Source organism: Dermochelys coriacea, chromosome 1, assembly GCF_009764565.3.
Source record: "Dermochelys coriacea isolate rDerCor1 chromosome 1, rDerCor1.pri.v4, whole genome shotgun sequence".
NCBI classification, from domain to species: domain Eukaryota; kingdom Metazoa; phylum Chordata; order Testudines; family Dermochelyidae; genus Dermochelys; species Dermochelys coriacea.
In genome coordinates, this window is record NC_050068.2 from 142,412,427 (window position 1) to 142,556,605 (window position 144,179).

At 41.4% G+C, this 144,179-nt stretch overlaps 1 protein-coding gene across 1 annotated transcript; it reads left to right on the plus strand.

Annotated features, from left to right (window-relative positions):
* Positions 1 to 10,008: 10,008 nt before the first annotated feature.
* PTCHD1 (patched domain containing 1) lies at positions 10,009 to 59,534 on the plus strand. The gene is made up of 3 exons (XM_038417392.2): positions 10,009 to 11,155; positions 24,921 to 25,581; positions 52,704 to 59,534. The coding sequence occupies exons 1-3, from the start codon at positions 10,736 to 10,738 to the stop codon at positions 54,353 to 54,355; spliced, it is 2,733 nt and encodes a 910-aa protein (XP_038273320.1). The 5' UTR covers positions 10,009 to 10,735; the 3' UTR covers positions 54,356 to 59,534.
* The last annotated feature ends 84,645 nt before the right edge of the window (positions 59,535 to 144,179 follow it).

Sequence of the window (144,179 nt, forward strand, 5' to 3'; positions counted from 1 at the left end):
GGGCAAAATCAATCATTAAATATGCTGGCTTTTAAACCTTGTATAGTATTTTAAAAGGTACACTCACCAGAGGTCCCTTCTCTGCCTGGTGGGTCTGGGAGGCAGCCTTGGGTGGGTTCAGGGGTTACTGGCTCCAGGTCCAGGGTGAGAAAAAGTTCCTGGCTGTCGGGAAAACCGGTTTCTCTGCTTGTTTGCTGTGAGCCATCTACAACCTCCTCCTCATCATCTTCCTCGTCCCCAAAACCTGCTTCCGTGTTGCCTCCATCTCCATTGAAGAACACGGCTGGGGTAGTGGTGGCTGAACCCCCTAAAATGGCATGCCGCTCATCATAGAAGCGGCATGTTTGGGGCTCTGACCCGGAGCAGCTGTTCGCCTCTCTGGTTTTCTGGTAGGCTTGCCTCAGCTCCTTAAGTTTCACGCGGCACTGCTTCAGGTCCCTGTTATGGCCTCTGTCCTTCATGCCCTGGGTGATTTTCACAAATGTTTTGGCATTTCGAAAACTGGAACGTAGTTCTGATAGCATGGATTCCTCTCCCCATACAGCAATCAGATCCTGTACCTCCCATTTGGTCCATGCTGGAGCTCTTTTGCGATTCTGGGACTCCATCATGGTCACTTCTGCTGATGAGCTCTGCATTGTCACCTCTGCTGATGAGCTCTGCATTGTCACCTGCAGCTTGCCACACTGGCCAAACAGGAAATTGAAATTCAAAAGTTCGCGGGCCTTTTCCTGTCTACCTGGTCAGTGCATCTGAGTTGAGAGTGCTGTCCAGAGCAGTCACAATGGAGCACTCTGGGATAGCTCCTGGAGGCCAATACCATCTAATTGCGTCCACAGTACCCGAAATTCGACACAGCAAAACCGATTTCAGCGCTAATCCCCTTGTCGGGGGTGGAGTAAGGAAATTGATTTTAAGAGCTCTTTAAGTCGAAAAAAAGGGCTTCGTCATGTGGACAGGTGCAGGGTTACATTGATTTAATGCTGCTAAATTTGACCTCAACGCCTAGTGTAGACCAGGACTAAGATCCTCTTTAGCCTTATTAAAGAATGAGGCAAAGTATTTGTTTAGATATTGGGCCATACCTAGATTATCCTTAACCTCCATTCCATCCTCAGTGTTTAGCGGCCCCACTTCTTCTTTCTTAGTTTTCTTCTTATTTATATGGCTATAGAACCTTTTACTATTGGTTTTAATTCCCTTTGTAAGCTCGAACTCTACTTGACTTTTAGCCTGTCTCACTTTATCCCTACGTGTTCTGACCTCAATTAGGTAGCTTTCCTTGCTGATCCCTCCCATCTTCCACTCCCTGTATGCTTTCTGCTTCTTCTTAATCACCTCTCTGAGATGCTTGCTCATCCAGCTTGGTCTACAACTCCTGCCTATGAATTTTTTCCCCTTTCTTGGGATACAGGCTTCCGATACCTTCTGCAGCTTTGATTTAAAGTAATCCCAGGCCTCCTCTACCTTTAGATCCATAAGTTCTTCAGTTCAATCCACTTCCCTAACTAATTTCCTTAATTTTTGAAAGTCAGCCCTTTTGAAATCAAAAACCCTAGTTGCAGATTTACTTTTGTTAATCCTTCTGTTCAGTTTGAACTGAATTAGCTCATGATCACTTGAGCCAAGATTGTCCCCTACAACCATTTCTTCTATGAGGTCCTCGCTACTCACCAAAACCAAATCCAAAATGGCATCCCCTCTAGTCGGTTCAGCAACTACTTGATGAAGGAATCCATCAGCTATCGCATCTAGGAAAATCTGAGCCCTATTATTATTACTAGCACTGGTCCTCCAGTCTATATCTGGGAAGTTAAAGTCTCCCATGATCACGCAGTTGCCATTAGTATTTACTTTATTAAAAACATTAAAAAGGGTTCTATCCATATCCAAATTAGATCCCGGCGGTCTATAGCACACCCCAAGCACTATCATAGGAGAGGCTCTACTAGTTATCTTCCCCAATGTAATTTTTGCCCAGACAGACTGTCTTATCCATTGCATCGCTTCTTATTTCTTTACATTCTACCTCCTCATTGATACACAATGCTACTCCACCACCTTTACCTTTATTTCTGTCTTTTCTAAACAGGACATACCCTTCAACACCTGTAGTCCAGTCATGACTACTATTCCACCATGTTTCTGTTATCCCTATAATATCTGGTATCACTTCCTGCACCAGTAGCTCTAGTTCCTCCATTTTGTTACCTAGGCTCCTCACATTGGTGTACAAACATCTAATTAATGCCGTTTGGCCTCGCTCACATTTTGTACCCTATTAGGCACAGTCATTCTGCAGCCGGTATAACCTATTAGACTGGTATCCACGCTGCCCTTGTTCCTTATATACATTCTCCTACCCACAGCTGTATCCTTTCTTACTTAGTCTTCTTCCCTCTCAATGCTAAAAATCTGGCGTGGAGATTACCTGGACATCTCCCAACCATCTCCCCCTAATTCCTAGTTTAAAGCTCTCTTTATCAGTTGTGCCAGCCTCCATCCTAGAAGTCTATTTCCTTACCTACTCACATGAAGTCCATCCCAAGAGATCTGTCCTCTATCCATGAATGCCTCCCAGTGGCCATACATCCCAAAGCCCTCCTTATATCACCACTGCCTAAGCCATCTGTTGACAGTCATAATCTTGTCACACCTGTGTTGCCCTTCCCTAGGAACAGGCAGGATCCCACTAAAGATCACCTGAGCCTCGATTTCCTTAAGCGTCTTCTCCAGCCTAGCATAGTCTCCCTTAATACTTTCCAGTGAGAATCTAGCCATATCATTTGTTCCCACATGAAGGATAATTAGGGGATTCTTTCCCGCTTCCTTTAGGATCCTTTTCAACCTCAGGTCCACATCCTGTATCTCAGCACCTGGAAGACAGCACACCCTTCTATTCTCTGGATTAGCTCTAGTTACAGGCCTGTCTATTCTTCTCAATAAAGAGTCCCCGATCACATAGACCTGCCTTTTTCTGGTGACGGTGCTACTCTCCAGTCTCTCCCCTGTTCTCTCTGGCTGCAAGTTCTTTCCATTCCTATTTTCCCTTATAATCTTCTTCAACCCATCCTGTATCCTCCTGGGGCTCATATTTGGTGTAGTCTCCCTTGACTCTTCCCCTTTTCCTATAGGACTAGCTTCTATTCTCTTTTTCCTTGCCCTTCCACCTTCAGCGACTACCTGCTGAGCCCCTTCTTCATTTTCCAACTCTGCAAACCTGTTCCTAAGCTCTATTTCTCCTTCACTAGCCCGTCTTTTCCTCTGCCTGGTTCTCTTAGTTACATGCTTCCACTGACCACTTTCCTCATCCAGTCTCCCCTCAAAATTCCCCAGCCCTGCTTCCATCCGTAAGTCTGAGCTTTTCCCTTCAGATACCTCATGTCTTTGCTCCATTATCTGCTCAAACCCCTTCCTAAACTCAACCAGACTTTCCACCTGCATCTCCAGACCTCGGATCTTTTCCTCCCTCAGCTCTATCAGATGGCATTTCATGCAGAAAAAACTCTTACCGGTCCCCCCCCCCAGGATCATGTACATACCGCAGCTTCCACATCCAGTAATCCTCAATGTGTCTTCCACTACAGGAGTCACTCCCACTGCTGCCTCTGTATCCGTCATCGCCTTCCCACCTAAATCCTGGTAATCTGGGAAACACAAACCACACCAAAAGACCAGCCGCCACAGCAAAAACAAACCCCAAACAAGCACCACAATACAAACTCCCCTTACTCCCACTCAAACTTCCCTGTTTACAGCTCTGTTTGCTAGCTCCTGTGCCGCTGCAGCTGTCTGTGTGGCAGGCCATGAATGCTCACGAAATTGGGTTGGGGTGTGGGAGGGGATGAGCACGCTGGTTGTGGATGCAGGCTCCAGGGTGGGTCCAGAAATGAGGCGTTCAGGGTGCGGGAGGGGGCTCCAGGCTGGGGCACAAGGGGGTGCAGGCTCTGGGGTGGGGATAAGGGGTTTGGGGTGTAGGAAGGTGCTTCAGGCTGGGACTGAGGGGATCAGGGCTGGTGCAGGGACACAGGGAGCTGACTCAGAAGTACAGGCTCCAGGCAGCACTTACCTCAAGCTGCTCCTGGAAGTAGCAGCACGCCCCCCTCGGCTCCTATGCGGAGGTGCAGCCAGGCACTACTGCTGCACACTGCCCCGTCCGCAGGCGCCACCCCACAGATCCCATTGATCACAGTTCCTGGCCAAATGGAGCGTTGCTCCCTGCGTTGCTCCCGCAGCCTCTGGAGCAGAGCCCCCTGCGTACCCCTGTGTGTAGGAGCTGGGCAGGGGACATGCCGCTGCTTCTGGGAGCCATAAACAGTTGCCCTTGACCCTGCTCCCAAGTTGGAGCACCAGAGCAGGGCAAGCCTCAAACCCCGCTCCGCAGCAGGAGCTTGAGGGCCAGATTAATATTGCTGGCAGGCTGGATGCGGCCCGCAGTTTGCCCACCACTGCCATAAACGCCAGCCCACCGGTAGGTCAAGGCAGCAAGCAGATAGGCAGCTCTGGCAGTATTCAGGACAGAGCAACAATGAGTCCATCAGCCCAGGCCCTCAGGCTGGGCAGGGCCACAAAATCAGGAGACTCTGGCCCATAGTCAGGACAGAGCAGTAGTCTAGATGCTGGGCCCTCAAGCAGAGCAGGGCAGCAAAATCAGGGAGTTCTGGCGTGCAGTCAGGACAGCACAGTAACAAATCTATTAGCCTGGCCCTCAAACAGGGCAAGGCAGCAAAGCCAGGCCTGTGCTCATAAAAGAGAAACAATGAGTCTAAGCCCAGGCACTCAAACAGCACAGGTCAGCAAATCATTGGGGGTCTTGGCTTTCAGGGACCACCAACAAACAACAGCCTCTTGGTCTGGGGTGGGAAGGCTGCTCCCCCCAGGGGTGGCATGGCAGGGGGATGCAGGCCCACCCAACTCCACTGCATCCCAGCCCAGGGCCCTACAGTGGCAGAGTGGTCTGCCACTGGGTCAGCACGGAAATCTGACCACAACACGCTGGCCATCTGTCAGTCAGCAACACAGTCAAATGATATTCAGCTCCCCTGGGCTACATCCTACACTCCCATTCCAGGGGGGTACCTGGGTCCTAGGGTCATCATCCATCTCGCTGGGCTAAACAAATAACAGCAGCCCCAGCAACTCCTCAATGTCTCCGGCAAACAGTAGCTCTGGCAGTCCCTCCATAGTAGTTGTAGTAGCTGCTGTCAGGGCTGAACTCCAGCAGCAAATGAAAAATGTCCTTCTCCCCCTTTTCAGTTGAGCTGGAGGGCTGGCCTTTTATACTTCCGGTTCCTGTCCCGCCCCTCTGCTTCTGGCGGGGCAGATGTGGGTGTCCCAGCTCTTCCCACCAGGGGGGCTCACAGCTGTCCCTCCATCCATCTCCGAGGGAGGTCACATCCCCTTGCTACAGAGAAGCAGAGCAAGGGCAGTCCGTTTTGATGGGGTCTCATTTCTTGTGTGGTCTAAAGCATGCCAGCAGGATTCAGTTGCCAACATTAAGACTGTATCTAAAGTAAAATTGTGATTTTGTCAGACTCTCTTCTGACCCACTTACAACAATGATGATTGAGTTGTGTCTGCTCAGCAGCATTTTTCAAGCTACATTATGTCTGACACCAATGTATGTGCATGTCCATGTGTCCACCATGTGTCCCCTGGTGGCAGAATACGGTGTAATTTCCCTGCACTGGGAAGAGGTGGAATTTGATGGGGAAGGGGCATGCCACCAGCATCGTGCAAATCTCTTCTCCAGGATGGCTCTCGGTACAACATTGTGCAGAAGACGTGAGGTGGTACGACTGAGGCAAGAGTGGGAGGAGTGAGAAAGGCTCCAGATCTGAATCCTTCTAACCTTTCTGCCCGAGTAAAGTGATTGTTTTAGGATTGGGGTGGCTGCTGTAGTTTGGGACTGGATTAGTGACCCTGGAACTAATTAGATTGGGAACTGGGTTGAGGATTTGGACCTTAAAGTCACATTACTGGAAGACCACAGATTTACTTACCCAAAGTTAAACCCAGATTTGTGAATCAGCGGTTTTTATATTAATGAGCAGTACAATTATATAGCCACATCATACAGAAGCACATAATCACAACATTACATTGTTACTCTACTAATTAAAAAACCTGACAGAGGCTAATACCAAAACATTGTTATGTGTGTGTGCAGGGCCAGCCTTTGGGGTGGGCCGCCAAAGAGGGAAGGTGCTCAGGGTTTGGAGTCCCACCTGACCGGCTGAGGGCCAGCTGGGCTGATGGAGGCAGCAGGTGGGTGAGCAGCAGTACTGGGAGCGGGGTGGCGGGTAGAGACCAAAGCTCCAGGGGACAGTTGGACGACCAGCCATTCAAGCCAGGTGAACAGATGACTCCTCCTGCTCCACATGTGCAGCCGCTGATGTTCCTGCCCAGAGCTGCCCTGGCCACTGGGACTGAGAGCGTCCTCCTGTCTGCTAGCGGGGGCTGATGTCGGGGTGTCCCCTCATCTGTGCACCCGATTTCCACTGAGCTGGGGTGATGGGACATGGGGGATCAGTGTGTGTGCTGCTGCCCCGCTGGGTTTGGAGCTGCTGGCCGCTGCTTGTGTCTGCACACAAGCCTTCAGGCTCCTGACCCTGAGTGTTTTCTTAAAGAGCCAGCGCACTCATACACTCAGGCTCACACACATTCCCCTTAACACAACACACACACTCTGTCACACACACACATACATTCTCTCTCTCCCCCTCTCCCCCACAACACACACAATACCAGGGCTCCCTGCATTCAGGTCACTTCCCCACCTGGGCTGTGCTGAGGCATCAACAACTGTTGCTCTCCTGCCCTCTCCTTAGGCAGCCCCGGGAGTGCATGGGGCAGAGGAGCAGCAGTCTAGGGGGGAGCAAGCAGCAATGCTAGCTGCTTTGTGCAGCCAGATGCGTCAGTTTCCCCACGTGCGTGCAGGAGGGGGATGCCGGGGTTAGGGGCTCAGGAGGGAGGTGCAGGGGTAGAAGTGAAGGGGGCACAGTGAAGGTTAGGGGCACAGGAGTGTGTGTGTGTGTGTGACATTCACAGTTAAAATAGCAAAGATCACTGTTCCACGCTGATGAAAATTACCATGCAAAGCATAAGGCATGTAATGCAAATCAATTCTACACTGTAAGCCATCTATAGCTACAGAGAGGTGGCATAGTCTAGCTGATAAGGCACTGGACTAGGAGTCAGTAGGTGTGGGTTTTATCCCTATCTTTGCCACTGACCTGCTATGTGACCTTGAGCAAATCATTTCTCCTCTGTTTCCCTTCACACCCTTGGTTTGTCTTAAAGAAAAGGAGTACTTGTGGCACCTTAGAGACTAACAAATTTATTAGAGCATAAGCTTTCGTGAGCTACAGCTCACTTCATCGTAATGCCTCCGATGAAGTGAGCTGTAGCTCACGAAAGCTTATGCTCTAATAAATTTGTTAGTCTCTAAGGTGCCACAAGTACTCCTTTTCTTTTGCGAATACAGACTAACACGGCTGCTACTCTGAACCGTTGGTTTGTCTTGTCTCTTTTAGATTAAGTTCTTTGGTACATGGACTGTCTCTTATTATGTGTTTATACAGTGTCTAGCACAATGGGGCCTCTAGGCACTACCATCAAACAAATAATAATATTATATCACTAGATTCAACAACATATATGAAATTGTATTATGGCAAAGTACTGGATATCACATTTGTTGCAACTGAAAAACACCTACAGACAAAAAAAAGTATGAATTCTGGTGAAGCATTACAATTAATGAAAGCATGGCATGCAATAAGTTAGTAATGCCATACTGCTCAATCAAGCTCTCATTTCCATGGTTTTCAAATTGGAAATCATCAGGGACAAGGTCTAATCCACATGAAATACAGAAACCAACTCTGCACTCAAGTTTGTATGGGGATGATATGAAACTTTTCATATGTCAGCTGTCCATCAACAGACCATTAATCATCATTGTAAATCACACACTACTGAAAACTGATATTGCCATGAATACCAGCTTATTGTACAATAACCAACATGAAGCTGCCACTATTTGAGTCAACAATATGTGCAAACTAAATAGTCACCAAACGTTTCCTTTTTCACTCATTTTAATGTTTCAGGGATAGGTAGTAATTGGTTTATTACAATAAAGTCTCTATGATTTGGGCAATGATGGCTGGGTGAAGCTAAGAAAGATGGTTTAACTGTAACAGAAAGACACATTGTGGATATCTGGGTATCCAAATATGAAAGCTTTAAACCAGCTGCTAATGTATTTCTGATTTATTTTAAAATGGTTTTACATGGGTATAGTTACACCATTTATTCAGATTAGACTGTTGATGGAGCTAGGTCTACAAATGTAATAGGTTATAATATTATACATTACTAGAAAAAAGTTGTTTTGACTTTTTTGCAGAAAGAAAGAAAGAAAGAAAGAAAGAAAGAAAGAAAGAAAGAAAGAAAGAAAGAAAGAAAGAAGCATTGGAAAGGTGCCCCGTCAGTAAAATCATTAACATTTATAACAGGTAGCAGATTTTTGACAGAAGCTATAGAAAATCTGTTAGTGAAAGAAGGAAAAGAATAAGCCTTAAACACCCAACTCAAGTTAAAATCCAGCCATAAAATATGGAAAGGAAACCTGAATCAAAACCAAAATTTGAGTCACTCAAGAGAGACACTATTATGAACCTTAACTGACTCATCCGCTCACTACCCAGACCTCACGCTATGTCATCTCCGAGGGAGAACCCCACTGTGACATCACTGCACACACCTACCAGTTAATCAGAGGGGTGGGGGAAATGTCCGAGGCACAGGGGGATGCCTGTGTCAGTGCAGCTTCAGCCTCTCATGGCGCTCCCTGTATGCCCCACCCCTCCCACGAGGGGAAATCCAGACGGGAATTCGATACCCTGCTCCGATGTACACCTTCCTTCGGCTCTGCATCGCCTACACCCAACCTCCTCCTCCGCCCCGCCCCGATCAGCTGCTCAGCTCGCCCTCTCACACCCCGCCCGCAGACCCTTTCCCGCGCTCGGCGGCTCGCCCAGGGTGCGGCTGGGGAAGGGGAGTTTCGCGGCAGCTCAGGGCGGAGGCCAGGGGACGGGCGCCAGCTTCAGCGGGGCTTCGCTTTGGCAATGGGCATGTGCAGACACTGTGCACATGCCCACTGGGGCCGCATGAGGCCGGGCGGGTTCCGCTGTTCCACCGGCAAAGCCCTCGCACAAGCCGCAGCCTGAGAGAGCGGCGGAGCCAGACAGGGGGAGACCCACGCTCGCACTCACACGCGGCCAGACAGGGCGGGTGGAGGAACCGCCTAGACGTTTCTGGCTCCTGCTTTCTCCAGCCAGCGACTCCCCCGCTGCATGTGTTGGCCAAGCTGAAGGATCGCGTGATCCCAATGAAATACACAAAACTGTATCTCTGTGCTGCTCCTGTGCCGGGAGCAATGGGACCCGCGGCCGCCGGCGTGGGGCCCGGCCCCCAAAACGTGCTGCTGAGAGGATTTTTGGAGAGGTGAGGCTGGAAACTTTCCGGAGGAGCTTGAATGTACCAGTGACATGCCCGGCTCCCTCCTTCCCTGAGCGCCCTGATGATTTTCTGATTGGCAGCTTGGTCCCTTGGAGGCTCGCGGCGGCGCTGTCATGGGGCTGACATAAAGCGGTATCATCCGGTCCTCTTATTTCAAAGTGTGTGTGGTGGGGGTGCGGGGGGGGGGGGAGAGTCCTCTGCCTCGATCGACTACACAGCTCTTAGTCGCTTTGCTTTGCAACCGATCCGCTGTGACTTCTGCCAGCCAAGTTCCCCGCCCGACAGCTGCGGGAGCCGCTCAGCAATGCAGCCCGCCCGCTCCCGCGGCGGCCAGCTCCGGCAGCCGGGAGGCTAGGGAGCCGCGGCTGAAGATGGGGCGAGGCGGCACCGCGGCGAGCCGCCGGACGCCCTGAGGACTGACGAATCGTTTTCTGGGCGGCGGCGGCGGCGGGGGGGGGGGGTGGGTGGGCCGCCTGCTGAACAACTTGTGGTGGGAAAGCGAGGAAGGCAACTGGCCCTGCGCTCCACGCCTGGCCACCTCCAGCCCCTCGGTGCCACGGGGCGCTGGTGTGATTCGCTCGTGCGGCGATTCCCCTCCGACCGGCGCGCTGCTCTAAAGCCAGAGGGCGCGGAGTGCGTGGCGGGGGGGGGCGGGGGACTGGCCGCCTGAAACCCATTCAGCCCGGCCCGGCGCTCACGGGGGATCTCCAACCGAGCAGCCGCGGCCCCCCCCCCCCCCCCCCCCCGCAAAGGCTTCTGCGTGTGTGAGTGGGAGTGCGGGGGGAGCACGCCTCCCCTCGCCGCTCCATGAGGGGGAGTGGGCGCTCCGCTCTCCTCGCTGCCTGCGCGGGCTTGGAGACCGGGCGGCCACCAGCGGCCAGCCCCCGCCTCCCCGACAAACTCGGCTGGGCTCTGGCGGTGGGCGCGGGGCTTCTGGCGCTCGCCCGCGCTTCCCTTCGCCGCCCCAGCCCCGCTGCCCTTGGCTGTCCGCTCCCGGGAGCCGGCTGGCGCGTGGAAGTCAGACAATGAGGCGCTGGGAAACTCCTCTAGGGCACAGCCGCGTTCCGGGAGGAAACGAGCCTTAGCAGCCCCCCCCAGCGCACACACCCACCGAGCGCCTCGGCTCGGCCGGATTTTTTTTTTTTTTTTTTTTGCCCGGGTGTATGTCAGGCCGGAGGGGCAGCTCCCGTCTGCCTGGGCTCCCCCGATGATTTTGCCTCGGCTCCGGGAGAGCTTCAGATCGCACCTCGCCCTCCTGAGCTCCCTCTGCACTAGGATGTTGCGGCAGGTTTTGCACAGGGGGCTGAGGACGTCTTTTTCCAGACTCGGCCACTTCATTGCCAGTCACCCGGTGTTCTTCGCCTCCGCACCTGTGCTGATCTCGATTTTGCTGGGCGCCAGCTTCAGCAGGTACCAGATGGAGGAGAGCGTGGAGTATCTCCTGGCCCCCAAACACAGCCTGGCCAAGATCGAGAGGAACCTGGTGAACAGCCTTTTCCCGGTGAACCGCTCCAAACACCGGCTCTACTCTGACCTGCAGACCCCTGGGAGGTACGGCAGGGTCATCATCACATCCTTCAGGAAGGCGAACATGCTGGACCAACATCATACTGATCTGATCTTAAAGGTAAACCTCTGCTGTGTTCCGAATTATTCACTTCCTCCACACCTCATCTCTCTCTCCATCCCATCCCTCTTCTTTGAGCCAACCTTCCCCACCTTCCCAATTTGTGTTATAATAACTCAGACACTGTCCAGATACACACTGATGCCTGTTGGGGTATGCTCTACCTTGTGTAGACACTGTGTCTTGTGAACACGGCTACTAAGTCACATCCCAGCAACAGTTGGGATGACTACTTATTTTAAAGATCAGAAATCTCCCTTATTTGTGGATGAAATAACCTAGACAGCGCTGTGTATTTTGGTGAATAAGGAGGTGAGGGCACTTTGTTAAACAATTCTTCCAGCATTCTTTATTATTCTTACAGTCATGCCTGTGAGTTAAGTTCACTCTGAATTCAGTAACTGTTTTTTTGAAGTTTGAGTACAAATCTGTAAACTGCTTGGGGGGAGGGGAGGGGGGGTTGCTCTGTATGGATTGCCAGGTATGGAGTGCCTGTGACTTTCGGGTACAGAATAGCTTGAAACCTCCATTTCTCTTAGAATCAAATTACATACCAAATTGATTATTTTTAACTGGTAGTATTTCCTCCTACACTCATCCTCACAAGCCTTTTTTTTTTAAATAGAAAAAACAGCCTGGTTGTAAATTTGAGGCATTGTACAGTTTGTGATGTACAGGATCGAGTTACATCAGGTTGCATCTTGTCATATAATTTATGTTGCATGGAATATGTAATTTGATGTAATGTGACATTTCATCATACAATTTAGCCTAATGTGTCAGAAATATGAATTTCTTTAATTTCATTATCTGATCTAGACTGCAATAGTTTTGAGTAGGTTTTGGGGGGCAGGGAGGGAAAATGGGATGGATGCAAAAATTGGGCTGCAAGAGGGTAGAGTTCCAGAAAGAAAGAAAGAAAGAAAGAAGAATCTCTGGAACATTTGGAAATATTCAAGGTGTGGCTCTTAGAATCTACACACTTTAGCATTAAACTGTAGGAGTACATGTTAACATTGTTCCCCTGTGGAAAGCATAAAGACTGTCAACACTTTTCTCTTTGCTGAATGTCAAACCATCAAAACACGCAAAAGATAGTGTTAATGTGAACAGTAGGGAGTGTCTCTCCTAAAATGAGAAAATAAGTAAAAAAAATATATATTCTGACAGAGTTCTGGGAGATTTCACTCTTTTCACTAAACTAAATGTGTTTCAGTGGATTAATTTTTCTTATTTCAACTATAGTACTATTGCACTGATCCACCCAAGTATTTAATATTTTTCCTTTTTGTTGTTGACATATCAACAAACAGCATCAGCAAATAGATATAATGAATGTAGTCTCAGTAAGTCTAGTAACATTTCAGTGGTAAATAAGAAAACTCCAGAGAAGACAATTTTCATTCCTTCATATTCCAGTTTTTCTGAACTGCATTTGCATCCAGGATGTGCATATTCATTCAATTCAGTCACAGATTAAAAATTATAATGGATTTTTCCCCTGTAGTGCTATCTCTAGAAATCTGTAGTTTAATCAATAGAATAGTGACACACAAAAAATTGTTACTTTGAATCTTTCCACAAGCAAACTTCTGCATTCGATTTATCATATCAGGGAGAAAGCTATAATTTAGAAAGTTCTGTCAGTTTTAAATGCTGCCTCTTTTTTTTAATAGCTGAAATCTTCCCACAAAATGATTATTTTTCACTTACTGAGATCATGATTAACCACGCTATTGTCATTTGACTCCATTTACTTATTGTTAATCTGACATCATCAACCATATAAAATACATTTTTACAGAAAATACAAAATACATTTCTTCTAATTATTGGTCTGTTTGTGGGCAGACCCAGGCACAGATAGCAGCCTAAAGAACCCTGTAGATGGCTCAGGAGATTGGTTATGAGCAGTGGGTCTAAACAGATCAAAATAGGAGGCAGAGCTCACAGCTCTTGCTCTTATGTGGTCATGCGGCATTGCATCGTCTTGTGGTGACAGGGCGCAGCAAGTGAAAGAGAATGAGAACTAGATGTAGGTTTTTATGCTGTACCTATCACCACTAAATCTGAGCACCAAAAGGAACAAGAGCACAAATGTAATCTGAGGGGAGTTAATGTTTCCATGCAGTCCAAAATCCAGCCAAACAAAGTACTGTGACTATATATATAGTGTGTGATGACGAGGTGCTTACCCCACCTGTTTTATAACTGCTGCCACACAGACATGATCAGGATAGAAAATCTGTTTAATAATATCCTGCATTTTAAAAGGTTAAGACATTTCAAAGAGAGAATTTGAACAAATCATTGTGCATTGTTTGTCTTTTCTTCTGTAGTGGAGGGGAAGTTGGCCTAGAGACAACAAGCTTTAGAGCAGTGGTTCTCAACCAGGGGTACGCGTACCTCTAGGGGTACACAGAGGTCTTCCAGGGGGTACATCAACTTATTTAGATATTTTCCTGGTTTTATAACAGATTACATTAAAAAAAATAGTAAATTCAGCACAAACTAGAATTTCATACAGACAAAATGAGAAAGTAAGCAATTTTTCAGTAATAGTGTGCTGTGACACTTTTGTATTTTTATGTCTAATTTTGTAAGCAAGTGGTTTTTAAGTGAGGTGAAACTTGGGGTATGCAAGACACATCAGACTCCTGAAAGTGTTACAGTACTCTGGAAAGTTTGAGAACTGCTGCTTTAGAAGAGGCAGATAGGAGACTTCAGGATGGGACACCCTGTCTTCTCACATCAATTGCTGTTGTTCCAGCTACTAGCTGGAGCACTGGGAGTCCCAGAAACTCCCCAGCCAGGGACCAGCTGCTTCTGTGCATCTCCTCCAGATTCCCCTACCTGCTTTCTCCTTCACCTCACCAGCCAAGGAGAAAGGGGAGAGCCTTGGGGTGCTAGTGTTCCCCACTCACAGAAGGAGAAGAAGGGGAGCTTCCCCCTGCTTTTAGCAGAAGAATGTGTGCTCCCCACACAGTCACCCTGGTAATGATATGAAACATTTAGTCTGGTTGGAATCAGAATAAGGTTGATAGCACTAATACTGACCATCTAACAGCTTTTTGGTGACCTATCTAAAATGGTTTGGTGATCTGTGTCTAGTTCCCAATGGACAGATGTCCACATCAGGGAAGCAGGGAGGGAGAAACTATCTTCACAACAGGCACTGAAGGACACCTTGTTGGCAGTCTGGGAAGTGAGGTATGAAATGGAGACTAGAATGGAGTCTGAATCACCCTGTCACTGGACCAGTTCAGACAATGCTGCCAAACCTAGAGACCCAGCCCTCTCCCCCCCAGGGGGCATATTGAGTGTTAGTGTGGTGTAGGTGCTCACGTCTCAGAGCCAAGTACTGATGAGTATAGAAGCTACTGCACATGTCCTAGCAGTTTTGTGATGATAACTAGTACATTCTAGAGAATCAGGCCATCTTGCCCTGTATAACAGCCTGGCTTGGACACAATGCTGATTACCCTTTTCCTATTTAAGAGGAAGCCTCCATCCACTGTTCTCCTAACTCCCACCACAAACCAGTTCTAAACACACAGCTTGTTGCCTCCCCGAAATAGCACAGAAATTACAAAGTAGCAACAAAATAGCTTTATGGGCCTGCGACATTCATGAAATGTCTCGTCCCTCTCACGTCACATTGAGGTAGTTAAATACAGGGCATTGGCATCCTGCATTGTCAATCCAGACCCTTTTTCTGTCCAAAATTCACTATTTTGTGGAGAGGAGAGAGAAATATAATAAAAATATAACCAAATATATTGTTTTCACATCTGCACCTCAACACAGACCTGCAAGAAGAAAAAAAATATTTGGACATTTGGTCCAGGTAATCATCCAAAAGTTCAGAGATCTTATGCAAAACTTCTCCTATTCTCTTTCATCTAGAAATGAAGCTGACAATACTGCAAGGGCTTCTTCTATTTTAGTATGGTATTTCCACTTTCAGAGGAAACCAGGAAAATTAAAGGCACATAAAATCTGCAAAAAACACTAGTCAGGCACTTTAAAAAAAAAGTTTGATTTAGATTCAGCTGGAGTTTGATGTCAATATCTGGGTCTTTTGTTTGAACCTCTTTGCTCAACCCTAGTCACAGTGAGCCCACTGTATTGCACATTGATTTTAAATTAATCTTTTTTTCTACTCTACCTCTATTATTATATTGATAAGAAACGCTATAAGAATATTTTTGTTAAATTTAAAGTGGCTTAAAGTTAAGGTAAAAGAGTAATATGCCTGATAGCAAAAAAGGATTTTATATTCACAGTTGTGTATATACAGATATAGAGATGTTGAGTTTTTGAGAACTACACTAACCTCACATTTTCAGCAGCAATGTTTATTTACCCCTTCTTTCACATAGCCTGCCATAGTGAGAGATAGATATTTAAGTAAATATCTAGATATATGTGGAGGTAAAAATTAGGATAAAATATTTATTTCTGAAATTCATAGCTCCTACTTATTAATAAACAGGTTAATTGTGGGGTTTTGTACCATTGTACTCCCCCTTGTTATTTGATTGTTGTTTCTTTAATAGGTTGTTATTTAATTATTTCATATGTCAGTAAATATCACATCTGCATATAGTAGATAATATTTTCTACGATTTCCTCATTCATATTCTGGATGGATAGTTTCTACAGATGGTGAAACTCATGGGGAAAATAATTCAGTTACGCTCCAGTGTTTGCAGTATCTATAATCATTATCTTATAGATATACTGCAAGTATAGAAAATCATTTTCAAAAGTCAATGGGGGCTGTTGGTTGCTCAGCACTTCTGAAAATAAGGACACCTTGGATTTTGGAGCGTAATTTAGGTACCCATTTTTGACATCTTGGCCACCTCTTAGCTATAGTTAGTTAGTTTTACTAATACAAACACACACATACAAATGTACAAGAAATATAGCTATGTGACACTGCATAGGAATGTATATAGCAAATTTTAACTATTTTGCTCAAAAGTTGAAAAACAGTTCTAACCGTGGCCAAACTGTGTAGTGAGCTGAAAATCATGCCTTTAGGAAAAGGCTGCAGAAAGAAGGAAAGAATCCTCATGTAAGAGGAAAGTGTATGAAAGCAGTGGAAGTGCAAGACATTTGTCATAACAGTACAATGTCATGAGGTTAAAATGTGCCTTATGCAAAAACCAAGTGGAATTAAGATATGCAGGTAAGATCTGGGCACAGCCAGGTGAGAAAGAAAAATACATAGGAACATGGTGCAAGAACAGTAAGGAAATACAAGAAATGCAGAACCATCAATGTCAGCATTAACTTACAGTGACTTCTGTGCATGAGATGATTCAGGCTGTCAGGAGCAGATCTGTCTGTACCAGGAACCATAAAGTTCCCTGCTGCCTTTAATTCACAAAGACCTCTAATTTACTCCCACACATATGTGTCCCAGTATCCCCTTCTGCCACCATTTAACAATAGCTCCTCCGGCTACTCTTTGCCTTAAAGAGGTCCCCTCTGCACTTCTCCTTTGGCCCTTCTGATGATTTTCAACAGCAGCCACTATCCCTTCCCTTGGATGGCAAAGATCATGGCACAGCCTCAACAGCATGATGCCTTGGGAACTGAGTGGCTTCAAAGGCACAGAACTTTGAGTAATGCTCCTCTTCCAGGGGAGGAGATGACCCGGGCCAAAGTTTGAACTAAAATGATCATTGATGACTTTACAGCTTGTGACAGACTCCTTTCCCAAACAGAAAGAGAGTTTTATTTGGGACACTTGCCCTATATAAAGACACGTACCAAGTTGCCAGCCTACCTTAATAATGATGCAAGAATTAGAACAAAAATTGGAGAGGGGGGACCTAAATCTTCCCATCTGAGTGTTAAAACTGCAGCATTTTATCTTAGCTGCAGCACAAATGTTCTTCTTTCAGATGCTCCAAACAGGGATCTACCTTGGCTGTGCCCCATGTGCCTGTTGGAACAGGATCTGAAACAGGGTAGCCAAAATGAATCGTGTTCAGCTCAATGTAGCATACATTCAGACTAAATTGTCATGACATTGGTTGAAATGAAGATCATATTGGGTACAAAAGCTTTTTCCCCTAGATTAGAAAAGAAAATTATGCATAGCAGTCTCCTTGGATATGGAGCGACTAGGAAAATGGATGGAAATATGTATACTGGAAAAGCACACATTCCTGCTAATACTCAATTGTTAATGCAAATAATAGTAACTTAAGTAACTTTCTGTATTTTGAAAATCACTGAAGGATTTTAATTACATTGAAAATTGTTTAGTAGTTTGGACAAATATTCTGTTCCCCTCATGTTTTGTGCAGATTACAAATACTGCTGGTGAAAACATGACTTATTTAATTAATTGTAATGTCTCGTTCAGAGACTTTACAGTCTGGGTGAACATATAAAGTCCAATATCCCATACTGTTTGTTTATTGAATATTCTCAAGTTACAGGTGAATTGCCGTTAGTCTTTAATGTTTTCTTATGAACTGTTATGGTCTGTTGGTTTCATCCATCTGCTTTGTATGCAGGTTACAAACGCATACTGGAACTTCTTGTGCAAGACACTGCTTTCCATCGCATTGGTGTACATTGTTACTCTAGACACACAAAAGTGAGGCTGAGAGTAGAATCTGGCCCATTATGAAATGTTTATGGCACAGTTACACATCCTTCATCCTTCATGTGTTCATGTTTTTATAATGAAGAACCCTTATTTAAAAAATTGCTAATGATTCCAGGCTCATTTCTGTCCACATTTGTACAATATGCAAGGTATTTCCCCCTGTAAATTAAGAGAGCTGTATAAATCTGTTCTCTCACTTAATTCAGATGAAAAAAGAAAAGGAGTACTTGTGGCACCTTGCATCCGATGAAGTGAGCTGTAGCTCACGAAAGCTTATGCTCAAATAAATTTGTTAGTCTCTAAGCTGCCACAAGTACTCCTTTTCTTTTTGCGAATACAGACTAACACGGCTGCTACTCTGAAACCTTAATTCAGATGGATGCATTCCTCTTTACTGGGACAATTTTCTGAAAATATTCAATCAAAAAGCACTATGCAAAAATAGGTGGAGATCATAGAAAAACAGAAGAACTTTACAGTAGTTCAATAGAGATTTTTTCCTCTTTTTCCTTTCCATTGGCACAAGTTACCCGTAAAAATTACCAACAAAATAAACCAGACAAAGGCAACTTTAACTTAAAATGAAACCATAGGTTTAAGTAGTATTGCCAGCCGCAAGCATTCAAAAAATCATGAGATTGTAAACAATAATACATTTGGAGTTCTTTGTTTGCCTTCTGGGTTTTAAGCTTTGCTCCATAGCCAGGAAGGTATATGTTTTTTGGTTTTGTTTTTTTTAAAGAAAGTTGAGATGATCAAATAACCTACATGACTTCAGGAGCTGGGGCTTTAAGAGAAACACCAAATATTGTGAGAATTACAATACAATTGCAAGAGTTGGCAACATGTAAGGTCATCTCCAATACTGACCATCAGATGCCCATTGATCGTGACATTTAGAGACTAAACAAATTACAGTAAAAAATATATTTATGATATGACATCACGAAGCTCAGACTCTCATAACAACATATGTCCCTATTTTTGTCAAATTACTCATTTTAGGAGGAAAATATATCATCTAATTAATTTTATTTAGCTATCTATTTCTCTACGATAGTCTAGTGACACAGCATAATCCAGTGTGATGCCATGTATTGTCACCCATAAAATATTACACCTCATAATTTGAAAACAAAAACCAATAACAAGTACATTTTTGAAACCCAGTCAGCAAGCTGCAAGCATTGTGTGAATCAGATAAAGCACAGTTCATGCACTACCACTATCCAAATTATGTCTGGCTAGTTTTACACATGCTTAGTTTTAATAATCTGACTCCATTAAAGTCAGAGTCTCTTTAATGGGAATTGAATTAGGCCATAAGATTCCAGTTGATTTTTGGTAACTCATTTGCCTGGAAGTATATTTATACCATTAACCACAGAGCCTTAAAACCTGTAACAGACACTGGACTACCTGTGGTTCTTTAGCTGCTTTCTCTGTGCTGTTCAGCCATGGCTTTGATCACAGTACCATGTTGTATAGCATGGTTTTATAGGATTTCTTGGAATGCATAATTTTGCAAATGAATCAGCAGTTTCAACCCTTTCATCTGGAATATAATTTGTTTACTTTAAAGGGACATTACTAACTTGAATTTTTATAATATATCTTTTGATAGAACCCCATTTACATAGTATGTGCTGACTTCTAAATCAGAAAGTTCCTTTTTTTAAAAGGGGAGGAGGATTTTTCCCCTTTCTGAGTTTAAAAGGGTCTTCTGAATGGGCATAAGAGCAAAAACAAACTGTCCCCTTTGTCCTAGGTATGCTCTTGATTCCTGCCCCTTTGCTTTCAGTTCCAGCGTTGCTGTCACTGATGCTACTGGTTAATGCCCTCTTGCAGTTCCTGGAGAAGGACTTCACCATCATCAGAACAGTGAAACTGACTGTAGAGAAAGGTCCTTATTCTCGGTTTCTCCGTTCCTGCACTTGAGGCAGATATGGAGGGACTGGGAGCCAAACGTTACTTTAAACTACCTTTGCATTTCCCATATTTGGAGCTATGCAGGGATCTAGATGATCACAGTGGTCCCTTCTGGCCTTGGAATCTACGAATTCGTGCCCTGCCCAACCCAACCCCTGCCCTAATGTAAGTTATAGCAGCCTTACATTCTATTTCCCTTTGATCTCCTATAGGTCTTGGGAAGCAGAAAAGGGGGGGGGGACTGGGAATGTGAATTTTAGTTGACAATGTCCCTCTAAGCAAGAAGACTTGAAGGGTGTCAATTATTATTTAATTCATGACAGGTGCACTTTCAGGTACAAGAGCAAAACCAGCATGCTATCATGACTGAAGTGATACTATAGAATTCTCATGTGCAGTGCTTTGCCGCACCAGCGATATGCTGGGTTCTAAAGTTATACCGTTGGTGAATTGAGAAACCTGTATGCCATGATGAACCAGCACCACTTGCCCTTTGAGGATCTCAGATAAAAAAATATTTGTGCAGATTATATTCATATTACTTCAATTCTCCCTTTCTAGGTATAAGACTATTAGGGATGGGAAAACTGATTAGGAATAAATAAGACTGTCTGACCCGTCCTTACTCCAAGCTTCAAATGTCACATCTTTTTAAATCCTTATTACTCACCATTAAACTACTTTGCAATGTCTAAATGTATCCTCATGCTGTCCCAATTAAACAGTAGTCACTACTATTCACTAAATTAAACACTTTCCCGAAGGGATGTCATAATATACCGTGTTCAAATGAAGTTGTGTATAGTGTAATCATTTAACTTAATAGCACCTTTCAGCACAAAGCACTTTACATATTCTATATCCTACAAAACAAAGAGGTTGGCTTTCTGCTCTAAATGAAAAATTCAATTCAAATCTAACAATCAAGTTCCTAAAATGCCTTCATATAAGGAGAGCCATGGAACTACAACTGTCTCTGGGAAAGAGGGAAGCAGCCAACTGACACACAGGCTGATGGATCAGTGTGGAGAGGTAAATATTCTATGATGCTGTTGCACTAAACCAAACTCTTCCCGAGTGTTCCTTAGTATTCACACACAAGCAAGAGTGGTTTAGTTTCTAAGATCTGGTCTGAAAACAGCACATAGTAAACTGCAGGGTACTGAATGTATTTGCTTCCAGGATGAAGGTGTGAGTCAACCTTTATGGCTGAAACAATGTTCAGTGCATGTAGAGGGTGGGGAGGATATGAAGGGAAAGGTGGTTTTGCAGCGCTGCTCTAAATTGCACCATCTTGTAACAACCTTCAAGGGCCGTTATAATATCCAGGGATTGCCAGCGCACAGTGCATTCTGGTCACTCCCTTTCCTTCCCTGATGCATCCCTGGAATGTTCCCTATGCTGGCAGAGTGGGGAAGCCCAATAGCCATCTCCAGGTTACTTGAGCCTTCTCCTAGGTCAGAAGATATCCCATTTGTCTGGCTACGCCAGTATTATAGCCCATTTGCTCTGCCAGTACGCAGAGAAAAGACCATACTACATGATATGATCTGGTCCCTGAATCAAAAATGATGGCCTCCAGGAGAATGAGTATTTCAAATACCATGTTTAGCTACTAGCTTTTTAGTAAAGATAAACAGAATTGTTGGCAGTACAAATTATTTTCTAACCTAAATAAGAAAAGATTCGGACATACAAGAAAGGAAATACAGCAGAGTTGAGGCAAAATAGGTAAGTAGAGTAAATATATATATTTTAAATTATATATAATATATTATTTTTAATATAGATTTTAAAATAATATATATTATTTTTAAAAGTTATATCATTGTTTGGGGGAGTTAAATTGCAGCATCCTACTCTGTGCATCCTTCCTCAAAGAGATCAGTTGCTAATCTAATTTGGGCAGCAAATAATTCCATTTTAAAAAATATTTTATTCTTGTCAGCTACACTTCTATAATGGCATTTGTTTTTACAAACATAGTTGATGAAATATATTTATTGGCTGCTAGCACAAAAACTCTAAACAGATACCTACATTTGATTTCAGGATACTTCCCTAACACCGTAACAACATGAAGTTGAAGGATATATCCCTGAAATAACTGTTGCATTAGTTTTCTAACAGAACAGAAGCCTTTCAACTTGGGACAGTCTCAGAAGACAGGAAGATGACCCAGTACCTCCAGCATTTTCCTTTGAAGTCTTCTGTTTTGTTTTGCAGGACTGTTGTGCAAAAATCTTTAATCACAAATTCCTATAATCTCTCCATGAGGGAGAACTTAGCCTGCTCACTCTGGTTAACATTATATCCTTCCAATCCTCTGAAGAGGTTTGTTGATTCATTTCCTTTTCCCAACCTAGCTTCACCTTGTCAGTATTGCTCTACAGAAAATAAAAGCTACTCAAATGCAAGTGAAACAAGCCACATAATTACAAGACAAACAAGTTCAACGGGCAGGAATTTTGTATCTTCTTACACATATTGTTTATATCATCATAAGAATTGGAGACAATTTCAACTAGATTTATCCCAATAGTGGACTATGTAAGAGAATTACAAGATAATCGGATCACTGGTAAAATAAATAATACATGGTATGCACATTTTTCTACAAATATGGTGAAATTCTGGCTACACTGAACCCACTGTGTTTAGACAGCTAATGCATCTCCACCAACAGAGCCTGCAAGCTCCATTGTTATTGTGGGTACCTTCTCTCATTTTCTTTTTCAATCACAGTTTTCTTCTACAGAAAACGTGTGTGCTAAATATTGCTTGAATTCAGTCCCTTCACTGTCTGTATAAACTGAGAATCCCCCGGGATTCTGTGGATGGCAGTAAATGTAATATAAAGAGGAAGTGATTTTTTTCTTCCCCAGGACAGTGTTCTCTGTCCTGCCAGGCAGCAGGTCAGATTATAATTACTCATCATTTTAAAAAAATTGAATTAGAAATGTCTCTAATCTCCCAACTCATCAGTAAATGTGTGTTAATATCCCTGCTTTACAGATAAGGAAACAAGAGACTTTCCTGACACCAAAGAATCAGGAGAACCAAGATCTTTTGATTTACTGGCAAACCCCTGCACCTTACAATCAAGTCATTGAGCTTTTCCATATGTCAGTTTTCCTGTCTTTAAAGTTGACTTAATGAGAACACTTTGCACCTACAGAGGGCTTTTCCATCTATAGATCTCAAAAACAGCAAATGTGGTCAAGCAAACATGAGTAGACAGCTTTTATAGGCTATACACACAAGCACTTAGACTGGATCCTTTTTTTCTAAGAGGAACTGTGTTCAAGTGAATGAGACATGAGTCTATAATCTGATTCTGTTCTCAGCTCTGCCACACACCAAGTGATCCTGGTCAAGTTAAGTCAGCTTTGTGCCTCAATTAACCCATCTGAAAAATGTCAAAGATATTGTTGGCCTCCTGCAAGGAGTGTTGTGAGCCTTCACAAAACAGGGATTGGGAAGTACATTGAATTATTAAAACCAGTCAGAAAAAGGGATGGAAATTGAATTTGGAATATTCTGGCTCCCAACCCCATGTTTACTCCCCTACACTTTGAGAAGCCAAGGGGTCCCTTTGGCCAGATTCCATGTTTCCCTGAAGCATTTTCACAGCAGTCTTGATCATTTCAGAGTACTTCAGGGACCTATGTAGTGTAGCACTTTGAGCTAGATCCCCAGGTGAGCCAGAGCCATGCACCAGGAGAGGAAGGGAAGGACACCTTCCTACCTTTCTGATTTTGAAAGCTGCCAAAGGCCAAGCCAGCTCCTGGTGCAAGTTAGAGCAACCTCAGCACTTTTCTAACTTGCACCAGCCAATGATGGCCCTCAAGGGGTTGCTCCATCAGTCAGGATGGTCGGAGTACATGACATTCTAGCCCAAGCCACTCCCATACCCTGTGTAAAGAGTGGCTATCGTACAGCTGGCTTTTCATGGAAACTTGCCTCCTTACGGCAGGTTTAAGTACCCTTTGCACCACCTTATGGCAGGTTTAAGTACCCTTTGCACCACCACATCAGCACAAAGAGGACTTAACTGGTCCTGAGGATCTGCCTCTATAAATTTATCAGGGTACCATATGCAAAATAAATAATATAGTTTGCAAAGACTCCTAACACTGCTAAGTTAAAACATTTTTTCACCAGAATACTGAATGGGCCTTCACTATACTTAAGGCTATTCCCCTGCCAAATTTCAATCTTCTAACTCCACCTGATTTAGATGGAAGCTGTTTCAAAAGAAGTCACAAGATTTTATTTTATTTTTCCCATGGGGACAGTGCAATTTTCCCACTCTTTTTCTCTTTCAAAAATAACAGCCTTTTTTGCTCACATTTTCCAGAACAATTCACTTTTGGTCAGAGATTAACCATGGAAAATTTCAGCCTAAACAGTATGCTTCAGAAGAATACAAGCACCTCTGAAAAGGAGCTGGGATACAACTGTAATGTAGCAGGCCCCAACCAGCAACTCCTAAAATAAAAGTTTTTGCCAGCTAATATGTTCTTCCAGGAGGCTCTAACATCTAACTTTAGCCTCCCTCATCATCTCAACTCTTTGCTGTAGTTTGGGTGGATAGGACTACAATTTAATTAATGCCAGATAGCTTGGACCTACTATCCTGACAATCCTGGCACATAAGACATGCAGCTGTGATCTTTCCTTTGTCCTGAGAGAGGGATTAACTCTCCCACTACTAGTCAACAGGGTCTACTACACCTCACCCTAGTGGCACATTGAAATTAACTGTCATATTGCTTTTCTGTACTGCATTCCTGATAGTTGTCTGATGCAGTGGTCATTTAGCAATCCTGATTATTATTATGTTGCCATAATGTGGCTGGTCTGTAGCTGTCCCTTTTGCTTCACTTGGAAATGAAGCATTCTAGTTTATTGGAATATTTTGTTTTGTTTTGGGAGGGTGAAAAGCAGATGCACCTAGCATTTATAGAAGTCAAAACATAATTGACTTATGAGTAAAGGAAATTGGGGAAAAATATCAGTACTTTAATGCATGTTTTGCATTTTTATAATGTGCTTACTATTAATATTGTAGCAATTAGAATTTTTTTTTGCCTAGCGTAAATAGGAAATGGACTGAGATGACAAAGCTGCTGTCATTCTGCCTGCTATGGTGCACAATTAACTGATGAATAATATGTGTGATTTTTCTCCTCCTTACAGTTGCACTCAGCTGTGACCAGGATCCAAGTACAAAGACCTGGTTTCAATTACACATTTGCTCATATATGTATCCTGAATAATGACAAGACTTGCATAGTGGATGACATAGTGCATGTGCTGGAGGAGCTAAAGTCTGCTCGATCTTCTAATCGAACTAATTTTGTTATCACATATCCAATCACTCACTTAAAGGATGGCAGGGAAGTGTATAACGGGCACCAGCTTGGCGGGGTTACCGTACATAGCAAAGATCGGGTGAAGTCTGCAGAAGCCATCCAGCTCACCTACTACTTGCAGGCGATCAACTCTCTGAATGACATGGTAGCAGAAAAGTGGGAATCCATCTTTCGTGACACTGTCGAACTTTTCCAGAAATCCAACAGGAAAGTCAAAATGTATCCCTTTACTTCGTCTTCACTGAGGGAGGATTTCCAAAAGACGAGCAGGGTGTCAGAACGTTACCTGACCACAAGCCTGGTCCTTGTGGTCACTTTGGCCATACTCTGCTGTTCCATGCAGGATTGTGTCCGCAGCAAACCTTGGCTTGGCCTTTTAGGATTGTTAACGGTGAGCTTAGCCACACTGACTGCAGCTGGAATCATCAATCTGACTGGTGGGAAATACAATTCCACCTTCCTGGGAATTCCCTTCATCATGTTAGGTAATTATCTCATTCTATTTTTTGGTGGGGGTTTCTGGTTCTTTGACATATTTCATGGGCAACAGAAAAGAAGCCAAGTATCACTGCATGAATCCCAGTACCCATTCACTGTGACACTGCAGTGTACTCCTCCTCATCATGAATTCATCTGGTATTTGTAATAATAATGCTTATGGACATTAAAAAGAAAACTCCACAGGGACTCGGTTGTTCTGTAGCACCATTTGGCATGACATTTTGCTCATGTGGCAGATAGAGACAAGTTTGTGCTAGTGAAGTATGTTATGCAAGAGAGGGGAACCAACAGCAACTTCTCTGTAGAAATTTGATTATGTTTTTTGGTACTCAGCTTTATAAGGAAACCTTTGCACAGGTCCCTTTTGTGAAATTAAAATATCAGCTGCCTTGGTAAATTAAATGGGCACTTTTCATTTACAGAACAATAACTGTATCCCCTTGAGTACACACTGTTGTTTTATCATGGGCTTATGTTTTAATCAGTCTGTTTAGGGAATAGATGCAGTAGTGGGCAGTTTTTTGTGGCATTTCACTTGAAAAGTAAATTTGCCAAGGCAGTTTAAGTAGCAATATGCACTGTCTCTTGCTGACCAGGCCAGCTCACACCATTCAGCATTCAAGCCCTGCAAATGATTAAAGTATTGACAGACTATGAAGACTGTCCTGTGCAGACTTGGTGGCTGGTGGCATTAAAACAGAGATTTCTGTCTGTCTCTATTTTTATACTCCACTCACCCACCATAATTTTTTGGGTATCAAGACTAGGAGAGTCAGATTGGACCTGATCTGAAGTCAGTGGAAAGACTGCTTTTTTTTTTTTATGGACTTCAAGGGTCTTTTGATTAGGCACATTTTGGGGAAACTTGGCACTAAATCAGAGCAGACAGAGGACTTCACTAGTGGACATAAAAAGATAGCGGGAAAGCTCATTCTGTTTGCTTTTGCATTTAGTTCATGAATGGTAGAAACACTTTGTACACTGCAGGTGTCTGTTATGTCCTTGTTCGCAACATTATTAATTTGTGAAGAATACCTCATGCATTGATTTGATAGTTTTCCCAGCTGAAAATTAGTGTGCAGTACTACACATTTTCAGCACAAGTGAATCTCCAATTACTAAGTCACATCATGTAGTGATGTTACATGTTTCAGTAGGATTGTTTTATATTCAAAACTAGGCCCACTATGATGTGCATATAAAATACTTGTGCTCCTGACATGTTTAATTAAAAGGATGTTACATTTTATAAAGCAGCCATTTAGGTGCAGAATATACGTAGTGAAAAGTAAGTAAACAGAAAGCAGACCCTCAAATGTCACATCAGAGGCAGCACATAATTCTGATTTTCAAATCACATCCAAAAAATTAAAATAAAATGTAACATGATCCAAAGGAAATATCTTGCAGGAATTTTCAATCACAGGGATGCTGCCGTCTGCCCTGTTTTCTTATATTTGACTTTATGTAATGTAAAAACGCCTTGATCAAACTAAGGAGATTATGCAAAATATTATGGTTTTCTGTGTGTGTTATAAAGAGAATATTCACTGCAAAAATTAAATCTAAAAGTCCATCCATAGAAACGAAAGTATTTTGCATGGAGTGACTTTGAAATATGAAATGTTAGCTAGATTAAGGGATCAAATCTCACTCTGCTTGAAGACAACCTTTCACATTTTTAATTCATTGGCAATGAATATGCTGCAATATGCACTTCGGGGGGGGGGAGAGGGGCAAAAAGTTAACTATGATAAATTTGCATGCAGTGTTGTTGTAGCCAAGTTGGTCACAGGATATTTGAGAGATAAGGTGGGTGAGCTAATATAGTTTTACTCCAGATCTCCTCTGATTGCCAAACACTATAGACCAACATTATTTTTTAATTCAAGTGTATTACTCTTTTTTTAGGAGTGAGTTTCTAGCAAGTAATTAAACTCTAAATAACTGTCAGAACCTAATAGCCCATTTCACTTGAATCCTTCATATGCTTTGCATGGATTAATATAAACTCCTAAAAATCAGACATGGACATGAAGGACAGATATACATTTTTTAATGAGAACTGGTTTAATCAAGTGGACAATTGGAAACACAGTTTTTTTTCTTCTGACAGCAAAGTGAAGCAGGACATAGAATGATTCTGAACAGATTTCAACAAATATTTCACATGTATACATTTAAAATATAAAGTCTCCCTTTAGGTAACTGAAGGCTAGAGGTTCAATCTAACATTGATTGTAGTCAATGGAGATACTCTCAGATAACTTCAGCGAGGACTAGAGGAGACCCTAGATTTACAACCTTCAGAGAATATAAGATTTCTGATCTGTAGTTTAGTGTGGTAGCTACTACTTACCCATGTTTTCTTAGCTGAACACGGGCTCCCAGGGTAACACAGTGGTCAAAAGAGTGAGTGCGATCCTGGGATGCATAAACAGGGGAATCTCAAATAGGAGCAGAAAGGTTATTTTACCTCTGTATTTGGCACTGGTGGAATACTGTGTCTAGTTCTGATGCCCACAATTCAAGAAAGATGTTGAGAAATTAGAGAGGGTTTTGGAGAGCCATGAGAATGATTCAAGGATTAGAAAACATGCCTTATAGTGATAGAGCTCAATCAATTTAGTTTAACAAAGAGAAAGAAGGCTAAGGGGTGACTTGATTACAGTCTCTAAGTAGCTACATGGAGAACAAATATTTAATAATGGGCTTTTCAATCTAGCAGAGAAAGGTGTAACATGATCCAATGACTGGAAATTGAAGCTAGAGAAATTCAGACTGGAAATAAGGTGCAATTTTTTAAAAGTGAGGGAATTAACCACTAGAACAATTTACCAAGGGTCTTGGTATATTCTCCATCACTGACAGTTTTTAAATCAAGATTGGATATTTTTCTAAAAGATCTACCCTAAGAATTATTTTGGGGAAGTTCTGTGGCCTGTGATATACAGGAGGTCAGACTAGATGATCACAGTGGTCCCTTCTGGCCTTGGAATCTATGAATCCATGATCTCATGACTACAAGCAAAAAGTTGACCAAAAAAAATACTTATTCCTGATACAAATCCTGATCTTACACAGATGCCACTATGCCACTACTGTGATCAACTACAGCTGGTCAAATAATATTTCTCAAATAATTCATTCATAACATTTCACAATATTTGTCCAGTTATTCACTGAATGTTTTAGATGATTTGCCCAGTTATATACAGCCAGACTGATAATTCAAGTTTCAGAGGGGTAGCCGTGTTAGTCTGGATCAGAAAAAACAATGAGGAATCCTTGTGGCACCTTAGAGACTAACAAATTTATTTGGGCATAAGCTTTCATGAGCTATAACCCACTTCATCAGATGCATGGAGTGGAAAATACAGTAGGCAGGTATAAAAATACAGCACATGAAAAGATGGGAGTTGCCTTCTAAGGTGCCACAAGGATTTCTCGTTGTTTTTACTGATAATTCAGGCAATATATTTGCAAAACAAAGTATTCAATTAATTGTTTACTATTTTTAATAGCTTATTGACAAATCCTTCTCTTAATTATTTACCTTGTGTCTGCCTCAACCCCTCCAACAGTGCATCTGTAGTGCAGAAAAGATAGCTTCAGTTTCTGTATTTATTGAATTCTTTGCCTCACTAAGTCTTGATTGTGGTGATGGCTTTTATATTGTGGACAGACTTCTTTACCACAATTAGGATTCATCAATGCTTATTAAAACAAAGCAGAAATCAAATAAAGTCCTTGAAACAAACAGGCTTCTGAGATAAGCTATTCAGTGAGCTTCAGCACTAGTCAGAAGTACAGCAGGAGCCTCTCCACCTGGTCCCAAAAGGGCAAGGTTCTACTCTCACCATATACGAATGAGGTTTTAGGGACAGGGAGGACAGGAAGAGCTGCAGAGATTGGAATCTTATATGGCTCTGACGAGTGCTGTCTCAGCCATTGAGCTAAATATGGAAATTTTTGCAACAATCTTTGTTTTCACTGTGAACATTTTGCACAGCTCTTGGTTAAATAACTGCTTCTTTGAGCAGCTAGTCCTGGAACCCACAAGAGGAGAGGCAATTCTTGATTTAGTCCTAAGTGGAGCACAGGATCAGGTCCAAGAGGTGAATATAGCTGGACCGCTTGGTAATAGTGACCATAATATAATTAAATTTAACATGCCTGTGGTGGGGAAAACACCACAGCAGCCCAACACTGTAGCATTTAATTTCAGAAAGGGGAACTACACAAAAATGAGAAGGTTAGTTAAACAGAAATTAAAAGGTACAGGGTCAAAAGTGAAATCCCTGCAAGCTGCATGGAAACTTTTTAAAGACACCATAATAGAGGCTCAACTTAAATGTACACCCTAAATTAAAAAACAATAAGAGAATCAAAAAAGAGCAACTGTGGCTAAACAACAAAGTAAAGAAGTAGTGAGAGGCACAAAGGCATCCTTTAAAATGTGGAAGTTAAAACCTAGTGAGGAAAATAGAAAGGAGCATAAATTCTGGCAAATGCAGTGTAAAAATACAATTAGGAAGGACAAAAAAGAATTTGAAGTACAGCTAGCCAAAGACTCAAAAAGTCATAGGAAAAATTTTTTAATTACACCAGAAGCAGGAAGCCTGCTAAACAACCAGTGGAGCCACTGGACGATCGAGATGCTAAAGGAGCACTCAAGGATGATAAGGCCATTGCAGAGAAACTAAATGAATTCTTTGCATCAGTCTTCACAGCTGAGTATGTGAGGGAGATTCCCAAACCTGAGCCATTTTTTTTAGTTGACAAATCTGAGGAACTATGCCAGATTGAGGTGTCATTAGAGGAGGTTTTGGAACAAATTGATAAACTAAACAGTAATAAGTCACCAGGACAGATGGTATTCACCCAAGAGTTCTGAAGGAACTCAAATGTGAAATTGCAAAACTACTAACTGTAGTCTGTAACCCACCTTCTGTACCAAATGACTGGAGGATAGCTAATGTGATGCCAATTTTTAAAAAGGGCTCCAGAGGTGATCCTGGCAATTACAGGTCAGTAAGCCTGACTTCAGTACCAGGCAAACTGTTTGGCTGAAACTATAGTAAAGAACAAAATTGTCAGACATGTAGATGAACATAATTTGTTGGGGAAGAGTTAACATAGTTTTTGTAAAGGGAAATCATGCCTCACCAATCTACTAGAATTCTTTGAGGGGGTCCACAAGCATGTGGACAAGGGGGATCCAGTGGATATAGTATACTTAGATTTTCAGAAAGCCTTTGACACAGTCCCTCACCAAAGGCTCTTAAGCAAAGTAAGCTGTCATGGGATAAGAGGGATGGTCCTCTCGTAGATTGGTAACTGGTTAAAAGATAGGAAACAAAGGGTACGAATAAATGGTCAGTTTTCAGAATGGAGAGAGGTAAATAGTGGTGTCCCCCAGGGGTCTGTACTGTGCCCAGTCCTATTTAACATATTCATGAATGATCTGGAAAAAGGGATAAACAGTGAGGTGGCAAAATTTGCAGATGATACAAAACTACTCAAGATAGTTAAGTCCCAGGCAGACTGCGAAGAGCTACAAGAGGATCTCAAAACTGGGTGACTGGACAACAAAATGGCAAATGAAATTCAATGTTGATAAATAGAAAGTAATGCACATTGGAAAATATAATCCCAACTATACATATAAAATGATGGGGTCTAAATTAGCTGTTACTACTCAAGAAAGAGATCTTGGAGTCACTGTGGATAATTCTCTGAAAACAACCACTCAATGTGCAGCAGCAGTCAAAAAAGCTAACAGAATGTTGGGAATCATTAAGAAAGGGATAGATAATAAGACAGAAAATGTCATATTGCCTCCATATAAACCCATGGTATGCCCACATCTTGAATACTGCGTGCAGATGTGGTCGCCCCATCTCAAAAAAAGATACATTAGAATTAGAAAATATTCAAAAAAGGGCAACAAAATTGATTAGGGGTATGGAATGGCCGCTCTGTGAGGAGAGATTAATAAAATTGGGACTTTTCATCTTGGAAAAGAGACGACTAAGTGGGTATAGATAAGAGGTCTATAAAATCATTAATGGTATGGAGAAAGTAAATCAGGAAGTGTTACTTACTCTTCTCATAACACAAGAACTAGGGGCCACCAAATGAAATTAATAGGCAGCAGGTTTAAAACAAACAAAATGAAATATTTTTTCACATAACGTATAGTCAACCTATGGAACTCCTTGCTAGAGGATGTTGTGAAGGCCAAGACTATAACAGGATTCAAAAAGAACTAGATAAATTCATGGAGGATAGGTCTATCAGTGGCTATTAGCCAGGATGGGAAGAGATGGTGTCCCTAGCAGAGCGACCAGACAGAATCCATAAAACAAAATGTCAGACCAGAGACCCTTTTCTTGAATATCAGCCTGGTAAGGTTTGGACTAGAAGAGAGGGAGTTGGAAAGTCTGTGGGCTCATTGACATCTGGAAGAAGCAGATAGAGATGGGACAAGGGGCTATATGAAGTCAAGAGAAGGAAAATGGGGAATTCAGTTGATGGCCAGATTGACGTGAGCATTGTGAGCAGGAGAAGGGAAATGTGGGGTTAAAAAAGCAGGGTAGGAATTGGCTGCGTTTGAGGGGGAGAGGGACAAGGGCAGAATGTGAAAGCGAAAAATGGAAATGAAAGGAACTCTAAAGGTCTAAAGATGTTCAAACCTGTGTGTAACTAAACAAAACCATGAAAATGTGAAGAGCAGTGGAGGTTCAGGTGGCCCTTCCCAGCATAGTTTGAAATACCAAGTGCAATTTCCTGCACTTTGGAAGATTTTAGACCAAGATTTGAACAAACAAGTAGTCTACCTGCCATTTCTCTGGAACTCTGAAGTAAACTACTAGTGGTGAACTGCATTCTGTTAAAATGTAACCATGCTCAAAAATATCCTGGGCTCTAAAAGCACTCATCATATTCTTCATCAGACACAAAAAATATTCATATATTCTTTTAAAATCCTATGTCAACATTAATTTCACATACAGAAACATTAGTGTCCCATACCAGCGCTGAACGTCCTGAACAGCACTCCCAAATTTCCTTCATTCCACATTTAAAGGTACAATACACACAAATGTTTGACTTTGTAGAGTATTTTGCCACCAATCTTTGTCATAAATTAATAAAAATGAGAAGCTTACTGTGTCTCCCTTGTTTTTATTCTTTTCACTCAGCTTTCTTTCCTTCTCTATCAGCTTGTCTCTCTTCCATGTCTTTTTCTCCTAAGGAGAACTTTATCTCCCCTCTAAATGTGTGTCTCCCCAAGTTTCTGTCCCTCCGCCTCTTCCCCTTCCATCTCATTCATTCCTGTTCTCACTTTCCCACAGTCTTCACTCCCACATCCCTTTACTCTTCTGGGGCTTGTTTTCCCTTGCTTCCACTCTGCTCTCTGTATCCTGTTTACTGTCCATGTTCTGTCTTCCAGCTCCCACTTCAACCCTATAGTCTGATTTCTCTCCCTAAGCTTCCCTCATCATTTTTGCTGTTTTTCTCTGCCTTTGCTTAGGCTCCCATCTCTTTCTTGACTTCATCTTCCATTCTTTCCCATTCTCCACCAGCTCAGACATCTGCCCCCCCCCCCGGATCTCAACATATTCTTTGCCCCCACAGATCTCCAAACAAATTCATCCTCTACCCCCAAACCCACTGGCAATTGATCACCCATCTTCCCCAAACAACTGCTGCTCTCCCTCCCTCCATTCTGCCTCAGTCAATTAAGGAAAGCAAAGGAAGCATTAACATTTGAAAAAAAATGTATTTAAAAATACAAATAGTTCTCAAACATTTTATGCCATGTTCTCCCAGCTCTCTTCAAGTGCAAAGAAAACACATAGCTTACAAACTGGGGCGAGATCCAAAGCAAATATTAGTGTAGCAAGAACTGTGTTTTTCCCCTATAAAAGTATGCTGTGCTCAGATACATATCCTTGTCCCAAGTGAAACATATCAGAGATGGTTCAGCATGGGTAGAGGCATCAATTTAGGAATACAACCTCTGTTTGCCAGAAGCTGGGAATGAGTCACAGGGATGGATCACTTGATGATTACCTGTTCTGTTCATTCCCTCTGGGGCACCTGGCATTGGCCATTGTCAGAAGACAGGATACTGGGCTAGATGGACCTTTGGTCTGACCCAGTGTGGCCAGTGTGGCCATTCTTATGTTCTTAAAGGTGTTCCTTGCAACAAAAAAAAATTCTTTTTAAAAAAATCAATGAACCAAATTCTGATCTGTTACAGCTGTGCAACCCCAGCAGCTTCCATGACTTGCCTGGATGTAAGTGGGAGCAGAATATGGCTGAATAATTTAAACATTATGACCCCAAATCATCAGCACACTTAAGCATGGGCATAAATGCTTTGATAAACAGGAAATATAATTATTTAAATGCTTGAAGTTAGATACTTGAATAATACTTTGCTAAATCAGGGCCTATACACTTTTAGCCTCCTGAAGTATGTAATGACAAATCAAATTCTTCATAATTATATTAAATAAATTATATAGGTGGGCATGAACTGCAAAGCAAAGATCCAGATTTTGATTCACCATAGCCTCCCCAACCAAAGTTTTGGGGTGTTTGTTATCTTGGCCCAGGCCAAAGTGTTGTATCAAAATACTGTGGATCACCATATCTAGTAAGTGTCATTTAATGATTTCTGATCCTTAAAAGTATATCCACTTCCTCAAAAGCACTGTGTGTTACATATCAAACCATTTAAAAATAAGCTGTGCTCATGAGACAGTCGACATGTTATATCATATAGCTATGACGACACATTGATCTTAGACAATGAAAATTTCAGTGTTAATCTATTTTTCTATTTCTAAAAAGGCAGTCTATTATTCCTTTAGAAAAACTACAGTTTGTTCAAGAAGATTCAGGTCTTTTAAATGGCCACATTCACTGAAAGAAGCATCCATATAAAATAATTGTAGGATGTCAGACATTGCCAAATATGGGAAAAGATGCAGTAAATGTTCCACTGGCTTATATTTAGCTTCTGATTTAAAAGTGCACTAATGCATTAAAATAGGCATGGAAAAAACAGTTCATCAGAAATTAAAATGGCCTGAAATTTCAGCCATCCGTAAACTGATCAAACATTTTGCTACGTTTGATAAAATACAGATATGTGCAGTGCCAACACTCACAGTCCTCTACAAGCCTCTTTTCTTTGTCAAAACATTCTTTGCAGTCTCAGCAAGTTGAGGAATCTCTGCTGAGCCAGCAGCAATCTTCAAAATATGCAACTTCTCAAACTTCCTTAGGCTCAGAGGAGAAGGTAGTTCACATGGCAGTTAAAGGACTAGAACATGTGAAATTTTAGCATGGATATAGACATCAGTTTAGGAATACTACCTTTGAAGCAAAATTAAACATTGTCAGAAGCTACCTGGTTTTGAACTCCTGATGTTTTTCCTGTGTTTCATGAAAAAATGTTCCATGACCATGAAAAAATTTAATCAAATTTGGGCATGAAACTTTGTTTTAAAAATAACTTTCTAGCATCTGAACATTTTGAGGAAGTTTTGTGATGCATTTTGAATTTTGAGTTGGGCTGGTCCCTGGGCAGAAAGGGAAGTTACATGGCATATATTCATGTTTGCTGATTGGCTGAGCCTGTCGTAGGTGCTCAAGAGGGTGAGCAGAAACCAGTTTGACTCTTTTTCTCAGGGGTGTGGGTGTGGGTGTGTGAGTGTGAGAGAGAGAGAGAGAATCCCATAACAGTCTTGTGGAGGACAGCAGATGTGTCCCTGAAATACCAGAGAGGGGAGCAGGCCCATCTCTCTCTCAACCTGATGTAGCCCAAGGATGCAGTATATGACAAAAGCCCAAAAGGAGAGGCATAGAAAATTATTTATTTAGGAAACATACATAAATGCTGTGGGGTTCCTTCCTTTAGTGTAAATAATTTCAGTCATAACATCAGTTTCATGATTCTGTTGTAAATAATTTTCAAAAATAAAATGAGACACCAAATTTGTATGGAATATAACTCATTTTGGACCTAAAGTGAATGACATTTCTCAAAATGAGAGACAACTGTGAGGTATGTGTAGGTCTGTCATCTTCGGGCAATCGGACCTCTTCCATGAAGAGGACACACAGGGTGCTGGGAGGGACAAAGGAAGAGAATCTGTGACTAGGCCTGTTGGGGCAAGGGTGATTGTGTAGGGACCGAGGTCCATGGCAGGTTCGGGGAGTTGCCTATAAATTTGGACATTTCAACTAAGTATCCAAGCTAATCTCTAAACCTGAGATTTCCCCATCACTAAATTTACTCTGTCTCCTGTTTTTATGAAGTTTTTCAGTGTTACGGGCAGTTTACTGTATGGTTTTCTATGTTAATCTGTTCTATTCTATTCATTATCCTAGATGCAGGGCAAAAAGTATTTAAAGGGATAAAATTAGCGCATTATTGAATTATATTGGTTTCAGTGTTATGAGGCAGATGGGGAAATTTTAAGTGTTTAAACTACTCCATATTCCAGTAGACCATGGATCCAAAAAAGAAAAAACATAACCCAGAATCAAAGATGCTTTGGCTTCTGAATTCAGATCCAAAACCCAATCCCTAAGATTTTGCCCAAACTAAAATACACCCAGCCTCATTCCATTCTTTGGTATTCCTGTGTACCATACCCAAACAGTGGTATTTAGCTGTTCTATTACGCTCAAAAATTATTTTTACATGGGCAGGTTGACATGGCCTCAGTTTTCTTTCTGATTGCTATTGCTTCAATTTTATATATTTCATGTAAGGTCTGTCAAGAAAACTCATTTTATTCTCTATGGAGAAGGTCAGCTCACAGTATCTTCTGCTTTTTCCTATCAGTTATTTTATTTAACTTTCATTTGCTAATCTCCAGTACTTTGAATATCAGTGGATAGAATAAAAGGAAGAATCGGTAGTACTTTGCATATGGTGACATGACAGCAATGGGAATCTGTTTGGGAGGTCTGTCTTACTTTGTTCCTGCTGCCCTAAGCCGGCTGCTGGCATTCATGCTGAAAGCTCTTCTCTCTTGATTAAACATGGTTTGGCGCACCTGAATGCTAGGGAAACTTTTTCTGTATACTTTTGCTGTGTGTCTGCAGTACCAGGGTCCCCTTATGTTTCCTAGCAGCATGATTGAAGTCTCTCACATTCTATGCAACTCACCCCATTCCTCATGCAAGGTAAAGTATCCCTAGATATTCTGTGGTCCAAACTCCTGCACCATCCTCCATCCTCTGCAGCCACTGTATACTCCAATCTTCCTCTCTGTATCCATAACAGGTGTGTGGTTAACCAAACAGAATGTTTCTCTTTCTGTTCCTTTCATGCTCTCTCCTCAGCTAAGAACTCAGCCACAATACTGTGTGTTGGAGGGGGTTCGCACATTTTTCACACATTTCAATGTGAAAGACCACCCAGCAGCAGATTTTCGAGGGCACAATTAGGCAATTAGGCCCCCAACTCCCATTGAAAATCAACATGAGTTAGACCCATGGCTGTCTTTTATGTCCTTGAAGATCTCCCCTCTAACAATCCAAAAGTTTGTTTTGAAGCATAGACCAGTATTTATTAGTGATCAGCAAATCTCCAAAAAACTTTAAGCACAGATTCAGTTCAGAGAAGCATATAAAAAGTTTGGATCGTCATACATAAATAAATAAACAGCCAGCTAAAAGCACATAGCTAAAGAGCAGCACACATCTTTTTCAATGTGCTAAAAGAAACATATGATCTGACATTTCAGCCTCAGCCAGTTCTCTCTCAGAGTGGAGTAATCTACAAGTTGAAATAGAATTGACATTCTGACGTTTAAACACCAAAACAAGCCTTTGACATGGAAGCGTATTGAATTATTTTCTTAAGACAAATATTTGAACTGTAGGAAAAAGTGGTTTTCTCAAATGGTTTTCTGCTACCAGATTAAATATTCAATTTAAATAAAAACAGATTTTGAACCGTATTTTGCCTTGCTTATCTCTGCTTCTCAAAATAAACTTGTCTCTCAGATGTTTTTCTATTTATAAAATGTGCTGACATTTTGCTGTCATAATAACAAACACAAACATTGCATTGGATTAGTATACAAAAATGAAAGCTCCAAAAGAAACAATTCCAACCCACATTAAAAATATCATCCTCCAAACTGCCAGTCTACCCAACCAGGTCTCTTGACTCCATTAAAGTCAATGGGACTACACAAAGGGCATAAAGTTAGCCATGTGCAAATATCTTTGCTGGATCGGGTCATAATACCTATAAAAGCACCACATGTAGAGCTTTTGTCCATTTATTTTAATTGGATTTGGTATGCTGCATCATACACTGATTGGGAAGCATAATATATGGATAGAGTTTTTTTTAAAGTGGACATGATTAAAATATGTTGTGTTCAAAGTTTAATGATTAAAACATAAAATAGAATCTATCAGATTATAGGTTTCTATACCTATATATATACCTATACCTTTCTGCTCATGATCATGTTAAAACTAGGAAGAGAGATTATGACTAGATCATTGAAAAAAAAAGAACTAGTTAAATTCATGGAGGACTGTTCCATCGATGGCTATTAGCTCAGGCGACCCTACACCTCTGACTGCCAGAAACCAGGAGGGGAAGATAAGGTGGATCTCGCCAAAGTTGCCCAGTTCTCTACACTCCCCCTGAAGCTCTGGTACTGGCTGCTGGAGACTGGACACTGGGCTAGATGGACCAGTGGTCTGACCCAGGATGGCTATTCTTATTTCATTCCAGTACTTTACACGTACTTCTCCTTTTCCATATTCTTATATCTCTTATATAGATCAGGGTAGAGAGACAATAGAGATGAAGTATACGTATCTTATGTGCATGTGTTTGTTCATACTAAGGACTTACATCTAGACAGTAATTTTGGTTTGAATGGTACTACAGATAACATAGTTTGTTCTTTTTATAGCCATTCCTAAAGTGTATGTCCATTGTTATTTGTCTGTCATGATAAAATACTGTTTATATTATAGTAAATTATTTAAATATTTTGGTTTTTATCTTTAGAAAAATAACACCACTCACCCTGGTTTATTATTCTGTGATTGGAAATATTGGGGAAGAGTTGCATTTGCTAGGGCCCTCTTTGTGCAAGTTTGGGAGAGTAGAAATCAAAAAGGGTATGGCCTGACCAATATTAAGTGTTCCATCCCAGAACAGAAAGTTGGCCCTATGCCGCCTTTCCAAAAAGGTGCATTCTTCAGAAACGTAGGATGGGTGAAATATACTGTGTCTCATGTGAAACACCCAAATGACCGAGGATGAAATTCACCCCGGGCAGAGGGCCCACACAAGTCCTATTCACCACCTAAATGCCATATTTAGGTATTTTGAGGGCTTGTGTGGGTCCTAAGTGATACATAAGGCTTGTGCTGGTGAATTTCACCATGAATGTGCAAGATAAAGTAATGGATCAAGCAGTTTGACTAACTGCACATGCATGTCTGTTCCAAAGATCCAAATACTATAAGGTGAGTGCACAACTGGTTGAAAAACCATTCTCAAAGAGTAGTTATCTTTCACTGTCATACCGGGAGGGTATATCTAGTGGGGCCGCACATGGGTCAGTCCTGGGTCCGGTACTATTCAATATTTTCATTTCTGACTTGGATAATAGAGTGGAGAGTAGGTTTATAAAAAATTGTGGATGATGCCAAGCTGGCAGGGGTTGCAAGCACTTTGGAGGACAGGATTAGAATTAAAAATGACCTTAAACTGGAGAATTGGTCTGTAATCAACAAGATAAAAACAAGTGCAAAGTACTGCACTTAGGAAGGAAAAAAAATCAAATACACAACTACAAAATGGGAAATAACTGGATCGCAGTAGTACTGCTAAAAGGTGGGGGAGGCTATAATGGATCAAAACTGAATATGAGTCAATAGTGTGATGCAGTTGCGAAAAAGGCTAATATTCTGGGTGTATTAACAGGAGTTATCCAACTCTACTCAGTACCAGTGAAGCCTCAGCTGGAGTACTGTGTCTGGTTCTGTGTGCACACTTTAGGAAAACATGGACAAACTGGAGAGAGTCCTGAGGAGAGCAACAAAAATTATTAAAAGGTTCAGAAAACCTAAGCTAGAGCAAAGGCTAAAAAAACTGGACAGTTTAGTCCTGAGAAAAGACAACTGAGGGGGGACCTGATAACAGTCTTCCAATATGTTAAAGGCTGATATAAAAAGAAGAGTGGTCAGTTGTTCTCCTTGTCCACTGAAGGTAGGACAAGAAGTAATGGGCTTAATCTGCAGTAAGGAGATTTAGGTCAGATATTAGGACAAACTTTCTAATTATATGGGTAATTAACCTCTGGAATAAGCTTCCAAAGTAGGTTGTGGAATCCCCATCATTGGAGGTTTTTAAGAACAGATTAAATAAACGCCTGTCAGAGATGGTCTAGATTTATTTTATCCTGCCTCAGTGCTGGACTTGATGCCTTCTTGTGGTCCCTGCCAGCCCTATATGTCTATGATTTTATTATATTCTTCCTTGAGGTCCACAGACCCAGAAGAATGTTGTCCTCTAAGAAGAGCAAGCTATTGCACATTTGCTGTAGTTTTCCGTATCAACATGCATTGATCATGTTTGTACATGACAACTTTTACCTTTCACCAGTGTTCCTCTCTCAGTGCAACTAATTAACTGTGTGTAAATGCTGCAACATAGTGAACACAACCACTACACAAGTGGATATTGTTAAACATTTCAATCTCTATTCCTTCTCTCCCAAATGGATCCCATATAGGACTCAGACAGACAATGTATCCGGAAACAAGGAGCCAGATTCTTAGTTCATGTAAATGAAAATCTGGCCAATGCACTCTAATTTTTGATCCATAGAATAAACCAATGAATGAACCCTAAACTGGGATGGATATGGGCATACCTGGGTTTGTGACTATAATAATGATAAAAGAGTAGAGTTATGAGCTTCTTTCAGGAAGGCAGCCATGTTTCAGACTTGGACAGCAGAGGTAATATATGGTTTGCTGCCATCTGCAGTGTGGACATAAATGTTGTAGTGTGCTACCCAGGCCAGTAAATGATTACAAACTCAGTAAAAAATGATAGTGTAAATTAACTGTGGTTCTAGTTCAGTCAGCTTCTTTGAATTTTTTTTCTGGTCAGGAAGATTTTATCTAAACTGTGTGCTCACTCTTTTGCTCTATGTGCATGTTCATGAAAATTTTGAGACTGCTATTCACTGGTGTGTTTTAAGTTCCAACCATATTTGTAGGGAGAGGTCACACCCGGCAAGTCACATGAGATTTTTACTTTGTTATTGATTGGCTGTTCTTAACCCTGGTGATCAGGAAGGCCAGCAGTGGCCATTTCACTTAGCTTCACAGAGGGTGGAGCTGGGTTTTAGGTGAGCTGTCTGATCCTGCTGGAAAAATTATGGAGAGAATCATCCCAGGCTCTTTGCCTAACTCTGGAAGGCAGTCACGTAGCTGAGCAGAGCACAGTTTTATTTTTAATTCCATCAGCTAGTGGAATCTAGTGTGTCTTCATTACATCATATACTATTACTGTTCTAGTTTTGTAAAAGAAAATTCCCTGGGCCTGATTCTGATATCCCTTACCTAGGTCAGCTCTTTTGACTTCAGTGGAATTTCTTTGGATTTACACAGACGTAAGTGAGACCAGAATCAGGCCACCTGAATCCATGTGCAGCAGTTTCCCACACATGCATAAACCTTGCATCAACATCCATATCTAGTCCCTGTGACTGATTATCCCAGGAAGACAGTAGCCTAGATTAGCTCTTTATTATTCTTAGTCTTTAATGCAGAGATCAATCATTATTAGTGTTTTGTGTACAAGTGTGCTGAAATGGGGCAAATAAAATTAATTATTCATAAAATCATGGGTGGAGTTTGGGGGCAGAGTTGGGCATTGCACCCCCAAAATTGTAAGCTGCAGGCAGCCTGAGTGTGCAATGAGTTCTGCAGAGGAGACAGGAGACTTCTCCCAGCTTGGGCCCCTCTGAGGCAGGGAGTCAGAATTTTGTTTATAAACAGTATCAGAGGGATAGCCGTGTTAGTCTGTATCCACAAAAACAATGAAGAGTCCAGTGGCTCCTTGAAGGCTAACAGATTTATTTGGGCATAAGCTTTCATGGGTAAAAACCCCACTTCTTCAGGTGCATGGAGTGAAAATTACAGATACAGGCAGAAATATATTAGCACATGAAGAGAAGGGAGTTACCTTACAAGTGGAGAACCAGTGCTGACAGGGCCAATTCAGTCAGGGTGGATGTGGTCCACTCCCAATAATTGATGAGGAGGTGTCAATACCAAGAGAGGGAAAATTGCTTTTGTAGTGAGCCAGCCACTCCCAGTCCCTATTCAAGCCCAAATTAATGGTGTTAAGTTTGCAAATGAATTCTAGCTCAGCAGTTTCTCTTTGCAGTCTGCTTTTAACATTTTTTTGTTGAAGGTGTCTGCTTTTAAATCTGTTATTGAATGTTCAAGGAAATTGAAGTGTTCACCTACTAGCTTTTGTATGTTGCCATTCCTGATGTCCGATTTGTTTCCATTTATTCTTTTACGTAGATACTGTCCAGTTTGGCCAATGTACATGGCAGAGGGGCATTGTTGGCACATGATGGCATATAGCACATTGGTAGATGTGCAGGTGAATGAGCCTCTGATGGTGTGGCTGATGTGGTTGGGTCCTATGGTAGTGTCGCTAGAGTAGATATGGGGACAGAGTAGGCAACGGGGTTTGTTATAGGGATTGATTCCTGGGTTAGTGTTTCTGTGGTGTAGTGTATAGTTGCTGGTGAGTATTTGCTTCAGGTTGGGGGGCTGTCTGTAAGCGAGGACTGGCCTGCCTCTCAAGGTCTGGGAGAGTGAAGGATTGTTTTCCAGGATAGGTTGTAGATCGTTGATAATCATGCTGGAGAAGTTTTAGCTGGGGACTATATGTAATGGCCAGTGGTGTTCTGTTATTTTCCTTGTTGGGCCTGTCCTGTGACTTCTGGGTAACCCTCTCGCTCTGTCAATCTGTTTCCTCACTTTCCCAGGTGGGTACTGTAGTTTTAAGAACACCTGAAAAAGATCTTGTAGGTGTTTGTCTCTGTCTGAGGGATTGGAGCAAATGCAGTTGTTTCTTAGGGCTTGGCTGTAGACAATGGATTGTGTGATGTATCCTGGATGGAAGCTGGAGGCATGTAAGTAAGTATAGTGGTCAGTAGGTTTCCAGTATATAGGGTCAGTATGTTTCCGGTATAGCCAGTAGGAGAACACTTCAATCTCCCTGGACATTCAATAACAGATTTAAAAGTAAACATCTTTCAACAACAACAAAACTCAAAAAACAGACTGCAGAGAGAAACTACAGAGTTACAATTCATTTGCAAACTTAACACCATTAATTTGGGCTTAAATAGGGACTGGGAATGGCTGACTCACTACAAAAGCAGTTTTCCCTCTCTTGGTATTGACACCTCCTCATCAATTATTCGGAGTGGACCACATCCATCCTGACTTAATTGGCCTTGTCAGCACTGGTTCTCCACTTGTAAGGTAACTCCCTTCTCTTCGTGTGCCGATATATTTTTACCTGTATCTGTAATTTTCACTCCATGCATCTGAAGAAGTGGGTTTTTTACCCACAAAAGCTTAGTCTTTAAGGTGCCACCAGACTCCTCGTTGTTTATAAACAGAGTGACTAACAGGTAATTAAGATAAGAAAGGGCTGTTAGGCTGTTTCCTAAAGTTAAATGATCTGTTCCAAGCTTGATGAACTGCAGAAAGAAAGTAGCCTACATGATAGAAAGTAATTGTAGATTTTTCTACAATTATTTCAGTTGTTGGATTCAAGTAACAAAGTTACTAATTTTTTTTGAGACGATAACTGATTATTTAGACAACGGAAATGCAGTAGATATAATCAACTTGAATGTCAATAAGGCATTTGATACAATTCCACGTGAGAATTTATTAGTTAAATTGGAGAAGATGGGGATTAATATGAGAACTGAAAGGTGGATAAGGAACTGGTTGAAGGGGAGACTCCAATGGGTCATACTGAAAGGTGAACTGTCAGGCTAAAGGGAGGTTACTAGTGGAGTTCTTCATCAGTCTTGTTTAACATTTTTATTACTAACTTTGGCACAAAATTGGAAGTGTGCTAATAAAATTTGCGAATGACACCAAGTTGGGAGGTATTGCCAATATGGAGGAGGACCAGAATATCATAGAAGAAGATCTGGATGACCTTGTAAACTGGAGTAGTAGAAATGGGATGATTCTTAATAGTGCAAAGTGCAAGGTCATGCATTTAGGGACTAACAACAAGAATTTTTGCTATAAGCTGGGATCTTATCAGTTTAAAGTGACAGAGGAGGAGAAAGACCTGGGTGTAGTTGTTGATTACAGGATGACTATGAGCTGTCAATGAGATGCAGACGTGAAAAAGGCTAACATGGTCTGGGGTGCATCAGGCAAGGTATTTCCAGTAGAGACAGGGAAGTTTTAGTACCATTGTATAAGGCACTGGTGAGACCTCATCTGGAGCACTGTGTACAATTCTCATCTCCCATGTTTAAGAAACATTCATTCAAATTGGAACAGGTGCAGAGAAGGGCTACTAAGATGATCTGAGGAATCGAAAACCTACCTTATGAGAAGAGACTCAAAGAGCTTGGCTTGTTTAGCCTACCCAATAGAATGCTGAGGAGAGATATGATTGCTCTCTACAAATACATCAAAGTGATAAATACCAGGGAGGGAGAGGCATTATTTAAATTAAGCACCAATGTGGACCTCAAAACAAATGGATATAAGCTGGCCATCAACAAGTTTTAACCTTGAAATTAGGTGAAGGTTTCTAACCATCAGAGGAGTGAAATTCTGGAGCAGCCTCCCAAGGGGAGCAGTGGGGGCAAAAAACCTAACTGGCTTCAAGACTGAGCTTGATAAGTTTATGGAGGGGATGGTATGACAGGACTGCCTACAATGGTGGTGGCCCATCAGCAACTGTAGCAAAAATCCTGTAGCAAAAAGCCCAATGTCTGTAGATGGGACACTAGATGGGGCGGTCTCTGAGTTACTACAGATAATTCTTTTCCAGGTATCTTCCTGGTGGATCTTGCCCACATGCTCAGGATCTAACTGATCACCATATTTGGGGTTGAGAAGGAATTTTCCCCTGGGTCAGATTGGCAGAGACCCTGATGGTTTTTCGCTTCCTCTGCAGGATGGGTCATGAGTCACTTGCAGGTTTAAATTAGTGTAAATGGTGAATTCTCTATAACTTGAAGTCTTTAAATAATGAGTTGAGGACTTCAGTAACTCAGCCAGAGGTAAGGGGTCTATTACAGGATTGGGTGGGTGAGGTTCTGTGGCCTGCAATGTGCAGGAGGTCAGACTAGATAACCATGATGGTCTCTTCTGACTTTAGTAAGAGTATCTGAAAAAGAATATACATTACAATTTTAAACCTAACCAGTGTCCCATAAGTGACTTGCCACAAGATATCTGAACATGTTAGTATTAGAACTGAGTAGGTCTAATATTTATTTAATTTTGTTTCTTGATATAGGAATTAAATACTGCTCCTGTCAGATAATTTCTAAGTTATTATCTGCAAAAAAAAAAAAAAATAGAGTTTTCAGTTGCTTAAGTAGCCCCTGGAATCACAGTTAAATTCCCTGCCCTTCCCCCCCAAATCTGAAATGGTGTCCCTGTGGGCTGACACAGAATTTCTTCCCCTGCCCCGCCCCGCCCATGCATGTCCCTATTGGTTTGACTGGAGCCACCCTCCAAAATATAGAAGTCAAACTATACCTAAGCATAAAATACCTAAGCTACCATGTGTAACAGACAGCCATGGAAGAGTGGAACTTCCTCCTCCATCTTTAGCAGGTGTCCCACTTTCCAAGGATAGTAAACAAACACTTGAAACCAATACAGTGCAGTTCCACACCGCAACGTACTGCTATACTCCATCTATGTGCCTGAAAAACGAAAGTTATGTCTATACTAGCAATTTTGTCGGTAAAACTTTTGTCGGTCAGGGGTGTGAAAAAACGCACACACCCCGACTGACAAATGTTTTACCGACAAAAGCACTGGTGTGGACAGCGCTATGTCAGCGGCAGACACTCTCCCACCAACATAGCTACCACGGCTCGTTAGGGGTGGTTTAATTATGCCAGCAGGAGAGCTCTCTGCTGCTGGCATAGAGCGGCTACATGGAAGCAATAAGGTCCACTGTAAGGTCCGTAGTGCAGACGTAGCCTTGTGACAGGGAACTAATATTTGATTCCCAGTCTCTCTCCCTGTTTTCCATTCCTTTAAATACATAAGTTTAATCTTTTTATGTAGGCTCTGAGAAAACCCACATAATTTTTGTATAAAATTTAAAGAGAGCACACTGCATTCTTTAAATAAAGACAATCTAACAGCAGCTGTTATTTTAGGCTGGCAGTGTTGCCTAGTGGGTAGAGCACTGGACTGGGACTCAGGAGACTTGCCACGGGGCAACTCATTTCACTTCCCTGTGCCTCAGTCTCCGTGTTGTAAAATAAGGATAATGATACTGACCTCCTTGATAAAGTACTTTGAGACCTACTGATGAAAAGTGCTGTGTAAGAGCGAGGTATTATCTATTACCTTATTTTCTAAAGACAAAGATGGGTGAGATAAAAACCCCAGGCTGCTACAGTAAGTAAGAAAGTACAGTCAAAATGACTACAGCCTGAATTCACAGAAGGGCTTAAGCACTGCAACACAGACATGCATACACACTCCCTCCCTCAGCCATTTTGTGTGGAGTTAGATGTACTCGGACCACACATACTGGATGGCATCCCATTAGGTGAGATAGGTGGGGCAACACCTGTCTTAACCTGATTTGAGGATCACACTGGAGCTTAGGTATGAGATACGTATTCTGGGATTCCTGCCTGAGGCAGAAATACAGCAGACATTTACCCACCGAGTGAGTTTAGGCACCTACAGGTTTAGGCAGCAGCTGAGTAGGGGTTTTGTGGATTGCAGTTGCACCTAAATCAGGGGTGACTCTCTGCGACTCTGGGCCTACTCTCTGGGCTGCTTTAATCAGTATTGCTATGATGGATCTTGAGCAACAGCAAACATGACAAGGGGAATCCTGTGTCCCAAAGGACTGGCTCTTTAGTGCAACAAGAGGATTTTTGCCTGACTTTCTCCAGTGCTATTATTAGTTATTTGTATTACTGTGGTGCCTAAGGGCTCCAATCACAGACCAGGACCCCATTGTGCTAGGTGCTGTAGAAACACAGAACAGACAGTCCCTCGCTTTTTCTAATACTCGTTGTCATTCCTCCAATAACCTCATTTGCCCCTTCAGATCACACTCTCCAGCTTCCACAGCCCTCTCTTGGCTCTATCTCTACTCATCCTCCTGTTACTGGTTCCAGCTAGTGCCACCAGGTCCTGCACCATCGTGTCTCACTTTTCCTCTCCACTCAGAGTGAATAAATATTTGAGAGCGTATTCACGGCTCATTTATTATTACTATTTACACAAAAGATTGGTTAAAAAGAGTTGTGAATAGTGAACAAACTGGTATAAACAGAAAAGGGGACTCTGCCAGATGATACCCAGCTGGGTATCCCATCTGATCCCAGATGGGTTGAAGTCACCCAGCCAAGCAACAAAAACAATACCTTTTGATCTAGGTGACCAAGTGCAGGGGACACACAGTGAACTATGAAGAGTAAGTAAATGTTTGTAGTGAACAGTTTGCTAATAAGCCATTGGCTAAATGTGTTCACACATTATTTACTGCACAATTGTGAAAAACAAATCAGTACAAATAATGTATTGGATAACTAATTAGCAGGAAAAGGTTTAAAATAACAGGATTATTTATTTGCAAGGAATGATTTGATCATCTCTAGCTGATGGTTTATAGGACAGACATCATAACATTGAGAGAGAGAGGAGCAATAGAAGTCAAATATAGATGGGCAGATGGTGGTAAAAATGGAGAACATGAAATCAGCATAACCATAGAAGGAAAGCCAAATTCGTACAAAATGCCTCCATACACTAGACAACAAGAGCTAATCTTTAATATACTCTGCCTAATTACCATATGAAACTAAGGCCTGCTCCTTTCCATGGACTTCAGTGGGCACTGCATCAGGCCCTGAGTGTGACTGCATGTAAAAACTGGTTTCAGAGTAGCAGCCGTGTTAGTCTGTATTCGCAAAAAGAAAAGGAGTACTTGTGGCACCTTAGAGACTAACAAATTTATTAGAGCATAAGCTTTCGTGAGCTACAGCTCACTTCATCGGATGCATTTGGTGGAAAAAAAAACCATGTAAAAACTGTGACTTTGGGTTAGACAATTAAGGACACCTTTGCAGACTTACAATTTTGAAAATTAGGCCTTCAGTACCCTTCACAAATATTGTATGTTACAGAGCATGGTCGAGAAATACACAAAATTCAAACCGAAAATACCAATCCATAATGTACGGAGTGTATATACAAGACAAAAAAAGTAATCCATAAAATAGGATGATATGCGAGGCAACCATTTTTTTCAGTTAGCTTTCTAGATTATATGCATTTGAGCCTAACTCATTTAGTTTAATCATTTTATTAATCCAGTTCCTTTTCAAGTTATCCTCCACAATTATATAAAAGCAAAGTAGAAAAAGTATCCTAAAGTATTCTATTATTAAAATTTGTCCTTGTTGTAAGTGGCAATCAGAAGCATAGGTGCAGAAATGAGGGATGTGTGGGGGTGTGCTGCAGCATCCCCAGGTTTTATGAGGAGCCACTGGCCCCATGCCCAGAGCTCCACTCCCCGGCTTGTGACCCTGCGGTCAGCCCCACGCCCTGCTCCCCAGCCACTGGCTCCACACATAAAACCCCTCCTCCCAGCCCTCTGTCTGCACTCCACTCCCCAACCCCTCACCTGGGGCTCGGGTTCTGACCGCCGGCCCCACTCCTCGGCTGCTGGTCCTGTGCCCGGGGCCCATGCCCAGGGTCCCACCCGCCAGCCCCGCTCCCTGACCGCTGGCCCTGTGCCCAGTTGTACCCCCCACTCTCAGGCCTCCACTCCCAGGGCCCCATGCACCTAGCCCCCCATACCCAGGGCTCCATTCCTGGGGCCTGCATCTGGCCCCACAGCCAGGGCTCTGCTCTTGGCCCTGCACGTGGGGTCCCTGCTTCTGGCCCCTGCCCGGGGATCCACACCTGCCCCCACACTCACCCCCAGCTGTGGCCTCAGCCACCTTGATCCCTTAATCCTCTTGGTCCCCCCAGAGACACAGCCCTTCCCAGCCTCAACTCAGGGGGGTGGCAGCACGGACAGGATTAAGGGGGCTGGCTTTCAGCACCCCCACTACTAAAAATGTTCCAGCGCCACTGATCAGAAGTCAATCATCAGACATTACTATTATCCAAAACATACAAACAAAAGTCAGACCTTACATCATTTTTAACTATATCTAAATTTTATTGTATTGTAAGGACTAAAGCCTTCCAAATTAATGCTTCTATTTGAAATTGTTATGCAAGACCTTATTATTGCTGAAACATTTTTTTTAAAATGTGTTCAAACTAAAGCTCATGGTGAAAGTAATTTGTAATACGATGCTGCGTGGAATAGTCAGACATGCCTGTCTGCAGGACTTATGGGAACCATAAAGAGATTAAACCTCTCACTCCTTGCTTTGGCAAGTGATCTGTTACTTTTAAATAAAGGTCAATCTGTCTTTACAAAGAACACAGTGAAAGCAAGTTTAATAGTTTTCCCTACTGAACCTAGAACATAACTATTTAAAACATAATTAACAATGGGGTGTCAGTCATTGATTGTACTTTTTCCTTTTTCTATGTCTGGGAAGTTTTGGTATCCCCAATTAGTTTTAATAGGGGGCACTGTACTAGCTATCAAATTGACAGTCTTGATCTGCCCTCCAGAAGCAGCTGTAAAACAATATTTGGACAAATTAAGATAAATGCCTCATTGGAAACATGACTAATATTACTACAAAATGGATATTCATGTTTTATGCCATGATGTAGATTTTTTTTTAAAACTGATATGTATGAGGGCAAGCACTCTGTTACTGTAAATAAGAGACGCTGGAGAGAAAAGACCTAGTTACATGAACTCATTTTAGTTCCATATTTCAAATTCTATGTTGTTTAAAAGTATCTGTGAATAGTGATTTCATTGTTTTCCGTTATTACCAAAATGGACAGCCATGCCATCAGCTCAAAACGTAGATATGCTAATTCCTGCAACAAGGCCAGGATTGTTATTATCAGTTTTGTGGATAATCTGATTATGTAAAGGGTGCTGACTATAAGAACTCCTTAGGCAGGGGTGTCAAACATACAACCCACAGGCCAGATCTAGCCAATGGTATGTATGTATATGGCCTTCATGCCACATACATGCTTAAGAATCAATTTATTTTTTAAGAAAATTTTCAGCGCTAATGGTGGCAGAGATAACCTTCCAAATGTGGACCAAATGTAATCAATGCAAAGATGTCTGCCCAAGTTTGCAGACAGTATGAAACAGTAGTGCAGAGATGGAATGCCTCTGACCTTGAATCAATTATTACAGTCCAATTTACACTTTGATGCCCTCATTAAATATGTTTTAATCACTGAACATTGTTAGGGGAAGGAATGAGGATGAAGATGAGAGCAAAGCAAGCCTACTGGGTTGGGAATTGGGCATTGCTGAAGAGAAGGAAATGCAGAGAAAAAAGCAGAGTAGACTCACAAAGGCAGGGAGGTGGAGAAACACGGAGAAAGCAAGAAGGGAAAGGAAGAAAAACAAAAGGGAGATACAATGGTTGGCCCAAAGGGGAAGGCTTATCACTGAATGACAAATGCAACAAGAAGAAATCATAACTAACTAAATTTTTAAGCCCAAATTCACTAAGGGAATTAGGCATGAGTCACCTAAACTAGCCAATGGGAGATGCTGACAAGAGGGGAGTATCCTAAACCCCACCCCTCTCAGAGTCAGGCACTTAAGTTGCCTGACTCTAGGAAAGAGGATTCCAGTTTGTGGTTCACCAGTGAGACAGTCACTTCTCTGCAGTCTGGACTTAGCACCAAAGTCAGTTTCTGAGAGAATGAGTTAGATCCTGCCTCACGCCACACAAAAGAGCCAGAGAAGATGGTGTCACTACCACCCCATCTTCTAACCTCTAGCTGAGTGGTTAGAGTACTCACCAGTGATGTGGGAGACCCATGTTCAATTCATCCTTCTGCTGAGGGGGAGAAATTATTTGAACAGGGGTCTCTTATCCCTTGCAGGGTGGGGCTCTAACCACTGAGCTATGGGATATTCTGATGTGGGAATCTCTCCTGTTGAAGCTGTTCCACTTTGGATAAACACTTAAAGAGTCATTGGGTGAGAAAGTGTGAACATGATTCTTCAGGTTAGTGGTCAGAGGACTCACCGGGGAGTGGGAGACCCAGTCCCACTGCTACAATGAATCCCACCCTTAGTTTCTACATAAAAAATATATTTTCATTTGATCTCTGTGCAAACTTCAAACTGAAACCAATGGGCATTCCACTGTGAGAAGTATACAGTCCAGAATATGCACCCAGGCCCATAATTAGCTTAGAATTTAGCCTGGGGGAGAGCTCAAGGAATTGGTAAAGGGGTACAGAGACATTGTCAAATCATCCAAGCCTAGGACTAGTATCCCAGAAATCCTGAGTCTAAACACTGACACCCCTTCAGGAGTCACTCTATCTCAGTTTTCCTATATCAAATCAGTTTAGTACCTACGTACTTCCTAGGAGTGTATTTTTAGGGTTGATTAGGTATCAGTCAGCTGGCATTTTACAAACTTCAACTTATTTCTATGCATTATTTTTACAGAACATTTTTCCTCTAAAATACATCTAGTTGTGTCTCATAACTGTTCCCATCTGATAGCTCTTTGGTGATGTATGTAAAATGAATCTGTATTCACAATTTAGTTCTGCTGCAAATGAGTAGAGGTCCACATCACCAAAACCATCATCACAATTGGTACCTTTGTTGGCAGGTCACAATAGAGAGAACCAGGATTTAATGGGCATATAGGACAAAAGAACCAGAGACACAGGGAAAGCCATGCATTTTGCCAATCCTATATTTGTTCTGTGGTTAAACAGAGGATTTCAGTCTCCAGGTCTTTCAGTTCAGCTCTTTCATGAACACTATATTTATTTTAAGAGGTAATTAAATAAATTACAACATTTAGGGTTTAGTGAAAAATTAAATGGATCCACATTTAGTTTTGCAAACTGTGTAAGTATACACATTAAAGTAAGGAAAATAAAGCATTATGTAGTTTTGTACATATAAGCTTGTTATAATCCTCATTAATTCTTCCTGACTGCTTTTGTAAAATTTATTTGTGCTTTTTTGTTTGCTACATTTCTGTGATTTATCTTTTTTCTAGCCAGAGGACGTGGCAAGAGACAGGGAAAGTCTGTGATTGATTCACCCAGCAAAACTCAACTCAGATACAGCATTCATTCACTTTATTTTTTCCTAGTTTTTCAGCAAGAAGACCAAATAATGCCCAAACTCTTCCGGTTCCTAATCATTTGTTTTAATCACTAGTCAGATCCCACCACCTTAAAACATTACAAACTTATTGAATTTCAAAGTATCCTCCATCTCAGGCGCTCTTGAAAACTAAAACCAATGTCTGAGAAAAACAAATATTTTACCTGGTTACCACCAACACAGTAACACATATGTGTGGAAACTAGTGAATTCTTTACAAAGACGTTAGGCTTCCATATGTTGATCCTTACCAAAAATACATGATGAAAATACTTGGGTTTGCTAACTGCTTTTTTCATGATTAATGTACTTCTGCAATTTACAAAATCTTAATATTTTTTATTCCACAAGACCGTTGCTACTTAAATTATAACTGGGGGCCAATTGTAACTCCTTTGTGCCTTTTAGCATGTCCATGTTAAAATTTTTCCATGCTGTTTTGCCCTTCCTGACTAAAAAGATACAGACCTTAAACACTTGCTTTGTTCTTTATTCTAGGTCATGGGTTATATGGGACTTTTGAAATGTTGTCCTCCTGGAGGAAAACTAGAGAAGACCAACATGTTAAAGAGAGAACTGCAGCTGTGTTTGCAGACTCCATGCTCTCCTTTTCTCTCACCACTGCCATGTACCTGGTCACTTTTGGAATAGGTGCCAGTCCCTTCACTAACATTGAAGCAGCTAGGATTTTCTGCTGCAATTCCTGTATTGCAATTTTCTTCAACTACCTCTACGTACTCTCCTTTTATGGTTCCAGCCTGGTGTTTACTGGCTACATAGAAAACAACTACCAGCATAGTATCTTCTGCAGAAAGGTACCAAAGCCAGAGGTGTTGCAAGAGAAGCCTGCGTGGTATAGGTTTCTTCTGACAGCCAAATTCAGCGAGGACACAACCGATTCAGAGGAAACAAATACTTACCAAAATCATCTTTTGGTGTGTTTCCTCAAACGCTATTACTGTGACTGGATAACAAACACTTATGTCAAGCCTTTTGTAGTTCTCTTTTACCTTGTTTATATTTCCTTTGCCTTAATGGGCTACCTGCAGGTCAATGAAGGGTCAGACCTTAGTAACATTGTTGCAACCGCGACACGAACCATTGAATACACTACTGCCCAGCAAAAGTATTTCAGTAACTACAGCCCAGTCATTGGGTTTTATATCTATGAGTCAATAGAATATTGGAACACAAGCGTTCAAGAAGATGTGCTAGAGTATACTAAAGGGTTTGTGAGGATATCTTGGTTTGAGAGCTATTTAAATTATCTTAGGAAACTCAACATATCTACTGGATTGCCCAAAAAGAATTTTACTGACATGTTGAGAAACTCATTCCTGAAAGCCTCCCAGTATGCCCATTTTTCAGAGGATATCATCTTTTCAAAGAAGTACAACAACGAAATTGAGGTAGTGGCTTCTAGGATGTTCTTGGTGGCTAAGACAATGGAAACCAAGAGAGAAGAACTTTATGATCTCCTGGAAACCTTGAGGAAACTCTCTCTCACATCCAAGGTGAAATTCATCGTTTTCAATCCATCATTTGTGTACATGGATCGTTACGCCTCCTCAGTGGGAGCCCCCTTACAAAACTCCTGCATCAGTGCTTTATTTCTGCTCTTCTTCTCGGCATTCCTGGTGGCAGACTCTCTAATCAATGTCTGGCTCACTCTAACTGTTGCCTCAGTCGAATTTGGAGTCATAGGTTTCATGACCTTGTGGAAAGTGGAACTGGACTGTATTTCTGTGTTGTGCTTAATTTATGGGATTAATTATACAATTGACAACTGTGCGCCACTGTTATCAACCTTTATCCTGGGCAAAGATTTCACAAGAACTAAATGGGTAAAAAATGCCCTAGAAGTGCACGGGGTAGCTATTTTACAGAGCTACCTCTGCTATATTGTTGGTCTGATTCCTCTTGCAGCTGTGCCTTCAAATCTGACCCGTACACTGTTCAGGTGCTTGTTTTTAATAGCATTCGTCACCTTCTTTCACTGCTTTGCCATTTTACCTGTGATACTGACTTTTGTGCCACCATCCAAGAAAAAAAGGAAAGAGAAGAATCCTGAAAACCGTGAGGAAATAGAGTGTGTCGAAATGGTGGATATGGATAGTACCCGAGTGGTTGACCAAATTACAACAGTTTGACTTGTTTGTTTGTTGTCTTTTCACAGTAGGTCTTATTGAGAGAAAAGAGATCATTATTGACTAAATATTGGATTTTTGATTTTTCTTTTCCTAAACTAAAACCAAGAATAGCCAAAATGGTGGGGGAGGGAGGGAAGGGAAATTGTACATTAATTGGCCTCCATAACAAAGGTATTATTAGTGAAAGAATTTATACACACACGCAAAGAGTGTGAATTTTAGTCCCTTGACGTAAGATCTAATAAGGGAAGATCGGTTACTAAGAACTGTTCTGCCATCTCTATACTGCAGATACAGCTATTATTATTGCTGAGCCCAATCAAATTGAAAGGTCAACTGTCAAGGCTGAAGTAACGCTCAGTGTTCATCCGGAGGTAAAGGCTTTACAAACTTTCTGCACAGCAATAATTCAGCTCAGTGAGTCAGCTCTGATAGGTCTTAGCCATCACATTGAACTTTTCTTTTCTCTTTTCCTCGAATGAAAACGTTCGTGCAAGTTTGTATAAGCAAAGCAAATTGAACTAGGGAAGAAGGCTGTATGCAGCAACCAGACACTTTCAGAACAAATTTTCTTTTCTAAAAATACAGTTATTTTAAAATGTAATTCATCCCCAAGAACATTTTTAAAGTCATGGTTTTTGTAGCTGTTCCTTTTTAAAAAAAACAATAACAAAAAATGTCAGTGACTCTGGTACGCTAGAAGATGTACAATTCTATTTTATGAATGTCTTGCTACTAGTTAAACAAAGAATCTGCTTTACCAACCGTAGTTTTGTTAGTACTGTACTAACATATGCCAGTGGCTCTAACAGCAGATAAAAGATGGTGTACTGAATATTTCAGCACCAAAATCCATGAAACAAGCCTCAAATACCTAATGTCACCAAGGAAAAGTGAATGTTAGGGCTCCTTTAATAAGAGTCTCTTTCAGGCCATTCACTTGGAATGCACACTAAGAGGATTAATGGATAGTTTTACATAATGTATAACTTAATCCCTCAATCTTCCTAGAATAGCTGTAAAGCAATAGCCTTTACAGTTATGGGCTCTTCCAGGAGACAGCAGACCACAATGTGAGTTATATATTACAGTTCAAAGGTAGGACCATACTAACAGTATCATGTTTAACTGTCTCCCCAAAGAGCCTGTATCAAAGGGGCCTATTGAAAACACCACATTATTTTTTTTTACATATCTGAATCTTTTTGGAGCATTCTGTTCTAAATCAATAATTATGTCAGCATCTGATGTGGAGTATGTGAATAAGAAGCATCTTCATCCCACCCGCCCCTACCAAGAAGCCCGACCACCCAACACCCACCCCACTTACGAACCATAGGACATTGTTGTGAGGTTTTATACCAACCAGTTAGACCTCCTACTGGGAACATAGGTCAATTGACTTGGTTTTGCTAGAGCAGCCTAAATTAGTCAACTAAAACCCAGTAACATGCAGCTGGTTTTTGTATGAGATGTTAGTGACTATCTCTGTTAACATCTGTCCAGAAAGTAAAAGTACTTGTAAGTATTTCAATAACTGGGAAATCATTCACTTAAATCATGGGTTGTGGAACTCAAACTGATGTTTTCAAGTGCTATGTGGCTTGGGCTAACTAGGGTGCTTTAGTTTCAGGAGGCTGCATGTGTTACACAATGATTAGTGCATCCATTGTAACGAACTGGTGGTTTGTCCATCACTGCCTAGTACCATGCTTTAGCATGAATTCAAAATGGCTCCCATTAGAACCGTGTGAAATCCTCAGATTCCATTTTGTGAATTTTAATTTTCAAAGAGATATTTCTTACAACTTTTTGCTTAGCCAAAAATTCAGACCTTTTACCCTGAAGTAAAGTTTGATGACTATCTAAGAGCAACCGGAAGCTCTAATGCAACTTCATTCTCGGCAGAAAAACTGTCAGACGTTGTCAGACCTGTAGAAAGGCAACAGAACCCGGGGATGGGTGGAAAGGTACGTTGAGGCGTGCTTGATAGCCTCCTTAAGGACCTGTTGTTTGGGGGTTTTGTTTTGTTTGTTTTTGATATGTTCTTTAGGCTCAAGCCTTGGTCTATAGTTTCCAGCCAGATGGGGGATGGGAAGATATTTGGGAGCATAGAAAATCAGCTTTGTTTTAGTAAAAATTCAAGAGTTTTCCTGTGATTGTCTACTCTAAAGTGTGATTCTTGTCTACCTGTTTCACTTCCACTTTCATTTTTTTCCACAGAACTCTAAGCACACTATTGCTTTTTGTGAGCTGAACTTTGAGAGTCCTTTGAAAGGTCCAATGTTTCATATCTGTTTCTGAGCTTGATGTGAGTAAGTCTTTAAATTAGGTCCCCAGATGCATATTTATTTCAAATTTTATGTGACAATCATTATTGTCATCCAAATAACACTTAATTACCCTGCATTAGAACTGTTCAACAGATAAATACCTATTTATTGAAGTTTAAAAGCTAGTATAACTATCAGTAGATTTACCAACACACGCTATTATAAACCTCTTTACCTTTAAGTTAAATGAATAGCTGGCACTGTCTTTAAGTACTCCTGAGGGAAGAGATGGGTATTCAAGCTTGTAGCTTCATAGGTCTCTCATTAAATCTGAGTAAAGTGGGGCCTTTTGATATCTCCAAGAAAGAAGGCAAAAAAGAGTTAGAATACCTACTCTTTTGTCCCAAAATCTGCTGGAGGGAGGATGTTGAGGCAAAGTGGTATCACCCTGTTTTAGAAGGCCATCTTAGTTTAAGCAACCAGTTTTTGTCACACCCTTGAGTGATCCCTGGCCACAGGTTTCACTGTGTTTTTAACTGCAGTACAGAAGATCCCTTTTCTGGGGGGAAAAAAAAAAGTTCAGTCAGTGTCTAACACTGGGTTTCTGTCAGGCACTGACTGAAAGTTAAATGAGATATTTTATTATCCTCAGATAAAGCTATTATTCTGATTTTTTATTTTAAACAGGTCTAAATATGATTACCCTTCTATTCAGAACATAAATTACAAACATTAAAATTTCCATTTAATACATTATTGTTCAGAGCAAATTTCTGATAATGGACAAGCATATTAAAAAGAAAGAAAGAAAGAAGAAGAAAGAAAGAAAGAAGAAAGAAAGAAAGAAAGAAAGAAAGAAAGAAATGCATATGACCATCAAGTTCAGTCTAGTCTTTCTTGCAAGATTATTCCCTATGGTGGCTTAACATGAGTTCATTTTCAGTTTACAAGTATTCCATTCTGGGAAAACACTGAGAGAGAAAAACTGGAACATCTGAAATAACTTCACTGTAAACAGAAATTGGCCATGGCAGAATTTTCTGCCCAAAGCTTTATCAGAGAATTTTCTAGTTAGATTAAAATTAGAACTGAGAAAGCTGAGGAAAACCTGTCTGGCAAGGAACAGCTCCTTTTCCAAAAACAAACAAGCTCACTGAGGTCAGTTTTATGAGCCTAAAGGGAGAGTGCATCACTGAAGCAGCTTGATATGTCTATGAAACATACCAGCATTTTCTTCAGATCTGAGAGCTTTCCTGATCCAGGACTGAATTCAGACAAAATGGACGAAGAAGTGGCAGGCTGTAAAGTGACAGTTTGTATTTTTAAATGCTGTTCTGGATTCAGTCTCCTCCTTCCTGCCAGTTGCCACATCCTACCACAACCAAAAATTTTATTTCATTTGTTTAAAAAAAAATAAAAGTTAAAGCAATATCACAACCTGATAGTCCATGTTAAGAATGATGCCCACATCCTTAAACAAGAGAGAAGCAAAGCCCTCCATTAAGGCTGAGTTCTAGAAAGGGAAACTCTCTAGTTATTTCTAGCTTTCAAATGTTAACAGATACATGGTTTCCTGTTTCTTAAAGTCTGAAAGTAGATAAAATTACTATTGGCCAAATCCTCCCACAGTAGGCCTTGTATACAGTTCTACTTCATGGGGATGTGTAGACTGGAAGCAGAGGGCATGGATAAAGAGTCCAGACTCCCTGTGCTCAACGCAAGGGCTCCAGCTATTCTAGTGTGGATAGATTTTGAAGACCAGACTGAGATACACACTGGGGAAAGTGTAAGCTGTGCTCCTTGCATTAGTGACTGTTGCAGGACCCCAACAGTAAACCCACTCCCCACTTTTTTCAAGACTTTGGAGAGGATTTGTCCCCAAATATTTCTTGTACAGTATTACTAGATATCAATACTTAATGCAGTAAGTATCAAATGATACTATTATCTCCAAACACAATGTATTTTCCCCCCTTTTCTTTTTATAAATACTTAAATTTGATAATAAATATTTCTAGTGATAAAGTTATCTACCTTTGAATGTTATTAAATTAGGAACAGTATCTATTAATTTCAATTCTAGTCATGAAAACTGACTACCCACTATGTCTTTGGTGAAGCAGACTGGTAGCATCAGCAGGAAACTAACAACTAATCCACTTACCATAGGTGTATGTATGGGCCCTGATCCTGCATTCACCCCCACACAGGTGGATCTTTGCCCAACTGGGGCACTGCACCGGCACAGAGGTTGACCCTCCTGACTCGGATTGCAGGATTGGGGCCTTAGATTCTGGCAGAGCATTGCATATAGGAACCCCCCCATGAAATTCATTCACCACAGGACAGAACTCTTCTGATCCTATCCTTGCTAGAGCCATGGTAGAGGCTGCTCCGCAAGCCTCGCCTACTTGCAGATGCAGAGAGGCACTCCTGACTGCTACACTGAATCACGGGGCATGGCTCACATATTTTTGCATATATTCCCCCTTATCCATCAGTGGCACCTAGGCGTGCACACACACACATAGTCCTACATAGTTTAGTCACGCTTCTAGCTGTTTCTACCTATAGGATGGGTGCATAATGACGATTCATTTGCAAGCATGTATTGTGTGGCCTTTTGGAAGGCACATATTTGTTAGACTTGAATTTGTCTCTAATAGTCTGCCTTCTAAAAATCTTCACAACTATTTGTGGGGGGGGGGGAAGAAACGATACAAAAAATTCTAGGTCATTTTGAATTTTCCAGGCTCCAAGATATTCACAGGTCTTAATCCATGTGGTAAATTAATGTCTTGCAAAATTTCAGGTGATTTTTGGTTACTATTTTTGTATTAATTTAGGGAAAAAATTGTATAACAAATCTCAATGTACAGCCAATGCCTAAAATAAAATGTCTCTCTCTCGCGCGCACGCTCTCTGCTTCCTGTGCTCCAAAACTGCTGCAGAATCATATTCTGTCCCCTAATTAAGAAACTGATTTATCTGGCCAAATCTTAAAGCTTTGCACTAAGTTCTCCACAAGGGCCAGGTGGAGAAGAAATCTTCCCACAAGTCTGCACATTAACAGCAGAATTACTGAGCTTGGGCGGCTTTAGCGAATCTCTGTCTCTCACACACACATGCTTTTCCTCCATTGGCCTCTTCATGCTATAAGTAGGGCCCTACCAAATTCACAGCCATGAAAAACATGTCACAGACCATGAAATCTGGTCTCCCCCCAAGAAATCTGGTCTTTTCTATGCTTTTACCCTATACTATACAGATTTCATGGGGGAGACCAGTGTTTCTCAAGTTTGAGGGTTCTGACCCAAAAGGGAGTTGAAGGGGGGGTCACAAGGTTAATTTAGGGGGCTTGTGGTATTGCCATCCTTACTTCTGAGCTGCCGTCAAAGCTGGGTTCCTGGCCAGCAGCTGCTGCTCTCCGGCTGCCTATCTCTGAAGGCAGTGCTGTCGCCAGCAGCAGCACAGAAGTCAGGGTAGCAGTACTGCAACCCCCCCTAAATTAACCTTGTGACCCCCCCTACAACTCCTTTTTGGGTCAGGACCTCTACAATCACAACACTGTGAAATTTCAGATTTAAATAGCTGAAATCATGAAATATAGGATTTTAAAAATCCTATGACTAGGAAATTGACCAAAATGGACCATGAATTTCAGGCCCTACCTATAAGAGGCCCTCACAGCACATAGCCCAACAGTAGCACTGGGACATTCACTCTCTATGCAGGGTCCCCATAACTTGGTACAATGGAACAAAGACAACTCCACAGCAGGCAGGTCCCTCCATGTTCATAGGATTAGCCCTTTAAATATAAACAAACATATTATTCCTTTGCCTTAGCCACTTCCTGCAGCAGAATTCTAGCCCAACCGTGATTAACCAATGATTTAAAATAAAAATCTGGAGGTAGTTGCAATTTGTTTGAGTGACTCAAAATGCAATGTTATCTTGATGGCCTGAATAATGGTACCACCATTATTGCCAAAAAGACTGCTCTTAAAATCTTCCTTACCAACATCCCCAGACCTGAGAGATACACTCCTCCTGACATTTGATAACACAGAGAACATCAAGGCAGATCCATGTCCATTCACAGCTGTGAATTCTTCCTGGGCATGTCTTTCTTCCCTCTCTCAGACACACAGGCCAGTCATTGATTTGTAAAGCATTGTCATTTAATGTATGTGGCCAGATTTTCAGAGGGCCCAGCTCCCATTTACACATCTAGATGAAATGACCAGGGAAGCCGCTGAATTCTTTTTCAAATCTGCCCAGTAATTGCCACCTTTATTCACCTTCCCTCCTTTTCCCACTCAGAGCCTCCCACCAATACTGGAAAGCCAGAAGCCAGCTTCCCTCAGTGCTTTCCCTGAGCTGATTGTTATTCCTTGAGGTCCATTTGGACCAACTGCTTCAGAACTGAAATAAACAATTACACTGAGTAACAAGTGTGTTAGCAGCCAGTTGCTCTGTCACATCTGGGTGCAGCAATCAGCTGAAAAAAATGTCTACTCAAAAGAGCAAGTGAGCCGGACACAAGTCTAAGACACAGTGAGAAGCAGCAAGTCTGGGAGCTGCAGAGAGTTTGACTGCCAGAGTTTTGCTCTTGGACACTTTAATTTAAATGGAGATTGTGAGTCTGGAAGTCAAATGACAAATTCAGAGGTAGATTGTCAACTTAGTTACCGTTGCTGCTCTAGTCCATTTCAATAATTCTTTATCAAATTATCTTAAAATCTAGATTTTTATGCATCGATAGCATAAATTCTGGCTGTAACAAAAAAAACCATTGATTTTCTGATTGCTCATCTAATGTAAGAGAGGCTACATCGTCTTTCAAGAACTCAAGGAACAAAATTTTAGTACAGTGCTAATGTGCATCTCCCGTCAACATTACCAAGAGCTGAGTGACTAATTCTTCATGCATGTATCTGACTAATAATACCTTTTTTTAAATGTACTAATATATTATTCCTGAACACACATTCCTGCCTATAGTCACATCTTTAGGAGGTAGGCACATTGGATCTGATTTTTAAATAAATGAGGTGTGCAGTTGTGCAAAAATGACATGCTCACATTTCATGTGCAATTCCTATGTTAGGGCATGCAAATCAGATAGTTTTAACTACAAATTACCATAATTAGTCACTTATGCAATTACCTGATATGCATGAGCAATTGCAGTAACTCGCACACATAAACAAGGTGTAAATTTCCTGTGCACATAGAAACACCTGTTTGCTAACACTTGCACTCACTATTTAAGGATGTGCAAGTGTTAGCATTTGCATCTAGAGAACTCATTAGAAAGAACTGGGTTTATTTTGTTGGTGAAAATATGAATACTTGCTGGTGTTAGATAACAAGCTCATGCACAAGTGTTCCCTTTGTAGCAGGTGTTTGTGTGTGGGAAGTACAGATGTGTAAGAAATTTTACACACACACACACACTCAGGTGCTGGTATAGGTCCAGTTTAAAGTTTACCCCTAAAGGAGATAAAGAGTTGTATAGCTAAAGAGCTATCTTGCCATTTGTCATATCCTATGTATATATAACCTAGTAGCATAAAGGTATGCAAAGTATTCCATAAATGTTCTCTTTGGCCATGTGCACTACACTCTGTGTCTGAGTTGAGCAGGCACAAATGTTCCCAGAAAGCAAATTTCAAAGTTGCACCAGTGAGTTTGCATAGAATCAAATTTTTAAATTTATACATATAAAGATTTGTGCCAGAAGTATTTGAACACTGTCCAACCAGGGAACAGAAGCAATACCATGTGACTTATCTGACCTATCACAACTGAACAATCTAGGAATAACAAATGCCAAATACAGAGCACTGTTCACAATCAATCTATGGACAGTTATAAATATTGTTAAAAAATAGTCAAATGCTTTCACAAAGTGACTACATTTGAGAATATACCAATTTGTTTGCTGATACTATAAACAAAAGTGGTTAAATTTGTCAGATAAATTATTTAATAACCATATGTCCAACAAATACATATACACTTTATGTAATATTTATACATACACACACACACATATTGCAGTATGAAATGTTAAATACATTTCAGCCCATATGCCCAACTCAACTCAGGCTGATAAGAGTTGCAGGAACAGCCAATCCAGCAATACATTTGAATGTTAGTTGGCAAAGCTACTTTAGTGGCCTTGAAAGCAGTAATGAATCAGCAAAGGGGGAGCAACAGGGAAGCTGTCAAGGAGTTTAGGAAAAAAAAAGCTGGATGAACAGATGCACAGCCAGAGGTGTTGAGGAAGAAATAAACAGACTATCAAGTGACCAAGATAGAAATGGTATAGAAGCTGTTGAGTTTGAAAGAGAAAGGATGCATTGGTGAGCAAATAGTAGTATTGCTTGAGTATGTGTGTAGGATATGGAGCTGGAACATATATTAAGATTACCTAACATAATTTATACAATAAAAAAAAGTCTATAATTCCATCTCTTATTTGTACTGATAACTATAGAAGATGGTCCAGCTTGACTCTCATTGTATGTGGCATCAAATTTCACAGCTGCCTATATAAATAACATATAAAATTAAATCAGAGGTAGACTTAACATCCCTGAACTTTTGGGTAAAATATGGAAACTCAGAATCTGAACCCAGATCCAGAACTAAATTCTGGAGAACTCAAAACAGAACTCCTCACTGATATTTATAACATAATTTGGAATGAAAAAAACAATCTGATAATGCTTTGGGTCAAAACTCATTGGCCAATTATTCCCTTTCAAAATATCTGTATTCTAATCATTGAATGAGAGAGAAAGAGAGAGAGATTTAGAATCCTAGCAAAAGGATTAAGAATATATTGAGGATTATAAATTCTAAAGAAGCAAATGACTTAACATTTTTAAAACCTATATCTTCCCTATAAAATATTCATGCGTTGGATGGTTTGGGGTTTTTTTAAAATGTCATCAATCTTTTTTCGTGCTCAAAAGTGAATCCATGTGGTACATTACCTGTCACAGGAAGTGGGAAATGTCAGTTCTCTCAGAAGATTCTTGAGTCAGGATCATCTGCAATTGAACTTCTCCCCTTTTTTTTTCTTTTTCTTTTTCTCAGCTTGTTATTTATTGATCATATTGTGAGCTGCCCCAGCATTGCCTATTCACACCACTATACAATTCAACATACCGTGACTCTTACTGTGACTTTTGAATCTCTCCATCTCTGCTGATTGCTTCACCTGTTCTTACTGTGAGCATCCCTACTGCAACTCCCAGGGGAAGTCAGACACTGTGCTGCTCTCATGCCTCTGATATGGGTAACTAACACTGTGAAGCTCACTTGGGTTATTCTGGGGAACTCTTCAAAGCCATATGTCCAATACACACCTTGTATTTGTTTATTACCCATGTACATGCATAATGTAGTTTCTAGACAGACATTAGACTATTATAATGCGGCACTAGCAGAGGAATGGAATACAAAACAAAAGAGATGATGCCACTTTAGCTATTTGTTAGACACATCTGAAATACCTTGTGCAGCAATGAGGGAAAGATCACTGCCTTGCGGAACAGGTGACAGCCAAGCCTGAAGAAACTGGTTTATAAGGAAAGGTTAAAGGAACTGGACTTGTTCTCTTTGGGAAAAGAGAAACTTGAAGTTGATGTAATAAGAGATTTCAAGGCTTACAGGGTTCATTTCCACCTCCCCTCCCCCCCTCCCCCCCCCAGTATGTAGTTCAAAACTAAGGTACTGAGTCTAAAACAATGTATGGAGTGAAAATATATAAGAATATTTAGGGATAGGTATTTCACAGAAAGGATAATAACACACATTTGAAATGGGTAGTTGACAGGAAAGACAGTGACATGGAGACAAAAAATGAAATCAAGAAACACCTAGGTTTATTTTAGAGAAGACAGTAAAAGAGCATTATGTAAAAGCCAAGCAGAAAAGAAAATTCAAATATACTCACAGCCCTGAACAAATCTTCAGGTGGTCTGTTCCATCAGCTTGCTGAAAATAAGGTAAGAATTTTAAATTATTCGATTTTTACAGCCTACCTCACTTTAAACTGGGGACTGGGGAGAGAGAAAAATGTAAAACATGACTGGAGAAATTCTTTTCAATAAATAACTCTTGGTGATTAATTAGCTGCAAGTGAAGAGATGAAATTTAAATATACTTAAAACTAAAAGACCAGAAATTCAGCTAGTATAAATCAGTATATCTCCATTGGAACTATGAAGATTTATACTGGCTGAAAATTTGGCTTTTAATGTAAAAAATCAGTTCCTCCTTCACTTAGCTGCCAAGGGCTGAGTGTACAGTTATCAGTTTCTCCTCTAAAGTTGGTAGTATCTCTTAACATTGACTGGAACAGTTGGAACTACAAGAAATGCATCCCTCAGTGGATACGAGGTCATCAGCTGTTGAACGAGAAGCAACCTGAGCCCACTTGAAAATGCAAAAGACCTTTAGTTAACCTTTTGTTCAAAAAAAAATGAAACATATTTTAAAGAAACTATTTTTAAAAGTGTTCTTTAAAAAAATTAAAAAAAACTCAGCTGTGTCTTCTTTAACTTGTATAATGTTTTATAAAAGCAGTAACAGAGACACCTGTACTGGATGCCTGCACATCTCTAGCACTTAATGGCACTCAGCCTTTGGCTTCATACCTTGCAACCCAGCTGAGAGTCATGTGACAAGATTTTGTTCTCACAGTTGCTTGCTGAAAAAAACTTTATTTGTGTGTGAACAAGTATTTTCATGCATGAATTAGTGTATTTGCACTACAAGTGCTCACCCCACATAGCCTACATTTACTGGGTGTGTGTGTTTGGAAAAGAGGGTGTCAGAGACAGGAAGAGAATAGGAATTGAGAAAAAAACATTTTTAAAACAAACAAAGGCCCAGATTTGGAAAGTGGCATCTGATTCAGGTGCATGAGTTTTAGGTATCTAACTTCATGTACCTATGGCCTGATTGTCAAAGGTGTTGAACACTCACAAATCCAACTGAAGTCAATGGGAACCTGGTGTTTTCTGTACTTCTGAAAATCAGACTATGGCAAGTACTACTGCTGGCTGGAAAACATTTTTTCCCATGGAAAAGATCAACAAACATGAAAAAAAATTGCTTTCTTTGAAATTTTCAGCAGAAATTTTTGACTTTTCAATTAAAAAAAGCCCTGAAAACCAACAATTTTCAGATTTCATCCTTCCTGTTTTATGATCAAAAAAATAAAAATTTTGAGGAAACAGGCACATTCTACCGAAAATTTCATTTGGTCAAAATCCCAATTTTCCATGAAGAAAAAAAAGTGTTGATGGAAAGTTGTCTACCATCCCTTTTGAGTACCCAAAACTTGAGGCACACAAAATCAGTGGACATTTTCTTTAAAAGTGGCCTAAATAAACACAACTGAGTGATCACTCATCATGAGCAATTAAGAGAAGCTAAAGGTAGGGTAAAAGGGGATGTCACTGCAGAAAAATCTCTGTTCTGAAGTCATTTCTTAAATGTTTCAGCCCAAGCCATGGAGCGAGGTGCTTGCAGTGTGGCCAGATATCAAGGCAGTTGCGGAATCAGTGTCTAGATACAACTGCCCTATGGAACAAACTCTAAGTGTATATAGTTCTGTGGTAACAAGGATACCCATCAGGCTGATTTCAAGATGCTGCTGGAAGGAATGAAAGCCACCAGCCCTAACTCCATCAACAGGGAAAAACAGGAGGGGGCAGGGATCACAGCAAGTAGCAGTATCAGTCAGGAAAGGGAAGGCCCACAGCGACAGTAATTAGCTGGTGTGAATATGACAAGAGAAAACTGAATGCAGACAGCCAATAAATCTACATTACAGCTTTCTCTATCCCTCAGTAAGGAAAAATTCCAGCTATTTAAAAATCTGGGCTCCACCATTTGTTACCAAATATTGATACTTGTGCAAAAAGGACAAGAAAAGCTTTCAAAGTCCTAAAATGTCTTAGACTTGTTTACCTCCTGCTACCTGTCTCTCTCACTGAAGTAGCTCCAACTAACTCTCTTTCTCTGTCTCAAATCCTCAAATATTTCTTTAGGTACTACCATAGCTCCTATTGATATGTTAGGTCATCCAATAAGCAAACATAAATCATAGCACATGATCTAGCTGACCATGTACAGAGCTCAAATAGCAAATACCAAAAACTGATTGCTTGAAAGAGCACTTGCTACATACAGCTTGCAAACATTCCAGAGGTCCACATTTGCTCATAAAACTGTTCATTTAACAATTATGAATAATGAACAAATCTGTAGAAATGAGAATCTATTTGTGGGCAATTTGATTATAAAAAATAGGCCAAATAAAATGAACAAATAATTTTCCCAACAAATAATTTCATATGTCTAATTGTGAAGATAAATATCTCTGTTCAGATCCATCTAAAAAGAATGCTGGCAAGATGTACAGAATACATAAAGAAGAAAGAAAGAATGCATATGATCCCAGCGTACCTCTTTAGAACCTTGGCAGTTGACCTTCCCAGATTGAGAATAATGAGCTGTTTGGATGACTAGTACTGCATCCAGTGGCTGATTATATTTTCCCCCCCCCACAAAAAATGTAATCCAACTCTGCTAAAGAGTGCCAAAGATAAATATCGGCCATGGGAGGCTTCGCCATTAGCATCCTTTCAAGGAGCATGAAAAAGAATCAGGTAATTGAACATTGTAATCAAATGAATTTGTGATAGCTCTTCACTTTGAATTTCTTTAGAGGGTTTTTTTTAAACCATTGCCAAAGGGGGGGGGGGAATCAGAAATAAAAATGTTTCAAAGCCCAGAATTTACTTTAATATATTTTTCCTTACAAACTGTCCCCAGCCCCTTCTTCTTTTTCTCTTATGAAATTCCCAGTCTTCAGCTATTGTGGCTCAATAGCTCCCCTCACACACTTTTGCAACTGTAAGCACTCAGGGGTTCCACTAAAAGGGTGGCTGGATGCAGCTTCAGAACTAATTGTATCCTACAAGTTATAGAATTATGCACCAACAGCTAAAAGGACACAATTACAAGTTGAACTATTGTGACATACACTGTGTAATGTCATACAAACAAATGCAATGTTTAGTAAACATAAACCTCTTTGTCATTTTGTATTTATTTATACAGGTTTAAAAAATAAAGCACACATTTAAAAAATATAATTTCTCTACTGTATCTCTGTAATAATATGCACTTTTCTGAGAGGCTGAAAGATGGGGCAAAAATGAGTTTGAGAAATAGGGAATGACTATTAGATTGCATTAAACTGCAAAGAGAATATTTTAATTCAGCACCCTGCCATAGCCTCCTTGGGGGCTGTTTCAACTTATCATGTCAATTAAGAATTGGCTTGTTAAGGAACCAAAATTCTACTGATTAGCGAGACCTTAACTAGGTCATCACATAGAAGAGTGAAATGCTCCAAAGAAGCTGTTATGGTCCATTGGGTTGATAAAAAAAATACTGAAGAGCTTATAAAGTTAGATTCCCCCTTCTGCTACACAGCATATGTGGGAGTAAAAGGAAAAGAAAATGGGTTGAAAAGCTGTGAAGCTAGTGGACAAGAAGACACATCATGACACACTCCTTCCCCTTCCCATAAGCCAGTGGAAGTCACTCTGAAAGGACACCCAATGGTGGGCCGCCTGGAGGTTTGAGCGAAGATTATGGCTTCATGAGGATGAACTCAGGGGGGTTAATACTGTTCTAAGCAGCAAACCTTCCAACCTGAGTCTTTTGCACTGGCAGAGAGGATGATAAAGCACTGGGACAGCCAAGTAGCACAGGTCGTCAAAGCAGGAAGAGAACAGGGACCAGTATGGAGAGCCAGGAACTCAAAAAGTTGCCTCAAGATCCATGGATTTAGAGCATGATATTCCTCCATAAACTCAGATTACATGGAATTTAAAGGGGGTGCCTCTCATTCGTATGAAGATTTTTTCCTATCTGTATCTCCCCACTCCCTTTCCTTTCTCTTCTCCCCCTCCCCCCCCACCTGCCCCCAGCCAGCCCACCACATCTCCTTGTGGGATATACAACAGCAAAGGGAGCACATAGGTCAATTCCTACATTTACACAACAGGCCTTTCAGGCCAAATACAGCTCTGACTGAAATGGGCATAACATCCATTGATTTCAATGGAAGGTCAATGATGTTTTTCATGCAGTAGGACTGACTACATGCTCCTCTTTCCATGTGAAAAACACAAGAAAGAGTAGGGGAGCATATGCCCCAAACAATAGTATCTTAAGCACGAGTAAGAAAGCTATCATGCATGACATTTTTATTAGTACTTTTAAAAGAAGACTTACTACCTTAAAAACAAATTAAGGCCTCAATCCTGCAGACACAATGGATTCAATGGGACTATCCACAGGCTTAAAGTTAAGCATGTATGTAAGTGTTTGCAGGAATCTGGCCTTAACTAAAATAAAATTTACCACAAAGAAAAGAAATTTAGAGTTGACTCCTTTATAAATCTCCTTCCATTACTCATTCCTTCAAATGCAAATATTGGCATGGGATTTGACATATAGCGACCACACCTAAAAAAATAAATCATTATTTGCCAATGGTTATCATGCAGTTTTTGAAAGGCCAGTTTTTTTACCTATTCTTAGAATAAGGCCATGTCTACACTACTACTTATGTCAGCAATACGTATGTCGTTCAGGGATGTGAAAAAACACCCCCCAAGCAACATAAGTTATGGTGACATAAGGGCTAGTGTGGACAGTGCTATGTTCACTGTCTATGTTGGCTTAATAAGACTAAAATAAAGAGCCCTTTAGTAGCTGGTATTTTCTCCCTGCGAAGATACTTACGGTAATGAAGTCACCTCTCAGTCTTCTTTCTGATAAACTAAATCAATTAAGTTCACTATCAGCCATTTTCTCCAGCCCTCACATTATTTGTGTGGCTCTTTTCTGCACTCTCTCCAATTTTTCAACATCCTTTTAAAAATATGCCAGAACTTATGCAGTATTCCAGTATTTGTCTGGACAATGCTATATACAGAGGTAAAATCACCTCACTACTCCTACTCTATTTATATATCCACGAATCATATCAGCTCTTTTTGCCACAGCATTGTACTAGGAGCTCATGTTGACTGTCCACTCTGACCCCTAAATCCTTTTCAGAGGAACTGCTTTCCTGGAGAAAGGCCATTGTTCTGTAGGCATGGCCTGCATTCCTTGTTCCTAGACGTATAACTTTGGATTTGGCTTCATTAAAATGCATCTTGTTTGAATGGGCCCAGCTTACCAAGTGATCCAGATTGCTCTCTATAACTGCCATCTTCATCAGTAGTTACTACTCTGCCAATCTTTGTGTCATCTGCAAATTCAATCAGTAGTGATTTTATATTTACTTCCAGATCATTGATGGAAATAGCATTGGGCCTGATATGGACCCCTACAGAACGCAAATAACACCACCCTCATTTAATAATGATTTGCCACTGACAACTATTTTTAGATCTATCTGTTAACCAGTTCTTAATCCATACAACATGAGTTTTGTTGATATTGTATAATGCTATTTTTTTCAGAATGGCATGCTGTACTATGGCAGGTGCCTTTCATAAGTCTATCTAACAAACTTACAGTCTCATCAAAGAATGAAATCAGATTAGTTTGACAAGATCTATTTTCAGTGTTGACTGGCATTAATTATATTCCTATCCTTTAATTCTTAATTAACTGAATCTCATATAAGCTTTTCCATTATTTTGCTAGGATGACCTATAGTTACCCAGGTCACCCTGCTTGCCCTTTCTCAATATTGGCACAACTTTACAACTCTTCTGGAATTTTTCCCAGTAATCCAAGACATTAAACATTAATAACACTGGGCCAGAGAGCTCCTCAGACAAGCTCTTGTCTCAGGAGCTCTTGGGTGCATGTTATTGGGGACTTTTGATTTAAAAATGATTATCCATAGCAGATTTTGTCTAACATCCTCCTGAGTTACTAATGGACTGGAAAGTACTACATCAGATACAAGTATATCATCCTGCTTCTTTCCAAATACAGAACAGAAATATTTATTGAATATTTCTGCCTTTTCAGCATCATTATTCACAGTACTACCATATCCATCTAGTAATGGTCTATACCACTGTTATTTCCTTTGTTTCTGATATACTTTAAAAAAACTTGTCCTTGGCCCCACTAAATATGGATTTTTCCCTGCTGTCTTTAGCTTCCCTTATCAATTTTCTATACCTCGTTACTTCTAATTTATTCTGATTGCAGTCTGCTTCCTCTTTTTTCCATATGTTATTTTTTTTTTCCACTTTCCTTCTTAATCAGGATGGGCTTTTAACCAAAGTTATTTCTTTTTTTCAACTGTGGATAGACCAAAGAGCTATCTATTATCAGAAATCCCTTCCACATGTAGGTACTTTTAGATAAGGATGTTGAGAAAAGGGGGTTCTGTGCAAGGATCAGTGGGTGGGGCTAAGAAGAGAAAATGAGGGTTGTGTGCAAGGAAGCCCTGTGTTAGGGAGACTGGGCTTTGCCTCTGGGACTGGAATGAGGAGCACAATCCCTCTGCAAAACATCAGAGCTTGAACAACTCCCCACAGAGCTGCTGAGGGAGAACAGAGCAGGCATGCAGGAAGAGTCATTAAAGTCCAGAAACATCAGTGCCTATTAGTGACGCCCGACTCCATCCATCCACCTATTTATCTAGCCCCAGTCTTTCCAATATAGTCCTTCTCCCCACTCAGGACAATGCACCTACTGTTTCCCATCTGCCCCTTCCCAATCATCTCTATCCCTTCACAGCTCTGCTCACCCTCCTCCCAAGCTGCCTCAACCCCAGAAAGAAGCACTTTGGGAAGTCACCACTGTGTCTTGATGCTTGAGGAGACACTTGACATGTGTGAGGAGAGCACGGAGATGTGAGGGGTCACAGAAGAATCAGTGGGTAAGTGAGAAGCTGGGGCAGAGAGCAGGGAAGGGGGGAGGGGAACATCTGTATTCCTCTATCCATCATCTCCTCAGTTCTAGAAGAAAAACAACGAGAAGTCCCTGTGGCACCTAGAGACGAGCACATTTATTTGGGCATAAGCTTTCGTGGGCTAAAACCCTAAATCCCTAATCAGATGCATGGAGTGAAAAATATGGTAAGCAGTATAAATATTACAGCACATGAAAAGATGGGTCTTGCCTTACCAAGTAGGGGGTCAGTGCTAATGAGGCCAATGCAATCAAGGTGGACGTCACCCATTTCCCAACAGTTAACAAGAAGGTATGAAGAAAAGGAGTACTTGTGGCACCTTAGAGACTAACAAATTTATTAGAGCATAAGCTTTCGTGAGCTACAGCTCACTTCATCGTGAGCGTAGCTCACGAAAGCTTATGCTCTAATAAATTTGTTAGTCTCTAAGGTGCCACAAGTACTCCTTTTTTTTTTGCGAATACAGACTAACACGGCTGCTACTCTGAAAGAAGGTATGAGTATCAGCAGAGGGAAAATTACTTTTTGTAGTGACCCATCCACTCCCAGTCTTTATTCAGGTCTAATTTGATGGTGTCCAGTTTGCAAATTAATTCCAGTTCTGCAGTTTCTCACTGAAATCTGTTTTGGAAGTTTTTTTGTTGAAAAAAATGTCACTTTTAAGTCTGTTATTGAGTGACCAGGATGACTTAAGCGCTCTCCTACTGGTTTTTGAATGTTACAGTTCTTGACATCTGATTTATGTCCATTTATTCTTTTGCATAGAGACTGTCTGGTTTGACCAATGTACATGGCAGAGGGGTATTGCTGGCACATTATGGCATATATCACATTGGTAGATGAGCAGGTGAATGAGCCCCTCATGGTGTGGTTGATGTGGTTAGGTCCTATGATGGTGTCCCTTGAATAGATATGCGAACAGAGTTGGCAACAGGGTTCATTGCAGGGATTGGTTCCTCAGTTAGTGTTTTTGTTGTGTGGTACATAGATGCTGGTGAGTATTTGCTTCAGGTTGGGGGGCTGTCTGTAAGAAAGGACTGACCTGTCTCCCAAGGTCTGAGAGAGTGAGGGATCCTCCTTCAGGATAGGTTGTAGATCCTTGATGATGCGCTGAAGAGGTTTTAAGGTGGGGCCACTTCCACCTTAATTGAATTGGCCTCGTTAGCACTGACCCCCCACTTAGTAAGGCAACTCCCATCTTTTCATGTGCTTTAATATTTATACTGGTTACTGTATTTTTCACTTCATGCATCTGATTACGTGGGTTTTAGCTCACGAAAGTTTATGCCCAAATAAATTTGTTAGTCTCTAAGGTGCCACAAGGACTCCTCGTTGTTTTTGCTGATACAGACTAACATGGCTATCACTCTGAAATCAGTTCTAGAGGGAGGTTTGACCTTGTGGAGCAGGAGTCTGACTTTGATTAACATGATCTGATCGGTCATATGGAATTTCTCCTCTAGTGAAGCTCAGGTGGTTCATCAGAAGAAGCTGACTGCTCTGCTCCTGAGGCATCACCATTGATAAGTCTCCTTCCTCTGCCTACAGGTAGGAGCCAAAGGTGAAGTAGTTCTTCATCACTGGTTGCAATATTAGCTTTGAAACAAGATATCAGATTATGGAGGAGCAGGAATGACTCAATAGTTAGGAGAAAAGGAGGACTTGTGGCACCTTAGAGACTAAAAAATTTATTTGAGCATAAACTGAATGCATCCGATGAAGTGAGCTGTAGCTCACGAAAGCTTATGCTCAAATAAATGTGTTAGTCTCTAAGGTGCCACAAGTCCTCCTTTTCTTTTTGCGGATACAGACTAACACAGCTGCTACTCTGAAACCTGTCAATAGTTAAGGTTGTAGCAGGGTTTCTGTTTAAAGCCCAATTTTCAAACCTCTTTGAAATCCACATGCATCATTAGATTGGCTTTAAATCTGGCATGGCAATTCAGGGTCTGGAATAGTTTTTATGTGCCAAGTCTGCGATCATTTTCTCAAGGACCCACCAAACATTGTGTGATTTTAAAATTAAAACTTTTACACGCAGGTAGGAGGAAGAACCTAAAACTGACAGGACTGGGCTACCCCGTGTGTGAGCTAATATCCAGCATAAGCTCTAAAATTTACAAAAAGAAGCTAGTTATTGGAGCTGGTTTTGTGTTCTGGAGAGCGCAACACCACAATGACTGAACGTCTGGGTTCTACTGGACTAAGCACATAGTCATAATGAATAATTTATCTGATAGAATATCTACAAGCAGATCAGTTTTCTCAAATATACTCAAATTATTTAGTATTATTTAACAAAATTTTGATGAATTTTTTAACTCTATGGATTAACTGCAGTTATTCTTTCCAAGTATATGCTTGTGAAATTCACTGCAATGAAGAGATGTATACCACTTACAAGGCTTAATAGGACATACATGATGCATAGGTCTGGTGGGGAGTTACTGCATAAAGGTGAAATTTACATCCAATTTTACATCTACTTGAGCTGTGTTGAGTAGTTATGATTGGTCAGGTAAGACACAAGGTTTTGTTTCTGTTCTCTGTCTGGGACCCCAGTTCTGCAAGGGTCTGATTTTTCTGGGGCCTGTCCAGCAAAGCCCTTAAGCATGTGTTTAACTTGATGCACAAGTAGTGTCACTGCACTCAATGGGATTACTCATATGTTTAAAGTTAAGCTAATGCTTAAGTACTTTGCTGGATCATAAACAGGTGCTCAGTACCTAGAAGGACTGAGCCCTGAATGTGCACATGAACATTTCTGGTGCAAATACTCACATATTTGAATTTCCACAAATACTTGCACATGAGACTTTGAAACTGACTTTTCTGGACCATTCATAGCACTTCACTTCAATTTCACTAATGTTCACAAATATTAAAAGGGACATGAACATGATCAAGGGGGATACATTTTAAAATTAATTTGCACAGAAAATGTTTAACGTTGAATTTTTTCTTCCAATCACCTCCTGCAAGGATCCAAATTTCAATTCTCTTTCCCCACAGCTGACGTCTTATCCTACTCCCATTAGAGTCAATGGGCTTAATTTACCATTGCACGGCATCATGTGTAGTCATTTGCATTTGCTCTGTACAGGAGTAAATGAGGACAAAAAGCTCAGGGCAATGGTGAATCTGGCCCAATGGGAGTTTTGCTGTTGACTTCAGCAGAAATAATGTAAGGCTCCTGCCCATAAAATAAAGGGCTAGTCCAAAGGGGCTTATAAGATTTCCTGCCATTTCATTCTAGCAACAAAAAATCCATCTTTATATTCTCCATGTAATGTACAGATAATTGCACTATTCCTTTAGTAGAAGGCTAGTGAGCACTTTCCCTTCAGGTTGATGGTAATCTATACACTAGCCAACAGGTGGAGCTTTCTTTCACTCTCTCCTTTAGAAATGTCTGAGATGAGAAAAATCAAAGTTGTTTCTTCCATGAGATTTTGGGCGGCCAGTGAACATTATAAAAGGTGAACATTATGAAATACATGTGCTGCAATTACTACTTCACAGCAGCACCTGCTGTATTATATGCTTAATATATATCAGTCCATTAAACAGCTCATCATATTCTTTAAGAATATCTTTTGCAACCTTTTCAGTAGATAAGTTAGATACCCTGTATTCAGGAGTTACATTATACAAGCTGCATCACCTGCATTTACAGAATGCTCTTCTTTCTCTATTTCAACCTGCCAGAAAAAGTCATTTCCAAATGTCAAGAATACATTGATCCAGGGAAGAATGTCACTTGGAAAAGGCATGCTTTCTTTACAAGAAACCAGATGTTAGCTGAGACCACTGATCATTCTGTTACCAACCTATCTATTAAAGTTAAGTCATGTAAATCTGAATAGTGATTAGTTGGCCTAATTACAGTCAGGAATATGTTTGTGGGAGGAGGGGATTCTCAGACAAAAAAGGAGGGAAGCATGGGGAAGATCAGAGAAAAGGAAGAAGAGATTGAGAGGAGAAAAGATATTGAAAGAGCATAACAGAAATAAAAAGACAAGATGGGAAACAGGTGCGATAGAGGGAAAGAAAAAGACAGAAATTACATTAGAGACAAATGTTTGGGGAAAACCAGAAAGAAAGAAAAAAAGAGAAAAGATGTACCACAGTATACTCTCAATGGAAAGAAAATAACAGTGAAGGAAAGGAAAAAGGAAGAAGAAGGAAGAAAAATACAAAGGAAAAATGGTAAGTTCAAAAACAATTATCACTTAAAAGAAAGTGTAATGTCAAAATCCCGGGGTGAAATCCTGGCCCTATTGACGTCAATGGGAGGTTTGCTCTAACATTTAAACCTCTACCTGAAATCAAAGCTATGGGTCCTTGCATGTGTGTATATCTCACTGAAGTCAATAAGAGTTGTGTGCAAAAGGACAAAATTTGAACGTATGCCTTTTTTTGGCATAGAAAATGTAAACATAATGTTCTTTCCTCACCTGTACTGCTCTGCTGTCTGATTATCTGTGGCCTAAGATACCCATTTGTAGTCCTTCTCCAATGATGGCTTCAAGAGGAAGAGAAGGCAGAAAGCACATATTGTCTGTGCTTAGCACATAATCATTAATAGACCCAGCAGCAGCACCACAACAATCTCAGATAACGGGGCCACTAGCCTTGAGTCAGCTCTTCTGTATTTTTTTCCTGTTGCTTGCAAAATTGACCATATTTTACTTATTTATTTTGTCCATAAATACTGTTCTCAGCTGAAAAGTATTGCAAACTCATTCAAATTTCATGAATTCACAATGGGTCTTCTGCAACATATCTGTGAAGAAAAAAAAACCCAAAACAAAACTCTTTTTCCCCTAATTTTCAAAGGACAGTGACAAATGTCTGAATAACTGAAAATGATTCAACTATTTAATCCTTCAGATTTGCAGCTTTACCCATGTACAATGTCAATTCAAATGATTGGAATATTACACCATGACCCCTGGAGCTAATGCATATCCAGCCCATCCACTAGATCAGTGGTTTTCAACCTGTGGTCCATGGGCCCCCGGAGGTCCGCAAACTATCTATAAGGGGTCCACAAAAGGTTGTCATTACTATAGAACAGTTATTTTCAACCTATGGTCTAAGGACAGGTTTCAGAGTAGCAGCCGTGTTAGTCTGTATCCGCAAAAAGAAAAGGAGGACTTGTGGCACCTTAGAGACTAACAAATTTGTTAGTCTCTAAGGTGCCACAAGTCCTCCTTTTCTTTCTATGGTCTAAGGACTTCCTGGGAATCTGCAGACCATGTCTAAGATTTCCAAGGAGGTCCATACCTCCATTTGAAATATTTTACCAGTCTACAAATGAAAAAAGGTTGAAAACCAGTGCCTTAGATGTCTCTGGTCTGATGAGTCACAGTGTGGTAAGGAACAATATTGCAAAGTAAGTGTGTTCAGAACAAGGATTCAAAGTTACTGTTGCATTGACATAAATTAGAGACAATAACACCTCTCAGTGTAACCCTTTCTAAGTGTATTACCAATATACACAAAAACACAACAGTTTAGATTTTCAAGGCTGATTTGTTAATGAGAAGGTCGAGAAACTTTTTTTGTTTTTATAGTAGCTTAGTTCTGAGGCAACCCAGCAAAATCTGCAGGAAGTCTCCAAGTCTGTGAACTTCACTATTTTTTCCCTGTTTGGGGTGATGATAAGATAGATAAAATGCATACATATCAACTAGTGGAGAAGACTGGTTTTCAGCTTCTTATATAGTGGGTGCAGTTTCACTTACAATTAGTTGTGACTACAAATATTTGAGGGTGCAAATTATAGTATTGAGGTATGTACCTATCTGCCTATGCAATCAGATAGTTATATATATATAAATAACACAGTTTGTGCCTTGTGTTGAGAAGGCAATGTTGAGGTCCCTTTAAAATCAAGGCTTTCAAGCACAAATTAATGAAAGGAGGAGGACTTGACTCTATGCTTACACTATAATATCCTCAATGATATTTCACAAAGATGCTCACTAAGTAGAGCGACCATCCATATTTAAAGAAAATAAATAGAAACTGAATGAAAAATACAGAACAAGATTTATTTTTTCCTAATGAAACATTAGTGCCAGATTTCACTGTACTGAATATTATATACTATCCGTAATGTCCCATCTGCAAAACGTATAATTATTTGCACTGTGAGTAGCTCCTGGAGAGTTTGCTATCTCTCTGATCTAAACATCTTTTCTATTCCTGTCTTCTCCTTTTAATGGAGATTTCCTTCGCCAGCCTGCCCCTTTGACAATAATAATATACCATTTCCCACCAGATTTAAATGGAGAGCAGCCAAATCCCGACTGCCTTACTCATGCAAGATGACTTCAGTAGAACTACTTCTGTGATTAAGGCAAGCATGATTTGGACCCGGTCTTTAACATTTCTCTGACAGATTTCTCTTATGGAAAAATTATTTGTTGGGATTTCATTCCTTAACACCAACAAGTCCCATTCCTGCTCCTCTCTGCATGATTACAACTACAAACCTTATTACAATGTGTCTTTTTGATGCATAATAGTCCTTTCATGTACACCTGCCAGATGGGACTGTATATTAGCTCTGAAGATGGAAACTAACAAGAATCTCTGCTTGCTACCAAATTGGATTAGGAACAGCTTCTGATGCATTCCCAAGTATTCACTCTTTGTCTGGGGCTCCTTAGACATTCCAATGCAAACTATTTTCAGAACTTTTATAGGGGAAGTGAGATTTCAGAATACGAAATTCATTTCAGAGTAAATGAGGCAAATGATCATTTGTGACAGAAATGCATTATTGTGGCACTCAAGATCTTGCTCAAACATTTCCAAATAATGAAATGTATCTAACTCAGTAACTACATTAGTTACTTTTCAAATTTAATCCTGCCACTGAACACCTACAGGTACATACTAAACAAACACACATACATGCTGTCATTCTATCTATGTTCTCCAACTGTCTCTGTGGCACATGGGTGCTTTTCCAGATACTAATGTATACTGCACATGGTAGAGCACCCCAAAATATTTACCCTAAAACTATTAGTCATTGGATATTCTCTCAATCTTGAAAGAACATATGACGACACCGAGAGACAGGGAGCAACTATTACATCAAAATAACACATTAAAGGAATGCTAAGATTCCAAAGCCAAGTGAACCAAAATTAGAGAACACCAGAATTAAGCTTGCCCATACAACCTTAATACAACCTTCTTGTGCATATGCATTATGATATCACCTTTAATTACATAATCACTTGTGATTTTTTCCACAGAACCCCTGTTTCATTCAGTGCACGAGAGGGATGGTGCTCACTAAATGAGCAGCTACTCAATATTTTCTTTTAACCTCATTGTTCAACATATTTTATCAAACTAACAGGAGTGTTTTTAGAGTCAATTAATGTTTGTAAATTGCTTTGAGATCCAGAACATTTGATACTCCAGAACATATTAAAGATGTCTTAGAGTCATAGATTCATAGATACTAAGGTCAGAAGACATCATTCTGATCATCTAGTCCGACCTCCTGTACAACGCAGGCCACAGAATCTCACCCACCCACTCCTATGAAAAACCTCACCTATGTCTGAGCTATTGAAGTCCTCAAACTGTGGTTTAAAGACTTCAAGGAGCAGAGAATCCTCCCTCAAGTGACCCGTGCCCCATGCAACAGAGGAAGGCAAAAAACCTCCAGGGCCTCTCCAATCTGCCCTGGAGGAAAATTCCTTCCCGACCCCAAATATAGCGATCAGCTAAACCCTGAGCATATGGGCAAGATTCACCAGCCAGATACTAAAGAAAATTCTTTCCTGGGTAACTCAGATCCCATCCATCTAATATCCCATCTCAGGGGATTAGGCCTATTTACCCTGAATATTTAAAGATCAATTAATTACCAAAATCATATTATCCCATCATACCATCTCCTCCATAAACTTATCGAATAGAATCTTAAAGCCAGATAGATCTTTTGCCCCCACTGCTTCCCTTGGAAGGCTATTCCAAAACTTCACTCCTCTGATGGTTAGAAACCTTCGTCTAATTTTAAATCTAAACTTCCTGGTGGCCAGTTTATACCCATTTGTTCTTGTGTCCACATTGGTGCTGAGCTTAAATAATTCCTCTCCCTCTCCTGTATTTATCCTTCTGATATATTTATAGAGAGCAATCATATCTCCCCTCAACCTTCTTTTAGTTAGGCTAAACAAGCCAAGCTCCTTAAGTCTCCTTTCATAAGACAAGTTTTCCATTCCTCAGATCATCCTAGTAGCCCTTCTCTGTACTTGCTCCAGTTTGAATTCATCCTTTTTAAACATGGGAGACCAGAACTGCACACAGTATTCTAGGTGAGGTCTCACCAGTGCCTTGTATAATGTGCCTACAACCTCCTTATCCCTACTGGAAATGCCTCTCCTGATGCATCCAAAAACTGCATTAGCTTTTTTCACAGCCATATCACATTAGCAGCTCATAGTCATCCTATGATCAACCAATACTCCAAGGTCCTTCTCCTCTTCCGTTACTTCTAACTGATGCGTCCCCAACTTATAACTAAAATTCTTGTTATTAATCTCTAAATGCATAACCTTACACTTCTCACTATTAAATTTCATCCTATTACAATTACTCCAGTTTACAAAGTCATCCAGATCCTCCTGTATAATATCTCGATCCTTCTCTGAGTTGGCAATACCTCCCAGCTTTATATCATCTGCAAACTTTATTAGCACACTCCCACTTTTTGTGCCAAGGTCAGTAATAAAAAGATTAAATAAGATTGGTCCCAAAACTGATCCCTGAGGAACTCCACTGGTAACCTCTCTCCAGCCTGACAGTTAGCCTTTCAGTAGGACCCGTTGCAGTCTCCCCTTTAACCAATTCCTTATCCACCTTTTGATGTTCATATTGATCCCCATCTTTTCCAATTTAACTAATAATTCCCCATGTGGCACGGTATCAAACACCTTACTGAAATCTAGGTAAATTAGATCCACTGCGTTTCCTTTATCTAAAAAATCTGTTACTTTTTCAAAGAAGGAGATCAGGTTGGTTTGGCACGATCTACCTTTTGTAAAACCATGTTGTATTTTGTCCTATTTACCATTGACTTCAATGTCCTTAACTAATTTCTCCTTCAAAATTTTTTCCAGGACCTTGCATACTACAGATGTCAAACTAACTGGCCTGTATTGACCCGGATCACTTTTTTTTTCCTTTCTTAAAAATAGGAACTATATTAGCAATTCTCCAATCATTCGGTACAACTCCTGAGTTTACAGATTCATTAAAAATTCTTGCTAATGGGCTTGCAATTTCAGGTGCCAATTCCTTTAATATTCTTGGATGAAGGTTATCTGGGCCCCCCGATTTAGTCCCATTAAGCTGTTTGAGTTTCGCTTCTACCTCAGATATGGTAATATCTACCTCCATATCCTCATTCCCGTTTGTCATGTTACCATTATCCCTAAGATCCTCTTTAGCCTTATTAAAGACTGAGGTAAAGTATTTGTTTAGATATTGGGCCATGCCTAGATTATCTTTAACCTCCACTCCATCCTCAGTGTTAAGTGGCCCCACTTCTTCTTTCTTAGTTTTCTTCTATTTATATGGCTATAGAACCTTTTACTATTGGTTTTAATTCCCTTTGCAAGGTCCAACTCTACTTGACTTTTAGCCTGTCTCACTTTATCCCTACATGTTTTGACCTCAATTAAGTAGCTTTCCTTGCTGATCTCTCCCATCTTCCACTCCCTGTATGCTTTCTGCTTCTTCTTAATCACCTCTCTAAGATGATTGCTCATCCAGCTTGGTCTACAACTCCTTCCTATGAATTTTTTCCCCTTTCTTGGGATACAGGCTTCCGATAGCTTCTGCAGCTTTGATTTAAAGTAATCCCAGGTCTCCTCTACCTTTAGATCCATAAATTCTTCAGTCCAATCCATTTCCCTAACTAATTTCCTTAATTTTTGAAAGTCAGCCCTTTTGAAATCAAAAACTCGAGTTGCAGATTTATTTTTGTTAATCCTTCCGTTCAGTTTGAACTGAATTTGCTCATGATCACTTGAGTCAAGATTATCCCCTACAACCATTTCTTCTATGAGGTCCTCGCTACTCACCAAAATTAAATCTAAAATGGCATCCCCTCTAGTCGGTTCAGCAACTACTTGATGAAGGAATCCATCAGCTATCGCATCTAGGAAAATCTGAGCCCTATTATTATTACTAGCACTGGTCCTCCAGTCTATATCTGGGAAGTTAAAGTCTCCCATGATCACCCACTTTCCATTAGTATTTACTTTATTAAAAACATTAAAAAGGGCTGTATCCATATCCAAATTAGATCCCGGAGGTCTATAGCACACCCCAAGCACTATCATAGGAGAGGCTCTACTAGTTATCTTCCGCAAGGTAATTTTTGCCCAGACAGACTCTGTCTTATCCATTGCATTGCTTCTTATTTCTTTACATTCTACCTCATCATTGATATACAATGCTACTCCACCACCTTTACCTTTATTTCTGTCTGTTCTAAACAGCACATACCCTTCAATACCTGTAGTCCAGTCATGACTATTATTCCACCATGTTTCTGTTATCCCTATAATATCTGGTTTCACTTCCTCCACCAGTAGCTCTAGTTCCTCCATTTTGTGACAACCAGGATCTTCTATTGATTTGTCCAAGACGATGATCTCAATGAAACTATTCAGTCTTTCTTGAAAAGTTTCATGAAGAATTGGATCTTTGACATGGTTGCTTTAATAAAGATCTAGATCGCTGAACTCTACTCCTGAATCAGCTGAATAGTAAAGTGTAGTGGGTTAGTGGTGGTCCCTCCCCTTCTGGGTCAGTGGGAGGTCACTCCACCCAGGGCTGGATTACCCAATAGGCAGACTAACCACATGCTTAGGGCACCAGCAAAGCAGGGGTCACCAAAAAAGAGATTTTTTTTTTAATTTGATATTTGATATTTCAAAAAAAGGAACCAAAGTAGTCATCATGGGAAAAATCAGAACTTTGTTAGACTTCCTTACATTCCACTACACACTCTTCCCCTGTTTTTCTGTTTTTTTATTATTTATCCCCACCTAAACCAGGGGGGCGTCCTACTAACGTAGATCGAAATAATGCGAGGAAATCAGATCCTGTCATGTATTGCAATAAATTTGTTTTATTTTTGAAATATTCTTCTGAGTTATACGTACTTGATTTGTTTTCTTTCTTTCTGATATATATATATATACACATACATAAAATAGTGTATGTTGTGTAATTTTTTTTTTAAGTTCAGATAATTGAGATAAGGGGCAGGATGAAATATAACCAACTGAGTGGAGCACAGAAATGTAAACTGGCGGAAGAAAAGAAACAAAAAACTAGTGAAATTTTCCAAAATCTTCCAAAGCTGACATTTTTCAAAGAGAATCCATCAGAAGCAACATCTTCTTTCAGTAGCACAGACATCATTCCAAAACCTGTAGGTGTCTCAGAGACAGACCCTTCTTCTATTGGTGAAACAAACACCATTCCAGAACATGTGGACGTGTCAGAGACTGTAACTGATCATGTTACTCCTGGTGGTAAAACAGACATTGTTCTAGAAGGTGTGGATGTGTCAGACTGAACCTGATCATGCTGTAAATAATAGGAGAAAAGATCCTGGTATGTGGGTTGATTTCAGTACTGATGATATAGTTTACTGGATAGATCGTAGACCAAATGACTGTCAACACCACACTGGGCCATTTGAGAAATAATGTCGGACTTTTACCAATGGCAAACAAACAAGATATTATCTACAAAAAATATTTTTCGGCATGAAAGTGAATGGTAAGAAATACACTCGAGAATGGCTACTGTATTCAACATCAACAGGGTCTGTGTACTGTTTTGTTTGCAAATTTTTTGCATATAAACCTTCAACATCCCGGTTTGTTGCAGATGGATTTAGTGACTGGCAAAATACTGTTTTAATTGAACAACATGAAAATAGCATAACTCACAGAGATTCAATGTTGATATATTTAAATCGAAGACAGGGTTTTGCATTGACACAAAAATTGGAAGAACAAATTAAAGGGGAGCGTGAATACTGGCAACATGTCTGGCAGTGTGTTATAGCTGTTGTTCAAACATTAGCTGAACATGGTCTGCCTTTCCAGGGATCAAATGACACATTTGGATCATTGCAGAATGGAAATTTCTTGGGATTGTTGGAGCTTGTGGCTCAGTTTCACCCATTTTTAATAGGCCATATCTCAAAATATGGGAATGCTGGCAAAGGTAACCCATCATACTTATCCAAGACAATATGTGATGAACTCATTGGTCTAATGAGTGACAAAGTTCATTCAGCTATTGTGGATGAAATAAGTACTGCTGGGTACTTCAGTTTATCTGTCATCTCTACACTTGATCTTTCACATATTGAACAATTGAGTATTGTACTAAGGTATGTGTCTCCCCCAGATGTAAAACCAGTTGAAAGATTTATAACATTCCTCAATTTGAAAAGCCACACTGGTGAAGAAATGGCAATCAAGTACTGCATTATCTGTGCCAATTTTGCAGAATGCAGAAGAAGCTTTTAGAACAGAACAAATATGCCATATTCATACCATGCTGCACACTCTCTCAATCTTGTCAGCCACAATGCTGTTGATGTTGTCTGGTGGCAGTAAGTTTTTTCTCAACAGTCCAGTTACTTTATACATTTTTCTCTGCCTCAACACACAGATGGGCAGTTCTTAAAACGTATTTGGGCAATGATCGTATATTGAAATCTCTTTCTAATATTCGCTGGGAGGCACATGCAGTGGCAACAAGTGCAATTCTGGAGTCCTACTCAAAGATTGTGGTTGCATTAGAAAGTATAGCTGAAGACCAATCACAAAAGGGAGAAAGTATACGAGAGGCAGAAAATATTGCAAACAAGATGCAAGAACTAGAGTTTGTATTCATGTTGACCATGTGGAATAAAATTTTACAACACTTTTACCACCCAAGCTCTCCAAGAAAAAGAATTGCATTTGAAAACATATGCAGATCTCTGTCAATCATTAGCAGACCACTTACACACTTTGAGGAATGATTTTGAAAGATTTGAAAACATATCAGAAGATATCTTGCCTCATACTAACTAAAAAGAAGCACAGTACGACAAGCGAATCAGGAAAAAACAAGCAAATGATAACTGTGCAACAGAAACAGCATTGAATCCTAGAGACAAATTTCATGTATCTACTTACTACGCTATAATTGATACACTTGAAGCTTATATGAAGAGGACAGGTGATGTGTACAAAGAAGTATCAAGTAGATTTTCTTTTCTAAACAATATGGACTTATCTGACAAACAATATTCACAAGGTTCCCAAAAGCTAGTTGACTCATACCCTGTTGACTTGAACATGAATCTCTGTGGAGAAGTACAGCAGTTCCACTATTATATGCGCGCAAAGTTTAATGAAACAGGAAAAATGAAATTCAGTCACATTGATCTTCATAACACAATATTGAAAGATGGAATACAATGTGTATTTCCAAATGTAGAGATCGCACTACGTATTTTTCTAACATTGATGATTACTAACTGCTCCACAGAACACTCTTTTTCTCAGCTGAAAAGAATAAAAAACTCTCAGAGAACAACAATGTGTCAGGACAGACTTGATTCACTTTCCTTATTGTGCATGGAAGCAGACATGCTTCATCGAGTCAGCTTTGATGAACTTATCTAGAATTTTGCAATCCAAAAATCTAGAAAGAAGCTATTTTAATTTCAGCATACATGTAAGTTTTGTGTCATTTCAAAAATTAAAATTTTATTTTATGATATAGTATTGTTTTTATTTTGAATTACATATGGATTACATATGAATTACATAATCTTTTCAGTGTTTAGGGCCTCTAAAAGTCTTAATCCGGTCCTGACTCCGCCTCACTACATCGCTGGGAATTAGCTGGGAACACACTGTCTGTGGCTCTGGCTGGCAGTCTGGTCAGAGCGGCAGTCAGTTAGGGTCTCTAGCCTGCAATCAGGGCAGAGGAGCAAACAGTTACAAATCCAAGCCCTTAGTCGGGGAGGGGACAGTAAAGAGTCTATGGCTCAGGCCTGTATTTAGAGGTGAGCAGCAAGATAGTCAGGCTCTGCTGCTCAGCTGATTTAGAAGTGGAGCTCTTGAGCCACTGATGAATTTAATGAAGACCAGAATCTTTGACAAAGCAATGGCTACTTTCATGGAGAACAAGAGCGCTGCTGCTAATCCAGCTGGTCTCTTTGAGATCCTGTTCTGTGTGAAATTGCTTTGTGAAGGATGCTATTTTTTAAAATTGGAAACATACACAAAAACACTGTGTTGCTTGACAGTTAAGATTGCTCTCTTGAAGTTGACCTTATTTAAGTCAATGGATCAATGCCAATTTAAACCAGCAAAGAATCAGGTCGATATTTTTTTAAAGTGAAGTATATGGTTATATTCAAATTAGCTTATTAAATGATGCCAGGCTACAGTGACTAATTGCCTTTAACTTTCTTTCCCAAAAAAGCTGGCAATCCTAGGTAAAAACTATAGCAGTCAGAGAACCCCTTCTCCTCCCACTTCCACTCACTGACCGAGGTTTCAGAGTAGCAGCCGTGTTAGTCTGTATTCACAAAATTTTCCACCGAATGCATCCGATGAAGTGAGCTGTAGCTCATGAAAGCTTATGCTCAAATAAATTTGTTAGTCTCGAAGGTGCCACAAGTACTCCTTTTCTTTTTCACTGACCCAACTATTCACCCCCAACTCCTTCCTGTTTCCACACACAAAAAATCCTCCTAAGTTATGCAACAGGTCTCCTTCTCAACATATTAACTTTTGCCTTTAAAAAGGGGGGGGGGGCAATAAGGGTGGTGGGGTGGAATGGAAACAGGTACAGAAATTGTCCAAGGAATTGACAAAGCATAAGAATTTTTATATTCATTTGCAGCCAGACAGCATTTGTCTGTTTTGTATAAAAAAGAAAAACTCCTGAAAACTGGGTTAATATAGATAGAAACTTAGCTCTAGTTATCAACTTTGCAAATATACTTTTGGTCCATTTATATGTGGCTTCCTAGCCAGCTGTATTTTTATAGACCATCATTTAATTTTATGCACAATTATAAAGCTCTAAAGGCAAATTTAGTTGTAGCAAATAGACTCTGAACAGAAAGGAAAATACTTCCTAATATTCCATGGAAAATTATTTCCTGGTGTTTTAAAGCAGGATTCATCTAGTCAGCACCAAATGTATTATGCATGAGTTACAGATTGATAGATTTTGTCTGATAGTTTGTGCTTTCTATTATATTTATATCCTCAGGGTTATTGGAGGAGTGGGGAAAGCTTAACATCACTCCACCAAAAAACTGTTTATGTAAATGGGCTTATTACATAATCTATTTGCACCAGCCAGTTCTCAGTGGAAAGAGCATTTATGCAGCCCAGTAGATTGGTTTCAAAAGGCCATGAAAATACACTCTAGGACATAATGCAATATAATGAAAAAAAATGTCATCTTTGCTGCAAGCTATCGCAATGGTCAACTTGTTTATAATTAGACTTTCCATCTTTAAAAAACTACAGTGGGTTATTAACGCAACAGCCTTTGCAGCAAGTGTTTTATGCTTCATAGTTTGGCATTTTTCATGCCATTGCTAAAACGAGTCAGTATTGCCCAATTCCATCACTAAAGAAAACGTCATCAAGGTCAAATGACATTTTTGGAATTCACAAGTGGTTGTTTTTATCCCAAGAGGCAGAGAAACTACTCAAAAAACTAGAAAGAAAATCTCAAAGTGATAAATTAAGCAACTTTTTTGATTTAATCACAGGTTTCAGAGTAGCAGCCGTGTTAGTCTGTATTCGCAAAAAGAAAAGGAGTACTTGTGGCACCTTAGAGACTAACAAATTTATTAGAGCATAAGAGTGAGCTGTAGCTCACAAAAGCTTATGCTCTAATAAATTTGTTAGTCTCTAAGGTGCCACAAGTACTCCTTTTCTTTTTTTGATTTAGTAGCTCCTCAATTCATTTCTGGATTTTTTGAGGGGGGGGGAGGCAGAATTGTCTGGTTTTTGCTTTTTTTTTTTTTTTGCATAACCTAGTAACAGCTACTGTTCCTCTCTGAATTACATTTCTGCAGGTAAATGTGAATTGAACACTCAATATGATATAAAGGTGTTTTTGTTTGCAGATACTGATGTGGTAATGAAGGTTAAACTGACTGATACTTCAAGCCAGCATCTACACTTTGGGTGTCAGAGCTTTGTGAATCAATCAAAATGTGATACGTTTTTTATTATGGATAGAAGCTAGATTCTTAACATTATAATGAAATAGGATTTTTCCTTCTACTTTCCAGTTTTAACAGCAATTGTTTATATTAGAAATATGTAGTCAAAATTGGATTTTTATGAAAAATCCCAATATTTACTCATCTTCTATTGGTATCAGACTGACTCCTTGTGTTTTTCATTTGCTTCTCATGAGTAATGCTGCTTACAAGGCAAGTTGTCATGTTTACCATCTTCAGTTTCCAGATTGATTTAACCATCATGTAGGGCATATTGCAGTAGTCTACGCTTGAGGCAATACGATTATAGATGATGATAGCAGGGTCTGTGTCCTGAAATCATGGTAACAACAATCTGACCCACAAAAGATGGAAGAAAAGGACTGGCCTGCCTCCCAAGCTCTGTGAGAGAGAGGGATCATTTTCCAGGATAGGTTCTAGATCGTTGATAATCGTGCTGGGGAGGTTTTAGCTGGGGGCTATACGTGATGGCCAGTGGTGTTCTGTTATTTTCCTTGTTTGGCCCTGTCCTGTAGTAGGCGATTTCTGGGTACCTGTCTCACTCTGTCAATCTGCTTCCTCATTTCCCCAGGTGGGTATTGTAGTTTTAAGAATGCTTGATAAAGATCTTGTAGGTGTTTGTCTCTGTTTGAGGGATGGGAGCAAATTCGGTTGTATCTTAGGGCTTGGCTGTAGACAGTGGATCGTGTGATGTGTCCTGGATGGAAGCTGGAGGCATGTAGGTAAGTATAGCAGTCAGTAGGTTTCCGGTATAGGGTGGTGTTTATGAGACCATCACTTATTTGCACTGTAGTGTCCAGGAAGTAGATCTCTTGTGTGGACTGGTCCAGGCTGAGGTTGACGGTGGGGTGGAAGTTGTTGAAATCCAGGTGGAATTCTTCAAGGGCCTCCTTCCCATGAGTCCATATGATGAAGATGTCATCAGTGTAGCGCAAGTAGAGGAGGGGTGCTGGGGGACGAGAGCTGAGGAAGCGTTTTTCTAAATCAGCCATAAAAATGTTGGTATACTGTGGGGCCATGTGGGTACCCACAGCAGTGCCACTGACTTGAAGGTATAAGTTGTCCCCAAATCTGAAATGGTTGTGAGTGAGGACAAAGTCACAAAGCTCAGCCACCAAGTGTGCCATGGCCTCATCAGGAATACTGTTCTTGACAGCTTGTAGTCCATCCTCAGCCAATGCCTAAGATGATGGTTTCAGGGTTTCCAGGTTTATGGATCTTGGGTAGCAGATAGAATACCCCTGGTCAGGGCTCTGGGGGTGTGTCCATGTGGATTTGTTCCCGTGCTGAAGCACGGAGTTTCTTGAGCAGCTGATGTAGTTTCTTTTGGTACTCCTCAGTGGGATCAGAGGATAGTGGCCTGTAGAAAGTGGTGTTGGAGAGTTGCCTGGCAGCCTCCTGTTCATAATCCGACCTGTTCAAAAGGAGGTGCTGTAGTCATAAACCTGGAAACCCTGGACGCCCCATCATCTCAGGCATCAGCACCATTACAGCAGGATTATCTGGCTATTTGGACTCTCTCCTCAGACCCTAGACTACCAGGACTCCTAGCTATCTTCGAGACACCACCGACTTCCTGAGGAAACTACAATGGATTGATGATCTTCCTGAAAACACCATCCTGGCCACTATGAATGTAGAAGCCCTCTACACCAACATTCCACACAAAGTTGGACTACAAGCCGTCAGGAACAATATCCCCGATAATGTCACGGCAAACCTGGTGGCTGAACTTTGTGACTTTGTCCTCACTCACAACCATTTCAGATTTGGGGACAACTTTTACCTTCAAGTCAGTGGCACTGCTATGAGTACCCACATGGCCCCACAGTATACCAACATTTTTATGGCTGATTTAGAAAAACGCTTCCTCAGCTCTCGTCCCCCAGCACCCCTCCTCTACTTGCGCTACACTGATGACATCTTCATCATATGGACTCATGGGAAGGAGGCCCTTGAAGAATTCCACCTGGATTTCAACAACTTCCACCCCACCGTCAACCTCAGCCTGGACCAGTCCACACAAGAGATCCACTTCCTGGACACTACAGTGCAAATAAGTGATGGTCTCATAAACACCACCCTATACCGGAAACCTACTGACTGCTATACTTACCTACATGCCTCCAGCTTCCATCCAGGACACATCACACGATCCACTGTCTACAGCCAAGCCCTAAGATACAACTGAATTTGCTCCCATCCCTCAAACAGAGACAAACACCTACAAGATCTTTATCAAGCATTCTTAAAACTACAATACCCACCTGGGGAAATGAGGAAACAGATTGACAGAGCGAGACAGGTACCCAGAAATCACCTACTACAGGACAGGGCCAAACAAGGAAAATAACAGAACACCACTGGCCATCACGTATAGCCCCCAGCTAAAACCTCTCCAGCACGATTATCAATGATCTAGAACCTATCCTGGAAAATGATCCCTCTCTCTCACAGAGCTTGGGAGCCAGGCCAGTCCTCACTTACAGACAGCCCCCCAACCTGAAGCAAATACTCACCAGCAACTACACACCACACTACAGAAACACTAACCCAGGAACCAATCCCTGTAGCAAACCTCGTTACCTCCTCTGTCCCCTTATCTACTCTAGCGACACCATCAGAGGACCCAACCACATCAACCACACCATCAGAGGCTCATTCACCTGTGTGTCTACTGTTATATATGCCATCATGTGCCAGTAATACCCCTCTGCCATGTAGATTGGCCAAACCTGACATTCCCTACGTAAAAGAATAAATGGACACAAATCGGACATCAGGAATGGTAACATTCAAAAGCAGTAGGAGAACACTTCAATCTTCCTGGACATTCTATAACACATTTAAAAGTAGCTATACTTGAACAAAAAAACTTCAGAAACAGACTTCAAAAAGAAACAGCAGAACGAAAATTCATTTGCAAATTTAACACCATTAATTTGGGCCTGAATAGGGACTGGGAATGGCTGGCTCATTACAAAAGTAGCTTTGCCTCTCCTGGAATTGACACTTCCTCATCTATTATTGGGCATGGACTACATCCACCCTGATCGAATTGGCCCTGTCAACTCTGGTTCTCCACTTGTGAGTTAACTCCCTTCTCTTCATGTGTCAGGATAATAATGCCTCTGTAATTTTCACTCCATGCATCCAACGAAGTGGGTTCTAGCCCACGAAAGCTTATACCCAAATAAATCTGTTTGTCTTTAGGCGCCACCGGACTCCTTGTTGTTCCTTTTACCTTCGAGGAATGATGTGGACTTCCTCCACGACATAAAACTTAATCTGTTAATTCCCCATGTACTGTCTGCTCACCATAAAATATTTAGTCTAATGGATAAGTGATGTATTTTAAAAGTACACAGTTCAAACCCTGTAAAGATTGTAATTTTATTTTTTAAAATCCATATGCATTTTTCTCTGGTCAAATGTATTCCCATTCTTTCACTGCAACACCTGCCTTGAACAGGTTTTTGACATATATTAGAAAAATGTATTTTAGCTAAATAGATCCATATTTGTCATCACTCTTTTTCTTTCCCCTAGTCATTATAATCTGCGGATTTGGAGATTCTACACTGGATAGTAATGTCATTCTCCAAGTCACTTCTAGAATAATAAAAGCTGCAGACCTAACAACAATGCCTGTACTGCGTCATTAGTACCTTTGTCTAGTCAGAATATTACTGTGTGTATTGCAGTAGCGCCTACCCACATAAGTCATAGGCCAGACAGCATTGTTCTAGGACTGTACGAACACAGAACAAAAAGAAAGCCAGGAATAACAACTCCTGATTACTGATGGTTTCTTGCACTGTAGTCATTAATACATGAGCCAAATTTTTCTCTCTCCACTGTCTTCTTCCCCAGTTAAATTATATATTTACACTTCTATTGCATTTTTAATAAAATTAGCAAAAAGCTGTTAACGGTATTTAAGGCCCATTTTAACTCCAGCTGAGCCAATGGAAGGATGGATTGATTTCAGTGGGAATTGGAGCCAGTCAGCAAGGTTTGGCAATTTCATCAATTAAGGTTCACCTCACAGCAATTTCTACCTCCCCGTGGATAACCTGTTCTGTGTTTTCACACAAAATGTCCATCCGTCTCCTCAAGGGCCTAAAAAGGCTACACCCACAAATACGAGGGCCCATCCCTCCATGGGACCTAAACCTGGTCTTATCAAGGCTTACGGGTCCCCTGTTTGAGCCGCTGGTAATGTGGCCCTGGTCATACCTTTCCTGGAAGGTGGCCTTTCTGGTGGCTATTACTTCAGCAAGATAGGTATTGGAGATACGTGCCCTTATGTCAGAGCCCCCGTACACAATCTTTTTTAAAGACAAGGTTCAGCTATACCCTGATCCTGCCTTTCTCCCAAACATGGTTTTGCAGTTCCACAGAAATCAGGCAAGTTTCTTGCCAGTTTTCTACCCAAAACCACATGGAAACAGGAAGGAGCAATGTCTCCATACCTTGGACGTTAGACAGGCCCTAGCATTCTACACAGATAGGACCAAACTGTTCCAAAGATCCATCCAACTCTTCATAGCAATGGCTGACAGGATGAAAGGCTTCCCATCTTGGCCCAGAGTATCTTGTCCTGGATCACATCATTCACTTGTACATGATACGAACAGGTGGTTGTTCCATCACCTGCTATTCTGACGACCCACTCAATTACTCTACTCTGCTGTAGTGGAGTGGTTACCCTGCTCCTGCCCTGAAGGGGTTAAAGGCGACTGAAGAAAGGAGAGGGTTGCAGTTGCGGAAAAGCTAGGCTGATTGTGGGGAGTAGCCACAGCTGGGGCCAGGCCACAGCTGGCCCTATATAGGGCTAAGGGCCAGAAGCTGGAGGAGTCTCAGTCTAGCCCTGGAGTGGGAAGGGCTAGCTGCCTGAGAATGAGGTATCGTAAGTGGAGCAGTGCTGGGGAAAGCCAAAGGGAGCTGGGGAGCTCCAGCCTGGTAAACCCCCAGGCTACAGGTCTTGGTAAAGGCCCAGAAAGGTACTGGGGCTGCAGAGGGGCAGCCGGGGAATAAGCAGAGGCAACTGGTCCTAACCCCTTGCCAATGATGAGTGGCCATTACAGACTGCAGTTTGCCCCAGTGAGCGGGGGTTAGATGATGACTGGCAGTAGCCACTGAGGCAAGGTGTGTTTAGAAGGTTGGGGGTTCCCCTGGGAGGGGAGACCCAGAGTGGGGGTTCTGCTGGGGCAGAACCCTGAGGGAAAGAGGCACCGAGGTCCGGGAAGGACACGGGGCCAGCGGCAGGCGAGACACCAGCCTGCAGAGGGTGCTCCGGGCTGGAAGAGCTAATTCCCAAGATAACCAGCAGAAGGCGCCATGCTGGTGATTCGTCGCCCCGCTACACCTGCGTACCCCACTCAATCCACCTCAAGGCTTCTCACCATCAGAGAGCACAAAGCGAACTGGTAGATCACCTCAGCAGGTCTTTCTTCAGTCACCATGAGTGATCCCTTCACCCAGACTCAAGGCTCAAGCATCATCATCAGCATTCCTGGCTCAAGTCCCTATCCAGGACATCTGCAGAGCAGCAACTTGGTCATCTGTGCACACATTTTCTACTCATTACACCATCACGCAACAGACCAGGGAAAATGCCAGTTTTGGTCAAGCTGATTTACAGTCAACATGTCCATGCACTCGGATCCCACCATCCTCTGTTACTGGTTGGGAGTCACCTACAGTGGAATGGACATGTGCAAGCACTCTAAAAAGAAAAAATGGTTACTAACCATTCTGTAACTGTTGTTGTTAGAGATGTGTTGCACACTTCCATTCCATGACCCATCCTCCTAACCCCCCTCAGAATTGGCCAGAAAGAAGGAACTTAAAGAGGTACAGGGTCGGTCGAGCCTTTTATACTGGTGCTATGAGTACAACACATATCAAAGAACAACCATTATGGAAAGGTTAGTAACAGTTTTATTTGTGACATACAGTGAACCCCAAATCTCCATTCCCAAATTACAGCACGGCACTGGCCACTTGCCAAGCCCCTCTCGCTTCTTCCTGAATTCACAATCTCAGCCACAGATTTTCTATTTCCTTTTGTTTACATTCCCCATAAATGGTCTTTTCTTAGTACCTTATTCAGTAAAGAATTTTTTGTAATAACAATTGTGGGCTCTTGTGGAGATTGCTTAATTCATCTTCAACCCTGTAAATCTGATTTCAAAAAGGTTGCATTCTGTCCTTTTAAAGACAAATGAAAAATAATCACTTGATTTCATTGCTATAATTTTTCCTTTTGCTTCTGCTTCTCTGCTACCTCTTCTACAAAGGCCAAACATTTTCATTTTGACATCACACTGTAATATGAGAAAGGGGGTGTCCTATGACTTTTATTTTTTATGTTTGATATTCTCAAATGCATCTTGTTAGATCCTTTGCAATGTGGCTACTAAAGCAGGGAGAAGTCTAAAAAACATCTCTGGAATAGTACATATTAAAATATATTTGTTCATTTTACTTTCTTTTAAAGACTTGTCAACAAATCTTCACATAGGCCTTGATTATGAAAAGCATCCATGGGACACCTTCTTCTTCACAAAAAACCCTAAAACAACCCTTCACAACCAACCAACAAAAAACCCTGAAACAAATGAACCTTAAAAAAAAAAAAGTAAATTAAGAAAATTTTAAAACAAACAAAAACCCTACCCCAAGCAGAGTTTTTACCCCAAAAAGGAAGAAGTCTTAGGATATCTCTACACTGCAACTAGACACCTGTGGCTGGCCCATGCCAACTGACTCGGGCTTGTGGGGCTCCAGCTGAAGGGCTGTTTAATTGCAGGGTAGACTTCCAGCCTCGGGATGCAGCCTGAGCTCTGAGACCCTCCCACTTCATAGAGTTTTGCCAGTCTCATGATCAATAACAGGGTCAATTATTAATTCATTAATCTGTGAATTATTTCCATTTTGCAATAGTGCATGCAATACAGCAGATCAGGAAGGTTGCGGGAATGCCCAAAGAGACTGATGGAGACATGTTAACCTATAAATAATAAGATGGGGCCAGATTGCATGGAACGAGTGAACAAGAAACCTGTCCCCATTCTTCGTATGGCTATGCAAGGGCTGTTCACAACAGCAGTCCCTGTTGTCTGGGGCATTCAGGGATTACTTACTCTTGTACCCTTCGCGGAGGGCAGGACTCCACAAAGGAAAAGAGGAGGTACAGGCAGGAAACAGGGCCATCACAAGGTTCCCCTCCACACTGGCCACAGCGTGAGGTCAGCATACTGAGGGAAGCAATCTTCTCCATTGCCCCTATGTGTATGGAGCAGCACTGGGAGAACTCTCTCTGCCAAAGACACAATCCATCACCATGCTCCTCCTGGCAGGGAACAGCTCTGCACTGCACCTTCCAAAGATTTAAAAGCCACATGCTAACATAATGGTGTCCTGAAACAGTTAAATGCAATGCAGAATCATTTTTAAGTTTCAATTAGTAACTCGCACTGAGTTATCCTCAATTACTTATTAAAGGAAGAACATCATCCATAATATAAATGTTTCATGAGTAAACCAGGGATATAAAAAAGTGAAATGTATTCATTGCTTTATGAACACAAACCTTCCAGATATACAAATCCACAGAATGTCCCAGAGTGCCAGAATTTGCTGTCTCATCTCAAAGATGAAAGACATGCAAAAGCATGTGTATCTAGACTGCTTCTGTTGTTAGTTACTCTGTCTCTGAGGAGATGCGTGTCTGTTGCTTATTCTAGGGAAAGCCTGTGCTAGGTTGTGCCCAAGATACTTACCACTTAAAGGGCAGTTTTGATTTTCTACAAAGTACTTTAAAAGCATCAGCTATCAGTCATCAGAGTGAGATAATAAGTATCGTTATCCCAATGGTACAGCTGGGGAAACTGGGACATAACAGTTAAGGCCCAGATTGATACCCTTACATTGAGTGGTATCTTATTCTGCAACCAGCCCCTTGGAAACCATTGAGACTAGCTGTGAAGAAAGGCACTCCTCCGTCAGAACAAGGCTTGCTCTATCTAGCCCTGAAGGACTTTCCCAGATGACAGGAGTCACTGTGAGAACTAGGATTATAACTTTGCAGTTCCTAACTCTCAGTTCTTTGTTCAGACCACTTCTCTCTATATCAATTGCTTGTTCCTCATATGTTTCTGTGGGCTGGTAGCCTGGGATGCTATAGGATGTAGGGCTAAAACATCATAATTTTGGGGTAAAGCATGTTCCAGTATTGTCTTTGAACACAGGCATATTTGGCATCTGCATCTAACCTAATACAGTTTTTCTAAGATGGAAAATATCCCAGATCACCACACTTCTCAAACTTTCTTTTGCATTAACGAAAATTTTTGCTGTGGGAGTTTTTTATTTTCTTAAAATAATTATTTAGCATTTGGTTTCTTTAACGTACTTCCTACTTCAGTAGAGCAGGCAAAAAAAAGAATAGTTCTTTATTATGCAATTGTTTACTGCAGAGGTGAGAACTGCAGTGCGGCAATACTTTTCATAGCAACTTTGAATTCTTCTCCACAGACTCACAGAGCCAGATCTTCACATTTACTTTGCTACCATAGAGCTCCAAGTCCTGGCTAACCCTTGAATGGCTGTGTGGAGCTGGAGGGAAGGGGTGAGTAAGGAGCCTCTCCCCCTGCATGACCCATATAAGGGCTGTACAGAACTTCAGACCCTCCCAACTAGGCTATTGGAGGGGGCAGCTGCTTCAACCCTCAGTTTGCACCATTCTAGTCCTTGAACTGGGAGTTATGATAAAAAGGGAGCTCTCTTTCTCTGGTCTAGAAACTCACCACCATCACAGTATTGTGGCTACAGAGGGGTAGGGGCGGCGAGTTGTATGGACCCGTGCTGCCTGGGCTTCATCAAATTTAGGGCCCCAGCAGTCCTGGATCCACTAATGTTCAGGGCCAGGTCTCTCCCCAAGCCCCGTCTGCTACCTCCGCGCGCCTTCCCTGGAGCATCCTCCGGCCGTGCCTGCTAACCCGCCCGCCTCCCACAAGGGTCCCTGCCTGCCCTGGACAGTGGGAGGCTGCCCCCTGCAGCTCCATGCTGTGCTCCCTCAACGGCCGCTGCCAGCTACAAGGGAGCAGCACCGGGGGCAGGCTGAGGCAGTTGCTGTGCCTGAGGAGGGAGGAAGCCCATGGCAGCCCCTCCTGGCAAGCAGCTCCGAGGGGGGAGTCAACCTGCTGGACCTTCTGAGCAGCAGCCTGGTGGGGCTTGGGTGAGTGTCATGCTGGGGGGCCAGGGAGGGCTCACTCTCCCCCGGAGCTCGCTGCTGCTGGCTGGAGGGAGTCCTCCTCTCTGGCCCCCCGCCCCAGCCCCAGGCAGCATGCCTGATGCACCCCAAACTCCTCATCCCCAGCCCAACCCCACACTCCCTCCTGCAGCCCAACCCTCTGTCCCAGCCCAGAGCCAGCACCCAAACCCCCTTCCACACCCCTCCTGCACCCCAACCCCCGTCACAGCCCAGAGCCCACACTCAGTACCCAAACTCCGTCCCAGAGCCCACATCCCTCCTGCACCTAAACTCTCTCCCAGAGCCTTAGGCAGGTGTAGGGGGTGCAGGCAGGACTTGGACCCATTCTGGGCACCACTAAAAATTATACAAACCTGCCACCCCTGCAGAGAGGGTAAATGAAAGCTTTCAATCACAGTGATTCAATTTCAAACAAATGCATCTTTTTCTCTGAAGCTGCTTTCTTAACCCTTTCTTAGACTTTAGCATGGGAAGAGAGGTGACAAAGGAAGTATAGAAATACATCCCACCTATACCCATGCTGCACAGCCAGTCACATAAAACCTTTGACAGCCAATTACTAAGCACTCCTACAATACACATTTTATTTAATTAGTCTCTCGTATATCTTGTATTCCTGACCTGAAGTAGAGCTCTGTGAAGCTTGAAAGATTGTAACTTCCACCAATAGAAATTGGTCCAATAAAAGATATTCCCTCACCCACCTTGTCTCTCTCTTATATCCTATCCTTATCTTTTGTGATTGAACACTCACACATTCCAACAGGTTGTTTTAGCCTGTGGCAACCTGGAATTTCTGCACTGTTCTTAGACAGGCCATTCATCTGGACAGTCCTGTTTTTGTGTGGTTTGTCCCTGCCTGGTACTGACATAAAATGGGACGTTGTTTTGTTCAGTATCACAGACTGAGGATGCCATTTTGAGAAGTGCACCCCTTTGCCCCGGGAAGGTTCAATTGACTTTTCATGTGGGGTGATGCTCTCTGCAAATGGCATCCTCTGTGCCCCAGGTGAGATCATGTCAGTGTGGGTGCGGTCAGCGAGGGCAGGCCCACACTGTTCCCAGAAGTACCAAAGTGTTGGGTATTCTGGGGATGCATCAGTGACTACTCTAATGGTGATATTATGAATATGTCCAAAGGATTCCAGTATCTAGAATGAAAAGATTTGTACTACAAGCTCTGTACTGTCCAAATTAGTTTTACAGTTTCAAAACTGAAATCCAATGTTTGAAATGGAAATATCCATCTTAAAATCTTGAACAGTAATTGATTGATTTCTTACTAGTCTATAAACAATGGAAATCAACTTCATTTTTTTCTAAAATTAACCCCCATTTTTTAACAATACTCTTCGGTCCTGCAGCTACGCATGGTGACAAGATTCCCTGCCTCAGTACCATGGTAACTGGCATTTTCTACCTGACTAGACTAGATAGATATGGGAAGGGAGAGCCATTTTCCTCTACACAGGAATAACCTAGGTAGGACAGAGGAAACTCCATGAGTTTCAGCTGACAAAGTTTCCTCTCAGTTCTTCCATCGAAAGGATGGGACATGGCTTGTTCCTCCATAGAGGAAGCAGGGGTTCTCTGATGGATTAGGATTGAGTTGGTGGAGGGGTAGGGAGACATCCCCCCTTGTAGGGAGCCAGGGTGGCGTCCTTACAAACCAGAGGGTAAGGAGCCACCCTCTCACCAGACCAAGACCAAGCTTACTCCAACCCCCGGAAGGGGCGGGGTGGAACAGGAAGTACAAAGGACGGGGCCCTTAGCCCAGTGTGGGCAGCACCAGGGAGGGAGACAGACTCAGGCTGCTGGCTGTTCCCTCCAGACCCTGCTGCCGACCCACGGGAGGCCCTGGGCCAGGAGAAACCTGACCGGGAGGAAGGACTGGGGCGATCAGGACTGCCAGCCGCCGTGGACCCGGAGGACCTGGAGGGGCCAGGCTGTAACCCGGGCCAGCGTGAGCCTGACACGGAGGGGGAGCTGGAGCTGGAGCTGCCAGCAGCTGAATACCCGGATGAGCTGGAGGGACGAGAGACCGGGTAGGAAGTAGCCCAGGGGCAGAACTGCACAGTGTGGTGGGTCTATTTGGTCAGCGGGGCGCGGATGGTTCCCCGGCCGTTCCTCTCCTCCCGCCACTGTCAGGGCCCTGGGCTGGAAGGCAGTGGAGTCGGGTGGGCCTGCATTCCCCTACCCCGGCCAGCCTGCCTCGAGTAGCAGAATCCCGAACGCTGCAGACTCGGGCCGGCGCTCCTTCTCCGCTAATTCCCCAGTGACCGAAAGGTGTGACTAAGGCCTGCCGGTGGGACAGTAGCTCTCCGTCGCTCCCTAGAGGCTTGGTGGGCCAATTGAAACCTGTCACACCCCTTTATATAGTCCAAGAAGGGCCAGCCAAAAATGTAGTTCCTGTATTCAGGAGAGTGCAGAGGCCGTGATTAATTACTCCCAGGGGTGGGGAAGAAAGGGTTAGAAAAATAAACACAGTCACGGCCCTACTGTGGGGTTCCCTGTGTACATAGCAGGAGAGATAGGATGAGAGTGAGGTAGCTGCATTCCCTCCTGGCCTGCTGGTACATGGGAAAGCCAGATGGAAGGAGAAAGTTGCACTCTTAAAGAGGTGTAGCAGCTTGTGCCCTATTCAGAGTGCACAGTCAAGCCTTTATCCTGCAGGGAAACCACTGGAGGCAAAAAGGCATCTTTCCTTGCTTCTGGCCTGCTCCCCAGTCCCACTGGCTCCTGCAAACAAGGCTCCTACAGCAACCCTACTTCTTGGATCTTCCCCAGAACAGCTTCCTCTAGAAACCTCCCTAAATTGGATTTCCAGCACAGGTTAATACAGCCTGAGAATCTGGAGGAAACGCAGCTACCTCACTCTCATCCTGTCTCTCCTGCTATGTATACAGGGAACCCCACAGTATCCCCCTAGTGAGGACTCCACAGGGCTCATATGGAACTCCCCCATACACCCCTCTTATGTTGTAGGGAGCTAATTGAATTGATAGACACATAGATTAGGTTGAGGATTTGTTGGTTTATTTTTGAATATTTGTGAAGCCTTCTCACAAAATGCTTTAATTAGAAGTCTTGTGTCAGAGTATGTGATTCCTCCAGGCATGTCAGAATCTACAGCAGTATGAGCTTTCGTGAGCTACAGCTCACTTCATCGGATGCAAGTTTTTTTTCCACCAAATGCATCCGATGAAGTGAGCTGTAGCTCACGAACGCTTATGCTCTAATAAATTTGTTAGTCTCTAAGGTGCCACAAGTACTCCTTTTCTTTTTGCGAATACAGACTAACACGGCTGCTACTCTGAATACAGCAGTATGGTAACTGTAACTGTTAATGGGCATTGACACAAAGCCCCTATCAGTTAAAAGCTTGCCATCCACTGCATGAATTGTCACAGAGTCCTCAGCATGGTTTTGGATAGAAATCTATGAGATTCAAGAAGTCAGGAACTTTATGTGACATTAAACTGGTCTGTTTCTGAAATGTACTGCCATATATGATGCTACCGCAAAAGAAAACACCACATGCAGTTAATGTAGTTTCTGTAAAACTCCCCTGTTACTAATTAATTTAATAAATTACCAAGCAATCTGAATTGTGCCTATAAAACCAGCTGGGATCAAACCCAGGACAAAGCCTCCAGTGCTGTTAATTCCCAAATTTATATTTTAATCCAGTATTGATTTGTGAGTTTCTCTCCAGTATGCTAGAATTAAAAATGGTTTTGCCTCCCACTGCTTTCTCTTGATCCCCAGCAACAAAAAAATCTTAATTCATTAATAAAATCATATACAAACTATAATATGCACACACACATGCACACACAAACATACTCCATAGTAATATACACAATATGTGTTTATATTCTGAACTTATCTATTTTAAATATAAATTTTAAATAGATAAATACTATGTGTATATATGTAAAGTGTGTATATACATATGTATGGCATCTAGACACATACTTAGTCTTTCATTAGTAGGGGGGAAAACACTTATAATTAAAATGTAGGAACTGCACTTCAATTTAATTACAAAATAAGACCAATTTAAATTGGCAGGTGACAAGTGGCAATGATTAAATGAATTACATTATTCTAAAGCATAGTACAACAAGAATAGCAGGAGCATTGCCCTCCTGTTTGGTTCCATTTTCTCCTGTAAGAACAGAGTGTGGTATTTGGGAGTGTGATGGGGATTGTTAAAACCAACATGCGCACGCGCACACGCACAAACGCACTTTTGCTTCTCACAGTGCTGCAGAAGCTTTCCAAATGAAGAAGCTGTTTCCATGACACCAAACCCTTAATTTGAAGCCTACATATAAACAGCCTAGGAATGTGATCACACAATGCACCATTTCATATTTATTTTATTCTTTCTAGGTTCAGTTTTGGACAGAGACAGAGAATCCACATGAAATCTAACATAAAAGTTACTCATTATAACTGGCAAACAGTCTCACCTTTACAATTCTACAAATACCTTGATTTTGTTCCCTATTAAATTTTCTGTCATGGTTAATAAATCTTTGGCAACATGAAACAAGACTAGTAGATTCATTTGACTGCTTTGTATATATGCCTTGTTCCTTTAGTTAAATTAGTCTATCCAGTGCTTATGGCTTTTTTCTGTGTACTCTTAGCTCAATTTATCCTTTTCCTTAATATTTGTTTTTCTTTAGGAAGCTATTTTCCCTTCTTTTTTTCCTCCTAGCAAGCTATTTTCTAGTCTTCTATCATTGCAAACATACAGTAGGAAGTAGGAAATGTAAATATTTATCCTCACTCATCTGAAAAGTAAATAAACACAAATCCTCCTCTGTACAGCATTTGTAATCATAAATATGCCATCATAGGAAAGACATAATCTGAACTGAAGTACTGGCAACTGAATGACATTAATGCCAGCTCACTAAGATATGGATCACATCCTATGCCCCCAAGTCTATCTTATTCTCTGTTTCTTCAGCTTGATTTAATTTATAGTTTTGGGTTTTTTTAAAGAAAACATAGTGTAAATATCCTCTGTTTTAAAACATTGTAACCATTTGTTTTATAAATGGACAGGATTAAGACATAAAGAATAGGAATGAAGGTATGGGTAGGATTTCCTGCACACATAGTATGCTGAGTATCACACAACTACAGATACAAATGTACTGCATTGTCAGAAACATCACGCAATAGCAGTCAAATATTATTCATGGCCTTAGCTTCATCAGCGAACCCAAGACACTTCCAGTATATACGCCCACACGCACCAAGTAAACTGCTAGAGAAAGAATTTATTTCCTGAATGCATTATTCTAAATTGCTTTGAGCAGCTATGATGGTTGAATATAGGATCCAGTGCACTCAGCTCACTGTTCTTAAGAAAAGTACAGTAGTTCAATTTCCAGCATTGCAGAGTATGAACCATACTGTAGCTGTAGTTCACCTTGCATTTCTAAACATATATGGAGTATTTAGGGGAAAGTGGCATATTTACATCTGGACTTCATTCATAGGTTAGTTGCTGAAGAGCAGCTATTACCTTTAGCTCAGATGTTTTTCTGCCCTAGAAATCATGGAGCAATGAAAATAATATTAGGAACTCATGTTAATATTTGCAAATTGTTCCCAAAAAACTAGTGCTCAGGCTATGCGGTATCAGATCTGACCCTCAAAGGTTTCAGTAAATAATCCACAAATTCCTACAGGCATGAGAAAGGGTCATGGTCTGTATCTCTGGGGGAGGAAACTTGTGATGACAGCTGATTGACTAATATTCAGATAACCGAGTCAATGAATTTCAGGACTGATTAAAAATAAATTATTTGATGAATATCTGCTCATTATCCACTCAGCTCTTTTTGTGATATGCCTCCCCCAGAAATGGGGCTTGATCCAAAGGCCATTGAAGTCAATGAGAGTCTTTCTACTGATATCAATGGGCTTTGGATCATGCTATGAACGGCACAGATGCAGTTGCATACTCACCAGCAATGCATTCACAGTACCTTACCGGAAACAGCCAGGCTAGGAGTATTTGAGACTTCTGAATGCTGCTGAAGGAGCCCCGGGTTGTAGAGAGAAAACACAAACGCAACCAGCAAAATATAATGAAGGGCATTACAAAGCTGAGCAATGTTTGCTCTTGGGAAAGTGAAGCCTTGGTGCATTCACTCCTGTACAAACACCTTTCTGTGGTGGCTCCCCAGGTCTCCTCTCTCACAGGTCTCTGAACAGCCCAAATTCTCAAACCTGGCCATGCTGCAATCACCTATGTCACCTTTGCATTTCCCCTACTCCCAGGGCTGTTAAGGCAGGTTCAGCCCCCAGCCACTTGCAATTTTTCACCTAAAACATTTTTTATGCCACAAAATGCAGATTCTGGTCCATGGAAACAATATGAGAACTCAGGTTGAATTGGCCGAATTGTTCAGATTGGGAAAAAAACCCTAGAAAAATTCAAAAAATTTCAAAATATTTTGATATTTTCAAAAACATTCTGATTTTGCAATGTGAAATGCCTTTTCATTTCAAAGCTGACTGCAGTTTCATGTTTTTATTTTTAAAAAGCATTTTAAAAAAAACAGGAAACAAAACATTTGGTTTGACTGCAAGTGAAATTTTGTTTAGATTTATCATTTTGGCCACTGGACCAAAAAAATCAGTTATTCGTACAACTCTAGTTGTGAGGACAAATGCCTTAAAAACCTGAGTGGGGCTCACTTTAGATAGAAAGTATCAATTTGAAAATGTTTCTGTTTGTAGTCGCCATTCCAAAAAGGCTGTATTAATACTGGGGCAAATCTCACAGATAACCTGAACTTAAACTGGTGCCAGCAGGAGCCTGCAGAGCCAAGTGTGGGGTCAGGGCCTCCAAATGGAAGTACTCACTCACCACACTTGTTGGAGATGGGAGAGAAAGGCAAGTCACAAAACAGTGGCTTCAGATGGGAGAAGGAAATGCCCAAACTTAATTTTAAATTGAAATTGAAAAGCAGTCTGTAAGAAAGAGCAGTAGTAACTAAAACAAAGAGCAGACACGCTTGCTGCAGCACACAAATGGAAAGAGGCTAGCTACGGATGGATTTGAACTGTGAGGGAGACAAAGGTCTTTGTAACTACACAGCAGGTTACACATAGGCTTGGCAGAATTTGATCTATTTTTTTTATTTCAAAGGAAGATATCCGTCTATTTTTAAGCTTTTTTTTCAATTTTTATCAGTTTTTATTTTACAATTGCAGGAAATTATGGGGAGTCAGACAATGGGAGAGGTCAGACAATGATTTAATGATAATAGATACTTAGGGCAAAAAGATTCAAAAAGTCTTATAACTGTTGAAACACAAATTATCAATATCACTTCAGATTTTACAAAGTAAATATCCTTAAATCAAACTCGAAGAAGTTTTCAAGCTGTATTTTTCTTACTTTGCCAGTCTGTGAATTTTGATTATCCCTGGAAATATTTTTTCATTGGCTTGTGTGTGTGCGGTGAAAGCGACATTTACCAATAAAAATCTAATCTTTCCAAACCTAGTTATATATCATTAGGCTCCTGCCTAGCTATTTTTAGCAACATTATTCTGAAGGGTGTTTGTGCTTTGTTATCTTCTATTTGAATGATTGTGTCTATTTTTCCTAACAAACCTGCTTGCTATATGACAATCATACTTGAGAAGAAATTTTGGTTTAATGTACATGTCCTGCTTATCTGCTTTAAGCCCTATTAAATATTTGTTGCTCCCTTTTCCCTACCCATTGTCAGTGTGCTTACTTATCTGTCATTAGACTGAACCCCTTGAGGCAAGGATGGTACCTTCTCCTATTTTTGGAAACCACCTACAGGGACTAAATTATGGCAATTAAGTCAACCAGAATTGGCTTATGGTGACTGTTAGATTTGGAATAATCATTGTCAGATATTCTCATCCTGGGATTTAGATATCCAGTTTTACAATTTCATAGGAGAAAGAAACAAAGAAGAGGTAAGGAGCATTAGGTCAAAGCTAGGGAACTGTGGATCCATTCTGTGAAAAAGTGCACAGAGCAGGGATCGGTAACCTTTGGCATGTGGCCTGCCAGGGTAAGACCTCAGCTTACCAATTGATCCAGATTGCTCTGTGTCATTATCTGTCCTTTTCATTATTTAACACTCCCCTAATTTTTGTGTCATCTGCAGACTTTACCAGTTGTGATTTTATGTTCTCTTCCAAGTCATTAAGAAAACTATTAAATAGTGTAGGCCCAAGAACCCATCCCTGCAGGACTCTAATAGAAATACACCTGTTCCATGTTCTAAGGTGCCACAAGTCCTCCTTTTCTTTTTACCTGTTCCATGGTGATTCTCATTTACAATTACATTTTGAGACCAATCCAAATCTTTACCTGCTCCCCATGTTTACTTACCTGTAAGCAGGTTTCAGAGTAGCAGCCGTGTTAGTCTGTATCTGCAAAAAGAAAAGGAGTAATTGTGGCACCTTGGAGACTAACAAATTTATTTGAGCATAAGCTTTTGTAAGCTATAGCTCACTTCATTGGATGAATTCAGTGGAAAATACAGTGGGGAGATTTATATACACAGAGAACATGAAAAATGGGTGTTACCATACACACTGTAACAAGAGTGATCAGGTGAGATGAGCTATTACCAGCAGGAGAGCAGGGGACGGGGGGGGGAGGGGAACCTTTTGTACTGATAATCAAGGTGGGCCATTTCCAGCAGTTGACAAGAACGTCTGAGGAACAGTGGGGGGAGGGGAATAAACATGGGGAAATAGTTTTACTTTGTGTAATGACCCATCCACTCCCAGTCTTTATTCAAGCCTAAGTTAATTGTATCCAGTTTGCAAATTAATTCCAATTCAGCAGTCTCTCATTGGAGTCTGTTTTTGAAGTTTTTTTTGTTGAAGAATTGCAACTTTTAGGTCTGTAATCGAGTGACCAAACAGACTGAAGTGTTCTCCGATTGATTTTTTAATGTTATAATACTTGGCATCTGATTTGTGTCCATTTATTCTTTTACATAGAGACTGTCCAGTTTGGCCAATGTACATGGCAGAGGGGCATTGCTGGCACATGATGGCATATACCATATTGGTAGATGTGCAGGTGAATGAGCCTCTGATAGTGTAGCTGATGTGATTAGGCCTTATGATGGTGTCCCCGAATAGATATGTGGACACAGTTGGCAACGGGCTGCTGGCCCAGCGCCCAGCTCTAAAGTCAGCGCCACCGCCACCAACAGCGCAGAAGTGAGGGTCACAGGGTATGGGGGGGGGGAGTTTTACCATATGTCCGGGTTTTCCAGAAGCGTCTCACCCAGTGGGGAGCTGACAGCTGGGGCCGCAGCCTTTCCACACGGGAAAGTGGCAGCTGGAGCCGCCGAGCTTCCTGCAGCTGGGGAGATCCTGAAGGTGGTCTGATCCATCCCGGGAGTGGCCCCTTCAGGTGAAGATGAAGTCTTCTCCCTCTCCATCCCAGCTGGGATGAGCAGCTGGAGCCCTGTGCCAGGTAGGAGCCCCTGGCTGTGAGACAGATTTCATGGGGGAGATTAGATTTCACAGTCTGTGATGTGTTTTTCATGGCCATGAATTTGGTAGGGCCCTATATACGGCTAAATGTAAAAGTATACATCTAGGAACAAAGAATGGAGGCCATACTGCCAGGATGGGGGAATCTGTCCTGAGAAGCAGGGACTGAAGATTTAGAAGTCATGGTGAATAATCAGCTAAATATGTGCTCCAAGTGCAACGCTGTAGCCAAAACGGCTAATGTGATCCTTGGCTGCATAAACAGGGGAATGTTGAGTAGAACTAGCAAGGTTATCTATATTTGACACTGGTGCAATGGCTGCTGGAATACTGTCCCATTCTGGTGCCCACAATTCAAGAAGGATATTGATAAATTGGTGAGGGTTCAAAGAAGAGCCATGAGAACTGGATTAGGAAACATACCTTATAGTGACAGACTAGGAGCTCAAATTCTTTATCTTACCAAAGCGAAGGTGAAGGGGTGACTTCCCCTTTCTTCCTTTTTTTATTTTTGAGATAGAGACACACGACAAGGGTAAATTGAGGTAGCAGTTTCACAAGATACCCCAAAATCCACAATCAAGGAAGAAAGCTACATTGGTTGAAAAACTGACCTCATTTTAAGGGGAAGTGAAGGAAGCTATATATAAAAACCAGGCCATTTTTTAAACCCGTATAGCTCTTCTTTGGCCAGTTGGCTGTCAATGTCAGTCAATTAGTCATTAATCAATGAAGTCTATCAACTGGTCAATTCAGTCTGTAATCTAGGAGTAACTCTTGGATACCTCAGTGACATTGAGTTCTCACATAGCAGCATCTCTGAGTAATGCTTCCTACCACCTCTGCTTGCCTAGGAAACTCCATCCCCTGCTGACAGCTGAAGACCTGGCCTCAGTTATCCATGCCTACATGATCTCTTGACTGGATTACAGCAATATGCCCAGTCATGAAGACTTCAGCAATTCTGAAGCTACAACAAGTTCAGAAACTGCATCTCATCTGCTCAGTAATATAGGCAACCGCAAACATGTCAAACCTGTCCTCTGCTCTCCACATTGGATTCCCATCAAATTTCAAATCAAGTTCAAAGTGTCAGTCTTATCTGCAAAGCACTATATGACCCGGGCCTTGGGTTTCTAAAAGATCATCTAAAACTCGGGGATAGTGGTCAGTAGCTTTGCTCCTCCCGTTCCGTGGAACTCTCAGCAATAAGAGTCAAGCTGGTCTGTGTGAGCCACCTTCTCTGGGGGTAGTTCAAGAATGTGGAATGACCTCCCTCAGGAACAAAGTTCCATCACAAACCTCACCACTTTCCACTCCAACTGCAATGTTCATTTGTTTGGCCTTGCCATCTCTAATATAAACATATAGCAATGGGTATATTTATATTCGGGGGAGGGGAGCCCACCCTACCCAAACAAGACACTATACTGCATACATTTCTCCCTCTGGGGAGAGGAGATGTGTAGTCACCTTGCTTAATGCACTACGGAAAGGGGCTTAGATACTACAGTGATGAGCGTGGTATAAAAACCTGAATGGAATAGATAGGCTTAGTAGAATTCAATTTTTTAAATATAATTTCAATTGAAAATATCAATGTTTATTTGTAAGCATTTTTTCAAAGTTTATCAATTTACATTTTTACAGTTGTGCAAAATTTTGAGGTTTAAGCATTCTTTTTCTTTGTTTTTTATGCTTTTAAAGTTCTCACATTTGTGGAAACTTAAGGGAGGAAGGGTGTCCACATAATTATTTAAAGACAGTAGACACTGAGATTCAAAAAGTTAAAGTTTTTATAACCATTAAAACACAAATTGTTAACATCATTTGACAAAATATGCAAAGTAAATAGACTTAAATCAAACTAATAGGTTCTCAAGCAGCATTTTTCTTATTACGCCTAGCTGTAAATTTTGATAATCATCAATGGAAATATGGTTTTCATCGGTTTGTGTCTACAACAAAATCAACATTTATCAATATTTACTGATAAAAATCTAATCCTTCCAAGCCTAAGAATAGACTAGAATAGCTTCCTACAGCCACCATTTCTACTACACAGATGCCTTATGCTATCAAAACAATTTTTTAATTATTTTTTTTCAGACTTCTGGTTTGGACTATTTATATCAAGTTTGGTCACAACACAAATTTTAATAGCCAAGGCATAAACTTCTGAACAAAGAGATTTGTGATAGAAATGTTGACGGGCCTTTGACTATAACATCACAAACAGCGGCACTATAGCAATCTCTGTAGAAGTTCCTGAGCCCACAGAATTTCAATACAGCACTGTCTTTTTGGCATGGTGTATTCCAGTCCCACTTTTCCAAGCATGCATTGTTTTGAAGTTTAAGTGGCAATTGTCTGAATACTGAAGGATGAACCTGGACAATTACATGAACATTTTAATTAGAAGCATATCTTGCTGAAAGATTGAGAAGGGAGAAGCATAAACTTATTTGAGGATGTGAAGAGAGGTTTAAAATATTTTCCAGTCATAGAAAAGGTAATTGAATGAAGTGAAGGGGAAACAAATTCAGTGTGATAATGTAATAGATATTTATTGCTGCAACCAATTGGCTTCAAGTATGAGCTTGATGCTAGAAAAGATAATTTGATAACTGGAACCTGTTTTTCCCTTTTTTATTATATCAACGTCTGTTATTATGACATACCATAAAAGGGAAAAAATAATTACATTATGTATTTGCTGGCCTGTGTAATAATCTTGAAAGTATGCCACAGAATTTCTACATCTCTTTTTAGTTCTCCATGATTGTCGTAGTAATGAAAGTATGCAGAAGATTAGACTGATACAGAACGTGGGGTAAACACAGTATGTGACCTTTTCTTCATGACCAGAATGCTGCTGTGACCACAGCCAGTAGGGATTCAAGGGGAAAAGGTCAAACCAGTCAAAATGTCAGAGGTAAAAAAAAAAAAAACGGTGCTCAAAAATAAAACTTTACCAAGTGTGAACATTCCCTACTGGACTAAAACTTGTTCTTTTAAGCTATCTGTCTTATACATATGTATATGTAAATACCAGTGACACACATTCACTTCATTCCTATACAGAGATCTTGCAACAGGTTGTGGTGAAGCTAATTACTTTTTTTCCATTGTAAATAATGACTCATATGCTGTCTATATTAAACTGAGCAGAGGGGGAAAGTGTGAAAGCTACTATAAAAATAAAGTACAAGGACAGACTCTGATTTACTGTGTGGGGATTTTTTTAAAGTGAGTTTTTTAGTTTCTCTCTTCTTCTTGCCATAACTTTTAGGGCCCTGTTCTGCAATCCTTCAGACAAAATTGTAGTTACAGTTGTTTTTGCCTGAGTAAGAAGTGTTGAATAGGGCAATCTACATTGTTCTCTGTGACATAGACCTGCTACTGTCTGTAGCCTTTTAATGTAAATATGTTACCACAGTACTAGTAACAAATAATATGTATGCATGGGAGTAAGTGTAAGTATACCCACACACATAAGCACACATGTATTTACATTAGAGGAAATGGATGATGCTCTAAAACATGCTCCGTTCTGTTTATCTCTGACTCTCATTCTCTACATTTTCCCCATTGTACTTCAGATCAGTGAGACCTATTGATACACTTGGGTTCATCTACACTTGTAAATTTGCTGAAATAGCTTTCTGGAATAATTATTTCTTTATACCCTCATATAGCGCCTCTTATTCCAGAATAAGTGCGTCTTTTTCCAATTCAACTTAACCCACTTCTCAAGTATCTACCCTGGGGTTTACTACTGAATAACTATTCCAGTATATATATACTCCAGAATAAACTATTTTAGTAAATGTACAAGGGTAGAGAAGCCCTGAATCATGGAATGGACACACATGCCTGCTAAGGAGATAAATCTTTTTCCTGAGTGTTTTCAATAGGACTCCATAGCAAGGTTTTGTTTAAGATATGAACCAATTTAAAGAATAAAACTTAGTACATGCAAATGAAGCAGAACTGTTTAAAATAATTGTGCTGGGACTTTCAAAAATACCCAAGATTGGCTTAACTAGTATAACCCTTCTGCTCGCCAGAGTTGGCAGCAACAAGGGCCGGGTTCAATATCTAGGTGTTCCGTTTCAATAACACAATGCAAAACCTGCTCGAGCCCCCACCCAGTGACCTGGGACAATTACATACCACCCCCCCGGGCGCCTCTAAGAGGCAGTACTTCCCCTCTCACAAGCACAGAGTCTGAATGTAGCAAAAGCCTTTTAATAAAGGAGGGAAACAATGAAGCATTATGTTGGGGAAACACCACAAACAGGATTCATAACCCAAAACCCTGAGCAAAAGATCCACCCCCAAGTAAGTTTGGCAGTGTCCTTTTCCCCTCAGGGTCTTAAGTCCAGCAACCCAATAATCACCCCCCCCCACACACACACACAGTTTCTGTCCTTGGTCAGTGCAGCCCCCAGAGTTCAGAAGTTGATCTGCAGAGTTTACTTCCTGGCCTGGGTGGAAGTGGAGGGTGGTCTGGTGGCCATCTTACATGCTCCGCTGCTCGGGTTGACAGCCAATTGCCACACCTCTCCATAGGGCTCTGCTGCAATCTTCGCCACCAGCTGCACCTATCCGCCAGCCACCCTGCTAGCCGCTCACCAATATGTCTTCAGGCCCCCACACTTAACACAGCTCTCAGTGATTTCAGCTCTTAGCAACTTCAGCTCTTTAGTGATTTCAGCTGTTAGCAGAGGGGCCTCAGTGCTGGCACACTCAGAACCACTAGCCCAAAGTAGGTCTAATGCTTAGATCTAGGTATCAGTGATTTCAGCTCTGCAGTATATAACATTAGCTCTGTTATTACACAGTGGATTGAAGAGAAATTAAAGCAATGTTAAGGGCCCTCAAAATGGACCCATACTACCAGGTATACATACCCAACTCCTCTCAGTTTACTGGGCTTTGGAGCCCATGTCCCTAGCCTAGCGAGTGCTACTTAGTCAAGGGCACGTCCCTCCATCATAAAATGTCAAGTACAGTTCTACTGTCTTTGATTCACAAAACCAGGATATCAACACTTATTACTGTCACAATCACAAAGAGACTGGGGATCCCACAGCAGCCAAAGTGACCATTTGGGCAAGCAGTCCCATCATGCTAGGCGGGGTGGGTGTGCCCATGCAAACGAGATCAGCCCCTGAAGTCATTTTCCACAACTCACCACCAGATGTCAGGGTAGAGCTCATTCTGACTCTGCTTACATCAGTTTTACCAATAAAAAGCCTTTCCACCATGAGAATGACACTCACAACACTGATTTTCTCCTCCTACCTCTAAACTTCTACCAACTGAAAGAAAAAAAACAGACAAAATTAACAAAATCTAAGAACACAAGGAAACACCCTGTCCCAAGCAGATTTTTGACACTTAAAAGGGAGAAAGGCCAAAGACTTCATGAAGTCCACACAGGACTTGACTATTGCCATGGATTTTACATGGAAGGAGCTTGGATTCTGTGGTGATGGGCAGCAATATAAAACCATTAGATAGCTGGATAGATTTCAACAGGAATAGTCAGCCCAGAGCTTCTATATGGGAAAAAGTTAGGCCAACACTTAGTGCTTTGAAAATCCTACCCTATTACCAGAACAAAGCTGACTGGCTCTCTTTAGAACTCTTAGAAGAAAAAATTATTGTAAAATACCCAACTTTGTACATTGGGGACAACTTTTTCCCCAGCTTCAGACATCATGCAATCCCAATAAAGTCAGAGGAAAGTCACAGAATGTTAAGCCATGTATCTGATCCTTTATCGCCACTAAATGTATGAGCATTTACAGGATTCCCACTACAATATACTGTAACATCATTTAAATAAAATCCCAATAAATGCTGTTTATAAATCACAATATTTAGACATCATCTTTTCATTTTAGTGCTTGATACAATTCTCATTAAAGCTATTGGAGCCACCCCAAAGTTGCCAAGGGCCATACTCTACCCTGTATGGATTTCTCCTGTCTAGGACAGGAAATGCCTCAAGTTTTGACTCAGTGTTTCCTGCTCACCATTCCATAGGGAATAAGTAAGTCAGGGCTTTCATGCTCTTCCATTGAGTGAGCAATGGGCTTGGGCCCAAAGCCCTCCAGAGAGGTGGAGGCACCCTCCTCTGCCAAACTACCTTTCAGCCCACCTGTGTTGGCAGCACAGTTCCTCATGAGTTCTTACTTCACTGGCTGACTCCCCCTGCAGCTGTCTCATAACAGCTATGTAGAGGGAATCCAGATATGTTAATGATATCCCATCAGAACATCAAAGGGGTATTGAGGGAAGCGTAGTGTGGAGAGCGGCTGCTGCCCTGCGTGACCCATTCTGAAGAAGCCCCCACCTCCCTAAAAAACACAGATGACTCTTGAAACAGAAGAGCTTCTGCTGGGTACATGGAAGGGAAGGATCATGACACACAATGTTGGGTCTCCCTCTCCCATAAGCTCCAATCAGGATTCAAGTATTTTTCCTCCACTTGCAGAGCAGGAGAAGTATCACCCCACAATATTAAATTCTATTTCAGGACAAGAAAACTAAAAGTTCATTTACCAGCGCACTCCTGTTTGGTTTTGTAGGGGATTCAAATGTATCCATAGTTCTAGTGTTGTAGCTATGTTAACCAAAGCCATAAGTTACCCTATTAATATTGCATGGTCAAATATATGATCGCAACTGTGTCATGTTTTCATCCTCAGGATGCAGTCATTCTTCCTAAGGATAGCTGCCATCCTAGCTGATGCCATGCTACTGCATCTGTCATTTGTGACATAACTGTTTCACAAACATCAGTCAGTCAGCACCATGTTGGACCTAGTTTTTATCTGAATCCTTCCTATGCAGTCAGATGTTGCTTAGGGCATGAATAAGGTTCCACCATTCCTGCCTATCCTGGACCACTATTTGCCTTTGTTATAAGACCTGAAGAAGAGCTCTATATAAGCTGAAAGCTAGGGTTGCCAACTTTCTAATTGCACAAAACCAAACACCCTAGCTCCACTCCTTCCCTGAGGCCTCTCCCCTTACCCCTTCTCTTCCCTGCGGCCCCGCCCCTTGCTCACTACATTCCCACTCCCTCAGTGGCTCACTTTCCCCTACTTTCACTCACTTTCACTGGGCTGGGGCAGGGGCAGGGGTGCAGGAAAGGGTGAGGGCTTCATCAGAAGCTGCAGGCTCTGGGGTGGGGTTGGGGATGAAGGGTTTGGGGTGCAGGAGGGGGCAGGCTGCGGTGTGGGGCCGAGGAATTCAGAATGTGGGAGGGGGCTGCAGGTTGAGGTAGGGGGTTGGGGTTTGGGATGGGGTATGGATTCTGGGCTGGGAGTGCAGGCTCTGGGGAGGGGTGAAGATGGGGATGAGAGGCTTGGGGTGCAGGAGGGGGCTCTGGGTTTGGGCAGAGGGATGGGGCTTGGGGTTGGGGCACCCACTTACCTCAGGCCGCTACCAGTCAGCGGTGCAATAGGGCTAAGTCAGACTCCCTGCCTGTCCTGCACCCCAGAAGCGGCCAACAGGTCCAGCTTCTAGGCGGGGGGAGGCAGGAGGCTCTGCGCACTGCTCTCACCCACAGGCACTGCCCCCTCCCAACTCCCATAGGCTGTGGTACCCGGCCAATGGGAGTGCAGAGCCTGTGTTCCAGGCAGGGGCAGCGCGCGGAGCCCCATGCCCCCCCCCCCCCGGGACCCGGACCACTGGCCACTTCTGGGGTGCAACGGGGTACCAGGACAGGTAGGGACTAGCCTGCCTTAGCCCTGCAGCATCGTCGACCGGACTTTTAACCTAGTCTTCCAGTCAAAAAACGGACACCGGGCAATCCTATTGAAAGCTTGTCTCTCTCTGCAACAGAAGTTGGTCCAGTAAAAGATATTACCTCACCCGCTTTGTCTTTGTAATAAAGCATTTTAAAGTGAGCAAATAGCCCCATCTAGTGTACTCATGTTTTAAAAGCCCTATTCTGATCTTTTGAGTTCATGTATCCCTTCAATTATGCTGGGGGGGGGGAAGTGAGTGAATGTTGCTGCTCATCAAATTAAGAGACTAATAAATAGCCCTGTTTGAGACACAGTGACTTTGTGCAAGCTTCATTCATGCAAACAACTCTGTCAGTGCACCAGAACTACTGTTATTCCAGTCCTGGGTTTCTCTTGAGCAGAGACAGTTAATGGTGCCAAATTGTTTCATGCTTTATGGTAATTCTGCAAGGTTTATGTCATGGCTCTTTCTGCAAACCTCACCCAGTAGTAGCAAGAGGGTTTTGGCAGATTATCTAGAGGGTAAATTATCGACAGATTATTTCTAGAGAGTAAATTGAACATGCTGCCAACAACCCCCTACTTTGCATAAAATACTCCAGGTGAATGGTTGTCTCCCTGGTCCTTCTAGATTATATATTCATAAAAATCGTGTGCTTCTTGAGGGTGACACACATAACCCTCTGTCTGCTCCAAATTTAATTCATTTTTTTAATTTAATACACCATCCATCACCGTTAGAGCTAGGTGAATTGAATACAAAAAAAAAGAATTTAAAGACACATGATTTCAATAAACTACCGCACTTAGAGGAGAGGAAAGTGATCAGGGACAGTCAGCATGGATTCACCAAGGGAAGGTCATGCCTGACTAATCTAATCGCCTTTTATGATGAGATTACTGGTTCTGTGGATGAAGGGAAAGCAGTGGATGTATTGTTTCTTGACTTTAACAAAGCTTTTGACACGGTCTCCCACAGCATTCTTGTCAGCAAGTTAAGGAAGTATGGGCTGGATGAATGCACTATAAGGTGGGTAGAAAGCTGGCTAGATTGTCGGGCTCAACGGGTAGTGATCAATGGCTCCATGTCTAGTTGGCAGCCGGTGTCAAGTGGAGTGCCCCAGGGGTCGGTCCTGGGGCCCGTTTTGTTCAATATCTTCATAAATGATCTGGAGGATGGTGTGGATTGCACTCTCAACAAATTTGCGGATGATACTAAACTGGGAGGAGTGGTAGATACGCTGGAGGGGAGGGATAGGATACAAAAGGACCTAGACAAATTGGAGGATTGGGCCAAAAGAAATCTAATGAGGTTCAATAAGGATAAATGCAGGGTCCTGCACTTAGGATGGAAGAATCCAATGCACCGCTACAGACTAGGGACCGAATGGCTCGGCAGCAGTTCTGCGGAAAAGGACCTAGGGGTGACAGTGGACGAGAAGCTGGATATGAGTCAGCAGTGTGCCCTTGTTGCCAAGAAGGCCAATGGCATTTTGGGATGTATAAGTAGGGGCATAGCGAGCAGATCGAGGGACGTGATCGTTCCCCTCTATTCGACACTGGTGAGGCCTCATCTGGAGTACTGTGTCCAGTTTTGGGCCCCACACTACAGGAAGGATGTGGATAATTGGAAAGAGTACAGCGAAGGGCAACAAAAATGATTAGGGTCTAGAGCACATGACTTATGAGGAGAGGCTGAGGGAGCTGGGATTGTTTAGTCTGCAGAAGAGAAGAATGAGGGGGATTTGATAGCTGCTTTCAACTACCTGAAAGGGGGTTTCAAAGAGGATGGCTCTAGACTGTTCTCAATGGTAGCAGATGACAGAACGAGGAGTAATGGTCTCAAGTTGCAATGGGGGAGGTTTAGATTGGATATTAGGAAAAACTTTTTCACTAAGAGGGTGGTGAAACACTGGAATGCGTTACCTAGGGAGGTGTAGAATCTCCTTCCTTAGAGGTTTTTAAGGTCAGGCTTGACAAAGCCCTGGCTGGGATGATTTAACTGGGACTTGGTCCTGCTTTGAGCAGGGGGTTGGACTAGATGACCTTCTGGGGTCCCTTCCAACCCTGATATTCTATGATTCTATGATTCTATGATTCTATGATACCCTTTCGAACTACCACTCCCATGACTGCCACTCACCAGGACTTAATTACACCAAATTTCATCCCAAATGATCAAATTAACAAAAAAATAAAATAAGCCTAAAATGAAACTAAACTAAATGCAAACAGCCACAAAATCACTAACCATCACACATAGCCTTAAATCTTGTTCTCAAACTCCCCATGCTCAGGTTCCTGCAGGTCACAAAGGGGAGCAAATTCCAAAAGCCTTGCCACCAGCCTGCCCGGAAGAGCATCCCTGCCAAACTCAGCTACGTCTGTGGAGGTTACGGTGACTGGTGGTCTCTCAGGCTTGTTTAAATTAGAGTTTTTTGTCATGTTGTAACGTGTGTTCACTAGCACCATTGTAAATACTAAAGTAGATACTTCACAATTGTCACCAGGGCCATCCTTAGGCATACGCAGCAGAGGGTACCTGAAAATTTGGGGCAACCCTGGATCTTAGTGTCCACCCTCCCGCCTCTTCCTATCCCTGTTCTAATCTGACCCTTCCTGTAGGCTCCCACCACAGCTGGCTGCTGCAGCCTGGTGAGTCTTCTGTGGAGGGGATCTAGTACTTAAAAGTGAAAAAGCCTCCAGCCTGCCAGACCTATTAGCACAACACTGAAACTGTTAAAGAGCCATTCAACGGGTAGTGAAGTCATTTCACAGGCATTTGCCAACCCCCAGGTATAGACTGTCAGTTTTTGAATTTACTGACAAAAACAGGGCTAGTCTACACTGGTAACGCTAAAGCACTGCCGTGGCAACACTTTACTGTGGGTTGTGTAGTCGCTGCACCAGCATGGGGAGGGAGCTCTCCCAGCACTCTAAAAAAACCCCACCTCCATGAGGGGCATGGCTCCCAGTGTTGCTGCACTGTCTACACTGGTGCTTTACAGCGCTGAAACTTTCTGCACTCAGTGGGGTGTTTTTTCACAAACCTCAGCAAGAAAGTTGGAGAGCTGTAAGGTGCAAATGTTGACAAGCCCACAGTTTACTCCGAACATGTTAGTCTACAGGACCTTAGTTTAAAATTTTCTTTAAAAATATTTTTATTGTTGCTGAAGATTATAAAATCATATCTCTAAAAAATCCTTGCATAGATTTTTAGATGCACAATCTGAGTATTCATCTTTAGCCTTAAATGCTTGGATCTTTAGACATATCGTTTTTTAAATAAATCCTTCAAAATAAATCCTTAGCTAAAATACGGGCTGCTGTTGGGCATAGGGGCACCAGTTTAATAATACTGCATAGGGTCCCATAAATCCTAAGGATGGCCCTGATTGTCACAGTTCACTCTAGACTCGGCCTTGGCAATCAGTTAGCATGTTCAACATAACCAATAACTCTACTCTACTCAAGGCCTCAGGTAACCAGTTTCATCAGCAAGCAAGACTTTAAAGGATAATAGGCAAGATCTTCAATTGCTCCCAGAAACAATAGAGACAGAGCAGAGACTTGAGCCTAGGGCTTATGTTGTAACAACATCTGCCACACTCAGGAGGCAGGAAGGTACTTTCTGCACCAGCAGAAGTGTCTCTGTAGTCTTCAAGGGTAGCCCTAAATTGAGAACCTTGCATTTGCTTAGCCTGGAGGTAACAAATGAGTGATGGACACCAAGAGGTGTAGGTCAGGGAGATGGCCATCTTGGACAGCCATCAAAGATGAAAGGCATTACAGGCCACCACTGCCACCTAAGGATATAAATGTAGCAATGGATCCAAAGAGGTGTAAGGAAACAAGCTATTTTGACAAAAGGCATCTATCAGCCCTCAATAAGTAGTGCTGTCACCACCCCACCTTGCAACTATATAATCTGCCATCTGCCATTAAATATCACCTCTACCTTATGACTATGACTGAGCTGCAACCTATTAGCTTTCATCAAAGTCACCATTTCAGCCAGGGAGGATGATGCATTACCCAGCTCTGGGACCTCTCCAAGAAGCAGTGAATCTATTCAGGTCTCACTCCATCAACCCCCTCAGGATCCTAGAAGCAAATCAACAATACAGTACTTTATAGTCAACAGTATCAAATAGTCCAAGTCCACTGCCAGGGGTAGATTATTAGATGGACAATATCACTCAGCAAAGCATCTTAGAGAAGATTTCATTTTTGTAGGTTAGAAGATGGTGTACATCAGTGGATCTCAACCAGGGGTAGACGTAAGCAAGTAGTGTTTAAGTGAGGGTGAAAATTGGTGGGTACGAATGACAAATCAGACACCTGAAGGAGGATAGTAGTTTGGAAAGATTGAGAGCCACTGCTGTACATAACAAGAAAACAAATCAATACAGTCCATCCAACTCCCATTGAAGTCAATGGAAAGATTCCCATTCGTCTCAGTGGGCGTTGGATTGGGCCCTTGGTTCCATACCTAGGATTGAAACCAGACTGACAAGGATTCTGCAAGTTTGTGGATTCCAGGTATTGCTGGAGTTGCCCATTATCAATTTCCAGTTAACCTTTAGAACTCAGTAAATTTCGGGGGGGGGGGAAATCTCTGATTCTGGATGAAGTTTGACAATTTTGTATTTGGATAAACTCATTTTGACAAATTAATAAAAATAGCTCATCTAACTGTATAATTATAATTATTAGTGTGCCCATACAATGTACCATATTCTCAGTAGGTGTACATAGTGATTTTGAAACCACCAAATGATTACTCTTATTTCCCTCAAGTAGCATCAGGCGGAGTTGCAGTAAACTTCAGACTCCAGTTTCCATTCTTTAGAATTACCAAATTCTCCCAGATCCTTTTCACACATTTCTCCCACCAGTCCAGTGAGCCATAACACACTTCCTATATATGGTTGCCAGGCGTCTGGTTTGACTGAAACACCCAGTTGAAAAGGGACCCTGACGGCTCCATCAGCACTGCTGACCGGCCCGTTAAAGTCCGTGCAGTGGCACAACGGGGCTAAGGCAGGCTCTGTGCCTGGCCCCATGCAGCTCCCAGAATCAGCCAGCATGTCCCTGGGCCCCTAGGCACAGATGCGATCAGGAAAGCTTCACGCACTGCCCCCGCCCCGAGCGCTGCCTCTGCAGCTCCCATTGTCCGGGAACTGTGGCCAATGGGAGCTGCAGGATGGCGCCTGCAGGCATGGAAAGCACACAGAGCCCCCTGGCCCCTCCGCCTAGAGCTGGACATGCCTGCCACTTCTGGGAACTGCATGGAGCCAGGCAGGGAGCCTGCCTTAGCCCTGCTGTGCCACTGACCTGGCTGGAGCCTGCACCCTGAACCCCATCCCGCACCCCAACCCTAAGCCCCAGTCGGAACCCCCGCACACTCTAACTCCCTCCCAGACCCCACACCCCATCACCCCAACCCCCTGCCCCAGCCCTGAGCCCCCTCCCACTCCCAAACTCCCTCTTTAAGCCTGAACCCCACACCCCCTCCTGCACTCCTCCCTCACCCCAACCCCTGCCCTAGCCCAGAGCCCCTTCTGCACTCCAAGCCCCTCATCCCTGCTCCACCTCAGAGCCTACACCCCCAACTGGAGCCTACACCCCCGCACACCTCAACCCCCTGCCCCTGCCCAGCCTGAGCCCATTCCCGCACTCTGAGTCCCTTGCCTCCAGCCCAGAGCCCCCTCCTGCACTCCAAATCCTCATCCCTGGCCCCACCCCGGAGCCCACAATCCCAGCCGGAGCCCTCACTCCTCCCGCACTGCAACCCCCTGCCCCAGCCCAGAGCCCCTTCCCACACCCTGAACCCCTCTTTTCTGACCCCACCAAGAGTCCGCACCCCCAGCCCAGTGAAAGTGAGTGAGGGTGGGAGAACAAATGTGGAGGGAAGGGGGATGGATGGCAGGGGTGGGGCCTGGGAGAAGGGGCAGGGCAAGGGTGTTCCGTTTGTGCAATTAGAAAGTTGCCAACACTGCTACACAATGGTCCCTTACACATAGAACAGCCTCTTTCCTTCTTCAAGTTTCTTCTAAAAAGATCACTTCTCCCAGTGAGCCTCTGATCCAAACCATCCCTCTCACATTCTTGCTTAAAAAAAATTTTTTTCTAACATGAAATATAAACCAATGCCCCAACCCTGAAACTGCAACTCTTGGAGCCCTGCCATTTCCAACAGTGCAAATTCACGACTTCATATTTACAACGTTCTGCCAAATGTTACCCAATATATAAGGTAAGATCTTCAGGAGAGGACCTTGCCTTCTGGAATTTGTCTGTAATTTACGTCATATCTAAAGTGCTGCATTAAAACCAGTTCATGATATACACAGGCAATGCTATGAAAGTGTTAAACAGATACATTTGAATTCAAAGGCGAGGTGAGCAAAGGAAAATAACACCCTATTAATATGCTACACATGTGCAAAACAGCAGATGATTCCCTAAATATGAATGAATAGTAAAATCAAACCCTTCATCCTCTATTCTAAGCAGTCATTAATACTAGTATTCTTTGTCCCTTTTCTCATTAGATTTTTAAATCCACAGATTTTAATGTCTTATGTAGTGGATTGTTACAGTGGTAGTGAACAGTAATCTACATTTCTAAATGTCCATGAGCATTAGTATATTTCCCATTTTAGCATTAGAGTAATTATTTATATACAACTTGTAGTTTGCAAAATGTTTACAGAATTGTTTTGGGCCTGCCTCAGTGTGAGAGTCTGGACATTTATTGGGACCGAAATTGAGAGAGTAAATTAAAGTGATGCAGATTCAGCTTTAATTTATCTGTTTTTACTTGTCAGCACATTCTTTTTCTCAAGAAGATTTAATTGAGGTGAATTCCACTCTCATTTTTAGGTGCCTCTGGATCATTAATGCTTTCCTTCCAATGTCCTTCCTTCCTGTGTAACCAAAAATCTTCCCATGATGTACGCAACCAAGCACTTATTTTAAGAGTATAGGGAGAGAGGATCTCAACTGAGTTATGTGAAAATAAGAGTTATGAAATCTATACATCATGGCAAAGGAGGTTCATAAATAAAGAATTACACAAAACAGGACTCCAAGCAAATAACTCAGACTTTATTAGGGACTCCTACTCTGTCAGCTAAGCATATCCATCACACAGCACTTCTGTTCCAGATACAGGATATAGACATTCCTTTGCAGAATCTAGATAGATATAGATAGATAGATAGATAGATAGATAGATAGATAGATTGGCTTCGTGAGCTCCTCCTGCAAAATGTTTGTCCATCTCTTCAAAAAAAAAAACTAAGGGTAAATTGGAGTTTTACCATTGACTTCAAAGGGGCTAGGATGTCATCAAAGTTCTCTTTAAGGTTCAGGAAAGTGGATTTAAGGACTCTCATTTGCTCAAATCAACCTCTTTGAAGCTAAGAGATTGCAGGTATCTCCAGGTTTCAGAGTAGCAGCCGTGTTAGTCTGTATTCGCAAAAAAAAGGATACTTGTGGCACCTTAGAGACTAACAAATTTATTTGAGCATAAGCTTTCGTGAGCTAGAGCTCACTTCATCGGATGCATCCGATGAAGTGAGCTGTAGCTCACAAAAGCTTATGCTCAAATAAATTTGTTAGTCTCTAAGGTGCCACAAGTACTCCTTTTCTTTTTTCAGGTATCTCCAGGTACTGTACCCAGTAGCCTGAAGCAGTCAAGAAAACCTGTTTAGAAGAGCAGCTTTCAATTCACTTTGTGCTATCCAGCTCTACTAATGCTCTTCAAATAAACTCTCAAGAGCTCTAGTTACATAACTGGTGCTAACCAAGCTCTGCCAATTCTAAACAACTAAAAACAAATTATGAATCTAGCATGCACTCTGCTATAATTAGTGTAACTACAGAACTCACAGGAGGCACAACTACTTGAGTGCCACTTGAGATGTGTTGACCAAAGGGGCACAGTTGAGTATAGAAAAGCCAATTATCACGACTTGTTAATACTGGAAGTTCAACATTGACTTTCTAAGCCTGGCCTTTCAACATAACATTGTTGTCTGATGCAAGGTTGTTTGAAATTCAGTACCCACCAGATTAGCTGCCAGCAGGAATGCCAAAAAGGAAATGGATACCTATAACCAGGAAAATGCTTACAACAAACATTATAATGTAGAGAATCATAGAATCATAGAATATCAGGGTTGGAAGAGACCTCAGCAGGTCATCTACTCCAACCCCCTGCTCAAAGCAGGACCAATCCCCAACTAAATCAGAATAGAGGATTGGCAGCATTAGAAACTCTAATCTCCTTCACCTAGAGACTTCATGGGAATGGAATAAGGCTCAAAATGGGTACATGGCACAAGTTCAATGAGAGAGCGATACACAGACAGGTCAGACAGCAGTGTAAGCTTCCTCACTACACAACATGCACAAATCCTGTTCTCTAGTAGTCCATTCTCCATGTCTAGTAGTTCCTGCTTCCTCTGATGAAAAGGTGAACAAGGATGCTGATGCATGCCAATTATCATCAGTTAATTCTGAGTCTGTCTTTTCTGATTGAAAAAAAATCTCATTTAAAATGATGTTGAAAATAAATTGCTCCTCTGTGGGAAACACATTCCCACTTAAATCTTCTTAACCATATGTAAATTACTAAAATTAGCATTTATATTATGGCCAACCTGTACTTTCTTCTGAATTATTTGTATGATAAACATCTCTTCTGTATACTGGCTCCCCACATTTCCTGTGGATATGTGGATACTAGCATGTGTGTGCGTGCATATGTGTGTGCGCATGTAAGAGAGAGAGAGAGAGAATTAGGAATACAACTGCACAAAATATTCAGTGCAAAATTTAAAAAACGCAAACACATTTTAAAACAAACTAGCCTATGTTTGCATTAGAAGAATTCCCAGGAACATGCAGTGTTTTCTGCTAATATTTTTTAATCAGCAACATTTTTATTTAAATTGGGCACAACTTTTTTTTCTTTTTGTGCTATTTGGAGGTCCACAAAAATGTCAAGGTGACTTTTTGTTGTGCATTTTTTAATATTGAGCTGAAAATGGTTACTATACATTGTGGAAATCAATTAGATGAAATCACTTTAATATATATATATATAGTCCCCTGGTTTGCTCAGCCCACTGTAACATAGTCAGGTTTAGGACCCAGTGGAGTTCCATTTGGAGTTAGTTTTGTTTGTTTATTTTCCCTGGGGATGGGAGAATCAGCTTGTCTACTGTTCACTCGATAAGGGCTCCTTCCTAAATCAATGGGAGACTTTCCATTGTCTCACACCCACATGGAATCAGGCCCTTGGTTTGGAGACAGTACAAGAGCCACATTTGGAGTCTCAGAAGAGAGAACATAATTAATGCTTTGAGTACATTTTGGGAGCCGATGCAGAACAGACAAGCTTAGCTACTGCTAAAGATGCTGTGCAGAGTGTGCATTGGTGGATACCCTTTCAAATCTAATCTCTGCCTATTCTTTTAATTCATGCTGCTGTTGCTGAATCAATATCAGTTTTGATGTTCGGCTCCTGCTATCAACAACCTCTCCCTCTGTTCCATAATGCAAAACTAGTAAAATTTGTGGTGCAAGACAAACTCACTTGTTGACTTGAAGATATTTGGCTAAAACAAACTCAAAGGCCACATCCCCAAGTGGTCAGTACAGTGACTGTGTGTAGGAATGCCATCTGGGGCAGTTTTGGGAAAGGAAAGACAACTAGAAGGAAGCACAGGAGCAGACGTACATTATATTTTTTCTCTGTCTCTTTCAGTCATTCCCATCTTCTCTCCTTGCAAACCAAAATGATGGGAGCTATTCCAATTTCATTTCTGTTCCAGATTTCATGTACAAAAGGAGGTTTTCATGTCCACAGCTCAGAATTACATCAAGAGTATAAATATATGGCATCTCAACATACTTGCGTGGCCTGGAGGACACATGCCAATTGTCCAGAATCTCAGCTTTCATTTTTTTTTTAAATATAAGTTTCTAGCCCTCATGCTTGTGAAAAAAAGCTTCTAACTTTGAACTGAGCATAACAGATGCAGTGATGATTGCCTGAGTCTGTAGGCAGCCTGTAACAATGACTGAGAAGCATGAACTGCCCTGCCTCCTTTTATGCTGATCTGACGTCAGCTCTAAAATCCAATTGTGACATTTCAGTGCCAACATTATCAACTTTGGTGCTGATCATTTTTATAGACGGATTGAGGCATGGAGTGGAAGTGAAGATCACAAGGAGGTGGAAATTGCAGAGGGAAAGACAGAGGAGATACAAACAGGGAAGAGGGAGAGACAGGAAGCTGGAAAAAGAAGAGGCACAAAAGGCAACAATACCAATGAGCCTAAAGGGGACAATATTTTCCCACCAAGAAATGCTGAATGTGACAGTAAAATAAACATCAATAAACAACACCTAAAAGTTTAGTTACTACATAAAGACTAAATTCTACCCTTAAGCTTTCTCTGACCTCAGGGATTCTCTGAATTCAGGGTTATACACCGTCCTAAATTGTAACCTAGCCCCAGGGCAATAATTTAACATGGGATTCAGGCCTTGACACTGAGTGAGTTTGACACCTCCTCATGGAACAGTGCCATTCCAGAGACATTGAATGGCCTGAAACAAAGTGGTGAAAAATTGTCAACAAATTTATGAGAAAGTGTTTTTACCCACTTTCAAGCAGCTCTAGGTAGAAACTAAATTACAAGATGTGAACGTAAGAACAGTGATTTGTCTTAATTCTCCTTTCATTCCCAATGTACAGCTCAGCCAGAGGCATGAAAAGTGATAGCAAAGCAGTGAGAGAACTGAGAGTGAAGGAAATGTGTGGGAAAGCAAGGTCATGGGGCAAGGTCTCAGGAATAGAGAAGGAAGTGGCAAAGCACCCAGACTGTGAAGATACTGAGTGTTGATAGCAAGCTATGGCATGTGTTAAGGACAAGAGAGGAGTTTAATCTTGTAGTTAAAGCATAGGGCATGTCATCTGGAGGTCTGGGTTCAAGACAGGATGTTTTTCTAAAAGATGCTTTAGGAATTATTTTGGGGAAGGTCTATGGCCTGTATTATACAGATATTATTACAGATAATCACAATGATCCCATCTGGCCTTAGAATCTAGGAAAGACAGGAAGAAGGATAGGTACTAGAAGGGAGAGATCAAGAGAAGAAAAAGGCTAAAGAGAAGAGAGGGGTAGGGAAGACAAAAGGTCTGAAACAAACCAGTGGATTTAACACCAGAGAGAAGAAAGATCCGACAGAAGGGAGGTAAGAAACAATTGTGTTTCTCCATATAATTCTTTGTAAATTAAAAGCAAGATTTTATAACCTGTTCTAAATTGAATATGTAACCCATGTAATGGAGCTAACATTTCAGTAATATATTGATTCATACTAGGAGCCAGGGTTCTGGCAGCTGGATTGTGAACCAACTATAATCTATATAGCATATAATAGAGACCGGCCAACTAAAAATTGCAATAGCCTACCCTCAATATTATAATGTGTATACTTGTAACTCCACATCAATGCATAATGAAATTCTGTAGGTCTCTGGAGTTTCTGGCCTAGTAAGGAAGATCTATAAGAGAAAATTCCGCAGTGACTGGGTAGAGAGACAGAGACAGATTAGCAACAGGAAAGGAAAAGTCCAGTCCAGCAAGCTGCTGGGTGCCATTCACTCTAATGACATCAAATCATATCAAATCTGTTCTGGGCATTGTGCATCACCAAAAATGGAAGCTGAAGGTGCTCTGCATCTCACAAGAAATACACATCATCACATTTCAGGATCATACCCAAAAATCTAAAGGCTTGTCTACAAAGGAAAGTTGTATTTGTTTAACTCAAATCAGTTAAAAAAACAATTTAGTTATCTAGTGCAAAACCGTGTGTATATGTTCTTTTTTAGGCTTAAAAGGATTGGATTTTTTATCAGTAAATGATGATAAACATTAATTTAGCTATATACACATAAATCAATTAAAAATATTTCCATCGATAACTGAAATTTACAGATAAGCAAAGTAAGAAAAATTCTTCTTGAAAACTTACTGGAGTTTGACTTAAGGATATTTACTTCATGCATTTTAATATGTGATGTTGACAATTTGTGTTTTAATGGTTATCAAATTTTATCTTTTTGAATCTCAACTTCTACTGTATTGTCCAACCCCTCTCATAATTTTGTGCAACTATTGCAATTTAAATCAACAAAAAATTGAAAAAAATGCTTAAAAATAAACATCATTATCCATCGAAATTATAAAAAAGAAAAATCGAATTCTGCCAATTCAGTTTAAGAGTGCTTTATTTCATTTTAGATTAAGTTGATAGGTAATAGACTTAAATTGAATTGATATAAGCCTCTCTTGAACTGAAATAAGAGTGTCCACACAGAGTTCTGAAGTGGCTTAATTAAATTAGTTTAAAAACACACTATTATGCCAGGTCTACACTACAGACCAGTATCAGTATAGCTATGTTGCTCAGGGGTGTGAAAAATCCACACCTCTGTGTGATGTAGTTATACCGACCTTAACCCCCACACATGCGCGCGCGCACACACACACACAATTCCCACCTCTCCCATCTAGACAGTGCTATGTCAACAGGAGAGCTTCTCCTGTCAACATAGCTACTGCCTCTTGGAGAGGTAGATTAACTCTGCTGACGGGAGAAGCTCTGTCATTGGCATAGTAGCATCTTCATAAAGCACTATAATGGTGCAGCAGCACCAGAGTGGCTGTGCTGCTATAGCACTGTATGTGAAGACAATCCCTTATTTAAACTGGTATAAGTTTGTGCATAGACAAGGCCTAAAAAAAAGTCATCTTCCCAGTGGGTTGTGTAAAGGTGGAAAGACTGTTTTTGTTTATTCTGAGCAAACTTTTGATTTCTGGAATGCATTTCTAAAACAGGCCTTTGTAAGAGTTTTATTTAGCCTGATGGGTCCTTTCTTTGATTTCTGTGAAGCAAATTGTTTGAATAATAAAGTTTTCTGCTGATAAAAGCCCCTGAGAATTTACTCCCATTGTAAGTTTTGGTTGTTGAACTGCCCATGAGGATCTACCCGCTTTCAAACACATTTTGGGTAAATATTGTGTGCATTTACTTATAGCTGCATGTGGCCTTTTAAAAACTTTTATGAGGATTGTTTTTTATATTAAAAAAAGCTACAGAGGAAAAAACCCACTAAGAACATTAAGCTACAAGAACACTGGGGTAATCTTGCATAGGTCAGCAAATGCAAAAATATTGAGTTAGTTGCTACAATGTTCAACATCCCTGATTGCAGCTCTAAAAGTTTCAGATTTAACTCTGGATTTTCTGGCTTTGTGAGTTTCCATGAGACTTTTATGTTGGTTTGGTTTGAATACACACAAATTCCTAGCAAAAGAAGAGCATTGGAGTCCAACTTCCCAGTGGAAATACCCATTGGATGGCGCATTATCTACCTTAGGTTTTTCTCACCACATTAACTGAGGCCAGGTCTGCATTGCACATTTTTCTAGTGAGCTGTAGCTCATGAAAGCTTATGCTCAAATAAATTTGTTAGTCTCTAAGGTGCCACAAGTACTCCTTTTCTTTTTTGCGAATACAGACTAACACGGCTGCTACTCTGAAACCGGTTACGGGAATGATTTTCATGAAACTTTATACCAGCAAAAGCCCTAGTTTAGACATGGTTATACAAGCAAAAAAAGTTTTTTTTATATAGCTTATTTTGTTCAGGGGACTGATACAAACTATACCAGCAAAAGAACTTTTTTTGCTGGTAGAAGTTGCATCTACATTAGCAGGGTTTATGGATATAGTTATAGTGGTATAAGTCTATCAGCAAACTGTTTCTAGTGCAGTTGAGGGTTAGGGTGTCCAGTGAGTCCAGAGGATGGGGGAGAACAGGGGAAATAACACATGTGCCCCTCAGCCAGTGCAAACAGATTTCCGTACACCCACATACAACATCTTAATCTTTAGTAGCCCTGTAGAATTACTTGATTGCTCAGTTCCATAAGTTGAGTAAGTTTTCTAGGTCAAGAATTAAAAAAAAAAAAGGTATAAAGGATTAAGATCTCTTCCATGACAAATGGTGGTTGAAAGTAGAGCTGGTTAAAAATTGGATTGTTTTTCTGTAGAAAAATTTGAATATGACAAACTTTTAGTCAAAAACATGTTGATTTGGAAATGCTGCCAGGATGCCTCATGGGAGTTTTAGTTCAGTTGCTCTTGCTCCCTTTCTTCTCTGTTCACTGGGCTTCCTCACTGAATGTAATGTTTTGGAGAGAGGAGTAGTATCATGGGTGTCCCTGGCCATGGTGCAGCAAGAGAAACATAGTCCGACAGGGGAACCCAGCTCATAGAGGAGAATGGGGACACAAGGTAATTAAACTACAACTCTCATAAGGCACCAGAGTAGCATTTCCAAATCAAACTATTAGCTTACAGCTGAAATTTTTCAGTATCTGACTTTCCCCTGAAAACTGACAAAGTTTCAGTGGTTATTTTGCTACTTTGTGTATATGCTTAATGACCATAAAAGTTACTTCCTTAATTATATGGAACAATGATGGAACAATCTCTTTTCTAATATTAAACAACAACAAAAAAAGGTGTGCCAAAAGATTTATCTAATTTTGCTCAGGCTTGGAATTTAATAATAGCCTTCTTTATCATTTAAGCGCTTCAGTTCCAATTAGTCAAGATAAGTTTCTCTTTAATTAAATTGCAACATATAGTATAACTTTCAGTAAAAAAAACTGGTCATTTCATACCGCTGGTATTAAAAAATATAGTACTATGCAAGGTGAACAGTTTAATTATTCATTTTATGCCTTTGTTTTTCCCACAATATTCTTTACAAGTGTTGCTGACAGAAATGTTATGTTGCTATGTTTTATAGTGTTATGAATAATTTTAGTGATAGCATTGCAATTCCCAAAATGCAGAAATATGTATTAAATATTTATAAATGTATAAAACTTTGATTCTTCCTAAGTCTTAAAAATTTATTTTATAATTTTGAATTCATCAGCTTTAAGATTTCATTCACTCAGTGCTGGGATATTTGCCAGAGTTAATATGATGGATGGTGCTCAGTGGTGGTGCTGCCTAGTGGGTTAGGCCTCTGCACTACACCTCTACTCTTTCCCCAAAGCCATTTTCATGCCTGTTAGCAGCCTTTTGTTTGGGGTTTAACTCAAGCCTCCAGTTAGGTTGCTCCTCAGTCTTATCTCCCCCTAGTGTGACAGAGTTCCTAGGAAGATATGGGGTTAATCTATTGACTCCCATGGGTGTCCAATCCCTGGGGATTTCAAAAGGTTCCTTCCGGAGAAGGAAGTCTAGAAGATGAGGGTTTTTGTGCCATCATTAATGGGGGGAGGGGATTGGTAGGGGAGCCCAGGCCCTCCCACTCCACCAGGATCCAGCCCAAGGCCTTGTAAGGGTTACCAGACATCCAAAACCCTGGTTCCTACTACCCACTCTTGTGTCAAAGTCTTTCAGTCTGTCTCTGAGCTGTAAGAGACAAGCTCAGCCTCTCTGGGCTCAGCAGGCAGACTCCTCTTCTCCAGGGGAAGGTTCCTGCATCACCCTTCCTCGGGAGCTCTCAGGGTAAGTGCCTCTCCCTTCCTTGTCAGGCCTCTTCTGAGCTATCTGGCTACCTCTTATGCTCCAGCTGGAGCATGCTTTATAGGTGAGGCTGGGCAGAGTTGGCCCAGAGTTGCTCCTTAACCCCTTCAGTTCCAGTGCAGCTTCACACCCCATCACAAAGCACTTACTAGCTTCTTCTTTAGCCACAGTTTCAGTGGCCCTGATTTTGCCCTTTTCAGACAGAAAGTATATTACAGTCAAATGGTTGTGCATCTTTCTGCATTAAAAAAGACCCAGGCTGATAGTCAAAATTGTCCTTTGATTTGTATGGATCTAAGCGTGCAGATCCTGCTGTGGAAAGGGTTTTCAGAACCATATTTTTGTCAAACATAGACTGCATTTAACTCTGACCATATCTGGGTTCTTCCTGACACACTTCAGGCCAAGTTTTCAAAAAGTTCTGCATAATAGACAAGTTGCCCAAAAGGTGTAATTCACCCATGATGCAGAGAGCCAGCGCAAGGCTTTCAGTACCATTTAATCCCTGTAGAGGGGCTGCAGTGGGGGACTGTAGATGAAGCCATATAATACATGGATGTCTGTACATCCTCTCCTTACCACAGAGAAAGTGTACACGGATGGGCCAGAGGAGGGACTGTGGATCTGTATTATTGCCAATTCATACAACAAGCTCGGAAGGTCTAACAGCCACTGTTCCATGCACAGCAGCCCTGTATTATGGCCTCCATCAGGGCAGGGGTAGATTTCATCTCACCTGTCCATTCCACTTCACACTTCACCCATATGGAGCTCAGTTACTCAAGCTTTATGGACGTAGAATAATTTGAATTGTTGTGCAATAAATAATCACATATGTGTGTGCAACTACAGGGGCAGATGGGTACCTGTGCACGCAATGTCCTGGTTGGTTTGCACATATAGAACTGTGTGGCTCACCCCATTGCATAGGGCTTTGAAAACTTGGCACTTCGTATCTCATTTTGGCTGTCTATTCCAGATCAGTTTCTTTATCAGATATAGCACAGACCAGTGTAATAGTAGATTACCATTATGGATTCAATCTCGCTAAAACAGCATGGCCTTGTGTTTCATGCAATCCCTTCAAGTGCATGCATGATAGTGTTATGATGGACATAACTGTCTAGAAGGGGAAGAGCCCTCTGTGGAATAGCAAACAATATTCCAGTTACACAGTGAAAAGTTGCAAAGCTGCACAGACTGGAGAAAAAGAGCTAGCATCCAAACCACCTGGCTGTTCTACAACATACCATTTTCAGGAGCTGCCCCTCCCAAACTGGGGCCTACAGCTAATTCCCTTGCACAGGCAAAAGTAAGTAGAGGGTTAAGAATGACTACTATCCTCATCACATTCAGAACTGAATACAAAGTTCATCTTTTTGGCTTAGCTTTTTGTCAATAATTCTTTACATCCACATACTTGCATACAAAAACAATCATTCAAAAAACCCTCTAGAAACGAAGTTGTTTCTTCTCCTGTCTGCAAAGAAAGAGAGAGAAATTGTTTCAATTTTTTAATCTTCAGGAGGTGCTCAGATACTGTGGTGAGGTGGCTTATCGGTAGGTAAGTAGGTAGATAGCGGAAGGATGATGCAAATGGTCAAGGATTAACCCAACAGGAGAAAGGAAAACATTTTCCCTGATGAGAGCTCTCTCAGTTAGCATTTTCAGGTAAGCAAGCACACACACCCCAGATTCTGTGAGAGATCCCCTTTACTACACTCAATTTATATGGGATGAGAATGGATGACCTTTGGCCATATCACTTCTGTCTTCAACCTCTTTGGCTGACAGGTACTTCATGGAGCTCAGTCAGAGAGAGACTGCTTCAGGTCCTCTACATTTCTTCTCTAGTTACTACACAGAATGGTCACTGAGGAAGCCTAGATATATACTCATATACACAAAGATACATAGTAAAATGTGGGAGAGGGCACCAAATGGGAAAAAAAGATAGCTCTCATTTAGAGATAGCTATAGTACTCAGAATGCATCTTTTTGGCAGTACTTATTCCACACCAGACAAGTATAATTTCTGACCTGTCTCTAACTCAAATGACACTGGTGTTTGGGCTTCAATGACCTTGGCCTCTTTATGATAGACCATTGCATGGATTTATCATTTTAGAAATAAAATAGTACTTCCTGTTGTTGGACAGGAACAATTTGTTCCTATCCAATACATTGTTGGATTTATTTATTTATTTTTCTGCTCCTTTGTCTAACCATTTGTGCTGCTTTGATAAAAATAACTCAAGTTGACATTATTCACACTATGTAAGATTTTATATAATTCAATAAATTCGACTCAGCTGATTTTTCCCCATGCCATGTAAATTCAAGTGTTTTTAATCACAACTATACACCTAGGAGTAGGGTTAACTTCTTTACCTTCCACCAGAGAATGTAAATGTTGCAACCAGATTTGAAACTTGTATTTCAAAAAGACATCTTAATCAGATAATTGAATAAAATCAAACAAATTTATATTTCACTTTTTATGCATGTAAAAACACTCCCCAAGGGGAGTTTGGAAGGCTCCTTGGGTTTCCATATTGCCTGAGCCATTCTAGGTAAAGCCTTTATTCTTGCCATTAATATTTATCCAATTGTATCTGTATCAATATCTATCTGTATCCATTCCTTGCTCCCTGAATTTTTGCAACTCTACCTGATCTGTCATGTAGAAATTTAGTATAAGTTTTCGGGATTCTAAATCAATCACTTTATAATGGTACATGTTGCCATTTCCATCCTTGGATGTAACCATGTAAAAAAAAAAGTTGAGAAAGTCAAACACTACTGTACTATATCTACTCTTGTAAATTGTCCCGAAGTATCATTTCCATTATTATCTGGCAGACGCTATGAATGAACATCAGTGATTTCTCTTAAAAATGACAGTAGCTTAATAAATTATGGAACAAGATTTATGTCACAGAGGGGCCAGTTCACTCAAAGTGGCTTATGTGTCTCAGTGTGACTGGAGTTACATGCTTTTTCGATTAGAAGTCAGACTGTTCTCTGACTGCCCTTTCATGTAGCTCAGACACATACAAAATGTAAATGGTTATTGTGACACAATAAGGGATGTTGAATGTTCTAATGCAAACTCTGAATATTCTTGCATTTGATGGCTGATACAAGAATACCCCAGGGTTCTGTGGCTTAATGTTCTTAGTCTATTTTTAACTCTGTAGTTTTAAAAAATAATAATACACAAACAATCCTCATAAACATTTTTTAAAAGCTACATGCAGCCATAATGGGCTAGCTTATAAATGCACACAATATTTACCCAAAAATGTGTTTGAAAGCTAGTAGATCCTCACGGGCAGTTCAACAAACAAAACTTGCATTGGGAGTACATTCTCAGGGTCTTTTATCAACAGACTGTGCATCGAAAACTTTAATATTCAAAGAATTTGCTTCACAGAAATCAAGGAAAGGACCCCTCTGCTAAACAAAACTCTTACAAAGGCCTTACAAATATATTTAGAAATATATTCCAGAAGTCAAAAAGGTTTGCTCAGACTAAACAAAAACTGTCTTTATGCTTTTACACAACCCACTGAGAAGAGGCATTTTCTTCAGGCCTTGTCTACACAAAAACTTACTCCAGTTTAACTAATAATACGTTTTTAAACTAATTTAGTTAAACCACTTCAAAACTCAGTGTGGTCACTCTTATTTCAGTTCAAGAGAGGCTTATATAAATTTAATTTAAGTCTATTATTTACCAACTTAATCTACATTGAAATAAGACACTCTTAAACTGAAATGAGTGGCTACCCAGGGATTTGCATTTGTTTAATTAGGGCATGTTTACACTACAAACTTTTGAAGCTGCAAATTACATCTCGATAAACTGCCACAGTTTATACATCACTTCTGCACATGCACACTTGGCTCCTTGCATTGGTGCTGCACGTACTTACCAGGAATGCTTGTTTCCATGGGCGTGGGTGGAGCTCCCTTTCGGGGAAGCTCGCCCCAGCTCTTCCACTTCCACCCACCCCACCCCCTGTGGCCAGAGCCCTGAGGCCCCCCCCCCACACACACACACATGACGGAAGGTGTAGTGCAAGAAACTGCTATCTGTAGGAATTTGCTATATCAGATAGCTGTTTCTTTCAATAGCAGTTTTTTAAAATCCTTTACATATGAGTAACTGCTACATATAGACAGGTTTCAGAGCAGCCGTGTTAGTCTGTATTCGCAAAAAGAAAAGGAGTACTTGTGGCACCTTATAGACTAACAAATTTACTCCTTTTCTTTTTGCAACGTGTAGCAAATTCTTACAGGTAGCAGTTTCTCATACTACACCAGAGCCCCCACCGCCAGCACCACACAGAAGAGCCCCGAGACCCCGATTCCCAGGCCGGCCGAAGTCCCAAGCCCCTCCCCCACCACCTGCCTACAGGAGCCCCAGGCCGGCCGAAGCCCCAAGGCCCCCCCCCACCCACCCACACACACACACGCCTGGAAGAGTCCAGGGCCAGCTGCAGCCACGCCATGCCTCCCCTCCCCAGAGCCCAAGATGCCTGAAGAAAAGCCTCTCTCAGACTCTCCTCCAGAAGAAGCTTTTGATATGCCCCAAACAGGTCCCAGGGCGGCTGAGGAGGTAGTATTTGCTACTCAGCTTCCTGGGTTCATCAATGATCTCCCTATTATTGATTAACCTGGGAAGCTGAATAGCACATACTGCCTCATCAGCCACCCCAGAACCTGCATGGGGCATAATAAATCTAAAAAACTTCCTCTCAAAACGCTGCAACTGGAGGTCCAGCGGCCTATTACACCCACTGCCCATGCTTGTTTCTATTCACAGTGTGATGCACCATGAGTAGGTATCCCAGTGTGCAACTTGCCACGATCCAGTGCACCCTCTTTTGGAAAGTTTTGGCAATGCATGATGTGGCAAAAATGAGTCACATAGGGATGACTGGGACTGCAGGGTCAAGTTCCCATCATGCAACTTTCTCCCCCCCCCCATAAGGCCATCTCTATCCCATAATTGTTGGACCTATTTTTAAAATCCCACAAACCCATGCAGGACTTGTGACTGTCTACTATCTCCGACAGAAGCCTGGAGCCTGCATAGGTCTGCACTATTGTCATGAACATTGCAAGCACAGGACGTGGTATCCTCTGGCATTTGCAGAGTTGCAAGAAGAGCCACAGGGAACATGACAATTTCCTGGAAGGCAGATTTCTGTGAGACATAGTAAGAACCAATTCAAGGTTGCTGGCATTCATGGAGCAACTGCAAGTGGTGGAGCTCTGTATCTGGGCCTGAGAAATGAGCACTGATGGTGGGATCGCATCATAATGCAGGCTTCAGATGACGAGCAGTGGCTGCAGAATTTTGGGATGCACAAGGCCACATTCCTGGACCTGTGCACAGAGCTTGCCCCAGCCCTTCAATGCAGAGACACTAAAATGAGAACTACACAGACAGTGGAAAAGAGATTGGCAATCGCACTGTGGAAACCTGCAACACCAGATTACTACCAGTAAGTGGGAAATCGTTTTGGAGCTGGAAAATCCACCAAATTTTAGGCCTTGAGCTTTCACCTCTCTAATGTGGAATTCTGCAATTCTCCCACTCTCAGACCAGGTCTCAGGCTATTGTACTCTGTGTACCAACTGGGATTCCTGAGCAGGACAGACTGGGTTCAAGACCCGAAAGCCTTCCCTTTAGGAGCATGGACCACTGTGTGAATACAGTGACCCAAAACAGCCTTTTCCAGATGAGCAGTAGGAACACATCATAACAAGAATAAAGGGTTTATAACACAAACAATCTTCAAGCAGATCTGTTTTACCTAAAGCATAGGGAGGCCTGATTTCTCCCAGATACTCCACCTCTAGGGGCTGAAGGTTCACTCTGTTCCCGAGCAGAAGTCCCTGCCTCTCTCTCTCCCCTTGTTCCTCATTTATTACCTATAGATTTAAAAACTTATTTTAGATATTCATATATCAGTACAGGGGAGGGAGGTGGGATTCGCTAGAAAGGTACAATGATTGATGAGCTGTCTACTTATACCATTATCAATTCATTAACGGCCAGATCCTCAGCAATGGAGCTATACCAACCGAGGATCTGTTCTTAATACTTGAAAAACATTTAACAAAGATGATTTAAATGATGAGACTACATAAAAATTTCTGGAGGTTATTCAATTCCCAGGCTTAAGTGAGGAAGGGTTTTTCTCTCTGGTTAATTAGAGCTGAGTCTATGTCTTCTTGAGAAGTTTCCTTTAACTCTTTAATATACTGCATATTTTAATGCTCAAAACCATATCTTATTTCCTCTGTAAAACTATGGATCAAACGCTGCCACCTTTACAGATGCTTGAAGAGATGGAACTACTCTTTAAGTGTTACCCAATGTGAGTATGTGCAGCACAATCTGGGACCTTGGACTGATGGGATTCAATCCAGAGAATTCCAGATTATCTTTTGTTACCAAAGGAAAGCCTGTGAGTTATTGGATTTCTGCTGAGACCAGATAAGGGTGAGGTCTTTGTTTGTTTGTTTTTTCTATCTGGCAAGATTTTGGGTGAAACCTGTACTTCATTATCTCCTTGGAAATACAAACATGAGCTGGTCTCTTGAGACACACTAATTTTTTATGAAAACAATCAGGGAGCAACCTTCTAGATTCAATTAGCTAATAACTCCTAACGGGTATAGGCCTATGGTATATACCATTCCAATAAGTTCTTGGAATGTACTGAGGAAAACTTTTTGTTCCACACTAGCGCTGGAAGGTGTAAATTCCAACTCCAGGAGACCTATCCCCACTAGTTCTATCCAGGTAACCCACTAAACATAGAACAAAAAGAAAAGGAGTACTTGTGGCACCTTAGAGACTAACAAATTTATTAGAGCATAAGCTTTCGTGAGCTACAGCTCACTTCATCGGATGCATTTGGTGGAAAAAACAGAGGAGAGATTTATATACACACACACAGAGAACATGAAACAATGGGTTTATCATACACACTGTAAGGAGAGTGATCACTTAAGATAAGCCGTCACCATGAAAGGTTTTCCTCCTTCCCCCCCTGCTGTTGGTGATGGCTTATCTTAAGTGATCACTCTCCTTACAGTGTGTATGATAAACCCATTGTTTCATGTTCTCTGTGTGTGTGTATATAAATCTCTCCTCTGTTTTTTCCACCAAATGCATCCGATGAAGTGAGCTGTAGCTCACGAAAGCTTATGCTCTAATAAATTTGTTAGTCTCTAAGGTGCCACAAGTACTCCTTTTCTTTTTGCGAATACAGACTAACACGGCTGCTACTCTGAAACCTGTAAACATAGAACAGTAACCCCAGCCGAGCGAGCAATGGGAAAGGATAGCCAATCCAAGTACCTAACTAGGGTCTCGGACAGGATCCTACTTGGGACACCGAGCCCCTCCCCTACTCATGCTGCCGCAGCTACACTCTATTTTTAGTGTGCCAGCTCCATCAAGCTGGGTAGGTATGTCCCCTCAAGCTCCTTCCAACTCCAGGACAGACATACAGATGGAAGAGCAACATATCACATCTGTTTTAGTTGAATATATTCCATCTAATGGAGTGATTGCATATTTCAGTTTTATACTAACTTTTTGCGATTGCAACTTCTAACCACTCTCTCCCCAATCTCCCTCCACAACAGAGACAAAGTAGTGTTTGGAATTAATCTACAGTCAGGGAAGAACCCAACAACAACTTTTGGCCCCATTGCTCTTTCAAAGTCTTTTGAAATGGTTTCCTTTTCTTTTACCCTTTGAATGGTCTGCTATAGACCACCAAATCAGGAGGAGGAAGTCAATGAGGCATTTCTAGAGCAAATAACAAACATTCAAACATGAGACCGGGTTGTAATGAGAGACTTTAACTACGCAGACATCTGTTGGAAAAATAATAAGGCAAAACACAAAATTTCCAATAAGTTCTTGGAATGTACTGAGGAAAACTTTTCGTTTCAGAAGGTGGAGGAAGTAACCAGGGAGACACCTGTTTTAGACATGATTCTGACTAACAAGCAGGAACTGGTTGAGAATATGAAGATTGAAGGCAATTTGGCTGAAGTGATCATAAAGTGACAGATTTCATGTTACCGAGGAAAGGGAGAAATGAGAGCAACACTGGACAATGGACTTCAAAAGAGTAAACTTTAACAAACTCAGAGAATGGATAGGTAAGGTCCCATGGGAAGAGAATCTAAGGAAAATAGAAGTTCAGGAGACTAGCAGTTTCCCAAAGAGACAATATTAAAGACACAACTGCAAACTATCATGATGCAAAGGAAAGATAGGAAGAATAATAAAAGGCTCCATCAGGAGTTCTTTAATGACCTGAAAATTTAAAAAAAAAAAAAAGTCCTTCAAAAAGTGGAAACAAGGACAAATTGATAAGGATGATTACAAAAGAATAGCAAAAGAATGTAGGGACAAAATCAGAAAGGCTAAAGCACAAATGAGTTACACCTATCATGGGACATAAAGGGAAATAAGAGGACATTCTATAAATACATTAGGACAAGAGAAAGATGAAGTGAAGTGTAGGTCCTCTACTTAGCAGAGAAGGAGAGCTAATAATCGATGACATCAAGAAGGTTGAGACATTTAATGCCTATTTTGCTTCAGTCTTCACTGAAAAGATAAATTGTGACCAGATACTTTATACAATATCAACAAGGGGGAAGGAATGTAAGTCAAAATATGCAAAGAACAGGTTAAAGAACATTTAGGTAAGTTATATGTATTCAAGCCAGCAGGACCTGATGAAAGACACCCAAGAGTACTTAAGGAACTAGCTGAAGCAATCTCAGAATGATTAGCAATTACCTTTGAGAACTTGTGAGGGATGGGGAGATCCCAGAAGACTGGAGAATGGCAAAGTACCCATCTTTAAGAAGGGAAAAAAAAAGAGGACCCAGGGAATTATAGACCAGTCAACTTACCTTTGATACCTGGAAAATTATTGGAACAAATTATTAAGCAATCAATTTGTAAGCACCTAGAGGATAACAGGGTTATAAGCAATAGCCAACATAGATTTGTAAAGAAGAAATCATGCCAAACCAACCTAATTTCCTTCTTTGGCATGGTTACTGGCCTAGTGGATGGGGAGGGGGGTTGTCTACATGATATATCTTGATTTTAGCAAGGCTTTTGACACAGTCCCACATGATATTTTCATAATCAAACTAGAGAAATGTGAAATTACTATAAGGTAGTGCAAAACTGGTTGAAAGACCATGCTGAAAGGGTAGTTATAAATGGTTTGCTGTCAAACTGCAGGAGGGATGTATCTACTGGGCCCCACACGTGTCTGTCCTGGATCCAGTACTATTCAATATCCATATTTCAGTAAATGACTCGGATAATAAAGTGGACAGTATGCTTATAAAATTTGCAGATTACACGAGGCTGGGAGGGGCTGCTGGCACTTTAGAGGACAGGAGTAGAATTCAAATGACCTTGACAAATCGCAGAATTGGTCTGAAATCAATAGGATGAAATTCAATAAAGGCAAGTGCAAAGTACTACACTTAAGAAGGAAAAATCAAATGTACAAATACAAAATGGGAAATAACTGAGCAGTTGGTACTTCTAATGAAAAGGATCTGGGGTTATAGTGGATCACAAACTGAATATGAGTCCACAATGTGATGCAATTGAAAAAAAGACTTGTACGACTCTGGAGTGTATTAACAGGAGTGTCCTATGTAAGACATACGAGGTAATTGTCCTGCTCTACTCAGCACTGGTGAGGCCTCAGCTGGACTTCTGTGTCCAGTTCTGGACATCACACTTTAGGAAAGGCTTGAGCAAACTGGAGAGAGTCCAGAGGAAAGCAACAAAAATGCTATGAGGTTTAGAAAATCTGACCTATGAGGAAAGGTTAAAAAAATGGGCACATTTAGTCTTGAGGAAAGAAGACAGAGAGGGGACCTGATAACCACCTTCAAATATGTTAAGGACTGTTTTAAAAGAGGACAGTAATCACTTGTTCTCCTCATCCACTGAAGGTAGGAGTTGGAATTATTAATAATATCTGAAATTATTGATATTAATATGGGAAACCACCAAACGCTAATTTAACCATAAATTCCTTATTAAATCAAAAGGCCAAAGGGCACTTATACAATTGCTCTAAACATGCCTACAAAGCCTAAATAATAAGTAAGGCTAAGATTTTGTCACGGGTATTTTTAGTAAAAGTCATGGACAGGGCACAGGCAATAATAAAAGTTCACAGAAGCCTGTGCCCTGTCCCTGACTTTTACTAAAAATAACTGTGACAAAATGAGGAGGGAGGAGTCCAATACTCACCGCTGCTGCGGCTTCAGGGTCCCCAGGTGCCCGCAGCAGCTTGGAGAGTCAAGGTCCCTGGCTGCCCACAGTGAATGAAAGCAGTGCCTGCCTCCCTGCTGCTCGTGAGGGCTGGGAGCTCTGAGACTGGTGACTCAGAGCTACAGGGGCTCCCCTGCCACTCACAGCGGCTGGGAGTTGCGGTGGCCCCCAAGCTCTAAGGCCAGTGGCTTGGAGCTGCAGGGGCCCCTACCATAGGGGCTGGAAGCTGTGGGGGTTCCGCGCTTCAGCCCAGAACTCCGGAGCCAGCAGCTGGGAGTTGTGGGGAACCCTGCCACCTGCAGCAGCTTAGAGCTCCGGGCCCCCTGCTGGCTGACAGCTCCAGCCCCACAGCCCCAGGACTGAAGCAAAAAATGTCACAGAGGTCTCTGGAAATCACGGATTCCGTGACTTCCGTGACATAATCTTAGCCTTAATAATAAGCACTTTACAGACAATAACAAAACATTTATAAGCATTTGATCAAGATACTTACAAACAGGCTACACCCAGGCATGCTTAGACCCATATGGGTTGGCTACAACATGGTCAGGCAGATATTAGCAATGAACACTTCAGGAGTTTACTTTTTTATACCCTCAACAAACAAGTAATGTCATTGTCAAGCACTGAGTTCTATCTCAAATTGGCTTTTAGCTGTTCACCCTAAGAATTTCCAGTCTTATTCCAGATAAGATTTACAATCTCCTTTCTTCCCAAGGCCTTTCTTCCCCTCCCGCTTCCTGTCCAAAATTTATTCCATTGCACCTGTATTCACATAGGTATTAACACTGGTATGTGGGTTAGGAAGATCCATGTTGGCTCATTTTAAGACAAATTATCTTTCTGTTATTTAAAAACCATCTGCAGTCATCCCTATAGGTCAGAGGCCTGCTTTTTAGAAACATTCCCTTATCTTATTAGTTATTCTTTGAACCTAACATCCTCCCTACTTCATTCCTTTTCGCCTTATAACTTATTACTTTCAAGGCCTTCCTTCTATTTGTTAATCAGGGCTTCTCTTTACAACACATATATGTCTCCTGAACCAAACTTAAGCTAACTCTAATTCTTGAATTCCATATTTATCCTATAGTAGAACAAGAAGTAATCAGATTGATCAGCAGCACGAGAGATTTAGGTTCGAAGATATTAGGAAAAACTTTCTACCTATAAGGCTAGTTAAGCACTGGAATAGGCTTACAAGGGAGGTTGTGGAATCACCATCATTGGATGTGTTTATGAACAGGTTGGACAAACACCTGTCAGAGATCATCTACGTGTACTTGGTCCTGCCTCAACACAGGGGGCTGGACTAGATTACCTCTCTTGGTCACTTCCAGCTTGACATTTCTATGATTCTATGACAACAGCTGACAGGGAAAGAGTTTGCCATTGCATTTGGACAGCTGTACAACTCTCAGACAAGGCTCAGTGGAGTCCCCTACTATCACTTTCAAAAGCTTGACCAATGTACTGTATGGCATTCTGATCAGGCAGAAGCTTTCGTGAGCTACAGCTCACTTCATCGGATGCATTTGGTTGAAAAAAAGAGGAGAGATTTATATACACACACAGAGAACATGAAACAATGGGTTTATCATACACACTGTAAGGAGAGTGATCACTTAAGATAAGCCATCACCAACAGCAGGGAGGGGAAAGGAGGAAAGCCTTCCATGGTGACAAGCAGGTAGGCTAATTCCAGCAGTTAACAAGAATATCAGAGGAACAGTGGGGGTGGGGTGGGGGGGAGAAATACCATGGGGAAATAGAAAAGGAGTACTTGTGGCACCTTAGAGACTGCCACAAGTACTCCTTTTCTTTTTGCGAATACAGACTAACACGGCTGCTACTCTGAAACCTGTGATTATGCATGGGGAAATAGTTTTACTTTGTGTAATGACTCATCCATTCCCAGTCTCTATTCAAGCCTAAGTTAATTGTATCCAGTTTGCAAATTAATTCCAATTCAGCAGTCTCTCGTTGGAGTCTGTTTTTGAAGCTTTTTGTTGAAGTATAGCCACTCTTAGGTCTGTGATCTCTCAGATCTTGGAAGATAGACCAGTCCTTGCTTACAGACAGCCCCCCAATCTGAAGCAAATACTCACCAGCAACCACACACCACACAACAGAACCACTAACCCAGGAACCTATCCTTGCAACAAAGCCCGTTGCCAACTCTGTCCACATATCTATTCAGGGGATACCATCATAGGGCCTAATCACATCAGCCACACTATCAGAGGCTCGTTCACCTGCGCATCTACCAATGTGATATATGCCATCATGTGCCAGCAATGCCCCTCTGCCATGTACATTGGCCAAACTGGACAGTCAATACGTAAAAGAATGAATGGACACAAATCAGACGTCAAGAATTATAACATTCAAAAACCAGTTGGAGAACACTTCAATCTCTCTGGTCACTCGATCACAGACCTAAGAGTGGCTATACTTCAACAAAAAAGCTTCAAAAACAGACTCCAAGGAGAGACTGCTGAATTGGAATTAATTTGCAAACTGGATACAATTAATTTAGGCTTGAATAGAGACTGGGAATGGATGAGTCATTACACAAAGTAAAACTATTTCCCTATGGTATTTCTCCCCCCCACCCCACCCCCCACTGTTCCTCTGATATTCTTGTTAACTGCTGGAATTAGCCTACCTGCTTGTCACCATGGAAGGTTTTCCTCCTTCCCCCCCCCCCCCCCCCCCCCGCTGTTGGTGATGGCTTATCTTAAGTGATCACTCTCCTTACAGTGTGTATGATAAACCCATTGTTTCATGTTCTCTGTGTGTGTGTATATAAATCTCTCCTCTGTTTTTTCCACCAAATGCATCCGATGAAGTGAGCTGTAGCTCACGAAAGCTTATGCTCTAATAAATTTGTTAGTCTCTAAGGTGCCACAAGTACTCCTTTTCTTTTTGCGAATACAGACTAACAGGGCTGCTACTCTGAAACCTGTGATCAGGCAGAGTAAATCAGCAATTCCATTCTGTAGCAAGGTTAGGGCCAAATGCCTGAGGCATTTTATATTCACTGAAAGAGAGCAGTTTCCTATAGAAACTCCAATGTGTCTGAAGAACACATGAAGCTCATCCATGGATCAGTAGCAACAGGGGCTATTGGGTTGAAATGAGCCATCCAATTTCACAACCAAGTTAGAAAATAGTAATGACATTGGGCACCACTGTAATGAATTAGGACTAATCAGTGTAAAAGCTGCAAAATCTTATTGTTCTCACAAGAAGACATTGGCCTCTGGAAGACAAACTGCAGCAACATATCAGAGAGGCAATTTTTTTAGTTACAAATGCGAAAGCAAATTTCTTGCCAGTTTTACCTCGGGTCATTAGCTGAGTTATAACACTTCTGTTCTTCACAACTGATTCCCACTTTAATTTGATTTTGAGCACCTGATTAAATTTACCTTCTATGCAGAAACAGACATTTAATTTAGCTCCAGTTCTGTATTGTGCTCACACTGAAATGCCATTTTCATAGAAGCAGCTATAATTAAAGAGTAATTCTCTCTCCAGCAACAATATATAGAGTGGCTTGGAAGGATAAGATTTTTATTGGTAAATGTTGGTAAACATAGATGTCACCATACACACACAAA

Bases quoted from the DNA above. Each gene is read 5' to 3' on its own strand.
- PTCHD1 (XM_038417392.2), top strand. From the start codon at position 10,736: ATGATTTTGCCTCGGCTCCGGGAGAGCTTCAGATCGCACCTCGCCCTC. The intron at 11,156-24,920 runs GTAAACCTCTGC...TCCTCCTTACAG, and splicing joins ATACTGATCTGATCTTAAAG to TTGCACTCAGCTGTGACCAG. The intron at 25,582-52,703 runs GTAATTATCTCA...TCTTTATTCTAG, and splicing joins AATTCCCTTCATCATGTTAG to GTCATGGGTTATATGGGACT.